This window comes from Ceratotherium simum, chromosome 26, assembly GCF_057802395.1.
Source record: "Ceratotherium simum simum isolate JZ-2026a chromosome 26, ASM5780239v1, whole genome shotgun sequence".
In the NCBI taxonomy this organism is placed as follows: domain Eukaryota; kingdom Metazoa; phylum Chordata; class Mammalia; order Perissodactyla; family Rhinocerotidae; genus Ceratotherium; species Ceratotherium simum.
In genome coordinates, this window is record NC_141925.1 from 12907905 (window position 1) to 13021257 (window position 113353).

The 113353-nt window shown below is 41.9% G+C and overlaps 3 protein-coding genes across 7 annotated transcripts; 2 read left to right on the forward strand and 1 right to left on the reverse strand.

Moving 5' to 3' along the window:
• Positions 1–787: 787 nt before the first annotated feature.
• NTAN1 (N-terminal asparagine amidase) lies at positions 788–15763 on the forward strand. 3 transcript variants are annotated; one of them, XM_004441847.2, is made up of 10 exons: positions 788–915; positions 7416–7518; positions 7595–7660; positions 7964–8072; positions 10238–10311; positions 11522–11575; positions 12148–12201; positions 13241–13338; positions 14897–15010; positions 15419–15763. In XM_004441847.2, the coding sequence occupies exons 1-10, from the start codon at positions 835–837 to the stop codon at positions 15596–15598; spliced, it is 933 nt and encodes a 310-aa protein (XP_004441904.1). In that variant the 5' UTR covers positions 788–834; the 3' UTR covers positions 15599–15763. The 3 variants fall into 3 exon arrangements, with proteins under 3 accessions (XP_004441904.1, XP_004441906.1, XP_004441905.1); XM_004441849.2 differs by lacking the exon at positions 7416–7518 and having other exon boundaries at positions 834–915; XM_004441848.2 differs by lacking the exons at positions 7416–7518; positions 7595–7660 and having other exon boundaries at positions 836–915.
• Positions 15764–16575: 812 nt separating this feature from the next.
• On the reverse strand, positions 16576–69045 carry PDXDC1 (pyridoxal dependent decarboxylase domain containing 1). 3 transcript variants are annotated; one of them, XM_087416999.1, is made up of 24 exons: positions 68881–69045; positions 54407–54480; positions 53802–53867; positions 51054–51134; positions 50680–50721; positions 49137–49283; positions 47289–47478; positions 45052–45120; positions 43507–43585; positions 39366–39450; positions 38404–38452; positions 38151–38252; positions 36864–36989; positions 32936–32986; positions 27866–27929; positions 25403–25491; positions 24300–24405; positions 22464–22635; positions 21669–21787; positions 21238–21359; positions 20156–20248; positions 19971–20067; positions 18929–19033; positions 16576–18409 (listed from the first exon to the last, which is right to left on the reverse strand). In XM_087416999.1, the coding sequence occupies exons 1-24, from the start codon at positions 68899–68901 to the stop codon at positions 18150–18152; spliced, it is 2409 nt and encodes an 802-aa protein (XP_087273125.1). In that variant the 5' UTR covers positions 68902–69045; the 3' UTR covers positions 16576–18149. The 3 variants fall into 3 exon arrangements, with proteins under 3 accessions (XP_087273125.1, XP_004441902.1, XP_087273126.1); XM_087417000.1 differs by having other exon boundaries at positions 18253–18404; XM_004441845.3 differs by lacking the exon at positions 50680–50721 and having other exon boundaries at positions 68881–69044.
• Positions 69046–86085: 17040 nt separating this feature from the next.
• On the forward strand, positions 86086–100688 carry MPV17L (MPV17 mitochondrial inner membrane protein like). Its single transcript, XM_004441860.2, has 4 exons — positions 86086–86395; positions 89711–89781; positions 93442–93471; positions 93551–100688. Exons 1-4 carry the CDS (start codon positions 86086–86088, stop codon positions 93728–93730), a joined length of 591 nt encoding a protein of 196 aa, XP_004441917.2. The 3' UTR covers positions 93731–100688.
• Positions 100689–113353: the final 12665 nt, after the last annotated feature.

Sequence of the window (113353 nt, forward strand, 5' to 3'; positions counted from 1 at the left end):
AAAAACGTAAGAGGTGGAATACAGGTAATGACAGTCTAGTAGTTTTTGCTCTGTGAGGTGACTCCTCGATCTCACTACTGTCTTTTGTAAAATTACTTTTTGTTAACGTATTGCGGAGTTGGATCTATTGGAGTAATATTTCCAAGTTTTAGAATAGAGAGCCCCGAGCTGAGAGGCCTGGCACCAGGGTACCTATGTCAGTAGGGACTGGACTGTACCTTACTGATCTTTACTTCAGGGTTGGTATCCCGTCTATGAGTGTCTACTGGAAGCTAAGTACCGAGTGTTGCTGTTGATTTCTAAATGTGTGGGGCTAGCAAAGTTTAGGCTGTATTTTCCCAGTTTAAGACGGTTTACGTTTATTATTCATTGAATACAGTCCTGTGGAACAGCACAGCAGGTTCCAAAACTCGGAGGTAGAGCCGTGTTCCGAACCGAGGCAGTCAGACCCCAGCGCCCGCACTCATGCCGGCATGAGTGCGGGCCCGGCTGATCTGCAGACAGAGCTAGGCAGTGAGGACACGAAGGCTCTGGCGGTAAGCACAGCTCCCCTCCCTCTCTTCATGCCCACGCTTTCGGGACTACATTTCCCAGCGCCCCTCGCGGAGGAGGCTGGCTGCGGACCGCTCCCTCGTGTTTTGACTACGTTTCCCAGGGGGCCTTGCGGCCCCGCTCTAGGTTCCCTCAGCCTGCTGGGGCTGCGCCGCCTCCGTCGGACTCCAATTCCCGGCGGCGCCCGCGGCGGCGTGGGGCGGCCCGGGGGCGGGCGCGGCGGGCGGCCGGGGGCTGGGGAGGCCTCCGCCTCCCTGGGCCTGCCGGGCGGCCGCCTCCGCGATGCCGCTGCTGGTCGAGGGGCGGCGAGTGCGGCTGCCGCAGTCCGCCGGGGACCTCGTCCGAGCTCACCCGCCTCTGGAGGTGAGCAGGGCCCGGGCGGGGCTTCGAGGCGGGCCCGAGGGGGACCGGCCAGGCGGGCCCGAGTCCTCCTCACCGCCGCGCTGTCCCCCGAGACAGACTTCAAACTTGGCGCAGCTGAGGCGCTGTCGGCACTTCCGGAGCCCCGGCCGCCCACTTGGTGCCCTCGCTTGGGGCGTCTGTGGAGCTTTACCTTTTTTGGACCTTAGAGGGCAGCTGCTGAGGCCCCTCTCTTCCAGAGGAGGGGACGCGGGCCCAGAGAGGTTAGGTGGCTTGCCCAAGGTCGCACAGCACCGCGGCCCGAGGGCACCCCGGGACCCCCTATTCCCAGACAGGGCAGTCCCAGCCCCCAGTCCGGACCCGGCCCGTTTAGACAGCCTGGGCGGCCGCCCTTGCTCCTCGCACTCGCGGGGATCCCCTCCCCGTGGTGAACGCCGCATCGTCCTTGGGCCCCCAGGAAGCAGGAGGTTGTCCAGGGTGGGCTTCGGACAGGGTTGGGTAGGGGTGTCCTGGTGGGCCCCCTAGTCCGTCGCCCCCCACCCCCGGGGGGTTTAGGGCTCCCGGTTATTTTTAGGCGGAAGAAAGGGCCCTGCTTCTTCCCAGCTGGCCGTGTTGAGGACCACGCCCTGGGGGAAGGATTTGGTTTGGTTTTCTTTTCCTGCTTTTGTCCCCAAATATATCTCTGAACCCTTAGTCCATGTTCGCTGAGACTGGAAAGGAGTTCTTACTGTAGAAAAAACTGGGACCAAACCTCCCGTTTGCCCCAGATCCAGTTAAGGGGACATCAATCAATTCATTGATGGAGGGGATACACACTGAGCCCCGAGTGTAAGTCGGGTCGTTTACAGTCTAGTTAGGGAGGGTGGTTTTAATCACAGAATGGCTCCAATTCCATAAACTGTAAAGGGCCGTAAAGAAAACATGCCCCTTTGCACTCTGTGAAGCAGAGGAGCCCGACCTAGCCTCTAGGCTTAAGGAAGGTCTTCCTGGGGTTTCCTCTGTAACAGTTGCACGGTTTGTAATTATTTTGCTTGGCTCATTCTCTCCTGATCTGTCCCGGTTGTAAGCTTCCTGAAGGCAGTCTCATGGAGTGTGTGTCTTTGCTTCGTGTCCTCAGAGCCTGGGGCAGTCTTTGGCGAGGCATCTGCGCTCTGTAAATATTTGTTACGTAAACGAGTGAACAAAATGACTCCTGAATATGAGCTGCAGACTGAGGAGGAGTTACTAACAGGGAAAAGGGACAACTCCGTGTGATTCTCAACTTGCATTTCAAAAAAACAATAGTAACATTCACCAGCGTGCTAGGCACTTAGCAGTTAGTAGGCACTGTGCTGAGGACTTTCCTTGTATGTAGTGTGTCACTGTCACACCATTAACCAGTGAAGTCAGGAGCAGGACTCACCTAGGGAAAAAATTTCAGCTGCCTAAAGAATTTAGGTGAGGGCCTGCCTGGTGGCTCAGCGGTTAAGTGCATGCTCTCCGCTACTGGCGGCCCAGGTTCGGATCCTGGGCGTGCATCGATACACTGCTCCTCCGGCCATGCTGAGGCCGCGTCCCACATACAGCAACTAGAAGGATGTGCAGCTGTGACATACAACTATCTACTGGGGCTTTGGGGAAAAAAAAAGGAGGAGGATTGGCAATAGGTGTTAGCTCAGAGCCGGTCTTCCTCAGCAAAAAGAGGAGGATTAGCATGGATGTTAGCTCAGGGCTGATCTTCCTCACAAAAAAAAAAAAAAAAAAGAATTTAGGTGACACTCCATTTTTACGCCTGTGAAAATTTCTGTGATAAAAAGTTAGATCCGTGTCCAAGGCTGCGCACTAAGTGTGGAGAGAGCGGGGGTGTGGTGAAATACCCGGGCAGCGGCCCTCTTGGAGGGAGGTTTGGCCCAATTAGGGAGATGTGGCCTAGAAGGGCTGTGTAGTGGGGACTGATTCGCATTACAGGAGCGTGGAGTGGGGGTGTCCCTTCATCTGCAGTGGTCTAAGGGCAGAAGGATGGAGGCCTGAGAGAGATTTGAAAAGGAGAAGGGGCTGGGCAAGCTAGACTGGGCTCTGATGGGCAGGAGGCCCCGAGGGCGAGGGGACTGGGCAGTTTCCCTGGCACAGCGAGGGTGAGAAGGGGTCAGTGGAAGGGAAACGCAGGGAGGTAGGTTAGATCAGATTAGAGGGGTTTAGATGGATCTTTCAACTGCTAAGCAGTGGGGAAAAATGAAAGGTTGAATTATATTTCTGTAACAAGTAGTGTGTCCCCTTTGTAAGAAAACAGAAAACATCAAAAAGAAGAAAAAAGAATCTATGACCACAACCATTCTTCACATTTTGGTAAATATCCTTACAGGGGTTTTTCTTTGTATATGATATACTTGTAAAAATGATACAGTGCTGTATATTCTGTTTTATAGTGTGTCTTCTTCACGTAGCAGTATGCTGTGAGTATGTAGTACTAGCAGTGGGAAGCCTGTCTGGAGCTTGCCTAGCATAGACTAACAGCAGCAACAACGGTAATAACAGTAACGCAGTGGGCCTTGCTGAGCATCTCAGCCCTATGAAGCTGGTGCTATTGCTGTTCCCATTTTACACATGAGGACTGTGAGGCACAGAGAGGCTGAGGAAGTTGCCCAAGGTCCCACATCCTGTAAGTGGTGAAGCCTGGACTGGAGGGAGCCCTGGCAGTCTGCCTTTGCTCTAGAGCTGCGCTGCTCAAAACAGCAGCCACTAGCCACGTGTGGCTATTTACATTTAAATTAATTACAATTAAATAAAATTTAGAGATCAGCTCCTCAGTTGCACTAGCTGCACTTGAAGTGCTCAGCAGCCACCTGTGGCCAGTGGCGACTGTGTGAGAGCACAGACGGACCATTGTCATCACTGCAACAAGTTCCTTTGGACGGTGCTGTCTAGTCTTCACTGTTTTTTGTTTTGTTTTTTTTTTTTTTGCTGAGGAAGACCGGCTCTGAGCTAACATCTATTGCCAGTCCTCCTCCTTTTTTTCCCCAAAGCCCCAGTAGATAGTTGTATGTCATAGTTGCACATCCTTCTAGTTGCTGTATGTGGGACGCGGCCTCAGCACTGCCGGAGAAGCGGTGCGTCAGTGCGCGCCCGGGATCTGAACCCCGGGCCGCCAGTAGCGGAGTGCGTGCGCTTAACCGCTAAGCCATGGGGCCGGCCCCTTCACTCTTAACCAGTCACTGGATGCTCAGTAACCAGTCGTGCAACATCTTGTTAAATGGTTCCATGGAATTCCACAAGAGGAATGCACCATAACTTAGTCCCTGCTTTTAAGCATGCAAGATATTTATAATCTTTCACCATTATGAACATTCACAGAGCTAAATCTTTATAAACCCCTGTAATTATTCCTACAAGTGAAGTTGCTGGACTACGAAAGGTTTTTTGAGCAGAAAAGTGATGTAACAGAATTGTTCTGAAGGAGCGATGCTGGCAGCCCTCGGGGAGGACAGAGTGGGGAATGGACACAGCCGCCCACTACAAAGCTGCTCTCAGTTAATCCTCCCACAGCCTGCAGGGTGGGCATCACAGAGGGTCAGCAGCACACCCAAGGGCACTCACTGGGGAAAGGCCGGCGGCTCCAAACCCAGCACTGTCTTGCTCTCTGTCTACCGCTCGTAAATTCTATTGCAGGAATTTAGATGTAAGACAATGAAGGCCTGAAAGAAGGTAGGGCGAGTGGGAGTGGGAAGGAGGCTGAGTTTCCAGAGCTGTACCTATTGATCATTTCCTACACACCGCTGGGCTCTGCGGGCACAGAGCACTTGCACACGTGCTCTCCTGTTTGGAAGGAAGAATTGACAGACTGTGGCAGCAGGGGTAAGGGATCATCCTGAGGGGACAGCTAAATGACTGGCTAACACAGGGCTCAGTGGACCACAGCCGGGGCAAAACCCTGTTTGTGCATAGCCCTGAGCCCAGAATGGTTTTTACATTTTTTAAGTGGTTGAAAAAAGATCAAAAGAATAATATTTTGTGACACGTGAGATTATATGAAATGCAAATTTTAGTGTTGCCCACAAATAAAGTGTTTTGGGGACACAGCCACATCCATTTGTGTACCTGTTGTCTATGCAGCTTTCGTGCGGCAACACCAGAGCTGAGTTGGTGCGACAAGAGACCACACGGCCTGCAAAGGCCAAAATACTTACTGTCTGGCTCTTTTCAGAAACAAGTTCGTTGACCCCTGGCTTAAGAGAATAGTGCCATTAAATAGGAATTGGGAAATGAGGATGAGGGGTAGCAGGGAGGGGCGACGGAAAAGATCTTTTTTTAGTGAATCCGAGTATCCAGAGAATATTAAAAGTTGAGAAAACTGGGGCTACTTTTCTTTCAGAAGGGATGTGAGTTTATAAAGTAGGACGATGTGTTTCCCCACAGAGGAGAAGTTTGGCTAAACTGTTTTCATTTCTTAAAGTGCAAGACCAAAGCAACATGCTGTTTTAGCTTTGTGGCATTATCTCTTCTGATAACTTATGCTTCTGTTTCTTTGGGAAATAGTAAGAGCTGTGTTGAGAAACGACATGATTTTTGGTCTTGGGTATGAAAGTGATAATTCATTTCACAAATAGCTTTGCTTTGGGGTGGTGACCCAGTTGTGAAAATGAGCAGTAAAAATTTGCCTTTACTCCCTCCCTTACCCTCCCCTAAAAGGACAAAGCGAGAGGTAAGTATTAAAGGAATAATAAAAAGGAAATGCTGAATTCTCCTTTATCTTATTTTGAATTAAGGGGAGGTGCGAAGCAGTGTGAAAATGGAAAGCATTCACTGAGCTCACAGATATGAGGCGTTCTGAGTTTTAAAGCAGCCAGCCCCGTCTATTTCTCATAGAGTTCTCCAGCAAGCAGAGCTGCCCTGCCCATCGAATTTTACATAGCAGGTCACTTAATCTTTAGTTCATTTCTTTTTTTCTTTTTTCTTTTTTGCTGAGAAAGATTTGCCCTGGCTAACATCTGTTGCCAATCTTCCTCTTTTTGCTTGAGGAAGGTTTGCCCTGAGTTAACGTCTGTGCCAGTCTTCCTCTATTTTGTATATGGGTCGCTGCCACAGCATAGCTGCTGACGAGTGGTGTAGGTCGGCACCCAGGATCTGAACCCTGGCCACGGAAGCAGAGTGTGCCAAACTTAACCGTAAGGCAACGGGGCTGGCCCCTTTAGTTCATTTCTTAAATTGATGGACTGGTCTCATCCTAATTGCTGCCTTGCATCCAATTAATGGAATTCTATTGAAAGGAAACACTGTATAACTCGTCAAACTGATCATTATGTTTTTCTCCATCTCTTGTATTTTATTAAGGAAGCAAGCACTAACCTAGATTAGCACCTGTCATGAGGAATGGTCAGAAGCCTATGTAAGACTATGAAAATATTCTCCAGTCTAGACAATACATACAGACTCTATATTGACACATTTGGATAAGAATTTGTTTATTGAGGAGTTCAGTTGTTGCAAGTAAGAAGTGTTACATTTTAGTGTTGTATCAATTTGACATTTTTGAAAAAAAAGTTTAATTCAGTTTTCATTAAAGAATTTAACCACCTGGTTTTTTTTTTATAGGCTTACTGTATAAGAATTTATAAAAATTATTCAATTAGACAAAATTTTGACACCTGATATTAACCTATTCTTTTCATAAATTTGCTGATTTATGTGGGAACCTTTTTGGTTTTTTACTTTAATAATAACGATATCATAGAACATTTGGAGAATGGAGAAATGACAATGGCAGCAGTCAAATTACCTTGTTTGTCCTGTTCTAACAACCGTGGTCATATTGGTGAATTTCCTTCCAGTGTTTTTTCTCATGCAACAGTTTGCATTATTGCATTAACAGGGTATTTATAGCTTTAAATTTTTTTTTTATACTTTTGTATGTTGTTTTCCAGTTGACGTTTCAAAACTATTTTCCCATAGTTTCCATTTCTCGTGACTGTGCAGTTAGTAGTTGTGAGCTGGTTCTGTGTAATTTACTTAACTTTTGCTGTTGTCGCCCCCAGCTTTTTGCCATTCTCAGTAACACAGGGATGAATGCATTTTGGATTATTTCCTCAGTACAGATTTCCAGAAGTGGGATCACTAGATTTGGGAACGGGAAAGGTCTTAACCCCTCTTCCTCTTTAAAGAAAGTAAAGAAGGGATGTGGTTTCTGAGCCACCCGCTCCGTAGTCCATATAATCTGATTCTCTTTACAATAATTGTAAAATTGTGAAGAGTCTCATACTCTTTTGTAAAGAACTGTGAAAAAGGATTTTTGCATCTTATTTCATAGGTACTAAAATCTTTATAGGTTAAAAAAAACACAGAACTTCATTGCTTTCTTTGCCTTGTTCCCCCTGATAATTACTGCTGCCTTTTTATTTTAGCGTTTCTGTCAGTAATGCACACACCTCACACCTGACAGGTGTGTTTCCCACTTTGGCTCTCTCCACCTCTCTAGTTACTCAATCCTTACTAATTTCCATCACTATTTTATTTTTTTTTTAATTAAACAGGAAAGAGCCAGACTTCTCAGAGGTCAGTCTGTTCAACAAGTGGGACCCCAGGGCCTTCTGTATGTTCAGCAAAGAGAGCTTGCAGTGACCTCCCCAAAGGATGGTAGGTTAGGAAGCAGTGAATTGGGCGTTATCCCAAAAGGCTATTGGATATTTTATTTTATTTCTTTTTTAAACAGGCTCCATCTCCATTCTGGGTTCTGATGATGCCACCACTTGTCACATTGTGGTCCTGAGGCACACAGGTATGATGAGAGAGATGAAGGAAACCATTACTTAAACTGACCCAACATTTGGGACCATTAATTCCTCGATTCGAGTTTCCTGGTGTCCTATTTGAAACCTGACTCTGCTTCTGTTCTCTGGTCTGCATGGTATCTCCCTGTTGCCCTGGTCAGAATGGGTTGGCTGGGCAGCACAGACGTTTCTATTTTTTCTTCTTACAGGATATTTGAAGAAGAGGCAGTTCGAAGGGGCAGGAGTAGACTTGGCTTGCTTACTGAGTTCTCATCGGGAATAACTTGAGTCATTTCACCCTTGTTCTTCAGGTAATGGGGCTACCTGCTTGACACATTGTGATGGAACCGACACCAAAGCTGAGGTCCCCTTGATCATGAACTCCATAAAATCCTTTTCCGACCACGCTCAGTGTGGAAGGTGAGCTCCACGCTACTCTCTTTTGTGATATTGGGAACTTTGCACCATTGTGTAGAGGAAATAGCTGTGGAAGGTGTTACAGCTACATAGCCTGTCACCACCACTGTGGCCGTCTTGTTCCCCTGGAGCGGGACGTGGCACAGCCTTGGCCCCTCGTCAGTGTTGTTGAGTGAACTAATGGGTGATGGGTACAGGCAGGGAAACGGTGCTGGGTTCTAAGTGGGAGGTTTGCCTTTGAACCTGTGGTTCACTTTCAGTAATGTACTTTTAGATGTTCACGTATCGGACATTGCTTTGTGATAGCTCAGATGTGGCATCTCTTCATTCATCCATTCACTCCTGCAGTTATTTGTGGAATGCTTCCTGTGAGCAAGAACTTGTCATAGGTGCCAAGGAAACAGCAGTGAACAGAGTAGCAAAAACCTGCTCCAAGGCACTCCTATTGTAAAGCAAGGAGACATTCAGGAAGCAAAATGGGAGGGTAAATGGTGGAAAGGACTGTGAAGGAAAACAAGGCAGGGAAGAAACCTGAGGACGCTGGGGGTGAGGGGGTGCAGAACGGCAGTGGCTTTACTGTGGATTCTGTACAAGCTAACCGTCTGTACATGTCTGACCATCCACACAGCCTCTGACGCTCCCACTGGTTACAGGAAGTATAAGCACCTCTGTCTCAGACGCTGACACTGAGGTTCAGCTTACCCGGAGTCACACAGCGAGTTCCGTGGAGGCCCGCTGCCCAGGTCTGGCCGTGAGGCCAGAGCTCACACACCTGTCCCCTCTCCTTTCTCCCTCACTGAGGCGACTTGGCAGGCGTTGCTCTCATTTTATTTGAAGTCTAAGGTAGCCAGTGAGTGAACTAGTCCAGTCTTACACAAGTTCTTAGAATCCCAGGGATTAAAAAAAACAGATCAGTTTTTGAACTTAATTCTGCTTGGGTCCGTGACACAGGCTGGGCCAGCTTCACGGGCTTGCGGCCTGTGGTCGCAGAATGGCATTTTCCTTTTGCACCGGGCCCCACCTATTACGTAGCTGGACCTGGCCACAGGCCCAACTCCGAGATTCTCAGAAGGTGGTTGTGAGATAGTCCTGCTCTGTTCATGGAGGAAGTAACCTGGTCACTCGGGGAAGTTTGCTGCAGTGACGACTCAGAACACAGACCTGCAGCCCAGTGGCGAGCAAAGCCACAGCAGTCACGGCTCGTCTTGCTATTTACTGTTTATTATGAAGCCACTCGATGCCTCACCTTATGCTGGGCACACAGAAGATTCTGGGTCGTTCCTCAGGAAGGGTTTGTCCATCAGTAGAAGGCAGTGTGAAGTATGGCCGCACTTTCCCAAGCTCTCGTCCCCGCTTGTCCCAGGCTCTGGACCAGGGGTCAGTAGAGACATGAGCGTGGGGAGCAGCGTTAAACAGAGTTAGTTTGGTTCTTGCACCTACAGGACTCCTCAGAGCCTTACTGTGCGAATGTGCACTGTGACTCCCAGGGACAGGTTACATAGGCAAGATTTCCCAACTGATTTAACTCCAAGAACACTCTTTTCTGTCTCATGTGGCTCGTGTTCAGGGGAACACACTTTGGGGAAAGCTGTTGTAGTGGGTAAGCATGTGCTTTAGAAACAGACCCGGTTTCCTCCTCTGTAGAACAGAGATGATAAGCACTCTCGCCAAGGTAGGTGGACATGAGGAGACAGCACCTGGGAGGGGTCCACTTCAGTGCCTCCCCGAAGTGGCCTGTAATCATCGTGAGCTGGCTCCCCTTCCCAGTCCTATACCCCAGTTGCTCTGGGGCTAAGACATTTAAGAGGGTTTGGCGGTATCCTGCTTTCGGTGGGTAAATAGTGTGATACAGTCGTATTCTTCTAGAGCAGAGTTTCTCACCCTGTGCATCGAGGCGGCATCATATTTGTGTTAAGATACAGATCCTCTCCGCCATCGGGGCACCTGGGCAGGGTCCCCAGAAGCTTGCCTAGCCTTGGCAGCCTCCCCCATCCCCCCCAGTGTGCCCCACAGCTGTCCTCTGTCTGTGCCATGGCACGAGCAAGGCCTGGAAGCGCTGCTCTAGAGCGAGGGTTCACGGAAGCTGAGAACTAAGATTCAAAGCGAAACCCGTGTGCGCTGGCGCTGTGTTGTGCTGGGCTCTGACCACCATCCCATCTCTTTGCCAGGCTGGAAGTGCACCTCGTGGGAGGCTTCAGTGACGATAGGCAGTTGTCACAAAAACTTACTCATCAACTTCTTAGTAAGTTCACTGTTTTTTCCCCAAATTTGATAAAAATTTGTACTTATTTTTGCTTGGATAAAAATCCCAATTAGTACAAAACCTGAGGGGCACACCTGCTTGGAACAAGATAAACCACTCAGCTTGGAATGCTACATAAAGACTGAAGAGCACAGAGTGAATTTTTAGGGGCTATAGGAGGGGGACAAGATTTTCTTTTAAAATAGCAGTTGACACATTCGAAAATGGTAAACACTCTGTACTGTGTAAAAACAGAACCACCCTCTGGGCAGAAATGTCCATTTTAATCTGCAGAAAATTAAAACACTGATGATACCATTTTTTCCTTATTAAAAGTATTTTTTAAAAAAAGACATTATTCTGTGTTAATTAACCGTGAGGCAGTGAGGGCCTATTCACACAGTACTGGAATATATTTTGGTGCAAACTGTTGGGGATTTGGCATCATGGTTTAAGTCTTAAGAACATCCATATCTTTTGACGCTGTAATTCCCTGCTGGGAATCTATTCTAAGAAAATAATCTGAAATGTGCACAGAGATTTATGCCCAAAGATGAGCAGTAGAACATTACTTACAATAGGAAATAATCTAATGTCCTTTAGTAGAGGAATAGTTATGTAGCCATTAAAAAATAATACTTAAGAGGTTTTAATTACATGGGAAAATACATATATAAAAATCAAGATATAAAATTGTCTACATGGTATGAGCTCAGCTGTGCATAGGAAGATAGGGAAGAAAATACACTGAATGTTAACTGCTAGGATTATGGGCATTAAAAGCCCACGTTCTTACACCATTAAAATCCCATATACTCCTTATCCTCTCCTGTATTTTCCCAATTTTTTACAACGATCAAAATTTTTATGACTCTGATAATCAGGAAAAAAAGTCACTTAGGAAAAGAGTAAAAATCTCATGAGTCCGTTTGTCCCCCACCCCCCTCAGAATGGAGAGAAAAATGGGAAGCCTTGGTCACATTTTCCTTTGGGCTTGGGTGGGAACATGTCTTGTCATTTGGCAGGCAAGCCTCGGTGGTGTCAGTTCATGCGGATCTGGCCTCTGATAGATGGGCCAGGTTGTGGCTAAAAGGGCAGTGGAACAGAGATGGCTCACCTGGCTTCTGTCCCTCCGTCCCCTCTTGACTTGCTCAGCATATGTTCTGCTAATTAAATTTTTTGACATCCAGTTTTAAAATTCTAATTGTAGGTGAATTTGACAGACAAGAAGATGATATTCACTTAGTGACATTATGTGTGACAGGTAAGTCTGCCATCTTTCGTAAAACAAAGCTGTAGATTTCAGGAACATTTTGCCCTCACCCTTAAAGCAGGACCTAGCATCAGTACCTCAGTCACAGAAGACAGTTTGGCGATGCTTTGCTGACTTTTGTTTCGGCTTTTCCTATCTGCTGGAATGGCCTTTTGCTCCTTCCCCATGTCCAAATCCTGCTCGGCCTCAGTTGAGATCCTGACCCCCCCTTCAGTGCAACTCATCTTTCCTTCCTTGGGGTTTTCAGAAGCCTCCTCTGTACTCCTGGGAAGGAGGGACCAGACCCCAAGAGGAGCTACCACCTTACGTGGCAGATTGCCAAGCGTGTAGATGGTGGGGAGGCACTGACTCTGGAAGTGGCAGTTTATTCAATATAAACCTGACTGCTCTGGGACTCAGCAGGGAAACAGGAAAATAGTCCCTTCCGTTTTCTGATTTTTTTTCCGTTTGCAGTGGGGGCTCCTTCTTGGCCCGTATTATAGAAAATGGAAGCTGTACTTAAGAAATACTGTTTAGTATTTCTTAAAAATTAGATCTTAAAAATATTGTTTTTTATTTGTTAGAATTAAATGACCGGGAAGAAAATGAAAACCACTTTCCGATAATTTATGGCATTGGTAAGTAGTGTATTTATTTCAGGTGGAGGCTGGTCATGTGGTGACAAGGCAGGTTCCTGTTGAAGGCTTATTCAGGGAACTAGTGAGCCCGCTGCTGTCAGGATGTTACAGCCTTAGGTTCAAATCTCGGCTCCTGTGTATTCACTGGGGGACCCTGGGAAGTAGCTTCCCTTCTCTAACTAGTATCTACAAAATAGAGAAAGTGTCCACATCCTAAGACCGTGAGGAGAAGACAAGGTAGTAAATATAAAGCATAGGCAGAGCCACTGGGAACAGGAGCTGCTCAGTGTCTGTGGCGCTCTGCTCCCGAGGAGGCTAGCATGCTTTTCTCCAGCCCATGCTCTGGGGGCTGGAGTGGCGCATTTGAATCTTCTTAGACACAGGGAACCAAGTAAGGTTTTGATTGAGAACAAAGATCCTACAAAAGAAAGTGTAAAACTATCAGGCTCAAGAAAACCCAGAACCTTCTTCCTTCCTGTGACAGCCCCTCAGACTCCTGAGGATATAAAAGGATGAAATTGGCTCTTTGCAGAGGGCTTCTACCATATCTGTAATTAATTTATTTAGCTGGGTGGTGGGTACACAGATGTTCATTATTCTCTATAACTTTGTGTATGTCTGAAATAGTAAAAATTAAAACAAAAACACCAGAGTTGGCCACGGTCACAGGCCACTCTTCTACCTCGAGCCACTCGCAGATACGTTTGGTCACAGGGCTGAGCAGGGAGGCTTTGCCAGGCACCTGCCTGAAGAGACGGTGCACTTCCCACGGGGGTGCAGCTCTAGGTTTGGAACAAAGTCTTACGTCGTCCAGTGCAGGCCTCAGCTAATGTCAGTGAGATGCCTGGCTAAAGGCCTGCACTTCCTGTTTCCAGGAAGGGAGAAGCTACAGATAGTAATTTTGTTCAATTTCCACTCTTTTCTCTCTTTGAGGAAGACTCATCCATTTCTATTATGTAGGGTGGTAGAAATGTAAGACTGTGCAAACTTTCCATTTTTGTCTTTTGTCAACTCAAAGTCATCCTGTTTTCCCTCACAGCTGTCAACATAAAAACTGCAGAGATTTACAGAGCCTCCTTCCAAGATCGAGGTCCGGAGGAGGAGCTGCGGGCTGCACGAGCTTTAACAGGAGGACCAGTAAGTTTGAAATCACCTTTGTGTTAAGTGGTTAAGGAAAAAAAAGGGGTGGGGTGGGGGGCTCAAATCCCAAAGCCTGAAGTTTTATAGACCTTAGAAATGAAAAGTTTACGTCAGCGTCTTTAAAGCTGTAAATTATCAGGAACCATCACGTACTCACACATATAGAATAATGCATGTTTATAGGTTAAAGCTCAAGACCCCTGTTCTCTGCCTTGAAGGCTTAGGGGGAAGTAATATGAACCCCCAGCATCCAGATCAAAAAAGAACAAATCCCTTTTACTTTGTAAGACTTTACGGTAAAGTTCCAACAAAGAAAGGGGAGCCAGGAAGGGGGAAGACTTGGTCCTTTGGACCAGGTCACTGAAGAGCAACCTGCTGGAACAAATTGATTAGCCCAAAGGAATGATCAAATCAGTTTAAAAGCCTGATTGCCTGAGGGTGCTTTTTAATTAAATCTTTTCTTTTTGTGAGGAAGATTCGCCCTGAGCTAACATCTGTTGCCAATCTTCCTTTTTCCGCTTGAGAGAGATTAGTCCTCAGCTAACACCTGTGCCAGTTTTCCCTCTATTTTGTATGTGGGTCGCCACCACAGCATGGCTGAGGAGTGGTGTCGGTCCACACCCAGAATCCGAACCCACAAACCCAGGCCGCCAAAGCGGAGTGTGCTGAACTTAACCACTACGCCACGGGGCCGGCCCTCAATAACATCTCAATTTTAAAAGATAGAAAAATAAAAACCTAAGACTTACATGCCATTTAGGAATGGGTGAAAGAATCCTTTAAAAATGCTTAAAATGTGAAAAACAGAAATCACATTCAGGGAACAAAAAGAAATTGCGCTTATGAAATGCTGGCATTTTCACTGGAAAATAAAGTTTGGATTCAGAGTGATCCAATCCTTTAACATTTTTAGGATTCCTATTGCAATTTCTCAAGTAGCCTAATAGCCTTGATTTAGATAATATTTCAGTCTCAGTAACCAAAATTGAACATTGCAGGTTAAGCTGAAAACTACCATTGGCAGATTTGGGAATTCAGAGAATTGATCATTTGGCACAATAGCATTTTTACAAATTGGTTTTTCCTTCCTTTTGATGGGGCAACAGGCATTGTGTACTTTTAAGCAGCAAGATAATTAGTTGCTTGGGGTATAAATAATGAGGCAGTGTTTTATGTAGCAATGAGGAACATGGACTTCAGTCAGACACACCTGGGTTTGAGACCCAGCTCTGAAGCTTACTGGAAATGTGACCGTGGGCAATATGCCCTGTTTCTCTGAGCCTTGGGTTTTCAACCAAAATGGGAAAAATGCCATCTTCCTGCAGGATTGTTGTCAGGACTAAACACAATAATGTCTGTTACCCACAAAGTACAGTACAGACATACTGGAAGTATTCAGTACATAGTTTTTGTTATTATAAGACACAATTTTAAAGAAGCTTATCATCCAGATCAATGCCTTAAGTGCTAGATTACACTGGAGCTTGATTGAATGGTAGGCTTTGAGAAGCTGATAACATTCCTTAAATTCTGTCCCTGAAATGTTCTCTTTTAGATGATTAGTATTTACGATGCAAAGACAGAACAACTTTGTATAGGACCATATTCCTGGATGCCATTTCCACATGTGGATTTCTGGTTGCAGCAGGATGATAAGCAAATACTAGAGGTGAGAATTACAGGTTGGGTAAATCTTAAATCTCTGGACCCTGGTTTCCTCATATGTAAGAAAAAAAGGGTTTAAACTAGATAACAGCTGCTTTTCTGTCAGTGGGTAGTAGTTATTTTTAGGATGCCATTGGCAGACCCCATGTAACTTCTTCATCAGCTGGGGATAAGCAATGTCCTGGATAGATATTTGCGTAGGTGAAGCAGTAAGCAACCAACTGCTTTTTCCTCATTAACCCAGTACCTCATTGTTTATGTAATTTTACAATTTATATATATTTATATAGTGATCTGAGAACATCCCGATTAATGTTTAAGGAACACAAAGGTACCCTGTTTGACATCTTTATCAAAGTAGGGAACAGAGCGAGCTTACTCTTCTCTCATGCCCCAAATCTTGTTTTTCCAGAACCTTTCCACTTCACCTCTGGCTGAGCCCCCCCACTTTGTTGAACATATTAGATCTACCTTGATGTTTTTAAAAAAATACCCATCTCCAACTAACACGCTGTTTCCTGGAAATAAAGCTCTCCTCTACAAAAAAAATGAAGATGGCTTATGGGAAAAGATCTCTTCTCCAGGAAGCTAAAAATAGGAATTACCAAAGAAAGCAACCTTTTGGCATGACAAAGACCATTGGTGGGGTTGGAAAGAATATGAATTTGGAATCTACAACCGTTGAGTCTTAGGTCTCCTTCCTTACTCAGTGTCTTTCAAATAACTTTCGAAATAAAATCTTATTTTGGCAAAGGTATTTGTTTAGGTTTACTTTTTGCTTTACTAAAAAGTTGACATCCAGCTTTTGCTTTTTGGTTAGTAATAAGGGGCAGAGGAGAAGGCACCTGTCTCACTAGTCTACAAGCAGCTATTTCAGATACTTAGGTAAGTACTTCTAATTCTGCTAAATTAGTGAATAAAGGAAAAATTGTAATTGAGTGTTTAAAAAACAATATTTAAAATGCAGTAAAATTGTGCCGGCCCCGTGGCTTAGCGGTTAAGTGCGCGCGCTCCGCTGCTGGTGGCCCGGGTTCGGATCCTGGGTGCGCAGGACACACCAGTTTTCTGGCCATGCTGAGGCCGCGTCCCACATACAGCAACTAGAAGAATGTGCAACTATGACATACAGCTATCTACTGGGGCTTTGGGGGAAAAAAAAATAAAATTATTAAAAAAAAAAAAATGCAGTAAAATTCAGTGAGAATTTATACATCTCACAGAGATTTCTTTTTTGGCCCAAAAATATTGTAGAAACATCCAATCCAAAACTGATACATGGACTTGTGGACGGATGAGATGAAAGGTTGAGACAGAAGAGCAGGTGTGAGCTCACTGTTCTGCAGTACCATTCTAGCACAGATCATCTCCACGAGACTAAATTTAATCTCTGAGCGTGACACAAAGCCACTGATACATCTGCTCTTGCAGGTGTAAGGTCATTATAAAAGCCCAAATTGTGATTATTATGCAAGCTATATTTTTAGCAACCTTTATTTTTCTGAAATAGCTATCCACAAGGAAGTCACGAGTCCTGATTAATAGTAAGACTGATGAACTGAACTCACTGGCAACAATTTCAAGAACGTTTATTGAAACCAACATTCAAATAGTACCTCAAGGGTGAAATTCTGGTTCAGCAAAACCAATTAACAATTCCAAATATATATAAAAACATTTAAAAATTAATTTTGTTAAAGGTGATAATTTCCCCTTCCCCCATTTTATCTGTTATACTTCATTGCACCAAATAAACAGGGAAGACTTTGTTTAATCATCTGTACCCCCCCCAAAAAAAAAGAAAAAGGAAAATTGCATTTTGACCAGTGCCAAATGTCAGAAATCACATCAAATCAGAGTGTAATTATAGGCTTAATGTGGTATAAACTAAGGCTTCCAATACTACAGTCCACATACCCCATGTGACTTCCCACCATCTTTGGGTCTCAATAGCTTGACTTGGCTGGACTAAAGGCACAGGGGCCACACCTGTGATAAATGAAGTGCTGCCGTGCTTTTGGGAAAGCAGAGACAGGCAGTAAGTAAGGGCTTACTTCCAGTTTTTTCAGCAGTAGTCTGGCTTGATCAGCCTGAGAAAGATCACTGTTCTGGTTCTTGTTTCTGAGTTGGACCCAAAGGGGTGAGCTGCTAGTAGAACAGAAGCTACAGAAGCTCCCATGTGAAACTGGTCAAAAGTATACTTATTTTAGAATTGAAACTTCACTAGGTGCTCCACACCATATTTAATATTAGGCTCTTAAGAGTAGCATCTATCGGGTTTTCAGATATTAAACATAGAAATGAGTACAGTCTGTAGCTGTGTGCCAATTTAAAAGCTTTACCAGTATTTAAAAATATACATATATATATGGTCAAGAAGAGTCTTTACAGTTAACTCTTTATAGATGAGTCTTTAATTTGTTTACAAATAGTATATAAAGGGAGAAATGGATTTGTGGCAGAGGAAAGTCACAGACAGAAGCACTGCCCGCTCTAATTTGCTTGATGACCCTGCCACAGCTTGAATGGACACAGTCCTTACTTTCGTGTCCAGGGAAAGCAGCAGTTGGGGATGGCTGGAGAGGGCTTCTGACACTCATATTTACAATCCCATTGAAACCCATTCTCCTTCAAGCCAAACACAATCCAGTTGTATACTGCAACCTGATCAAACTACTAAAACACCAACTAAAACAGATGGCCAAGAATGCTATCTGTCTGCCCTCTGCAGAGTGCAGCAGAGAACCCAGAGAGTTCTGAAGAAAGCTTCCGACCAAAAAGTTCTGTGTGCAACCTAGTAACTTCTTACGCTTATGTTTCGAAAGATAAGAGCAAGTGTTTCAAGTGGCAGGCACTTGAAATTCTAAGTGTTCTTTGTGAATAAAAAGTGTTTATGGTAACTCGGGGAAAAATGTTTGGGTAGACAGAAACAATAGTTGTTGGTTGTTCTACATACCCATAAAATTAGACAAGTCAATTGCCTTTCTAGAAAGCCTGGCTTTCAGGCACATATTTGTGCAGAAATCCCAGTAAAGCACAAATAACAGTAATTTCTCTTGTATTAGCATATGGCACAGTTCACATTTTCAGTATAATTTCATCTTCCCTGAAACTATTCAGAACAGTCTCAAAGCAAACACTGAATTTTATCTTAAGCTCTCCGGTTCTTCTACCTGTGGGTGGTCATCTTCTGGGCGCTGGGCCCTGTTCTGGAGGGCCCCAGTCTGCTCGCCTTCCTGAGGGGTGGGAGTCCCTGGGTGTTGCTCAGGACTGTTAGCCTCCAGGGCATCTTGCTCCGGCCCACCAGACAGGTGCTCCATCTTTTCTAAGTCTTCAATGTGACTGACTGAGCTTGTCTCACTCTGGGCATCTGAACCTCTTAGGGACCTTTTAAAAGGCTTCTGTCCTAGAGAAAGATCCATGAACAGCACTGAAATCTTGGTAAAGGTCACTCCTGCAACAAAAGCTCTCTGTGCAACAAGCGATTTAATTACAATTGCTTTAGCAAAAATCCCTGGAATTACTGACTCTGAAATATTTAAGTGATGAGGCGAGAAATGAGAGTCGATATGACACTAACATGCTCCCAAGACTGAGAACTTCTGAGGTAACTTCACTGGGAAAAGCTCAGGAGAGTAAAGGCCAGGTTAAACGGGATGCCAGCTCTCAAGGCCCTAACTTCCCCACTGGAGGGCCACAGAGCCATTGCTCCACGGCTAAAGCCCCAAGGCTGCGGACATGGCTATTTAACAGGACAGTGATAGTCTTAATTGATGAGAAATAGGACTTTGGGTTAAAGAGTGAGGAAAAGAAAGGAATGCAGGTAATACCAAACCACTGCATGACGCAAAGGTCTACTTTCCCCAGAGAAACACTGCCAGTTTCCTTCAGTGTTGATGAACTCACACGTGGAGATGTAACGTACCTGGAAGTCTCTGTTTAGTGCGAGTGCCTGAGGGGGTCTGAGGTGGTGTTACTCCTGTGCCTTGTACTTTGTAGACATATGTGTGTTCTGTGGATTCCAGAGAGCCTGCCGGGAAAAGAGAGGGGTGTGCGGAAGCTTCTGGCACAGGCTGCCCTGGGAGATGCCCCCACTCAGCCTTGTTCCCTAATAAGCTTCTCCAGCCATTCAGCCTCGCATAGACTGGTGGAGACTTCAGCACTGCTGAACGTGCCAGGAACTGGAGAGAGCTCACGAGTCCCAGTCCTGCTCGTTTCCCCAGGTATCTCATGTCCATGTGACAACACTCAGCCAGCAGCGTGGCCCGAGCATGCCTGGGGAGCGGGCCCAAGTGGGAAACGTACTTGAGCAACAAGGAACAGTTGCCTCTTTGCTGAAGGCTGAGGCTTGGCGGGTGAAGAGTCAGATGCTCTCTTGCTGTCATATGACAGTGTGGTCATCATTTCCTGGGGAAGGGATAGAGGAAGGGGCCCCAGGTTCAGGGAATTATTCCCTGGGCAGAACAGGAAGGGAGGAGTCCTGTAGCTGGATATCCTCTTCCCCAATTCCCAACAAGTGGTAATACTTGCTGGTTGCCTGGTTTGAAATAAAATGGTCCAGTGTTACAGACTACAATCTTTTAATTTCCTCTTTCAAAAGCAGCCCTTTGCTGGGGCAGAACACTAATGAGGACTGCAAGGAATATTAACACTGAACCAAAATGCCCAAGACACATTGTCTTGAGGATCTGAACAGCTGAGTGAACATGTTCTTGCTGGATTTCAGGAAGAGGAGTCTGCTGTGGGCAATGGGTATCTGCTTTCGTGCTATTTCAGCTGTCGGGGTGGGAGAGGGAAGACAAGAGAGTCACGGGGCAGAAAAATCTCGTCTCCTTAGACAGGTTGTTGGCATGGTCCCTGGTAACAAAGCATGGGATGTATACAAGGCTTCTCGAGTGTGGGATCCCATGGCATCTAGTCAAACTCTGAAGGTAAATGGGATCTGGGAGGAAGCTAGTTAGTCCTACCTGCTGTTAAGTTAAAACTTCTTCCCTTTTGTGAAGCTTGGACTGGAGAAAACCAATTCAGCACGGATCCTACTACAGGGATCTGCCGTAACACCCCCTGCAAAACATAACCGTTGCTCAAGATCATCTTGTCAAGTCTGGCTTCCGGCCTGATGCCAGCTGGGAAGTCCAGTCTGGGGCCTCACCTCTTCCAGAAGTCGCTCCTCATTTGCCTTCTGCAGTTGAACCTGAGCTTCCTGAATTCCTTTCCGAACCACTTCTGTCATGTTTTCCAGAAGCTGTGTTAAGACCAAGAAAGACATTACTTGTCTAAGCTTCTTGCCTGGGGCCTAGAAGAACTATGACACAGCACTGGGGACATTTTTCGCAAGTATGTTAGTAAATGGAATTCTGCGCTTTTAAACGTCAGTGTAAAAATGAAATAGAAAACCAAATAGAAGAGGATAAAATGCTCAAGGAGGCCTATGCAGACACACCTTGGTCACCAGCCTCATTTGCCAGGAACAGAGAGGAGAAGTAACTGTCCCTATGAACTGAATCTCATTTCAAAAGAAAATACACACTGCTCAACATTTGTGGAAATGGAGTCAGAAGTGATATAGTCAGGTTTGGAAGACACTTCAAGAAGTCCACCAAAAATTAATAAAGCTGGCTCCTCAGCCTCAGTTCAAACTTCCTTCTCTTCCCTACGTCCACCAATAGTGAATCACATGACAGGTGTTTCTGTCTCCTCTCAGACCAGTCTGGCTTTAATCTCTTTTCTCCCATTTTGAGTGATTTCTAGTGATTCAAATGTCTGGTTTGGAGAACCTCCTTTAAGCCTTATAGCCTGTCCTCCATGCCAACTGGCCAAGAGAAGCAGGTCAATTACTGGTGGAAAGTTCTGTTGTCAGAAACGTGTCTCATTCAGCCTCAGGACCCACTCCAATCAGGAAGTCTTCCCTGACCCTGTCAGGCAGAGGTGACTGCATCTTCCTGAATGCTCAGCTACTCCTAATTTCTACTCCATCGCATTTACTACCTCACTTGGTTATAAGTATCTCTCCCCCTGCCACTGGCTTGTGAGTTCACTGAGGGCAGGGGCCATGTCAAATCCACTTGGCATTCCTGATGCCTGGCACAATGCCTAGCTCACAGGAAGCATTTGAAAACTTCTTGGATAAGAATGAATGAACAGACATTTCTGAGGGTAGCTTCTTCCTTCTTGACTCCAGCTGGTTGCCCAGGCAAAACCCAGAAAAGGAATGAAACACTTAGTCTTACAGACCCTTGAGTTTTCCTCAATTTCTCGGGCTGTGACTGCAATGGTCTCCACTAGTTCAGAAACATCTATGTCGTCACTCGCCATGCCGATATAAATACAGCTCTTCATACTTTTATACTCAGGGCCTGCAGGAAGAAACAACAGATCAACGTGGTTCCCAAGTCCTCTATTGTGAGTCAGACACGGGCCTGCTCTCCTGTACAACAGCATAAATAACCACGCACCAAGGAGCCTCCCCTATGGGGAGAGGAGAGTGGTTCTAATGAGGAGACGGGAAGCCGGAGAGGCTGCGCAAGGGGAAGGTGATAGGAGCTACCTCACTCTAGGAAAAACTAAACCAATGTTTCCTCCAAAGAGACAGAGCCCATTTTCCTTTAAGCCAGTTAGAAATGGCCTTCCAGAGTTCACAGATGACTTATAAAAGTGGTAATTACCCATTTTAAATGTAAGGTCAGATTCCAGTTCATTTAACTTTTTCAGGAGTCCAGCATGGATTTTTTCCCCTTCTGGATCTAATTTCAAACTGCTCTTATCATCATTTGCATGTTCATACCTATAAACAATATCAAATAACAGTATTTCAATCTCAGAGATCAAATGTCTCTTCAGACACAGGACTGCAGATGGAGCATAGCTGCTAGAGATTACCGAGAATGCAGAATGAGAGAAAGGGGCAAGGGAGCCCCTCAGAGGGTCTCTAGATGGAAAACGGGCAAGACTGTCACAAGGAAAGCCCACATTTCTAGGTCCATGACATTTAGAGAGCGAGGCAAGGTCTGGAAGTCTCATCGTTCATAGCAGAACAAGGAGACTTCCCTCATCCTGAAAGGAGATGGAGAGCAGCCATAGGAAGGTCTGCGCACGCTGACGACACAGGACAGGAGTCTGCTCTGGGGAACTGGCTTCTTTTTCTTAGTGATCTGTAATTCTCTATACACCGTGGACAGTAACTATTTGTCAGTTTATACCTGTATGTATCTTCTCCTAGTCACTTATGAGTCGGCACAGAAAAAGAACACACAGTGACTCCTACTTCACTGGGTACAGCAGCAGGCCAGCCGCCTGCTGTGCTTTTGTAAATGCCCAGAACATCCAGTTGAATTTTCATTAGACATGTACTGTGACTACACGTATTCATCTTAGATTTCTAAGCTGGTTCACAAATGACCCACCCATGGTCTTCATACAGCAAAGAGAAACTCACAGCAGGTGGCAGGCTGAAACCGTACCTGACAACCCCTATTCCAGGCCAGTTAGGGTCATCCACGTATAGGAGCCCTGTGGTTCCTGTCACTTCCTGCTTGAACTCCTCCCGCAGCTGCAGTGTGCAGGTCAGGACCGGCAGCTTGCTCTGTATGCAGGCTACGAGCTGATCCACATCCTCTCCCCGAGTGCCTAAAACTGACAACGTTCACAGAATGTTAAAGACAGGCTTGAGGAATGGCTGAAAATGAGAGGGTAGTGCTCCCACATCCACTCTCAGGAAGGTCAACAGCTCTAGGTATACCCCATTAGCTGGAGTTGAGGAGTTAAAAAAAAAAAAAGCCATAAAACTCAGATATGGAAGAATCAGTTGCCCAGGCAAAACCCAGAAAAGGAATGAGACACTGATTAGTCTTAGAGACCCTTGAGTTTTCCTCAATTTCTTGGGCTGTGACTGCAATGATCTCCACTAGTTTAGAAACATCTATGTTATCACTCGCCATGCCAATGTAAATACAGTTAAAAATTATTATAGCCGGCTGCTTCAGGTGTAGACACAATTTTTTTCTTACACAGAAGACAGAATTAGCCCCTCCGATTTAATACACAATGAAAATTTAATGTAGAAATCAGATTCTTCTCACAGAAAGACTGCTTAATATGTCAGGCTATAAACATCATCTTATCACAGATTAAAAGCCAAGAGGCAACCAGACAGTTCTCTCTCTACATTAACATCATGGGGAGAAAGAGGGATTGTGGCGGGTTTGTGGTGGGGAGGCAGGAAGGGCAGGGTGATGACAACAGTACCCAGTCATTTCTGAAGGTCAGCCTGAGTGGTCTCGGGGCTTCCGGGCTCCAAGAGTCTTGGCAACATCACTGCTCCCTCCCTTCTGGGGACTCAAACGTTGTATGTGACCTCACTGAGCCTCAGTGCGTGCTGCCTCGGTGTCCTCAGCCTGCTTTCCCAGTTTTAGGGTCTAAGCTGCTGGGGCTGGAGAGCAGAGATTCCTAGAAAGGATCTGGAGGCCACCGGCCATCTTCGTGATGGCTTTTCTTTGCAGGACAAATGCCCGCATTTTCCTACTTTGATGTCTTTGAGAAAATATCTTTCCAAAAATGTTGAAAACATCTCATGACAAACCATCAAACATTTTCTGAAAATGTTTAAATCATCTCAGAAAAAAGCACAGATTTTTAATATATCTGTTTTCAGCTTATTTTTTGAGTCCTGCTATAATATGCCAAGCACGATCTAAGGCATTTCCTATACATGATCTTGTTTTCGTCTTCACATCATGAGGCAGTGGGGAGAGGTCTGCAGATCAAGGAACTTACTCAAGGTCCCACAGGTATGAACTGGCCGAGGGACACGTACCCAGGACTTCTGTCATACAAGTCCACGTACTTTCAGCTATACTGCTTTCGAAAGCGTCTAAAACAGTGGTTCTCTGCCTTTGCTGATCTACTTGAATCACCAGGGGAGATTTAAAAAGTACAGACGCCCAGGCTCCATTCCAAGTAAACCAAGTAAACCAGAACCTCTGTAGGTGGGGCCCAGCCCATGGGAGCTTTGCCAGCTCCACAGGTGATTCTAATGTGCGGTCTGGACTGAAAGCCACTGAACAGAAGAGGAAGGGGTCACAGGACATCAAAACATAGGAATTTCAGTGACTTGACAAGTCTCCATTTCTGAGAAGTTACAGTGGAAGGCTAATCTACCTAAATTTAGTCTGAAAGAAAAGAAAAAGCCTCTCCAAAGAAAGAGAACAGAATATCACAAGGGAAAGCTAATCACGCCCACAGCCTGGACTTGGACAGACATGTCACTGTTGCTCCCCAGATCCATGCAGGCTCGTTACCTGCTGCTGTCATCAAAGGGCTGAACCGCACACACGTGCCCTCCACCTCCAGATCCATGACGGTGAGGCCACTCGTGGGCACCAGCTCTTTCAGCTGTTCTCCCAGCTGCAGGGAAAGGCCAGAGTGAGCCCGCTCCGCACGGAGGGAATCAAGTGTCTTCAGACCCGCCCTTGTCTCCTCAGCCCCGGACCCAAGAGGCTCCTGGAGGGCCAGTTTCCTTTCATCTTGGATTCTCTTTGAACACTTATGGCAACTTCTTTTTTAAAACAGTAAATTTTATATTTTTTATTACTAAAAATACAAGTTCATTGTAGAAAAGTCTAAGAAATACACTTAAACCAAAAGAATAAAATAAAAATTAGCCATAACACACCACTGAGAAACCCCCACTGCTGACAAGCAGTATCCCCACCCTGGGTCTGTGTGTATATGTGTGTGTGTATTTTCTGTTGCTGTCATACAACATGATATTCTACACGCTGGGTAGTAACCTGCATTTTTTCATACAATTTATGATGATCATTTCCCTTCTGCCATAAACATCCAGCTACGTGGTTTATACTGGCTGTTTTGAACGTCACTGGATATACCATAACTTATTCACCAAAGCCCCTAGGGTGGGCATGTCCAGTGTCTTGCTAGGATTGATACCATTGTGGTGAACATCCTTACATTGTTTAGAACATTCTTTACACTAAAATCCCGGAGGTACAATTTGAGTGTCAAAAGGCAGCCGAAGCATAATGCCTGTGATCCGTATGGCCAGACGAGCAGAGGTGCTCAGGGCTCTCTGGCTTCCGTGCCTTCTGACACTGCTACAGACGCTCACTGGCACTCCCGAGGGGCTGCACTGCAGTCCACATTTGCCTGTTGTTTTACAGCCTTCATGGCAGCCAGGAAATGGTCACCAGAGGGAACGATGTTGAAAGGACCCGCCAGAAGTCCAGCAGTACGAGAAGCGGTGATCTGATTAAGAACCCCAGAACAAAGCCCAGCACCCTCACAGGAGGCTCTCTCCCGTGGGTCTGATTTCCAGACGTGACCACACGTTATCCTGACCATCTGGGATGCGGAAGAAAGAACCCAGGACCGCCATTCTTACCCAGCGATTCAGTGCATCGCAGGAGTGTCTCTCCCAGCCGACTGCTGAAGGTGCCATGTTGGGCACTGGGACAGCATTAAGCACTGGATCTGACAGCAAAACACAGAAAGGGGACTCACCTCCCAGAAACACAGCTACCTAAAACACATACCCTTCCCAGCCCATTCCACTTAGCTCCCAACATCAATCTGAGGGAAGAGTCTCAAATATTACAGAAATCAAATGTATCTCTCACAATGAACGGATAAACAAAATGTGCTATACACATACAATGGAGTATTATTCAGCCTTAACAATGAAGGAAGTTCTGTCACATGCTCAACATGGATGAACTTTGAGGACATTATGCTAATCGAAATAGGCCAGCACAAAAGGACAAATTCTGTATGATTCTACTTATATGAGGTACCTAAAGTAGTCAAATTCATAGAGACAGAAAGAACGGTGGTTGCCAGGGGCTGGTGAGAGGAGCGGGGAATGGGGAGTTGGTGTTTACTGGGTGTGGAGCTTCAGTTTTGCAGGATGAAAAAGTTCTGGAGAGCGCTTGAACAACAATGTGCAGATATTTTAACACTGCTAAACTGTATACTTAAAATGGTTAAGATGGTCAATTTATGTGTTTTTTTACAATTGAAAATTTTTACAAAATGTATATTCACACAAATAGAATTCTTAATTTCATTTAAAAAGTTTTTCTTTCAAGGAATTTCGAGAGGAAATCAAAGCATAATATTATAAGTTACTAACTAGCCTACCAAGTAGTGTGCAAGGTAAATCAGAGAACCCAAGAGCATCCAAACCAGGCTTCCCAACAGAATTATCCTCTTTCCTTGAATGGTCTGGGTGCCTGCTCGTGCAGGTGCTGTGTGAGCAGACAGGGTGCCTGTCATTTTGGTGTTTACATTCTATTGAAGGAATACCATTAAGAAAGAAAGGATGGGCCGGCCCTGTGGCTTGGTGGTTAAGTGCGCGCGCTGCGATGCTGGTGGCCCGGGTTCGGATCCCGGGTGCGCATCGAGGCACCACTTCTCCGTCCATCCTGAGGCCGAGTCCCACATACAGCAACTAGAAGGATGTGCAGCTATGACATACAACTATCTACTGGGGCTTTGGGGGGAAAAAATTAAATAAATAAAATCTTTAAAAAAAAAAAAAAAAGAAAGAAAGGAAATCACGACATATTATTGTGAGTGCCCTGAAAGAAGGTGGGCACTCGGACATAATATGAGGGAGTCCCCTTAGGACAGACAGAGAAGGCCTCTCTGAGGAGGTGGACATCATGGAGACCCGGCTGGTAGGGAGAAGCCAGCCTAAAGAAGAGGGAGGGAAAACATGTTAGAGGCAGAGGGAACTGCAGGTGTAAAGGTCTTGCTCTAGCAAAGAGCAGAATGTTCTAGAAACTCAGAGACCAGTCTGACTGAAGCATAGCAAGCAAGAGGGAAAGTGGCCTAAGAGGAAGTCAGAGAGGAAGGTAAAGGCTAGAACCTGCAGGGCTTACAAGGCCTAGGACAGAGCCAGGGCCTCATTCAGATACCGAGGACTGCCGGGCATGGAAGTGACAAGACGTGCCTTCCACTCAGAACACTCACTCTGCATGCCACGTGGAGAATGGTCTGGCATGGGGTGTGTGGAAAAGGCGGAAGTGAGAGATCAGTTGAGGGGGACTGCGGCTGTCTAGGTGAAGAAAAATGTTGCCCTGGACTAGACTGGCACACTTGGAACATTCTTTAAAAATAGAGATTCCCAGGGGCCAGCCCAGTGGCGTAGCCGTTAACTGTGTGCACTCCGCTGCGGCAGCCCACGGTTCGCAGGTTCGGATCCCGGGCACACACCGACGCACCACTTGTCAAGCCATGCTGTGGCGGCGTATAAGTGGAGGAAGATGGGCACAGATGTTAGCCCAGGGCCAGTCTTCCTCAGCAAAAAGAGGAAGATTGGCATCGGATGTTAGTTCAGGGCTGATCTTCCTCATACACACAAAAAAATAAAAATTAAAAAAAATAGAGATTCCTGAGATTGGCAACAGATGTTGGCTCAGCGACAATCTTCCTCAAGCACAAAGAGGAAGACTGGCAACAGATGTTAGCTAGGGCCACTTTTCCTCACCAAAAAATAAAAATAAAAAACATAATAAAAAAATAGAGATTCCTGGATCCAACCCACTCAATCAAAGTATCTCTAGGAAGCAGGGCCCCCAAATCTCTATTTTCAGGTGACTCTCTCTCATTCATCCCAGCACTAGTCCAGAGACCAGCATTTGGAAACCACTGGTTTAATCATAGGAAACTATCAGTGAAATGCTAAGGCACTTAGGTCTGGAGTTCTTGTGAAAATTACTAAATTTTTCTGAAATGATGACTGAAGATTTTAGTAAGCAAAATATTTTGGACTACTTGAAATAGTTTAAAATTCAAAGCCCTTAAACACAGATACAAAAACAACTCTCTTTTATAAATCACCTACCTGAGCCTGGTAATTCCTGGAAGAATCTGAACACCACTACTGGAGAACTGAGCTCATCTTCCACCTGAAAAATGGAGGCTGATATTACCAGGTAACATTAAATTCTGATCACCTACAAAATGACACAGTGAGTTTGAAAAACAGGCTAGAGATGTTGTATTTTCTTAATAAATACATAAAAAGTTCAAACGTTAATTTCAGTTGCTAGAGAAACAAAAATCAAGAGTTTGTGAAAATTCTTACAAATAATTATAAGCCAGTTCTGAGAATATATTGCTGAATTATAATATTTGACACTGAAATTAAAGCAGGAGGAAATTTTAATAACAATGGATAAACATAGGTCTAACATTAAAGATCAAAAAACGCAAGGAAAAAGTAGAACGAGAACCAGTGTTGAGAAAGCCAAAGCTTTCAAGAATCCAGAAATTATACTAACTCAAGCAGGACTGACTGGAACTTTTTATACCCATGGGAAAAACAGAACAAGTACTTTCCTCTCACCTTGTGAAACCCTCAGAGCAGGATACAAGTCCTGCTGGCAATGTAGATGACACTTTCTAGAACTGAATCTACATATTTTCTAAATCACCGAAGCAGTACTTATATTCAGGACAGGCATCAGACAACTAACTTCATTAACGGATTTCGTAACAGATGAAAACGTTCACTGCATTAAGATAAGCCAGCACTTAAGTTCATGCTCTCCACTGAACAAATGTACAGTCGGCCAACAGCTTCACCATGTGGTCAGGCTACAAAGAGAGTGGCAATGCCCTTGACAGACTGGTACTTGGGGGTGGGGAGGGGGCATGGGGAGAGAAGATCTCTAAGCATTCAACAATTCCAGGACTACAATTCTAGGCGTAAAACCTATGTGTGATGTCTCACTCATAGGCCACAACAGGAAATGCTAACTTGGAAAGACAGGAAGTTGTTGGCCCAAGATCTTCTCTACTAACTTTTCCAAGAACTACATGGATGTGATTCAGATCAAGCAAGATGTACATTCAAATCTGCCAATTATTTATTGAGCCAATCCTTGGGCTTTCACATCTATTAGCTCCTTTAACTTTCACATAAACAAATCTACTAATATTTTTAAAGTTAGGGGGGCTTAATATTTAAATAGAATGGAGTAAGCCCTATAAGGAAATAGAAACAAAAGCAACAAAATTCTAGACCCATTACCCCCCTATTCTCAGGATAAGGCAGAATGATTTGAGTGCCAAGACTTCTATATACTGTCTTTTGTTTCTTATTTCTTTGAGCTTGGTGGTCTCAAATGTCAGTGTGCATAAGAAATACTGCACAGGGTTATATACATAGAATTCTGGTTCTAGCAACATGTAGACTAAGCTAATACCGAAGTCATCAATTCTAAGTACGTAAAATGCTGGATTAAATATAACCAATAACCAAAAAAAATTTTAAACCATTGCTGGGCTTAGAAAAAAGGTGAATCCAGAACAAAGAGAAAACAGAAAGAATATTGCAGGCTGAGCTGTAGAGGCTGGGGAGAGGGGAGCACATATGGGCCTGGACCTTGGCTTGAACGTCGAGGGTCTTGGGTTTTTAGGCCCATGGGAGGGACGGTGGTGAGTGTGCATAAAGCCAGGACCCTGGAAGAATACTCCTTACTGAAAAGATGGAGAGAAAAACTCTACCCACTGACCAGCAAGAAAGCTCAACTCTGCCTGTGGATGTGTACAGGGAGGAAAACATCCTCTCATGAGAAATCAAAACGTCAGGTGTGCTCTGCACCTGGACTTGATGTCCCAATGTGGTACAGGATTCCTAAAGCTGTGAAACTAACATAAATAAGTATACTGAGGCCAGTCACACAAGAAAAAAACATCCAGCTCCTAATAAAAAAATTACAACACACCCAGGGAGCAAGAGCCAGCAGACACAACTGAGACGATGATTTGTGCCCCCAAGAACTGAAATACTAAAATAATCTGAAATAGACCATAACAACTACGTTTAAATAGAGAAATGAGGAACCAGAAACCAGTAAAAAAAAAATGATTATAAAAGAGAGAATGACTCGAAAAAGAGAACATCCTGAAGTGAAGAGTCACTGAAAGTGAAAATGCAGTGAAGATGGGTTAAATAGCAGATTAGAGGCAGCTCAAGAGGAAATCACTGGACTCAAACAAAGGTCTGAAGAAATGCGCTAGAAGGCAGCAAAGTGATAGAGACGGAAAGTATCAAAGAGACTGGTGGAAGATGGAATGACAAGGTTCAATATGCAGCTAACTGAAGTTTCAGAAGGTAAGACTAGACAGAGAGGTCATATTTGAAAGAATGAATTTTACAGAATTGATTAAAAAAATTGAATCTTCAGGTTAAATAAGCACATGTCCCAAGCAGGATTTTTAAAAAACCCCTCACTTAGAGATATCACGGTGAAAGTAGCAGAACACTAAAGACAAAGAAAATCCTAAAAGCCAGCAGAGATGTAAACAGAAAATCATGAAAACTGGCATTTTGGGATTTTCCCCTTGCATGTTACTTTAGAATGTCCCCATGTGCGGGATAGGAGTCCAGTAAAATAGCAGCCTGTCCGCAGCTGCTGAGGAGACCTGGATTGGTACACTGACAAAGCAGTTCACAAAGGCCACCTGGGAACCCTGGAAAAGGCCTCAGTGCTGGTGCTGGTGAGCTGGGGGAGCGGGTCCGTTTCTGGGATGTGAGAGACTCCTGAAGGGCCGTCCAGATGGGAAGGAGGGCGGCCCATGGGAGCTTGGAGGAGGGAGTTACTGTGCAGTGGATACGGCTATTCTGAGGTAACGTGGGTTCAAGTCCTGGCTTTGCCATGTGCGAGTTATGGGACTCTGGCACAGAACTAATCTGAGCAACAGAAATGGAAATGACAACTCTACCACAGTGACGTATTGTGAGGATTCGATCACTCAGTATCTATGAAAGCGCTATACAGATACTATGGTGAGAGCAGCAAGACATTTAGTAATGACATTTTCTGATGCCTTACAATCTCCGTTTTGCTTTCCCATACATTATCTGATCTGCCCTTCCTAAGGAGCCACTGAGGCAGGACAGATATTAATTTCACCTGTAGACTGACCTGAGCCAGAATGTCCTCTGATCAAGAACACAGGCTTTGGGGCGTGAATCCCAGCTCTACCACTTCCTAGCTGTGTGGCCTGGGCCACTCACTTAACCCATCTGTGCCTTAGTTTCCTCACCAGTAAAAAGCGAACAGCCATTGCATCCAGTGCATAGATTTGATTTAGTCACACTTGAACACCTATGCCAAGTACTGTTCTCGGCACAGGACCACGAAAAAACAGAAAGACAAAAGTCCCTGCCTTTACAAACTTCTGAAAGGAAAAACAGACAACGAACAAATATATAATATGAATTCGGGTAGTAATAAGTATGACAAAGAAGGAAAAACCTAGGGATAGAGTGATCGATGGCCGTGGGGCTGTTTTAGATAGGGCGGTCAGGGAAGGCCTCTCTTAAGAGGTGATATTTGAACTAAGATCTGAAGCATAAGAAACCAGTCATGAAAAGAATTGAGGGGAACAGTGTTTCCAGGCAAAGGGAACAGCATGTACAAAGGAGACTGTTGTGAGGGTTACATGAAATAATGCATGTAAGGTATTTAGTACTGTGCATAGTACACAGCAAGCATTTCACAAACAGCAGCTATGATGATGAGGATGATGATAAACGATTACTGTCAGGTCACAGTGCTTCACAGTGTTTGCCAATTATTGTATCCTCTACTGAGAAAGGCAGCTACTGGAAGACAGGATGGAGCAGCGTTTATGCCTTGTCAGTATGTGGCCTTACAAAGATGCTCCAAACCAAACGGTGATTAACTAGCCCTATCCGACCCTCCCTGCTTGGAGGAGAATGAGGGAGAAGTAGAGAGGACATGAGGAGGAGCCCAAGCAGGCTCAGCAAGGGAGGGACAGAAAGCACACAGGCCCAGCATGGCCTTGATGCCTACCAGCTTGCTCATTCTAGTCCGTAATTTGAGTTTCTCTGTTTGCAATCAAAGGAGTCCAACTCACACACCTTTACTGACAGCTCAGCTCCCAGGCTTAGGCGGTTAAGAGAATGACTCAATGTCACAGGGCCCCCGTGGTGTGGCTGAAATAGAATCCAAGTCTCCTGACTTACATTCATCCCTCTGCTTCTCCAGGGGGCCACTCTCCTCTTCCAAGCGAGAACTCGGGTCAACTCAGGTCAACCGAGTAGGCTCCCAGCTCCTCCTCAGAGAGCAATGCCGGCAGCCCCCCCACCCCCACCCCGGCGCTTAAATAAACCACCCACTAAAATGGAAATAAACTGCATGCACTAACTTGAACCCCCAATAAACTCAAATATTAGTTTTAAACTTAACTGCAGTATCCTGCAGAATTGTCAAAGAAACACCCAGTCACTCTATTTAAATTAGAATCTGACTTATATATTTCCTGAAATTCTAAAATACAATGAAGTAAAACATGAAAAGATTCAAACCAGAACTGACACTGGCTATTAGCCCCACTGAGTCCTCATTTCCTTGTCTAGTAATTATCCCCAGGGAGCGCTCTCAGATAGGTTCTGGTGTCTTTAGGAAGATACCACGGGAAGACAAGAGCAGAGCCACTTGCCTCTCTCTTCCTTATTCCTCTTTGTGCAAAGAAAAACTCCAGCGTCAGAGGGTTTCAGAAAGAGTAGCCCAAGGCATTCTGAGAGACAAAATGAGTTTTCATTTCAGGAGGATGGGTGTTCTAAAATCGCTGGGCAGGTGAAGTCAATGGTGTTTATTAGATCTTTGTGCAATTCTAAATTTTAACAGAATAAAACTACAAATGGATTATGATGAAAAGCACTGTAGGGGTCAAACAACATATGGTGCAAATTTCTAGGCTTTATGCTAACTGCAGAATTAGGTCATCAGTACATGCACGATTCTCCTCCAAAGAATGTAGTTTTACTGGAGCTGCCACAATTCCACTGAAATGCATCCAATCTGCAGAAAATCATGCTAAGGTGTTGAAGTTAAAAGCTATTTACTTCAAAAACAAATCAAATTATATACTCTACCAAGATTTTGATGTGGTTCACTTTCTTCAAACTTTCTTGCAACCGCTGACTCTGAAAATGACAAAAAACAGCTATGTAATTTCATTTGATTGACACAACATATTAAGAAGCGGTTTTCATGAGGGTCTCTGCATGTCTGCAAACAAGGATCTCAGGGAGATAAAGCCCTGTGCAACCTGGTGATTTCTAAGTCTGGCTGCCAATTTTTGCATTTCAACATCTGCAAATATTCCCCAGTCTTTCAGTTAAAAGGTACATTTAGTGGTTCCAAAAAAGCTTATTCTAATGAGACACGTGAATTTGTCAAATTAGCAATATAAGTCATTCACTCATTCAAAACTACTGAGTGCAAGGCAACAAAAGCAAAAATCAACAAGTGGGACTACATCAAACTAAAAACCTTCTGCACGGCAAAGGAAACCATTAACAAAGTGAAAGGGAACTTACAGAATGGCCATACAGAAGGTACAATAGGTACATCAAAAGATGCTCAACATCCCTAATCATCAGGGGAATGCAAGTCAAAACCACAATTAGATATCACCTCACACCTGTTAGAACAGCTATTATCAAAAAGACATAGTGTTGGAGAGGGTATGGAGAAATGGAACCCTTGCGCACAGCTGGTGGGAATGTAAACTGGTGCACCTACTATAGAAAATAGTATGGAAGTTCCTCAAAAAATTAAAAATAAAACTGTCATATGATCCAGCAATTCCACTTCTGGGTATTTACCTGAAGAAAACAAAAACACTAATTCGAAAAGATAATCTGCACCCTCATGTTCACTGCAGCATTATTTACAATAGCAAGATATGGAAACAACCTAAGTGCCTATCAATGGATGAATAGATAAAGAAAATGTGATACACACACACACACACACACACACACAGGAATATTATTCAGCCATAAAAAAGCATGAAATCTTGACATTTGTGACAACATGGATGGACCTTGAAGGACTTATGCTAAGAGAAAGACACACACTGTATGATCTCACTTATATGTGGAATCTAAAACAAAACAAGAAGCTCATAGCTACAGAAAACAGATTGGTGATTGCCAGAGGTGGGAGGTTGGGGGGGGTCAGCGAAATGGGTGAAGGGCGTCAAAAGATACAAATTTCCAGTTGTAAAATAAGTAAGTCGTGGGGATGTGATGTACAGCATGGTGACTATAGTTAATAATACTGTATTGCATATTTGAAAGTTACTGAGAGAATAAATCTTAAAAGTCTTCATCACAAAAGAAAAACTATTTTTCTATAACTAGGTATGGTGACAGATGTTAACTAGACTTATTACTGTGGTGATCATTTCACAATATATACAAATATTGAATCATTATGTTGTATACCTGAAACTAATATCATGTTATATGTCAATTATACCTCAGTAAAAAAAAAAAACTACTGAGTGCAAATGTGTGCAAGGCACAATACCTGACACTGGGGGAGGAGGAGGAGCAGAGATACATGAGAGAGGACAGCACTGTTAAGAGCGGGTCAGGAACATGGGGTCTGGAATAGCCACACCTGGGTTCAAAACCTGGCTCTCCCACTTATCACCTGCAGGACCATGGATAACTTACTTAATCTGCCAGTTACTAGCTATGACCTGGGACAGGTTCTTTAGCCTCTCTACGCTTCAGTTCCCTCAACTATCAAATGGGAATGATAGTATCTATCTTACAGGGTTGTTATGAAGACGAAATAAGTCGATGTATGGTAAGTGTGTAGAACATGGTATGCATCATGTAAGTGACAACTACCGTCCTCACCAACACCATCATCATCCTTACATTAATACCTCAATCCCAGTTCTCCTACCACTGATGTGGGGATGAAACAGTATCTACCTCATTAGGTCGGAGTTCATTAATTCAACAGATATTTATTGAGTGTTAAACACTGAAAACCCCCCCATGAAAACGAATTCTTAATATGTTATCAGTGGACCTTAAGTTCTAGTGAAGTTGTGGGGATCGAATGCGACAATGCATGTACAGTGCTTCAGAGTGCTTGGCACTGAGTAAGTGCTCAATAACCATGTCCCATGAAGCTAAAGATGAAGATGACACCGCTAAGAAGGAAGAAGAGGAGGAGGAGGACACTGATTTTTGCTCTCAGGGAACCTACACCTGGTATGGAATATGAGGCATGAATGGACACACATAACTGCACCTGCTAAATTTCCATGCAGTTTAACATGTGCATTTAGCAGTGGTGAGTCAGCAACAGGCCATCACTCAAGCCCTCAAGAGGATTTGAGATCAGCTACAGTGTTTGCTTGCAGGAAGATGCCAGAGCTGCAGCGACCTCAAGGGTTTGGGAGTTAATGTCATCATTATTTTCCTGCAGTCTGTAAGCCAAAGGGAACTGAAAACACTCTCCCTTGAGTGCTCAAACCTTCCCCAAACTGATGAAGTTACTATGGCAATAAAGGCTTCTCTTTCCGAAGAACCCAACCTCAAGATGTGAGCCAGCAGCCCAGTGAGAAAACGTCTTAAAAAATGTGGGGCTTTCATAAACATAATGAACATAAATCTTAAAATTGTTTAATGTAAACATGAAACTACTTCATTTAGAATAGTTTCTAATGAAATAGAAACAATGTTAGAATGAACTATCCTCACATTACAAACCGAAGGACTACTGCTACAATAATACGAAAATAGTAATTTTTCTTAAATACAAAAACGACACTAGAGGAAGTGCCAATTCCCCAAGAATATATTTAAAACAAAGATTTCTTCTTCTTTTTTTGTTGTTGCTAAGGAAGATTCGCCCTGAGCTAACATCCATTGCCAATTTTCCTCTTTTGGTTTGAGGAAGATCATCCCTGAGCTAATATCTGTGCCAATCTTCCTCTATTTTGTATGTGGGTCCCCACCACAGCATGGCCGCTGACAAGTAGGTCCGCGTTTGGGATCTGAACCCCGGCCACCAAAGCAGAGCATGCCAAACTTAACCACTAGGCCATGGGGCTGGCCCCCAAAGATTCCTTTTCAAACCTATTTGCATTACTGTATGACTAGGCACTACTGTAAGAGCTTTTTTTTTTTTTTTTTTAAAGATTTTATTTATTCAGTTTTTTCCCCCAAAGCCCCAGTAGATAGTTGTATGTCATAGGTTCACATCCTTCTAGTTGCTGTACGTGGGACTCGGCCTCACGTTGGACGGAGAAGTGGTGCCTCGGGGCGCTCCCGGGATCCGAACCCGGGCCGCCAGCATCAGAGCGCGTGCACTTAACCGCTAAGCCACGGAGCCGGCCCTGTAAGAGCTTTACATGTATGAACTCATTAAGTCCCCATAAGGATCTCTGGTTACATCATCATCCCTATTTCACAGGGAAGGAAATGAGGTAGAGGGCTGACATTATGCTTTTAGACTTAGGTATACTCAGCTCTCAACCTGCATAAACATGACATGTTTTTGCTTTCTAAACTATAGCATAATTACATATTTTTCACAATTAGAACACCTCAAATAGAAAGAGAATTAGAATTGTCCCTAGAGCCTTGCAATTTGGAACCCAAGCCAGCTGGTGTTAAAAATATACATGCCATCCACATTCCACCCTGACCATCGTATTCCTTTACCCTCAAGAGTCAGGCAGTCAAGTGGAACATTTATCCCCCTTTTGCGTCCTTTTCCACTCCCCGGCTGTCATCTCATCCCCGCTGACACCAGCCTTCATTTCAATCTGATTTCATTTGGACACAAACACTGGGACAGCCCCAGCAGTCTCTCCCAGAACTTTGAATAAGAAATGTACACCTACAGGGCAATTAGTCTGCCTTCTCATGAGATGAGAAATCCAGACAACAAGGTATTGGGTGAAGGGTAGATCAATGAAGTATTTTTCTGTCTCTGCTTTTGCCATGGAGTATCTGTGACTCATTTAAACTTCAGGTTCCTACTCACCAGTTGACAGGCATGCTTAATCCTCTCCACAATCCCGTCGAGTCCCAAGTATTGTAAAGACAACCACAGTGGCAGGGCACGGAGTTTGTCTGCTGGCTTATTTGATGTAAGTCCGGCAACTAAAGTCTAAAAAAGCCAATATGGGTTTATTAATCAAAGCCAATGAAACCACACAGCAGAATTAACTAGTTATCATTGACTATGCACTGAGTATGTGTGGGATGCTACACCAGGCACTTGGCTTGCATTACTCATTCGATCATCCAACAACTCCGTGAGGGAAGTATTCCTGGCAACTTAGCTCAGAGGCTTTGCTTTGTCCACAGCTTCATGGCTAAGATGTGGCAAAGCCAGGATGAGAATCCAGATGGGTCACATCCCAGGGCTGGAGATCTCAGCCACTCAAGAGGCAGCCTCTTCCAAGGCTGTTCTGAGGCCCTCAAATCCCTGGCCATAATCAGCTGAGCAAGAATTTAACTGGTTTAGCAAGAGTCATGTAAAGCTTATTTTGCATGTGCCTATCACTAATTGATCCACTATCAAGAACCACCGCCATGCTTTAAAAAAACATATCATGTTACAGCCTTCTAGATAATGTGGATCACATGCTTTAACTACTCTGACAGTAATGCCACTTTTGGAAACCTAGTCTAAGGAAACAATTTGAAATACAGAAAGATGCTCATTATTTCAGTAAGAAAAATTTGAAAACATCCTAAAAGTTCACAAATGGAGAATGATTAAATAAACTGTGGTATTTAAGTGATAGAACATTATGCAGTCATGAATGTCATAAAAAGTTCTTCATACATGTGGGGAAATATGAGGAGAATAACAGAAAAAATACATATGGTACAGTTTCACTTATGTTAAAAATACTCTTTTCAGGGCCAGCCCCGTGGCGTAGCGGTTAGGTGCACACACTCCCCTGCGGTGGCCCGGGGTTCGCAGGTTTGAATCCTGGGGGTGCACCAGTGCACCGCTTGTCGAGCCACGCTGTGGCAGTGTCCCATATAAAGTAGAGGAAGACGGGCACAGATGTTAGCCCAGGGCCAAGCTTCCTCAGCAAAAACAGGAAGATTGGCAACGGATGTTAGCTCAGGGCTAATCTTCCTCACCAAAAAATAAATAAATAAATACTTTTTTGAAAAAAAAAAAAAAAAAAAAGTCATAGAAGTGGCATTAAGGAGACTTTTCACTTTTTCCTTTGTTTTTCCATATTTTGCCCCCAGACCCAATAGTGATTATCAGCCACTCCTCACTCCCTCACAGTGAGAGTGAGCTTACCAAGGCAGGATCGTCGTGTTTATAAAGGGTCACTGCAGGAACAGCCGGCAGACCCAGCCACGGGCCCGGAGTCAACGTCATGCTATCACACTTGGTCGCAGCCTACCAAAAAGAGGACGACTTTTTGTTAGACTATCAGAATACACTAAACCCACACCCTCCTCCGTTCATAAAACCCGTGATAAGCCATCAGGGATTAAGTGATTTTACATTCCTTCTTAAGAACACAGTATTCAGTAAATCAACAACATACCAGCACTGATGAGGAGACATAACCTAGAGCCAATGTTGCCAGATTCACACTGGAAGAAAAAACACCAATCTAAGAACTAATTATTTACTGCTGCTTATTCACTAAGTATGCACTTTCAAAAAAAAAAAGGCTGTGCTGTTCCAAGCTGGCATTTAAATGTCTTTCAGTTGTGTTATTAGTTTTTATAACAGCAACAGAAAATGTGGTGTATACAAATTTCAGGAAAACCTTGAAAATGCATTTTAATCAAAATGTGTTTTAAGGGATGTCTCCTACTTATTTAGTGTAATGTGTGTCTTATTTTATATCTTTCATGGCTATTATTTTCCAGTCATCATTCTTTCCCGTAGCGATAAAATAAAAAAGAAACTTACCTCATATGATGTGCGGGGTATGGACTACTTTGGCTGCCCTGCATCCTCTCCCCTGTCTTCTCTTAGCAGCACTCCAACAGCCTTCTGGGAAACCACCCCGATCTCCTCTATCAGACCAGAGCTTTGGGTGGAGGAGACGATACCACTCACTCCAGAGGTGGGCAAGTAACCTAAACTATCAGAGTATTACATTTCCCTGGCCACAGTGAGTGGTTCAGTGTGACACTTTTGCTGGGACTTCTGACCCGCTGGCCACAAACCTGGAAAGAAGGCTGGAGCTGCTGCAGCTACTTTGCACCATAACAGGAGAGTCTATCTACAGATGGAGCCAACATAGAGGAAATTAAACCAAATGACCGGGGGAGAGGGGAGGGAGGAAGACATCGAATCCTGGTCGACGCTGTGCCTCAAGCTAATCCTAGCAGTGGTCTTTTTAGTTATGTGAGTCAATAAAATCTCTTCTTGCTTAAGCCAATTTGGGTTATGTTGTTATTTGGAACCCAAAGAGCCCTTAGTGATAAATGTCACGACCAAGTGAGAGCCTAGATGTCCACTCTTCACGTGGAGCCAGCCACACCCCCGACTCACCCCTCCACGTGAAGCCATATCTCATACTGCTCACAGAGCTCCTTCAAACGCCCAATCTTATCCGTGTGCCCCACTGCTGCAGTTCCTAGGATAAAACACACAAAAAAGGATACTGAAAGGAACAAATATCTTCTGAGTCCTTACGGCATGATAAAAGCTTTCATATATGTTTTCTCCCTATGAGGGAAGTAACATATCTCTGTTTTATTGACATCTTCTCTGTGGATTGGCTTAAAATCAACTTTTGCAAGTTGATTATTCAAGTTTTGAAGAGTGTGTATTTCCGTTACATGTATCTATAAACTCAAGCTTGTTAATAGTGTTATTTAGGGCCGGCCCCGTGGCTTAGCGGTTAAGTGCGTGCGCTCTGCTGCTGGCGGCCCGGGTTCAGATCCCGGGCGTGCACCGACACACCGCTTCTCTGGCCATGCTGAGGCCGCGTCCCACATACAGCAACTAGAAGAATGTGCAGCTATGACATAGAACTATCTACTGAGTCTTTGGGGGGAAAAAATAAATAACTAAAATCTTAAAAAAAAAATAGTGTTATTTAAATCCTCTATATACTTATTTTCTATCTACTTAATCTGTTGTCTCATGAGAAATGTATTCATGTCTCCTGCCAAGATTGTGGGTTTGCTAATTTATACTTGTATCCCCTCAATGTTTCCTTTATATATTTCAAAGTTATGTTCATAAGCATTCATAACTGTTATCTCTCTTAGTAGATTAGATGGAGAATTATTAGCAAATAACATGAAGTCCATTTTATCTCATACTAACATTGTTATAGTACTTTTGTTCTCTTAGTATTTCCCCAAGATATCCTTTTCCTCTCTTACTTTTTGTCACTTTCTGGGTTATTTCTATTTAGGTGTGTACTTTATAAAAAACAAACAGATGAATTTGGGTTTTTTTTAACCCAATTGAAGAGGTTTTTGTTTTAAAATAGAACATGCATTCTGAAGTCAGTTTAAACCTATTAAACACTTTAACCCATTCCCTTGGTTATTTGTTTACACTACAGGCTTTGCTGGGCAGATCCCTCTTCACAGAGCGTAAGTAAAATGTGGAATCATGTATTCTGCCAACTGTCCTAAATTTCCAGTTAGCAGAATCCCACCTAACAAGATTTCAAACCTCACCAACTACCTCAACAAACACAACTAATGGAACTGGTTCTTTTGCAGGGTTTATGCCACACACACAAGTCTGTCTCAAATTAAAAAAAAATCTTAACTGACACATTTGGTTTAGTTGAAACAAGATCAAAGGCCAATGCATGGGTTGTGTCATATGACCCATCCATCAAAACAAAAAGCATAGCGCTGTCTTTTAGTGACTGGACCACGTTCATTGTCTTTTCACGTTTTTGGCAATGTCTGCTGGCTAACCCCTGGGATGCGTACTCTGGCGACGTCCCAGAGTCTCCTAAGTCATTCAGTCACTCAGTCACATGTGAATTGCAGACTCTCTCATCTATCAAGTGATTGAATATGGGTACATTTATGTTTCTTTTTAAACATACAATATGCTAAGTCAGGAAGGAAGGTGTGGTTTTCCTGCTAGAAATAAGGTGTTTAAGTGTTTTTTCTCTTTATTATTATCTTTTAAATAATCAGCCTTATTGATTGAAGTATAATTTACACACGATAAAATCCACTCATTTCAGTGTATGGTTCAGTGAGTTTTGACAGAAGTATGCAGTGTGTGACCACCCACACAATCACGGTAGAGAATATTTCCACCACCCCAGATGGTCCCCATCCTGAAGTTGCACTCTTCTCTCCACTCCTCACTGGCCGCAGATAATCCTGATCTGTTTTCTGCCACTGTAGTTTTGTCTTTTTTAGAATTGCATATAAATGGAATCAAACACTACGTAACTTCTTTTGTGTCTGGCTTTTTGCACTTAGCATGCTTTTGAAATTTCATCCACGTTGATATGTATATCGGCAGTTATTTCCATTTATTGCTTAGTATCCCAAGATATGGCTGTACCACAATTTGTTTATCCATTCACCCAGGGAAGGATATCTGGTTGCTTCCAGTTATGAATACTGCATATAGTTCTTTGTGTGGACATATGTGTTCATTTCTCTTTGATACATACCTAGAAGTGGGACTAATAGTTCATATGGTAATTCTATATTTAGCCTTTGAGGAACTGCCAAACTCTCTTCCAGAGTAGCTGTACATTATTTGCATCCCTGCCAGTACTGTCTGCGAGTTCCAGCTGCTCTGCATCCTCACCAGCATGTGGCACTGTATTTCTTCCAGATATGGCATAGCAGCTCACTGTGATTTTAATTTGCATTTCTCTAATGTCTAATGATGTTAAACATCTTTTCAAGTCGTTATACATTCATATTTTTTTTGGTGGTGTCTATTCAAATATCTTGTTCATTTAAAAAATTGTATTGTTTGTCTCAAACAATAATGTACAACAAAAATTTCACAATAAAAAAATTGTATTGTTCGTCTCAATATTGAATGGAAAAACTTATTTATGTATTTTGGGTACAGTCCTTTGTCAAAAAAATGTTCTGCAAATATTTTCTCCCAGTCTGTAACTCGTCTATTTTCTTAACAGGGTCTTTTGAACAGCAAAAGATTTTAATTTTTGATAAAGTCTAATTTATTGTTCATGCCTGTTACGTCCTAAGAAATCTTTGCCTAACCCAAGGTCACAAAGATCTTCCACATTTTCTTCTAGAAGTTTTACTGTTTGGGCTCTTATGTTTGGGTCTATGAACCACTTTTAATTAATTTTTGTATATAGAGTGAGGTAAGGCTTAAGGCTCATTTTTTTTCCATATGGATATCCAATTGTTCCAAGCCCACTGGTAGAAAAGACTATCCTTTCTTCCTTGAATTACCTTGGCATCTTTGTAAAAAAGTCAAGTGACCATATACATGTGAGTCTATTTCTGAACTCGCTAATCTCTTCAGTTAATCTCACGTGTTCTTGATTTGTTAGCTTTATAGTAAGTCTAAAAGTCAAATAGGGTAAGTCTTCCAATTTTGTTCTTTTTCAAAATTATTTTGGCCATTCTTAGGTCCTTTGTATATTTGTATACATTTTAGAATCAGCTTATCAATTCTGTAAGAAATTGTAGCCTGCTGAGATTTTGATAGGGGTTGAGTTATATCTATAGATTAATTTGGGGGGATGTGACTTAACAATATTGAGTCTTCCAACCTATACACGTGGCATCATTCCATTTATTTGGGTCCTCCTGAATTTCTCTCAGCAACATTTTATAGTTTCCAGTGTACAGATCTTTCATGTATTTTGTTAAATTTAGCCATGAAGTTTTCATTTTTTTGATGCTATTATGAATAGCATTTTAAATTCACTTTCAATTGTTCATCGCTAGTATATAGAAATCCTGCAACCTTGACAGATTCGCTTATTAGCTTCAATGGCTTTCCTTGGTTTCCTTAGCACTTTCTATCTATACAATCATGCCACCTGCAAATAGAGACAGTTTATTCTTCCTTTCCAATCTGTATGTCATTTAATCATTGTTCTCGCCTTATTGCACTGTCTAGAGCTTCAGGTACAATGCTGAATATGGTAAGCAGAGTAGAAAGTGGTAGTTGACCTGCTGTCTACAAGGTGGACATTTTTTTTTTTTAATTTATTTTTTCCCCCAAAGCCCCAGTAGATGGTTGTATGTCATAGCTGCACATCCTTCTAGTTGCTGTGTGTGGGACGTGGCCTCAGCATGGCTGGAGAAGCAGTGCGTCGGTGCGCGCCTGGGATCCGAACCCCGGGCCGCCAGCAGCGGAGCACGCGCACTTAACCACTACGCCACAGGGCCAGCCCAAGGTGGACATTTAAGTGTGACATTTTAAAAATCAATTTAGAAAGGAAGCACATGAAGAAGTAGAGAAGCACTTACAACCTAAATGAAAAAGTATCCACATACCAACAAAATAACTCCCCAAACAAACCAAAAATTAAAGGGAATCTAATGAGCCAACTATAGTATTATAATTCTCACCACAATGCTGATACAGACTATCTTAAACATGTGGTGCACAAACATTTCTTAAGACTTGGTCTTTTTTAGGCTAAGTACCTAGCCTCTCTCTTATATGTCCAAAATGGAAGATTCCAGTTCATGATACTTACCAGCATTTGCAACAAGCAAAAGGGGCAGTTTTCCTTGTTCTATATCTTCTTTAATCAGTTTCTCCAGGAAGGCAACATCCTGGGATTAAAAGACAAACCACAAAAACATGAGGCAATCAGCATAAAAGCTATACAATGAAAAATTATAACTTCCAAAAGAAGATGATTCTCAAAATTAATCACAATTCTTATTCTTGACTATTTTTCTCTTTTCTCTAATCACAGATGTAAAAATCAAATAGTTTTTCTTGAAGACTAACTAAAAAAATCAGTGAAATGAAATTAAAGTTAAAAACTGAATATACAGGACCAAGACTCCTCTAGTTTTTAACATTTATGTTTAAGAAAATGTTCTCTCAACCCCCAAAAAACAGCCAAAAATGTATCTCTAATGTTACTCATTGATGTACCTGAACTAGAAAATCAAACTACCTTGAAAAGAAAGATACAATATTATATTAGTTTCAAGCATATGTCAACTATACTTTAATTAGAAAAAAAAGAAATCAGAATCCTAAAACCTTATCCCTTTTGCTTCTGGCTTCAGTAGGGAAAGGCTTATCACTTGCACACCTAAAAATAAGCAGAGGGGCCAGCTGGGTGGTGTAGTGGTTAAGTTTGTGCGCTCCGCTTTAGCGGCCTAGGGTTTGCAGGTTCAGATCCCAGGCACGGACCTATGTACTGCTCATCAAGCCATGCTGTGGTGGTGTCTCACATACAAAACAGAGGAAGATGGACAAAGATGTTAGCTCAGGGCCAATCTTTCTCATCAAAAAGAGGAAGGTTGGCAACGGATGTTAGCTCATGGCCAATCTTTCTCACCAAAAAATAAAATAAAATAAAAATAAGCAGAATTCAATCCCAATACTATAATGAAGAACCTCATTTTAAAAATCTGCCAATTCATAAACCCAGGCAACAGTGATAATCATTTTGAAGGAATTTCTGGTGCTTAATTGGATTCCATGTTTCCACTTAAAGCAGGTGATATAGTGATTACAAGATTCCTTAAGAGCCAAGTGCTCCTGACCTATATACTAGCCAACCTTCATGGACATTCAAATCCGGAAGCATGTAGTATGCAATGGGAAGATCTAAGCAATAAATGAATAAGCTACTAATTATCTGGAGGCCAGCAAACAGAACTTCAGTTTAAAGGAAGACATAGTTTCAGGGGGCCGGCCCTGTGGCTTAGCGGTTAAGTGCACGCGCTCTGCTGCTGGCGGCCCGGGTTTGGATCCCGGGCGGGCACCGACGCACTGCTTGTTGGGCCATGCTGAGGCCGTGTCTCACATACAGCAACTAGCAGGATGTGCAACTATGACATACAACTATCTACTGAGGCTTTGGGGAGAAAAAGGGAAAAAAAAAATAAGGAAGAGGATTGGCAATAGGTGTTAGCTCAGGGCCAGTCTTCCTCAGCAAAAAGAGGAGGATTAGCATGGATGTTAGCTCAGGGCTGATCTTCCTCACAAAAAGAAAAAAGGAAGACACAGTTTCAAAACACAATTCCATGTTATTTTACAAACCAAAAGGAGAACTCACCATCTGATGCTGGGATCCAAACATAGTGTTACAGGGCACACGACACAAGCAGGGGAAGGGCAAGCCGAGCTGTAAGAAGGAACATACAATTTGATAAGAAAGATCTCTGTCACCATTCACTTATGCCCCCAAAAGATTGTGGCTCTAAGACAAGTCACAATTGTTCTTTTTAAACACTCTCTCTCCTTAGGAACTCTTAATATTATAAATAAATGTTAAACTACATCTAGAAAGTCGAGCCAAAAAAAAGCGTGAATTTCCAGGAGCTGAGATATTTTATAAGAGGACACAGACAATGTAAAATTTCCTAAAGGAGTCAACAAAATGAGTAACTATCAACTCATATTCTAACTGAGTAACTATCTTTGGCATATTCTAGAATATACCAAAAAAACAAACAACAACAAAAAACACTTTTCCAAACCAAGAAACAACTGAACCCTCAGCATTTTTCTGGGGATAATTTAGGGTCCTTCCTCCAAGCATTAGTGGTAAATAATAACAGCTAAAGGCATTCGAAGAACAATATCTTATTTATGGGTCCACCCACTCCTAAAAGTAATAAATATGGTCTAGCAGATGTACATTTCTTAAGAGAAATGAAGTCAGTGTTATGGATGGAGACAGTAATTGTTAAATAAATTTTTTTTCCCTGAGGAAGATTAGCCCTGAGCTAGCATCTGTGCCAATCTTCCTCCACTTTATATGTGGGTTGCCGCCACAGCATGGCTGACGAGTGGCATAGGTCTGCGCCCCGGATCTGACTGCCGAAGAACCTGGGCTGCCAAAGCGGGGCACACAGAACTTAACCACCATGCCATGGGGCCGGCCCACAAATAAATGTTATATTCTTCATTTTTAGCTTCCAAATCCTAGAAGAGTTTATAGTTTTAGGAGTTTTTTAACAGTTGCCACATATTGTTCTGTATAACCAAGACGTGGTAGAATTTAAAGACCAAAAACTTAATGAGTACTTTTTTCACACTTTCTCTCTCGTAAAGGACTTTTCTTTTAAAGTATGAAAGTGAAACCCAAGTAAAACGCACAGTAAAAAAACATGGAAATTAAAAGTAAAAACGCCCCCCGCCATAAGCCACCAATCCACCACTGTTAACAGGTTAGTGAATAAACTTCCAGACATTTTCTACTTATAAATATACGTATTTATATAAATATATTTTTCTAGGTATAAAAACACATGCATATAAGCATGTACACAATTTTTAAAACATGGACATGACCATCTTCTATATACTGTTCTGCCACCTGCCTTTCTCGCTTAACAGAATATCCTCATCTTCTGAAGACTGGATTGCTGTTCCAAGACAGCCTTGGGTCCAGAAGAGCCTGGCCTGCAGCAGGTACTCAAAAAAGTAATTTGTTTTGCATTTCCATAGGGATATTATAAAACTCCCCATTTTGTATAGCCTCAAGAAGAGGACATAATTTCTTGCCATCAGTGACCACAGCTCAGAATCAACTTAAGTCCCTGATTTTCCTCTATATATCTCCTCAGGACTCCTCCATCTTACAAAAGACAAACCCTCCAATCCTATGGGTTTTGCCTTAAAATATTCTTGGCCAAGAGGCTTAACAATTTCTTCTCTCAAGGTAGCCCCCTAACTGGGCTACATGCACCATGAACTTTAAAAATGGCAATGCTCTTTGATCTAGTAATTCTAGATTGACTCTGAAAATCTATCTGAGAACTATAACCCTAAATATAGAAAACAATTTATGCACAAACATGTCTGTAAGAGCACTATACAAAGAGAATTACCTGGAAATGGTCATAGAAAGCAAAAGAATGCAAACAGTCTAATTGTTCAAAAGGAAAACAGTTAAAAAAATATACACTCACTTGAAGGAATATTTCGAAGACATTAAAAATAAACTTTACTTTGAAGAATTGTTAAAACATGATATGTACGTATTATAACAGTGAGAAAAGCCAGATATAAAAAACACACATACACTCACTCTGATTAAAGTTTGAAAAGAAATAAAGTAAAATGTTGACTGTGGTTGCCTTTGGGCAACTAAAAAATATATATATCTAAATTTATTTGCATAGATTTATATATTTTCTTATAACAACAAAACAAGTATATAAGAAAACCATCTTTCTTTTCACTTGAAAAGAACAGCAGCTAAAGAAATAAGTCTACACACTTGAAAAAGTTCCAGGGCAGAATAAAACATTGTTTCTTTAAAATATCCACCTTATACCACATTACCTGATTACAAAGGTACTGGCCCAGGCCAGGCATAGCAGCAGCACTAAGATATATAACAGGTTTCTTGTTATATAACACATTGAACCCATCCACTACGAAGTCTTCATAGCGAGAATGAATGGCAAGCCTACAGATCTTTGCAAGTCCTTCTCTTTCTTCTTCGTGGAAATAAGCACAGCCATTTTCATACCTGTTAAGAGACACCCAGATATCAATATGTTGTTATCTCTGGTTAACTCTGATTTTATATCCCAATCTTATAATCATGGAAGTAATTCTTTTCTCAACCTAGAAACTGTCACCTAGATCAGTCAATGGAGATAGGAATCACCCTCATCTGAGATAGCTGACGGCTCCTTACAGATGGAGGTTATAAAGAACAGAGGCAATGACCCTTCCACCACACTCACCTCCATAAAGAGCAGAAACTATGAAAACCAGTGGAGAATAGGCATTCCTCACACATAAAAAGGCTGAAGATCATGGTTTTGGCTTATTCTACAAGAAGGACAGCACTGAATAATGCAGGCACTGTTCTTAGCAGAGTTGCAGCCCAAAAACATCCAAAGTAAATAAAACTGTCAAAACACTAGTCAGGCTAACTTTTGCTTGCACTATTATCTGCTTGGGGCCTTTTATTGTTCTCAATCTCCCAGAGAATGAGAGAGAGAGCATTTCAATTACAGGTGTTGGATTTTTATTAGAACACAAGAAAATTTCTCCTTTGCAATATGGTCAGGCAAACTTATACTCTCGCCAGGCCAAGCTCCTTCTCAACAAGTGAAAGTGAGTCTCCCAAGTTAAGTGTTCCAATGCTAGGCAAATGCTCCTTTTGTGAGGAAGATCAGCCTTGAGCTAACATCTGCCAATCCTCCTCTTTTTTGCTGAGGAAGACTGACCCTGAGCTAACATCCGTGCCCATCTTCCTCCACTTTATATGGGACGCTGCCACAGCATGGCTTGCCAAGCGGTGCGTCGGTGCGTGCCCGGATCCAAACCAGCGAACCCGGGGCAGCCGCAGCAGAGCGTGCACACTTAACTGCTTGTGCCACCGGGCCGGCCCCTCCTTTCCTATGACAGTAATAATACAAACACAAAAACACCATTGGTCCTGTGTCTTCTACTGAATCCTTAATCTGCTATAATTCCTTAACAATGCCAACATTATCACAGTATAAAGCAAACTTCAATTTCACAACACATACTCATCTTCCTATGACAGCATTTCCTTTCTACTAAAGCACAAGCTAATACTTTGTTTTTTTTTTTTTTTAAAGATTTTTTATTTATTTATTTTTCCCCCAAAGCCCCAGCAGATAGTTGTCTGTCATAGCTGCACATCCTTCTAGTTGCTGTATGTGGGACGCGGCCCCAGCATGGCCAGAGGAGCGGTGCGTCAGTGCGCACCCGGGATCCGAACCCGGGCCGCCGGCAGCACAGTGCGCGCACTTAACCGCCAAGCCACGGGGCCGGCCCTAATACTTTGATTAAAGATATCTGAATCCATTTCACTGCTCTGTCTTCTGTCAACATGTGCCAATTAGGAATCCTAAAAGTAAGCAACTGCGGACATTATCCAACATGCACGTGCTTATGTTCTCAGCTTTTCACATATACTAGTTCATTAGCTCATTTACTCCTCACAATAATGCCAAGAAATAGATATTAACGCTATCTCCGTTTAAAAGATGAGGAAACTGAGGCATGGAGAGGTTAAGCAATCCTTCCAAGAGGAAGAGGAAGAGGCAGATTTGAACCCAGATAGCAAAGCTCCAGAAAGCAGATCTCTCACAGTCTATACCCCACTCATCAATGTCCTTACCGCAAACTAAAAACTCACGTCTTTACCTGAAAATTCTGCATAGCCATAAGGTAGTGTCTGAAAGTATCCGAGTTGTAAGTTTTCTCAGCCTCTCTTTGTCCAGAGTTGAAATATAAGCTCCCAGACTATGCCCCAACAAAGCTATATGACCTTGTTCTCCAATATTCTGGATTCTGTTAACCAAAATTCATTAGATTAAAAAAAAGTACTAATCAAAGCGTAAATAAAGAAATAAAACTTAAGAGAAACAGCATTCGACAGAAATTTCTGTCAGAGTTGAAATCTACTTAATGGCATAGAAGGCAGAAATACAGATAAATTTAGAAAATTCAATGCACATAAGGTATTGATAGTCTGGGGAGGAAAACTATTTTTAAAATTCAAGTCATAGGAGATAAATTTCCTTATTTTTATTGAATACCTACTAAATATACAAACTGTTTTCAATACAAACTGTTTTGAATTTTCTTCTAAAAATTTTTTTAAAATTAAGTACCAGCCGTAAGAACTATGGAGGGTAGAGCTGAGATAAAATGTGCAGAAAACAATTTTTTTAAGACTCATTAGATAAAGATCAATTCCCTGCATTAACTAGCTATTTATGAAAATAATACAGCAAATTCAAGCGGAACGAGGTATTGTATTATATATAATTAAAATGGACGGACGAATTTCCCTTATAACTATAAATCAATAAGAAAAAGACAAAAAATTGAACAAGATATTGGGCAGAGGAGACAGCTCACAGAAAAGGAAATATACATAAGTCAAAACATACAAAACGACACTTAACCTGGTTCATAAGAAAAATGCAAATTAAAATTATACTAAAATATAATTTCTCACCCAACAGACTGACAACGATTGTTAAGTCTGTTAACACCCTTGCAGGTAAAGGTGTGGGGAAAGAGGGGCTCTCATACACTGCTGGTGGCACTGTAAACTGGCACAATTCCGTGGAGGGAAATTTGGCAATATCTATTGAAATCACAAATGCACAAACCACCTGGCCCAGCAATCCCACTTCTAGGACTTTAACGTCCGGAAACAGTTGCGTCAATGAGAAGTAACACATGTATGAAGTTATTGGCTGCAGCAATGTTTGTATTAGTAAAACATGAATAGAAGACTAGCTAAATAAAATATGGTTCATCCATTCAAAGTGAAACTAAACAGCTCTTGAAGGAGAAAGCTCCTTGTGTATTAATATGCAATGAACTCCAAGACATAAATGAAAAAGTAAAGTACAGAACAATGTACACAGTATTTATGCACTGGAGGGGGTGAGTATAGACATTTTATTTGTGTATACATACACACAAAATATTTCTGAAGAATATACAAGAAACTGACAACACTGTCTATCTCTAGGGAGGAGAACAAGACAGAAGGCAGAGGTAAGAAAGAAGATTGCTTTTGTATATGTACCCTTGTTATCCTTCGAAATTAAACCGGATGAATGTATTAATTATTCCAGAAAATTAAATTTAAAATAATTAAGGAGAAAATAAAACTAAACAAATAGCTAAATAGACGAATAAATAAAAATAAAACAAATGGATGACTCACAGACAACGTGGCCTGCCACCCATCAATTCAGCTGTAGCAATTCTTAGCAAGCAGAAGCACATACGCAGAAGTGATCAGAAGCAGAAAAGTGCACAGCAGTTATTCTTTGGTCCCTTTGTCAACCCCTCCCTAAGACACCATACCATAAACACTACAGGGTTTAGTTTTAGTAAATACCTTCCTTTTACAAAATATATTATCTAAAGTATATAAATGTCTCTCTGAAAAGAAAAAAAATGAACGTTTTAATATCATATGTACTGTAACTCTGAATGAAACAGCTTATTATTTCAGCATCTTGTAAGAATGTAATCACTATCAAAATCATGAACACATAGACTTTCAAAGAGAAGCTGCCAACAGTTCTGTATTACCGGGCACTCTGGGGCTCCTCATCTTCATCTCCATGCATCAGATTCTGAACTAACTGGAGGATGCTCACCATATCTTGCCCACTGCAGAATAAAAAAGAGTTGATGGACAGGTGGAAATACCACACATCCCCACCACTCTCTATTTCTCTCATCCAAACTAGCTTTAAGTTTTTTTTTTTTAAAGGAGTAGCTATAAGAGAAAGAATGTGTCTGAGATAAAATATACATCTTTTAAAGACAGACTTCAAATTATTAACTGAATTCTGAAATAACCATTTTTTTTTTGTCAGTGCAAGTCAATCCTGTGTACAGCAGAGTGGAACCCTGCCCAGTCTTTTGGGTCATCCTCTAATCTTCTAGCACTCTATCGGACAATGCTCCATTGCTATTCATGGGGTTTTCACGGCCAATTTTTTCAGAAGTGGACGACCAGGTCCTTCCTTCCTAGTTTGTGTTAGTCTGGAAGCTCCGCTGAAACCTGTCCACCATGGGTGACCCTGCTGGTATTTGAAATAGTGGTAGCATAGCTTTCACAGCAATATGCAGCTGCCACAGTATGACAACTGACAGATGGATGGTGTGACTCCCTGACTAGGAAACAAACCCAGGCCACAGCAGTGAGAGTGCTGAATCTTAACCACTAGACCACCAGGGCTGGCTGAAAATAACCTTACTTGTGATTGATTAAATCTTCTACCTAAATATGAGATTGATTTTTTAAAATTTCACCAGTATTGCTTTAGCAATATTTCTCTATCTGTTCATATGAATCCTGGAGAATATTTAATAAGCATGCTATAAAAGCCAAAACAGTCCTTATAAGATGCTGGCGGGTCACTGAAGCAGCAAGAATAGTCCAATGCCATCAGTATATCTAGTTTCTCTCCATGCAGGAGTCTCATCTGTTTGTTCTAACAGACTTCATCATGTAATGCACGCATCGTTTATTACCACCTCTTCCCCAAGCTGGGAAACTGCAGATCTGCTTAGACTGTAAACAGACTGACTTCTGTCCAAGATAATGTTACCAAATGCTCATTACATGAGGAGGTGAAAATTTATGAGAAGAATGTGAATGGCTAAAGTTGTCAGCAATGGCAAGGCAATTTGTAACACATGTAATGTAAAAATATTATCGCTCTATTAATGAGAATATGACTAACAAAAAGCTCTCTCTTTTGAAAAGGAAGCACTGTCAAAACAATGCCCCAGTACCCATCCTCCCTGAGGTGCTGAGCTTCGAGGGGCTCTGGTCCTTTGACACTGTGTAGATATTAGGCCAAGGGGCCCTCGAGGCACACCTGAGCGCTAGCCATGTGACCCTGAGCAAGCTATTGAAACGTGCTAAGCCCCAAATTACAGAATCATGAGGATGCAATTAGACAGTGCATGTAAAGCACTTAACACTGTGCCTGGCACAGTCCTATCTCAGATGTTGGCTATTAGCATGATTAAGCGCGAATACTCCCGACCAGCGGGTTTAATGCCCTCATCATGAGAACTGCAGATGTTCTTGGTAGTATCTCTTCCAAGGAAACTTCTGTAAGATCAGTAGAACCCTTTAATGCCCTTGTAGGCCTGGGATGAGGAGATTTATAGGACTGGTTCCTGTTCTGAGTTGCAGAACGCACTTCACATCAGGGCTGCAAATCAGCACCATTCAGACTACAAGGAGGAGTAGCTATTTTAAAATATTAGTATCTGGGTGTGTTAGATGTGACATCTATTGGCACACTGTATCCTTCCTCTGTACTTTTCTTTTGCAACCTTGTAACATGTTTATATTCAGGTCAAAGGACAATTTAAGGGAGTTGTACTGTTTACCTATGTGAAGTTTCCTGGTTATAAAATGAAAAAGTTAAGCTTGTTTGACGGAAGCCGGGCTGGGACTTTAATTCCAGATTGAGTGCTAACAACCTGTGAAAATTTTAGTCGAATACTTATTTTTCTGTTATTTTCCCTGCTGGCTCAAACCACAAACACTTGACAGATTTGCTTTCGCTGCCAAAAAATAAAGCACTCTGCCAATAAATGATTAAAGTTAACATTTTCCTTTCAATCATAAAAATGATAAGTCTTATCAAATTAAAATATCTCTCACAATAAAGCTCAGCCTACCAAATAGATTACAGGTTTCAACGATGAAGTGTGATAGTCAAGTTATAATTATAAATTTGTGCATCACTTTTGAGTCATGAGTTTGTGTTAAATTCTGAATGGGAAAGGAGGAGAAGCAGGCAGACTCAACATTATTCCCAACCAGCCAATGGCATTCAGTTTTTTTTTGTTTGTTTTTGTTTTTGGTGAGGAAGATTCGCTCTGAGCTAACATCTGCGGCCAGTCTTCCTCTTTTTTTCCTTGAGGAAGATTAGCTCAGAGCTAACATCTGTGCCAATCTTCCTCTTTTGTTCCTTGAGGAAGAGTCACCCTGAGCTAACATCTGCTGCCAACCTTCCTCTATTTTGTATGTGGGTCGCCACCACAGCATGGCTGATGAGTGGTGTAGGTCCGCACCTGGGATCCAAACCCGTGAACCTGGGCCACCGAAGCAGAGCACACAGAACTTTACCAGTAGGCTACAGGGCTGGCCCCGGCATTTGGTTTTTTGACGTTACACTGCACGTAACTCTAAATTTGCTTTGTGCTCATTAAAACTAAAATTGTAAATCAATAATGATAAAATCTTGGTTTAAAGAAAATATATAGCCTAACTAAAGGTTCTTATTACTTATCTTCATTGCCACCTACCTGCCTTGGAGTGGCCCTGGAATATCCCCTGAGATGAGCTTCTTTCCATTTTCCTCCTCTGTTCTTCTAATTTAAAGGAAATACAAAACTGTTCGTTTCATCATATCAAATTTCTAACATTTGAGCATGCAAACATGCAACAATGTTGCCTATAACCTCTTAGTAACTGATGTAGGATTTGAAACACAGTTATCACATCTCTCCCCCCACCCCTGGCCCCAGCTCCCAATTTGGGGTATAGTTTGAGTTTCAGGAAAAGAACATGGAAAAAATAATAATACTTCAACTCATTTCTTGGTTAGTTGATGTCCTATATGACCTGAATATATGTTAAGAAGTATTTATAGATTAAAATCACTATATTAAGTAAATGAAACACTTAAAAGGCAGAACTAAAAATTATAAGTCCTGCCCCTCAATTTCAAAATCCTTTAATTACAAAGCAACTTTACCCAAGACAAATACCAACTCTAAAGTCAGCCGAAGCTAAGCTAAGTGTGACATTCTGAAACCAAGAGCTGTTTTCAACAGCAGGAAACTAGTGCCACGAGTTTCACAGCAGGTTGAACACGTTTAATAGGGGCACTTCTGTTCCACAGGCTCACCTCTGACTGTCCTCTAGCATCTTCATGGCCTCCTTCAAGTTCTTTCCCATTTCAGCTAACGTAGGGTCTGCTATCTGGGAAGCAAATCAAAAAAAGGTTAGATTTTAATAATCCGTCTATTATTCCTGCAACATAATTCATTCAGAAAAGCTAAATGCAAGTCCACTTTCTTATGAATTTATTATAAAACATATGGATTTATTATAAAAGTATACGTTTGATTAAAAAATTCCAACAGTACAAACATATAACATAAACAAAGTCCACCAGTCCTACTGCCCAGGGGAAGCCACTTTTAAGTTTGACATACAGCTTCCCAAATTTTTACCTTACTCATATACACCTCTGCAACTTTCTTTTTTCTACTTTATAGTGAATATGGTTCCACGTCAGTATGCCCACTTCTTTCTTCTTAGTGGTGACACCATATTGCAGTCTATGGATGTGCCATCATTTAACCAGTCCTGAATTAACAGACCCTTAGGTTACTCCAGTTTTTCACTATTAGAAGCAAGGTTCAGCAAAGTATGTCAAGTATGCTATTTGTTTTACTGTTGTTGTAGGCTGAAAAATGGCCCCCCAAAAGACAGTCACATCCTAATCCCTGGAACTGGTGAATGTTATCTTATAAGGCAAAGTCTTTGCAGATGTGATTAAGTTAAGGATCTTGAGATGGCAAGATTACCCCGAATTATCCAGGTGAGCCCTAAACGGAATCATATCCATCCACACGAGAGAGAAGTGGAAAGAGACCACACACACACACACACAAACAGACGAGAAGGCTACGTGAAGATGAGCAGAGGGAGTTTGAAGATGCTGGCCTCGAAAACTGGAGTGATGGGGCCACAAGCCAAGGAAGGAGTGCTGGCAGCAACATAAGCTAGAACAAGAATGAAAGGGACTCGCCCCCAGAGCCTCTGGAGGGAGCACAGCCCTGCCAACACCTCGATTTCAGCCCAGGGATACAGATTTCAAACTTCTGGCCTCCAGAACTGCGAGACAATACACTTCTGTTGTTCTAAGCCATCCAGTTTGCGCTAATTTGTTACAGCAACCACAGGAAACTAATACACTCCTAAACGGGCAAGTGCTTCTATAAGCTCGGGAAGCTTACACAGCCGGTGATAGTGACCACCTGCAGAGAAGGGAACTGGAGGACAGGCACAGGGGGCAGAGGGAGTCTTTTCAGTTCACATCCGTTTGTTACTTTTGGATTTTAGTACCAAGTGTACATCTATCTCCCATTCAAAAAATAAAACAAAATTTAAAAAATTCTTGCACAATTAAAACACACACTTATTTTCCTTTCTTTCTTCTTAATCTCCACAGCAATTATTAGGCAGACAATTTTGTTGCCTTGAATCTCTGTATAGTATGAGTTGGGTTATAAACAGTTAGAGAAGCTCTCTTTTTCTCTTTTGTTCCCTTCTTCCTCTTCAAGAGTACTTCAAGTGTATTTCTCTTCTCTTCATATTGCCTATTGTACCTAGTAATATCTTATACAGAGTAGTTGTACAATGAGTTGTATTATGTTTAGTACTGCATTACCTCCTCAAAATTGTTTTTAAAAAAATTCTACTCAATTTACCAAACAAAGTAAGTATCAGAAAATGCTAATTCTAAAAGGGACCTTAGGGATCTAGCCCAGGGATTTTCCACTTGTGTTCTTCTGAGCCCTAAGACTCCCGGGATGAACTCTGGGGAGGAGGGGTTGGGTAGGCAGTTGGGGCTTCTAGCTCCCTAACCGCCCCCCCCCCATTAAGGAGATCACCTCTGTTTTATATAATAGGGTTTTGAGTAAAGTTTTATGTGTAAACAATTTCATTAAAAAGAAAGTATGGCATGAAAACCTTTGATTCTGGTCTAACATTTTTGAGGTGAAGAAACTAAGACCTAGAGAGGTAAAGTGACTTGCCTAAGGCCATGGAGCTAACAAATGACAGAGTGGTGCCAGAACCCTGGTTTCCTGACTCTTGTTTCCAAACTCTTTCTATTACACCACACCGACTCTCACAAGGGATTACAAAATAATCACGTAGCCACATCTGACTTTTACACAGATAGAAAAATCATTTTAAAACAGGTGTCTCCAATAAAATTCACAATTTAAATGTAACCATGAGATGGGTGAGAGAGCAATCTAAAAGAGTCTCAGTGTTCTCAGTAAATGATTATGAGTAGGATGAGGAACAGATAATGGTCAAGAGAATTTATCTTAACTCCTCTATCTACTGGTCATGTTCCTTAGTATTCTCATCTCGTGACACTCCAATGTGTCCCGGATCATCTGGCCAAATGAAAAGATAGTTTTGATCAATCACACCTCTATGTTTCATGCTTATAACACTTGCCCTGTCTGAAACATCCTCGTGCCTTTTATCTATCACTAGCTACCTATTAAATCACAATTCAATACTTCCAAGAAACCTTTATGGATAAAACCATTTTCATGTCCTCTCTAATGATATTGATACCATTTTTTCTAAACCAAAAATCTGCTCTCGTTGCCTGACAAAAATGATCGTATTTATGGGGACCAAGGGACAGAATGCTTGAAACTGGGGCCATTCTACTATTCGACTGTTTATCCTCATGATTCCTTACATTCTTTACTGTGAATTGTTTTATAGATGATCTTTCCAGTATGGATATTCTCTCCGATTAGATTATAAGCTTCCTGAAGGCAATGATTCAGACTCCTACTAATTTTGACTCCTCTTGTAGGACCATGAGTCTAAAGTCAGCTCGGTTCTTGGATCGCCATGTCACCTCTGAAACCTCTCAGGAAGGCATGGTGTACTGGATCTCAACATAACTGGCTCTAAGTGCAACACAGCTAATTTTTCCTATAGGACTGGAACAAATTTTTCAGTTAAGAATAGACCAAGTAGTTGACTTAGTTTAGAAGCCACTTCATAGGAACAATACTTATTTTTAAACACCAGAATCACATGTGATGACGGGATGCTTACACTGTGGAAGGCAAGAGGGAAACGCAGCTCCCTATTCCCCCTCCCGAGTCTCCCTCTAGAGCACACGCTCCCTGAGGGGAACAGCTGACACTGAAATTGGTCTTGCTCCTACTCTTTCAGGGAGTGAAGTGGGGCGGGGAGTGGGTGGGTAAGGAAAATAGCATTTATAGTTAAATTTGAGTGAATTAAATGTGAGTATGATATGACTCCAATGTTGGAGACCCTCACGTGCTTGTTGCATTAATTGGATAATCCAAAAGATAAAATGTTATCCAGTTGCAGGATAACATCAGGCTCTAAGTCAAGGAACGCTCTAAAGAAAATGTATATTTATTAACGAGTTCCTTAAAACTGAAAACCCTGCCTCCATAAGCATCTAGTGAGGGCGGCCACTACTTTCTTACTCACATTTTGTATCCTTAGGACCTGTTAGAGTTCCAGACAAGGTAGCTGTGTGATAAATGTTAATAAACAGCAGCAGGGCAACAGCCAGACACCAACTTAAATGAGTGAAGAATTAAGTTGTAGAAAGATGTCTATTATTCAGTATTTAGAAGGAGACTTTTATGATATCAAGGGAAGAAAAAAATAGTATTCTGTGCCAGGTTCCTAAGAAGAAAGTCCTATCATTTTTTTATTCCTTAGCACCTAGCACAGGGTCTGGCACAGAAAAAGGGCTCAATGAGATCTGTGATCCTTCATAATTACTAACACTTACTGGGTTGCTTGCCATATTCCAGGCATGATGCTAATTAACACCTTGACATGCATTCGTTCCTGACTAACCCAAAGGCACAGAGTCAGTATGTGGTAGAGCCAGAACTTACAGTCTCTACTACCCTAGAACCAGTGCTCTTAACCACCAGACAACACTGCTTCTCAATTTCATCAAATAAGTAAACGAAGCAACTCACACTGTGAAAAAGCTCTGTACTCAAAAATCATAATCAGGGCCGGCTCCGTGGCTTAGCGGTTAAGTGCGCGCGCTCTGATGCTGGCGGCCTGGGTTCGGATCCCGGGAGCGCCCCGAGGCACCACTTCTCCGTCCAACGTGAGGCCGAGTCCCACGTACAGCAACTAAAAAGGATGTGAACCTATGACATACAACTGTCTGCTGGGGCTTTGGGGGGAAAAAAACTGAATAAATAAAATCTTTAAAAAAAAAAAAAATCATAATCAGAACTAAGGCCTCATTTTAAAGATGATCTTTGCTTAATATTTTCTGATAAAAAGTACATCAGAAGACTCTCCCTACAGGTAAAACTTCTGTTCTACAACAGTCTCAACTAGATGACCATAAACTTATCATCCAAAACCAGGGCATTTTTAAGAGTGAAAGGGAGTACTATTAATAATTAAGCCAGGACATAGGTAAGGACAGTCCCGGACAAACCAGGATGTACAGCTTCCCTAGTCTTCACTAAAAAGTTTACTTCAGATCTTAAACCATCATTCCACCTCGCGAAGCCCTGCAAATGTTTGTGGTGATGACTTTTTATGAGTTATAGGTAAGATGAAAGACGACATATAGGGCCGGCCCTGTGGCTTGGTGGTTAAGTGCGCGCGCTGCGATGCTGGTGGCCCGGGTTCGGATCCCGGGTGCGCATCGAGGCACCACTTCTCCGTTCATCCTGAGGCCGAGTCCCACATACAGCAACTAGAAGGATGTGCAGCTACGACACACAACTATCCACTGGGGCTTTGGGGGGAAAAATAAAATAAATAAAATCTTTAAAAAAAAAAAAAAAAAAGAAAGACGACATATAGTTTGAAAGCAGTGCACCCACAGTGCAGGTACTGCCTATGGCATCAGTCTCGATACTAAGGATCAGACAGTATTGCTAGCACAGACTTCGGTTCCTACTTATAAACACATCTGAATACATTTTCCCTCATTTAAATCGTGAGTAAAGTGACCTGGCTAAAAATCTGGGGCCTACTAGAAACAATTTCTGAAAAAAGGTCCATTTGTTAACCAAAAAGGTCAACAGAGTCCCACTCTCCCTTGTAAGGCCAGTTGGTATTCAGTCTGTTTCCCTTCCATTATCTTTCCGACCGCCCTTAAGCAAGCCAGCCCAGGTTGTACTACATGTGAATGTGGTCCTTTAAGATGCTCTTCTAGGAAAGGGAACTGCAGTCAGCTCAGACTTCTGAATTGCACTCCTAGGGCCTCATCTCTCACTCTGGGTCCCTAAGCCTCAAAGAGGCTTGTAGCAATTATACTGTTAAAAAACAGACCAAAAAAGTGCAACAAAGCATTTACAGAGCGTGTATACACAGACACACACTTTCTAATTATGAAATTGCTATATGCTCATTACTGAGAATTCAGAAAGTTATTACATGGTTAGTCATTAGACTGTAAATTTATAAGTTATATTTCAGCGATGGTTGATTCTGCTGTGTAATGAAGTGGATTCAGTATTCAGTATTTTTGCTTCAATTACATCTAACATAGATGTGTGGTATAATTTCAAGGCTCCTAAAAAGAATATTCAATTGTACGTTAATTGTCACAGAACTAGAACAGCTCATTTTGTAAAACAAGCCCCACCGTTCATCATTTTATGAGTATTTTTTTAGAGAACCTTTTTTTTTTTTTTGTGAGGAAGACCAGCCCTGAGCTAACATCCGATGCCAATCCTCTTCTTTTTTTTTTTTTTATTGCTGAGGAAGACTGGCCCTGGGCTAACATCTGTGCCCATCTTCCTTTACTTTATATGGGATGCCGCCACAGCATGGCTTAACAAGTGGTGCGTCAGTGGGCGCCTGGGATCTGAACCGGCGAACCCCGGGCTGCTGCAGCGGAGCACGAGCACTTAACCGCTTGTGCCCCTGGGCCGGCCCCAAGAATCATTTTTATACTAGTTGATTTTCACCACTTTCAGTCACTGTGGAATATTAAAATATCCTGCCACTATCAGAAGAAGAAATATTGAAATATTACACATGTAATGTTAAAATATCATTAATTGAAGTTCTCACAATTTAAATATTGGAGAAAAAAAGTCAAGAGTCAAATGCAAGGTAAACAGTAAAGGAGGTCAGGGAGCAAATCTCAATTTTTCAAAAAAGCTAGTAGGAAAGTATAAATTTATCTGGAATAAGGCTGCATGGATTAAGGAAAAAATCACTTATTTTTGCTTTTGGCTATAATCATATCAACTCAGTATGGGGTAACACTGGTACTATTCCTACTCTTATTATTTGGAATACATTCTATTTATTACTTTCTCTTTCATTTTTTAAAAACTGTGGTCATGACCTGATACATTGATTTGACATCCCATATATAGGATATAACCTGCAGTTTGGAATAAAACACCAATGTAATGGATGCTGGCAGTTATTAATAATGGGATAAACAATCATTTGTCAATAAAGTTTATTAACTAAGAAGTTGTTTATAATAACCTTTCAAAAATGGAAACTGCACTAGAAAAATAATAATCTTAGGGCATAAGATTTGGGAGCTACTGCTCTACAGTCATTTTTAAAATTTTCTCAGCTTTTAAGCATGCTTACTCAAGCTCTTGTATACATTTTCTTCAGTTAAACCAGTTTACCAGAGTGTGACAACAAAAATTGTTTATTTATGGGGCCGGCCTGGAGGTGCAGTGGTTAAGCGCGTGCGCTCTGCTTCAGAGGCCTGGGGTTCGCCAGTTCGGATCCTGGGCGCGCACTGACGCACCGATTGTCAAGCCATGCTGTGGCGGCGTCCCATATAAAGTAGAGGAAGATGGGCACGGATGTTAGCCCAGGGCCAATCTTCCTCAGCAAAAAGAGGAGAATTGGCATTGGATGTTAGCTCAGGGCTGATCTTCCTCACCAAAAAAAAAAAAAAATTGTTTATTTACTTTCACATGAATTAGGCACAAAAATAACACCTCAAACTCAGAATTCATAGACATCACTGTTTACCAAAATCTAAGTTAACAAAAAAAAAAGGTGAGGGGAGGAGAGGGCAGCTAGATTAGCGACAGAAAGCAGATCTGGGATCTACTGCAAAGGGGCACAAGGGGGCTTTTTAGGGGGCTGGAAAGGTTCTCCATCTTGATCCCAGTGGTGCCTATATGACTGTATACAACTGCCCCAACTCAAACTGGATAATTAAAGTGGGCATTTACATTTCTATGTAAATTGTCCCTCAACTTAAAAAAAGGAAGGTGAATTGATTTAAAGTCAATTTAAAAGAAATATTAAGCAAATAATAGTACAAGTGGTACAGTGATGTGACAAAATTCACAAAGATGGTATCTGAATAACTGCTATTTGGGAAATTTAGACTTAAACCTTTAAAGAGAAGCAGCTTCCAGAAAAGAGGAAAAAAGGAAGTCTAAAATGTAATTTTAAAATATATCAATCACATCATTCATCAATAACAGAAGTGTATAACACTGTAGTTGCTATGAACTGTTTTCTCAGGGGAGCAATGTTCATAATTGGGAGGTTCTAGGACTACTGACAGAAGAAAAACTGAAGCACGTGAGAATCAGCTGCTGGTATCAGATGGAAGACCTTGTTATCAAAGCTAGTTTACAACATATGCATCAGACGTATAAAGAAATCACTACCTTTCTTCAACTGATCAAAGTGATCACATAAAGCTCCAAATTGCTGTGTTGCTAACAGACCAATGACACTTGTCTTCCACAGCTTTCTAAACGAGGTTAATCTGGGATAGTGATAATCATGCAACTATCAATTCTCCAAAAATCATATATCTTCCTGCCAGGTGAAAACATAAACAGCGCCCACTATCTAGCATTAAGTAAGTACCCAAATATCACACAGCTCTCAGAAGCAACAAGAACACAGCAGCAGTGGCTCCAGGAACTCAGTGATGAGAGAAAACAACAGGGATTCTCTGGAAAGTTGATACAGTGCCTTGCAAGCCTGGCTTACCTTAATGGAGTCTCAATTTCTACATCTGTAAATATTTTTGCCTGATTTCAACAGAAAAGTATTTAATTAAGAACTGGGCATTTTGTCTCTGTCTTCTAAGAATTGGATACTCTTGGAAAAATCTTACTTTTAACTATCATGGACTCTACGCTTGAGTGTGTCTGTGAGAACATGAAGACATACTGTAATTATTGGCTCATTAAACATCCTAATCTTCCTAGTTGAAAAGGGATGTGCAAATATTGCATAAGGTGTCAGTATTTAACCTTACAAATTCTTTAAGAAGAGAGGCAGAAAGAACATACGGGAAAAAGAAGGGGCAAAAATACACAGCAGAGGGGCCAGCCCAGTGGCATAGCAGTTAAGTTTGCACGCTCCACTTCCATGGCCTGGGGTTCGCAGGTTTGGATCCCGAGCAGAGACCTACGCACCGCTTATCAAGCCATGCTGTGGTGGCGTCCCATATAAAGTAGAGGAAGATGGGCAAGGGATGTTAGCCCAGGGCTAATCTTCCTCAAAATACACAGCAGAGAGGTAAAAGTCTGGTAGAGATCAGAAGGCAGCAAAGTTAGTAACATTAGGTCCAATCTGTCACAGATGGAGGTATGTGGAGGGGAAAAGGGCACTCAAATAGCTTGCCCTAAGATACGTGCTGGGAAGGCCAGGGACGCAAGTCTACGTTTCAAAAAATGTATTCCTAGAGACCACTACTTCTGGAGAATCATTCACTTAGACACCATATCACGAGTCAATGCTTCCCAATAACTACACAGAGGGAAAAATACTACACATCAGGAAAGCTCTAGTCCTAAAAAGTTTACTGGTTTATCTGGAATCACACACTTATTCTGGAACAAAAAGAACATTGCTTAAAGAGAAGCATGCTATAGTCACTGGAAAAAGTAAGTTTTTCACTGAGAAATGCTTTTTATAGGGAGTGTTTCCTAGGACTCGTTGACAGATCGAATCAGAAAAATAAAGATACCCATTATCCTTATCAATATCATTATTTCCAAAATTGAACTGGAATTATGTAGGATTAACGTTGCCAGCCTTATTTTTTTTGTTGAGGAAGATTCGCCCTGAGCTAACATCTGTGCCAGTCTTCCTCTATTTTGTATGTGGGTCACCGCCACAGGATGGCTGGTGAGTGGTGTAGGTCCGCACCTGGGATCCAAACCCACAAACCCAGGCTGCCGAAGCAGAGCGTGCCAAACTTAACCACCACAGCACAGGGCTGGCCCCACCAGCCTTATTTTTAAAACAGTTAAGAAGAATTCTGAGGAAAGGAACCCATCAATTCCTGAAGCCTCTGTGTATTTATGTATCTTCAGACCTTTAAGGTTGAACTGTGTGAAACAGCCAATGTTCAACTGTTTTTAATGCACAAAAACAGCAATTTCATATGACTGCACCTAATACACTGTCCAGTCTAATAAGTAATTCAGTCTCACTAGGATCCTCAAAAGCTTACTGGAGCTAAATGTTCAATGTCACTGAGTCACACTTTCAAAGCAAAGGCTTTATTTTGCTTTTCTGCATACAGAAAAAAGGTTACATTAGCAAAGTTTACTCCCCTCTCAGTCATCAGAAACTCAGAATGCATTTTCCACAGAAATAAAATGTGGATAGGGCCCCAGGCTAGACCTCAAGGACTATCTAACCTTAAGGCAGCTAAATACTTAACATTTGCCACAAAGCAAAAAATGATTGCAATAATAACAGAAACTAAATAAACAAAAAAATTGAATTGGAAATAATTTTATGGCCCTTGAATACTGCTTGGAAAGAATGGATTTAATTTAAGCTAGATAAATTAAATTTCTGAAAGGAATTGTTGGACATTTTCAAAGTGACTGGAGGTATCTTTTTTATATCTGATTTAACTTCAAAAGATGAAATGGCTTTCCTTTCCCTTAATTTATGTTCTACTAGCAACAATATAAGGCACAATCATATCATAAAGTAAAAATCTACATTATATTTACATTCTAAAAAACTCTAGAAAAGCCATGATTCTGAATAATATTCTACCTAAAGAAGCTCTTCCTCAAAATCTTTCCTGGTCACTCACTCCATGCACTTCCCGCCTGTTTCTTAGTTCCTGTAATCCTGTTTCCCCCTCCTTGCCATGAAAGGATTTGTCTGAACATGTATGCTGCTTACCAGACCATACCCTCCTGCAGGGATCACGTCTGATCCCTGCATCTCTCTCAGCACACAGCACTCGGCTTTGACCATAGCTGGCCTTCAATAAAAATTATAAATCAAACCACGTTTCTGCTTTAAGTGAAAACAGATGACATTAAGCTCAAGCAACTCTTGTCTGTAACTATAACTCATAATCCTAGATATAGTGGAACACACATGGTCCTGGGGACCATCAATAGCTCTGCTACTGACCAGCTCTGTAATGTCAAATAAATCAAGAATCACTGAGGCCATAAATTTTTAGGATCAGGAACTTTGTACCATGTTTTCCCTGACACCCAGCATTTGATATAATCATTTACCACCTTAGCCACCATGCACCTGTATGCAAAACCCTCACATTATGATGATATAGGGATCGGCTTTAAATGAACGCTAAAATTACAGGCTATCATTTCTGCACAGGAGTCCCCATAATCTATGTGAGAGTGGGATCTACAAAGGCATACCACAAAAACTGGTCATTTCAAGCTTGGCTAATAGGGGTTCTGTTTGTGAGCTTTTAAAGTAAAAAGCAGCAACAGAAATTCTGGTGTCCTTATCAGTAATGATCAGGACTGTTCCATACATGCTCCTACTGCTCCTCATAAACTTACAAACAGTAAAGCGATAAACAATTTTCCAAAATCAGGTCCAAAGGGTGGGGGAGAACTTAGCTCAGGATGAGTACAAGAAACAAAAATAGGCTGGGTTATATTATTTAGGTCAGAAACCAGGTGAAAGTTGCCTCTTTTAGAAACAAGAATTAGATATACAACAAATCGATTGGCTCCACTCTATAGTGCTGTCCAGTAGAACTTTCTATGGTGATGGAAATGTTCTATATCTGCCCTGTGCAGTACTGTAGGCACAAGACACATTGTGACTATTGAGCACTTGCAATGTGGCTAGTGTGACTGAGGAACTGAATTTTAAATTTTATTTAATTTTAATTAATCTAAATTTCAATGGCCAAATGTGGCTAGTGGCTACCATATTGGACAGTGCAGCTCTAGATTCTCTATCCGTGGTTCTCAACCAGAGACGATCCCCGCCTGACTCCAGGGAACAGCTGCTTCACCTGGAGACGTTTCTGGTTGTCACACCGGGGAAGGAGTGCTACTGGCATCTAGTGGGTAGAGGCCAGGGATGCTGCTAAACATCCTGCCATGCACAGGACAGCCCTGCGACAGAGAATGATCCAGCCCCACATGTCAGTAGTGCTGAGCTTGAGACACCCTGCTCTAAGTTTACCCAAGGTTGGAATTAAAGCAGATGTAAAACAAACTGCAATACACCTTGTTTAAACTTAACACCCAGGAAGAATGAGGTTTTCCAAGCAACAGGAAAACATCTGGGCTGGTCAACAAGTTTAAAGTAGCAGGTTTTTTTTTTTTTTTTGAGGAAGATTGGTGCTGAGCTAACATCTCTTGCCAATCTTCCTCCTTTTATCCTTTTTTCTCCCCAAAGCCCCAGTAGACAGTTGTATGTCATAGCTGTACATCCTTCTAGTTGCTCCACGTGGGACACCACCTTAGCAAGGCTTGACAAGCAGTGTGTAGGTCCGTGCCCAGGATCCGAACCCGTAAACCAAAGCAGAGCTCATGAACTTAACCCCTGCGCCACCAGGCCAGCCCCCTGAAGTAGCAGGTTTTTACTAAAAAGTGTATGGAGATGTGTTGAATAACTTATCAAGATCTTCAGCATCAGAGTAATTATTTCCTGTGGCATTTTTTACTTTGAATATTAACATAAGTAAACACTGTGAGATGATGCTACAGGGCTTGTTCCTACTGAGCTGGACATGCAGTACTGGGGGCTGAGGCTCCTATTCCCACTCTTCTAGTTTGAATTCCTTGCCCCTTCAATTGACCTGTCTGATGTCTGATTTCCTGAGACATCATTAATTTCAAATTCAAGAAAACAGATACTACTGTGAAAGAAAAGCAAATCAAAACAAGAAAATGCCTCTGTCATTGCAGGTCTGCACGTCTACATCTCACCTAAAGAAAAAGCAAGGGTACAGAATTATATTTGGACCAAAGGAAATGTACCGAGTGAGTCTACTAAATGCTGACAGCAAACGGCATTTTAGAGTGAGAGACCATTACTTGACATTTAAGAGGGTGGGTATCATATAACATTGTGGTTTCTGTAGCCAGTATAAATTATGCAAGGATCAGTTTAAATGGGATCATTCAGAACTGCTCAAATAGTTCTCAAATTTATATTAGCAATGTAGAACTTAGCCCAGAATAGTCTATTCCTCAAAGAAACAGGAATAATGGACGCAATTCAATGTTTTACTTTGATTCAAACTATTTTTCAGAACACAAAATCCTCAACATTCATATGATAGTAATGCTTTTTCTTTTCTGCCCACTTAGTACCAAGAGAAACTGTTCATTATGACATGTAAGGCCCTCTATTCCTTCAGGGAATATAAAAATAAGACACAATCTCAGTTCTGAAAAACTTACATTCAGAATTTTCACACTGGCCTAAGGCAGAAATTTCCAGCCCACATGTTCTGAATTCCTAAAAGATCACGGTAATTTTTTGTGAATGCTCCAGCCTAAGGCACTCTGAAGTTCCAGGACCTCTTCAGCTCTTCATTTGGAACGTTTAAGATCTTTCATCATCAATTAACATTTAGGGAGCAACCACTGTAATCTATTAATCAAATGTCAGAAAAGTAATATTTAAAGAAGGATTCCAACCCACTCTGTTTTACAGATTTGCTTCTAAGGACTATTCTTGGAGGAAAAAACACCCCAGTTCTTTAAGTTTCTAACTGAAATGACACAAAACCCATCCCATCTTCTTACGAAACTGGAAAGGAAACAACACTGAAGGGACATTTTTAGCATCACTTTGTATTCAACTACCGGCGTTACACATATGCTCTAGACCTCAGCACTACTGACATTTGGGGCAGATAAATCTCTGGCATGGGGGCTGTCCTGTGCACTGTAGGATGCTTAGCAGCATCCCTGGCCTCTACCCACTAGGTAGAGTGGGTAGTAATTGTGACAATCAAAAATGTCTCCAGATGTCGCCAAATGTCCCCTGGGGAACAAAACTGCCCCATGGTTGAGAAACACTGATCTAGATTGAAACTCAAAGTACCAAAAAAGTAGACATTGTGCTAATCAAAGGCCTGGAAAGACTTTATTCCTAGCCAGAAAAACAAGCAACATTCACCACAGCAGCAGTGGAAAAAAAACAGATTATTGTCTTTTCTTGACTGCTTTCCACCATGTATGAGACACAGCCAAGGGGTGGGCTATACCACTGTGTGCACACGAAGACATCTGGCTGAACTTGTACAATAACTCCCTTCAACTCTCCAGCGACAAGCGGACAAATCCACAAAAGCTGCAGCATTGAAAAACGACAAATAGGTTATTTCTGCCAGTTCAAAATGCAAATAAAGCAGTCTTAAAACACTAGCATTGCTCCTGAATTCTACACGTATGAACAACCAGGTCTAGACCAGCAAACTCCCCAGCTTGAACAGGGACAAGGACTTTGAGGCAAGGCAGAATGTCAGGTTCCCAAGGGAGGCATCCAGGAAGAAATCCAAGCACTGGTTCTCATTCACAAGCCCCAAATCTGGGACAATTAGAATCCATTTCACACGCCAGAGCAGCCTGCCAGGCACATCAGGCTGCTGTTCCCCCAGGGGGTAACCAGAGGAAAGCGCTGCTCCGGGTGGATTTCGGAACGACACGAGGGTCTCCCCTCGCAACCGCAAAGGGGGAGCCAGGAAGTTGTGGAGCAGCAGCAACCCCCAAAACGAAATTCACCGTCCACTGAAGACCCGCCCCCTTCTGGACCTCAGGAGTCTTAACCTGGGATCACAAACTACAGCATCAGAGTCAACGTAGGGAACTGGTTAAACGCGCAGATCCCGGTCCCGGCCCCCAGGGGTTCGGACCCAAGGACTGAAAATCTGGATTTTTACCCACGGCCCCATGATCCCCAGGCACGCCGAAGTTGGAAAACCACTGCTTTAACATTGCTCTTCCTCACTCGCAGACCACGGAAAACCTACAGGTTTGCAGTTGGCTCCGAAACAACTGGGGCTCCTTTCCAGGCGCTTCTGGGGCCGCAGGTTGTTAGCTCAGTCATCCGAAAGGGGGAGCCGAGCTCAGGCAGGCCCCGAGGTGGGCCCCGGCCAGAACCCGGCCCAGCCTCTCCCGGCCCACGGGGACCCGAGGCTCCCGGCCCCACGACCTGACCAGGCCCCGCCGCGGAGCGCCGGGCCGGACGCCCTCGCGGCCAGGCCTCCTCAGGCGGGGCCCGTTAGCGCCCGGCCCTCTCCCCGGTCACAATGGCAGCTCGCGACCGGGAAACAGTCGCCCCGGAGGCGGCGGCGCCGTCCCCCACCCCGGTACGGACCTTCTCCAGGGACGCGTCCATGGCTGAGGCGGCCGGCGGAGCCCGACGGAGGACCAGCGGCCCCGGGCGCTACTTCCGCCTCCCGCGCCCCGCCGCGATTTCCACGCTGGCAGCGCTGACGTGCCCCGCGCCCGCGGACCGCGGGGCGGAGACGAGGAGGAGCTGCCCGGCGCTGCCGCGGGGTGGGCAATCTGCGGGTCTCCGGGAGGCGGGGGCGGGGCCCTCGGAGCGGGCGGGGCCTCCAGGCTTCCGTACCTGGCCGTGACGCCGGCCAGTCCTAATGGTCCCAGGTGAGAGGGGGGATAGACAGTGGAGCCTTTCCACCTTCTTTTCAGAAGCCGGTCGCAGGCGTCAGGGTAGAAATATAATAATAACAACTTAGCACTCATGCAATGAAAGGCTGGAAATACTAGTAACGCGCCATTTCCAGGCCTAAGCTTCTAAGTTCCCCCCACTATCAACATCCCTCAGGAATGGAACAGTTCATTCACCGCGAGAGGCGGGGCGAGCGAGCTCCCCTGCGCATGCGCAGGATCGATAGTTCCCTAGGTGCTCGAGGGTTTGCCGGTTTCAGGTGTTGGTCTCCCAAGTGACGGTGCTCTGAAAAGACGCTGATCAGAGCTAAGGTATTTGTCTCAGTCCTTACTGCAGAATTCTAGACGGAAAAGACTTTGAGTCAACTGGCCCAGCCTCCTTCTTCGTGTCAAGCCACAGTTATGACTTGTCAGGTGATAATAATAGTAATAATAATAATAATAATATTTTGTAGTACAACAGCCCTGTGATGTAGAGATCATTATTATCTCCATTTCACAGTGCCAATCTAGGTAAGCTCCAGACCCAAGCACCCTGGCTGCGGCGCCTGTACACTAAACATACTGCCACATAGCCGCTTCCACCCCTGCTGTATAATCATAATAGGTTTCTAAGGAATGGGAGAGGGCATAAATATGCCACTATATTCCTCTAAATGAGGGAAACTGAAATAGACTAGTCTACCACGGTTGCAGTCAGTAAAACAGGTCACCGCTAGAAGACCGATGACGTTACAACCACAAAGTCATTCTTTTTCTTTCTTGTTTTGTGCGCATCTCTTCTGAAATCTGTAAATGACTGGGTGACATTTTCAGTGTGGTGATACGTATTTTGAGCTATCTAACTTGTGTTTAGTAAATTGCCCAGTTATGTTAATAAAATGATTTTCTAACAAAAGAAGCCTTCTGTGCTGGTTTAGAGTGTACCCTGGGAATTACTCAGATTGTCCAAAGAGCTCTGCAAACAGAAAAAATGATAGATTTATGTCCTCCAAGATCTAAAAATTGAATGTAGCTCTGGTTGAGCAAAACAAGTCACTTTTTCCAACATGTTATTATGAAATTTTCAAATATTTAGAAAAGTTGAAAGAATTGTACAGTGAAGACCCATGTGCCCACTGTGTAGATTCTGCAATGAACATTTCCCCATATTTGCTTCATTAGAGTAAGTATCAGTCTATCTCTCCATCCATACATCTTATGTTTTGATACATTTCAAAGTTGCATACATTTCATTCCTGAACAGCTCAGCGTGGGTATCATTAAAAACTAGTAATTTTTAAAGCTACCTCCAAGTATCTGTAGATTGCATTACGAAGTAGATTCTACAAAACAAATACTAGAGAGGTGAAACTAACCTTTTCTATTTTAAAAGGAGACTTTAAAACCCAACAAGAAAAAGTGAGAATAATTGGTTCGTTTCATATGTACCCAAATATTTACTGACTGCTGACTTGGACAGATAGGTGCTAGAAATACGTACAAAAAATAAAGACAAGATCCCAGCCCTTAAGGAAACATTGTTTAGGGCAGAGGGTTCTACTTGTGGGTGGACCCAGGGAAGGTCTGTGAAACTTCTGAAACTATACCCCAAATTTTGTGTGTGAGTGCATTTTTCTGGGGAAAATATCCATAACTTTCATTTTATACTCAAGTCTGTGACACACACAACCACAGTAAAAAAAAAAGTTAAAACAGTTTGGCTTGCAGATGGCCAGATATGTAAACTGATAAATTACAACACAGCATTCTATGGGCTAGTACAGAGATATGAGAAAAGTATTGTAGGAAGCTAGAGCATGAAACCACTCATTGTAGAGAAGTTTAATCTCTGCTGACGTTTGGCTTATATGTGCTGATACAGACCTTTCTTGATTAATAGGCAAAAAGCAAACCAAGTAAAGGAAGTTTACGGTTATTTTTCCCTTTGGGTCCATTCACGTGATTTTTGTTGTGTCCTGAGTAGTATTTACATAACCAATAGCATTTATATAACCATAGCTGTTTTATAGTCCTTAACTTTTAGAATCAACTGAGTGACACATATGTAAGATTTATTATTCACCACGGCAATGTAAAAATAATAAATTACCAAAAAGTGGGAGAGAAGAGGTGAAGTGAATAGGAATGTAAGTGGCATCGCTAATGTCCTCAACTTCATTCCAGGGAGTAAGTAGATACTCTCTAAAAGGGCTAAATCAAGATACAGAGTATTAAGTATAATACTTAAAGACATAAAGGAAACCTCTGGAAGAAATAAAATTAGGTAACAAAAATCAGGAGCCAGAGAGGATAGGAAAGAGAGTGCAAACAGCAATAAATTTCTCATTTTTATGGTAGGGAGTCAATAGATTCTAGATTAAGAAACAGATACAAGGAGTTTTTTACAAAGTAGAAGATGAAAGCTTCTATGAAGTGGGACTGGGGAATGGAGATGGGGGGAAAATGGCAATATTCCATTTTATATTCTTCTGCACTATTTGAATTTTTATCATTTGCATGCAGTTCTCTTACGAATTAAAAAATTTTTTAAGTAAATTGCCTGTAGAAAATAGATTTCATTCATTATTTAAACCTTACCAAGCAATTTAAGAGAAAAGTCTGCAATCCCTAAAGGTGACTTTAGGTGGCAACCCTGAGACCATTTGTACCGTTTCTTGCTGCATTAGTTACACCAAGTTCACTAACAGTTTTAAAAAAACCAAAACAAATCGTTTTATTGTTAAAATAGGGAAAACAGCGTAAAAGAAATGAATTGTCATTGAACCTTCTCAGACACCCCATAAGCCCTCCAGGAGCCCCTCCCCAAAACAATCCCAGCTCCCCCGCCCCCGAGAAAAAATAACCACTTTCTGATTTTTACGGTAATTATGTCCTAATATTTTCTTAGTAGCTTTATCACCCAAACATGCATCCCTACGTACTGTAGTTTAGCTTCATCTTAAAAAATATATATATTTATAAGTATATATTATTTATATATAAATATATATATTTATAATATATATATAAGATATATATCTATCTTTTTGGTTTCTTTTAACCTATTGGCTTTCCTATATATTTTTTTCCTTTACAGTTGATTTGTTGAAGACACCAGATTGTTGTTCTAGAATTTCTCTTAGTCTGGATTTTCCTCTGTTCTCTGTATTTCCTGCTAATTGATAGTTGGATTTAGGCTTAATCAGAGCCAGGTTTGAAGTTCTGGGGACATATTCAGAGATAGTATTGTACTCTTCATCAAGAGGCACATAATGCCTGTTTTTCTCTCTTTGTGTGTTGTTAGCAGGCACTAATATTCTTTAATTTACATTAATTCTGACCTTAATGAGAAGAGCTGTGAATTTTCTTATACCATATACATTTTTATATCCGAGGTGGGTTTCCAAGACTGTAATTCCAAGATATGATTTCATGTCGCCCTGTTATTTTTATTTTGACATTATTTCAGACTTGTAGGAAAGTTGCAAGAAGAGCACAAAGAATTCTTTAAACTCTTCACCCCAATTCCCCGAATGTTAACATTTTACCACACTTGGTTTATTTCCCTCTCTCTCTCTCTAGGAATACACACACGCGTATGTTTTTTCTGAATCATTTCTTAGTCAGTTGCAGATATGATGTCCTTTTGTCTGTAAATAACTTAAAGTATATTTTCCCTCAAAGAAGGACATTCTTCTTCACAACCACAGTACAATCAATAAAATCAGGAAATTAACGTTAATACTCTTTTCTAATCAATAGAGTCTATTCGGATTTTGACAACTGTCTTGGTAAAGAAAAAATAGCATGTTCTGGAATAGTTCCTCAGTCTTTGTGTTTCCCAGTAGGTAAGAGTACAGGCCAAATTGTTTGCAGAACATCCATCAATGTGGGTTTTCCATGTAGTTTTAGAAGATCCTAATGTTGATATTTCAAATGCTTAGTGATTTTCCTTCATAGAAATGTCCTATGGACAGGAGCCTTACCTGATGTAAACATAGATGAATTTCTTATTATTTACAAATCTCAAATAATGAATAATTGTGTTTTCCTCCCCAGAAGCCTACAAAAGATTATAAAAGTATCCTTTCAACTATAAACTTTTAAATCAAAGGCATAAGTATTGGATTATGCAGGGGCCATCTTTTTCCTGGTTGGTAGTATAGCACCAGGAATTCTAGAACAAATAAATCTGGGCTCTTAAAGCTGTGTTAAGTGAAAGCTACTTGGGCAAGTTGCTTAACCTCATGCTGTTTTAGTTTACTCATTCATAAAATTCAGGTTGTACTTACGTTTTAGTGTTCTTTAAACATTCTTATGGTTTTTACGTCAAAAAACAAGCTAACGAAAACTCCTCCATGGACCACATCAACATCTTCTTCCAGTGATCTCAATATTCATCACACAAGCACCAACTCATTTCAATCCAGCTTCAGCTGCCTTCCCTCCACCCAAACCAATCTCACTAAAATCGTCTTGCTCCATTTTACCTGACATCTCAGCTGCAGTGGATCCAGATAATCACTGCTTTTTAAAACTGAGACTTTCCTTACTTCCCAAGATATCAAATCTCTTGGTTGTCCTTTTCTCTCTCTGCCTGCCCCTTCTCAATCTCTGTTGGGGTTCCTTCTTCCTCTATCTGATGTATAATTGTTGGGTTTATTCAGTGCTCGGCCCTAAAGCCCTTGTTTTTTCTTTTTCTACACACCCTCTTCCTCCATTATTTCACTTAACATCTATACTAGTGTTTTTCAAACTGAGAGTCACTTCATTACGGGTTGTGAAATCAATTTAGCAGGTCATGACTAGCAATGTTTTAAAAATGAAAAGGAATAGAAAACATCAGAGCACATGACATATTGAATAAGGATAATTAGGAAACAACCCAAATGTCTATCAACAGATGAAGACATAAACAAATTATCGTCTGTCCATACAGTGGAATGGAATACTACACAGCAATAAAAAGGAGCAAACTATTGATATATGGAATACCATAGATTAGGGGTCAGCACACTTTTTCAGGTAGTAAATATTTTAGGGTTTGGAGACCATTTGGTCTCTGTCACAACAATTCAATTCTGTGTAGCATGAAAGTAGCCATAGACAATACGCAAACAAATGAGTCATGGCTATTTTCCAATAAAATTTTATTAATGGACATTGAATCTTGAATTTCATATAATTTTCACATCATGAAATATTCTTCTTCTGATTTTTCTTCAACCATTTAAAAATAGAAAGCCATTCTTAGCCCTTGGGTCTTGACCTAAACAGGCAGTGGGCCAGATTTGGTCTATAGGCTGTAGTTTGCTGACCCCTGTCATAGGTGAATCTCAAAAACGTTATGCTGAGTGAAAGAAGCCAAATACAAATGAACACATTTACTGTATACATACTCTATGTACTGTGTGATTCCATTTATATGAAATTCTAGACAGTGCAAACTCATCCATCATGACGGAAAGCCTGGGGCCCGGGGTGGAGGGGAATTGACCGCACAGGGTGCTAGGGAAATTTTGGAGGTGTTAGAAATGCTCTGTATTTGAATTGTGGTGGTGGTTACAGAGGTAGATACATTTGTCAAAACTCACTGAACTGTACCTGTACTATGGATGTATTTTATTGTATGTAAAACGTATTTCAAAAAAGTTAAAAAATATCAGAGCGCATCACATGTAATAAGGGTAATCATTGTTTCTGAAACTTCTGTTCCAGTTATGTACCTTTATAGATCTGCAGTGATTGTGTGGAACTCATCCTCTTCCACCCCAGATTGGAGACTCTTTGACATTCCTCATCCCAGTAAAGGCACCATCATCCACCCAGTGGTTCAAGCCAGGAAGCTTGGTGGCTTCCTCTCTCACACACTTCCCCTTTCCCAACTTATACCTCCTAAATATCTCCCAAAGCTGTCCACATCTCCATCTCTGTTGCTACACTTGGACTACTGTCATTATATAAGCAGTCTCTGTAGCCAAACCATTCTTAAGAAAGCAACAGAAAAATTGGATCCTCTGCTTATCAGCCTTTGGTTACTTATAGAACAAAGTGCAGATCCTTCACACGGCCCACAAGCATGGTATAGCCTCTCTCTACCTCTTTGACCTCGGCTGTTATTCTCTGGGAAATGTCATAAGTGCTTATAGGCACCTGTACTTCTTCAATGTACTTAGCACAGTTGTAATTAATTAATTAGTTGTTTAATGTGCCTCTCCCTTGGTAGACTATAAATGCCATCCGCAGAGGTAGAGTCTGTCTTTAATATTATTTTGTCCCCAATGACTAGCAGGTTGGCTCTAAAAAATAGTTGTGGAATGAATGAATGAATGGATAATGAATCTACATACTGGCACAATGTGCAGATTTTATTTCCAAACATTTCCATTGTTTTTAATCTCAATTTCAACTCAATTTAAAGATTTTATTTATTTTATTTTTTCCCCCCAAAGCCCCAGTGGATAGTTGTATGTCGTAGCTGCACATCCTTCTAGTTGCTGTATGTGGGACTCGGCCTCAGGATGAATGGAGAAGTGGTGCCTCGATGCGCACCCGGGATCCGAACCCGGGCCACCAGCATCGCAGCGCGCGCACTTAACCACCAAGCCACAGGGCCAGCCCTCAACTCAATTTAATGAGTATCATATTTTAAAGACACTCCGCAGGCCAAGCAAGAAATTTTACCTCCCAAGTCTAGCTAGCCCAGTGTCTAAAATGCAGTGGAGGTTCGATGAATAATTATTGAATGCATTGATTCAACATCTGTTTTCTGAGAGTCCACCATATGCCAGGCAGTATCCTAGAAATTGGGGATACAATGACTAAAAGAGATTGAGTCTCTGCGTTTGTGGATCTTACATTCTAGTGGAATGGAGAGATAACAAATAGCTCTATAATACAATATTAATTAGCTGTAAGTACCATAAAGAAAATAGAGCAAGATAAAAGAATAGAGAGTAAATTATGAATGAATTCATGCCTCAGGCTGTAAATTTGAAATCTCTGTTCTAAAATATTGAAAATATTTGTTCAGTGATAATTAGCTGGAAAAAGAAGAAAATTAAGCAAAACCAACCACTACTATCAATGATTTATTGTTAATTTTTAAAACCTTGAGGAAGGCATTCCTGTAGATTTTTCTGTTACTGGGATTTTTCTGTTACTCTGTTACTTTTCTTTGATGTTTGAATAGTTCTGGCAATTCACAGACTATACCATTATTTAATTATTACAGGAGCAGGGTTGAGCATGACGTCTTGGAAAATCTGAAGCGGATATGCTAAGATTGATGCAGTCATATGAAAATAAAAAATATTTACTAACATTTTAAACTACAATTTAATTTATGTTTAAGACTCTTTCTTCCCCTAAGAATTTTAGAGAATATTGTATATTTTACAGGACATTGTAAAAAGGAGAAATAGTATAAAAAGGTGAATTCTACCTTTCATTTGTTTCAGATTAATTTATATTTTATGAAAGAATTCAGCCTTCTCTAAAACTGTGTGTCCCGAAAGGATAATGAACAAAGACATTAACAGACAATATAAAAAAGAAAAACATGTGCAAATGGTCAATAAACATGAAAAAAGGTCAACATTACTAGTGATCAAAAAATGCAAAAATTGAATGAAATAGCATTTTTCCCTATCAAAGTTACAGTTTTTCTTTTTAATAATAATATTTACTGTCAAAGTAGAAAAAATAAATACTCTCATGCATTACTGGTAGAATTTCAAATTTTTATGAGAACTTTTATAGGTTCCAATTACATTTAACTGAATGCAATTTGGCATTCAGTAACAACAACAAAAACCTTAAAATATACATACCTTTTGTCCCAAAAATTCTGCTCCCAGAAATTTAAACTAAAGACATAATTAGGTTAAAGATTTAACTATAAAAATGTTAATAGCAGCATTCCTTATAATAGTAAAAAATGTAAAACAACCTATATATTCAACAATATAAGAAATTGGTTAAATTATGGTAAAATTGGTTAAGACACACCTTTAAAAATAATGATGTAGATACCTGCTTATTGACATGGAAAAATGATATATTGTTAACTTTAAAAAGTGGGTAAAGGGCTGGCCTGGTGGCATAGTGGTTAAGTTCGAATGCTCTGCTTTGGTGGCCCGGGATTGCGGGTTCAGATCCTGCGCGCGGACCTACACATTGCTCATCAAGCCATGCTGTGGCAGCGTCCCGTGTACAAAATAGAGGGAGATGGGCACAGATGTTAGCTCACGGCTAATCTTCCTCAGCAAAAAAGAGGAAAATTGGCAACGGAGGTTAGCTCATGGCGAATCATCCTCACACACACACAAAAAAAGTAGGTAAAAAAATAGCATGTATACTATAAGCCTAATTTTGTTTTTTTAAAGGAAAAACTATATGAACACATGGAGAAGACTATTTTAAAAATAACCTGGGCCGGCCCCGTGGCTTAGTGGTTGAGTGCGCGCACTCCGATGCTGGCGGCCAGGGTTCGGATCCCTGGTGCGCACCGAGGCACCGCTTCTCTGGCCATGCTGGGGCCGCGTCCCACATGCAGCAGCTGGAAGGATGTGTAACTATGACATACAACTATCTGCTGGGGCTTTGGGGGGAAAATAAATAAAAATAAAATTATAAAAAAAAAAAAAAATAACCAAAAATGGAAACAGTGGTTAACTGTAGAAATGTTAATTTTCTTAACTCTACTTTTTTTGTTTTCCATACTTGCAGAATCATTTTTAAAAAGAACATTAAATAGTACTTATGCTAGTTATTAATTTATCATCTCCCGGCTCCAAATCCGTTCTTTTCGTCTGCTCAGTAAAAATGGATCTGGGCCCTTTAAGTAATTTTCCTTTGCCAGCTGGCACAATGTTAAGTTTTGTCAGTATAGGGCGCCAGAGAGACATTGCAGGAGGAAAGGGTTTTGCTTCCAGGTTCTTGCTGGTAGTTTCTCCAGTGACCATCTCCCGCAGCTTCCCCTGAATGTAAGGAAAAGCTCACTTCTCCTGGGTCTCCTCTCAATACTTTTCTACAACATTGCTTCATTTCTGACACCAGATGTGTGGGTTTTCCACTCATTGAGTAATTCTCTGACACCAACTGAGTGTCCTACAATTTAATCCAATTCTGACACTATCTACCTGGGGATAGTGTCAGATCCCACAGGTTAAGGTGTCAGCCCCACAAGACTGTCCTCCTCCACTTCAGATGCTAATCACAAGCCCTGGTTGTGACCTGTGCTTCTAGCCCACCGGCTATAAATTGGAGGTTCCAGGACCCCTCTCCTTGGGTTCGATTAATTTGCTAGAGTGGCTCACAGAACTCAGGAAAACAGTCTACTTATGTCGACACAAAATAACCAATAGCCCTATAGATAAGAGAAATAAGGTGACTTTTACTTGAGCCAGAGTGAGGATTATAACCCGGGAAGGCCTTTAGGCATGAGTTATAATGTCATTGGCTGAGAGTTCAATGTTAATGAGTCAACAATATGTATTAAATAAGGTGTCCTTCAGCAGAAACACAAGGCAAGGTTATGTATTGATCAGTTGATGAAAATGTTGTGACCAGGGGCTCGAGGGAACCGAACCCTGTATTTGCCCTAAGAGTAATGTTTCAGTATTTGCTAATTCAGTGTTCATAGCAACTTTATAGAACATAACTACTTTGAATAATAAAAATTGACTGTATGAAACTTTCCCTGTTCTAATTACAATGTGATTTCTCACTCCTGATTGGATCAGAGTACTAAAATCATCTCTAAACCGTTATTCCACTAATTAGTTATTTCTTCCACATAGTAGTAGAGTCGTGCGTTTTCTATAGTAATTGAAGTTTCAGAGGTTCAAAAAAGCATCGTTGGAGAAGAAAATTCTCTGTAATTAATTCACTTTTGATGTAGAAATACTTAATCATTTGCATATTTGAATATGCACTATCTTTAAAGCTACCTCTAATGTTGGGTTTTTCATAATTTCAGATTTTTTATTTTATCTCTTCTGTATGTATTTTAGGAGAATTTACAAAGGTATTTCTTTTCCTGAAGCTTAACAATGGAAAATTAATGAAATAAATTTAATTGGCTGCTCTATTATCCCACACCAATTGTGGGCAGAATCGTTACTTAAAATAAAGCTGATGAAAAGAGAGTTTCTGAGCCAGAGAAACACTCTACTTCAAATATTTCTCCCAATGGCACAATTTCAAAATACCAAGTTGCAGGTGGAATCTATGATGTCCACCATCCCTGTTAAGAAATCTGTAAGCACATTTTAGTATTTTATTGGGTGCAGCATAGAAAGATGAAGTGTTACGAACTTCTCAACAGGAGCAAGAATGGATACAATTTTAGCCTCAGTACTTTGTTTCAGCTCCTGCCAATATTAAAATGGTCTGAAAATGCTCATATTGATCCAAGCAACTTTCACATAATTTGTGTCAATGTTAAGGGTGTATAAGTTGCCTAGGTCATAACCATGAAGAAAACAAAGAGACAACCCACCAACTGGGAGAAAATATTGCAAATCACCTATCTGACAAGGGGTTAATTTCCAAAATATATAAAGAACTCATACAACTCAATAACAAGAAAAAAAAAAAAAAAACCAAACAACCTGATCAAAAAATGGGCAGAGGTTATGAACAGACATTTTTCCAAAGAAGATATACAGATGGCCAACAGGCACGTGAAAAGATGTTCAACATCACTAATTATTAGAGAAATGCAAATCAAAACTACAATGAAGTATCACCTTACACCCGTCAGAATGGCTATAATTAATAAGACAAAAAATAACAAGTGTTATGGAGAAAGGGGAACTCATACACTGCTGGTGGGAATGTAAACTGGTGCAGCAACTATGGAAAATAGTACAGACATTTCTCAAAATTTAAAAATAGAAATACCATATAATCCAGCAATCCCACTACTGCGTATTTATCCAAAGAACATGAAATCGGCAATTCAAAGAGAGTTATGCACCCCTATGTTCATTGCAGCATTATTCACAATAGCCAAGACATGGAAGCAACCCAAGTGCCCATCAACAGATGAGTGGATAAAGTTGAGGTTTATATATACAATGGAATACTACTCAGCCATAGAAAGACAAAATCGTCCCATCTACAACAACATGGATGGACCTTGAGGGTGTTATGCTAAGTGATATAAGCCAGACAGGGAAAGACAAACACCGTATGATTTCACTCATATGTGGGAGATAAACAAACACCTGGATAAAGAGATCAGATTAGTGGTTACCAGAGGGGAAAGAGGCTGGGGGGGTGGGTGAAGGGGGTAAAGACGCACATATGTATGGTAACGGATTAAAACTAGACTATTTGTGGTGAGCACAATACCGTCTATACAGAAACTGATATATAATAATGTACACCTGAAATTACACAATGTTATAAACTAATACGACTTCAATAAAATAATTAAATTAAAAAAAAGAAAGTCTCCTAGGGTCATAGAGACAGAATTCTTAGGCGTAGTTTTTCCACATCAGAGCTGAAATGCAATGATTTCATGACAGAATTGCTTAATACCATTTCTGCTAACAGAAGAAATTAAGGCCCTGGTGGGAAGCAAGCTTCCATCCTCTTGTTTTAACCTCCACTTCTGAACTTTTCCAACTGGAGCACCCATTCTTTCTGTGTGCATTCAGGGAATAAGCAGTGGTGGTTATTCCCTCTCCCCCTCCCCATCATTTCAATCCTACCCACCCAAACCCATCCGAATAAAAATGACTTTTCAAAAAGAAAATCATATTAAAATTTGCATAAAGCACAGCTCTCTTTATTCATCTGTAGCCACACTAAGCAAAAACCTTGTGCTTACTGGGCACACTGGGCTTCAAATCAAAGCACTCGCTTCCATTCAGATGGCTGCTGGAGAAATTCCATTAAGAATGAAGGGCTCTGGAATGAAGGGGTGGGTGGTGAGGAAATCAGAAAGAAGGAGGATTAGATAACATTTCCTTGCCAGCCTCCCTCGAGCCCCATTTCAGATGACAAGGAGGAAGACAGTGTCTTTAGCATCCTGCTCTTTGCCCACACCCACAGAGACAACCGATGTCTCAGAGGTGATACTGAGGGGGTTTGGGGAACTTCAGTAACCTTTTGTGAGGGGTGGCCGTAGCTGATTGCTTACTCTGCTCATTGGAAAACAGACCTGTTGGTCTTGGAGACTTTTAAGCCAAAGAGCCTTTTGTCTTGTCAGTAGACATTTCAGGATTAGCAAGAGAAGTTAGAAGATTTTAGACACTGCAGCCCACTCGGTGGTTCTTATTAGCCCCGATTCATTTAAATAAAATGAAATAATAACAGTTTCAATAAGCTCCATTGTAATCATCTTAATGTATTTTTAATGTGATCCTTAGTTGTAAATTGAAGCTGGGTTCCCACGTCCGTACTTTATTCCCTGCTGCAAGAGTTCCTAACAAAACTCCTCTTCTACGTTTGAAGGCAGCACTAAGTTCTACAGTGTCTCCCACTGTTCAGGGACGTTAATGTCACATGAATGCGTTGCCTCGTTACTGCCGGAGGGCTCTGAATCACAGCTTGCACAGATGATGAAGCATCAATGTAATGCATTAATTTATCTTAGAGCATCTCTTGTTTGAAGGCCATGTGATTCTTTAAGGGTTTGCTTGAGTAATAGACTGTCTTCACTGAATTTTTCATTGCTTTTAAGAAGAGACACAGCAATACGTGTGAAATAGTCTAAGCCTTCGAAGTATTCATTTCTCTTTCTTTCAACTCCCGTTAAGTCAATATATTGAGCTGCTTGATAAAGATCGCCATAGATTTTGGATGGAGGATATATGCCTCTACAGTTTGCTACCAACCCCTCACCTCATTGGGGTTCTTGGAGGAGTGTCAAGAGATTTTCACATATTGAGGTATATGGGGTAACTATTCCAGTTCAAAACTGATTCAGGGGGCCGGCCCCATGGCCTAGTGGTTGAGTTCAGTGCTGTCCACTTCAGCGGCCTGGGTTCGGGTCCTGGGCACGGACCTACACCACTCGTCAGTGGCTATGCTGTGGCGGCAACCCACATACAAAATAGAGAAGGATTGGCACAGATGTTAGCTCAGGGCAAATCTTCTTCAAGCAAAAAGAGGAAGATTGGCAACAGATGTTAGCTCAGGGCAAATCTTCCTCAGCATAAAAACAAACAAAAAAAACCAACAAAAAAACCCAAAACTGATTCAGCTTGAACTAAAGTAGCCTAACTTATGGCCTATCAAACACACATTGTATGTCCACTTTAACCATTAAAGAATTCACTCTCTTAGTATAATAATGCATACTACCCCTCCTATGCCCTATTGGTAACGCCCATATTAGTCCCTTTCCCCAACGCCAGGGTCATGTTGACTTGCTAATTTGCAGCTAAATACCTCTATGAAACTTTGAAAATGTATCCTGGGTGTGTTTAATGTATGTTCTTTGTTCTAAAAAGATATGACTGCCCTGAAAACCATGCTTCTCTGGAATGCTTTCTTCCTTTCTGGAAAAGGCCTTCCCCAGTTATGATCCTCACTCTGGCTCAAGTAAGACTCACCTTATTTCTCTTATCTATAGAATGGTTATTGGTTATTTTGCATAGACAGGAGTAAATGAGTCAACGGATTAGAGCACCCAGTGGAGAACTGACACATGCAGTAGGCTCCTAATAAATGTCAGTCTCATCCCATTGGGACTGACAGATTTAGCAAAATAAAATTTAAAAATATACGATGCTCAGTTAACTTGGAATTTCAGATGAATAATGAATAATTTTTTAGTGTGTGTCCCAAATATAGCTTGGGGCATACTTACACCAAAATGTTATTCATTGTTCATCTGAAATTCCAAGTTAACTGGGCGTCCTGTATTTTACCTGGCAACCCTGATTCCTCCCCCGCCCCACTCTCCTGCCTCCAGTTTTGCTCTGTATGTCTCTCGAAGAAATTTGATTAAGAGAATTGTGTAGGCATTATTAGCGAAATTTTTGTGTGTGTGTAATGAAGACCACAATTTTCTCTAATTAGCGAAATTTTTGTGTGTGTTTAATGAAGACCACAATTTTCTCTAATTCAGTCAGAAATCAGATTTTTTTTTTTTTAAAGCATCGCAAATACAAATCCTTTCCACAGCACATAGTTTAGTGCCTGGCACATAATAGTGCTCAATGAATATTGATGAGTTGAATGAATGAATGAATGAACGAGTGCCCAGACAAACAGAGAGTCCTAATCTGCGTAGTATGTTGAGAAATGGGTAGTTTGATTTCAGTTAATACAATCAACTGCTGTTAGACGAGACCAAAAGGATTACAGAGACGGGAGACACGATAAAGAGGGGTATAGTAGGCTGAATGATGGCGCTCCAAAGATGTGCATGTCTTAATCCCCAGAACCTGTGGATATGTTATTTTACATGGCAAAAAGGACTTTGTAGTTGACCCTCAAGCTGAGGATCTTGAGATGGGGAGATTAGCCTGGATTATCCAGGTGGGCCAAATGTAATCACTAGAGTCCTTCTAAGAGGGAGGCAGGTCAGAGTCACAAAAGACTATGCCACAATCCAATGACAGAGAGAGAGATTGGAAGGTGCTACACTGCTGACTTTGGGGCCATCAAGGAATGCAGATCTAGAAGCTAGAAAAGGCAAGGAAATGGATCCTCCTCCAAGGCCTCCAGAGGGAATGCAGCCCTGCAGACCCATTTTAGACTTCTGACCTCCCAAACTCTAGGACAACAAATTTGTGTTGTTAAATTTGTGGTAACTTGTTACAGCAGCAATAGAAAAATAATACAAGGGAGATATAAGTAATAAACAAGGAAAGACATTTTGGTGAGCTAGGAGACTGCCTAGCTGGGAGAAATCTGACAGAAAGATTTGCTGGGGACCAGTGACAAGAAGAAGGAGAGGGGCGGGATAGAAATCAGCATATGAGCAGATAGAAAGGGTCCAAGAACACAGAAATTGGCAGTTTCCCAAGAATTGAAGAGAACGGGTGTATTAGTCTGCTAGGGCTGCCAGAACAAAATACCACACACTAGGTGGGTTAAAAAACAAATTTATTTTCTCACAGTTCTGGAGGCCAGAAGCCCAAGGTCAAGGTGTCAGCTGGGTTGATTTCTTCTGAGGCCTCTCTCTTCGGCTTGCAGATGGCCGCCTTCTTACTGTGTCCTCACATGGTCTTTCCTCTGTGCTTGCACTGCCTGGTGTCACTTTGTGTGGCCAAATTTCCTCTTCTTATAGGGACATCAATCACTGGATTAGGGCCCACACCAAGGGCCTCATTTTTAACTTAATCACCTTTTTGAAGGCCCTACCTCCAAATACAGTCACATTCTGAAGTATTGGGCTTTAGGGCTCCGACATATTAATTTTGGCGGGACACAATTCAGCCCGTAACAATGAGGTTGACAAATTGAGAAACAGTCTCTAAAATAACTTGTTAGTGCCCCAGATTGGAGACTAAGGCGATATATGCCAATTCAGTGCAATGCAACATGATCCGAGATTGGATGTCAGAGGGAGAAGGACCTTAGTGGGACAATTGGCAATAATTTGAATAAGGTCTGTAGATTAGGTAACAGTATTACATCAGTGCTGATTTCCTGGTTTTGATAATTGTACTACGATTATGTAAGATGTAAATATTTGGAGAAGCTTGGGTGAAGGGTATATGGGAACTATACTATTTTTGCAACTTTATTCTAAGTCTGGAATTATTCAAAATGAAAAGTTAAAAATTGAAAAATTAAAAATTAAAGTAGGATAAACAAATAGAAGCGAGACACAGTGAGAGAGAGAGAGAAAATGAGAGTGGGATTGGATGGGACAGTGAAGGAAGGGAAAAAAGCGAGGAAAAGGAGCAAGGAGAAACTGAGCTCCATGAAGTCAGAGATTGTATCTGTTGTTTGGGTTCCCGATGACACCCCCCCCACCCCACCCCCCACCCCCGCTACTTCTGGGACATACCTGGGAGCTCTACATACATTTCTGGAGGCAATATTCATTGAGTCACAAACTCTGAAGAGAAGGCAATAGGCTCATTGATCCCGCCTTACATTCATGGAAGTCCTCAAATTTTAACTCTTCAATTTGTCTCCAAGCAAAGTTACATGATCAGTCAGTAGTGTGTGTTGAAAATGTGAATTCCTCACATGTAAACATTTAAAATACACCACCATCTTGGTAACTGAATGTTGGTATCCCTTTTTTTTTCTTCCTATTTCCCCCCACTTTTTAAAGCTTTTTTTGACGTATAATTCACATGCCATAACATTCACCATTTTAAAGATTTTATTTATTTATTTTTTCCCCCCAAAGCCCCAGTAGATAGCTGTATGTCATAGCTGCACATCCTTCCAGTTGCTGTATGCGGGACGCGGCCTCAGCATGGCCGGAGAAGCGGTGCGTCAGTGTGCGCCCGGGATCCGAACCCGGGTTGCCAGCAGTGGAGCGCCCTCACTTAACCGCTAAGCCACGGGGCCGGCCCACATTCACCATTTTAAAGTGTATTCAATGGTTTCCCGTGCAATCATCAGCACTATCTAATTACAGAACATTTTCATTATCCCCCAAAAGAACACCATACCCAGTTAGCAGTCACTTCGCAGCCCTCCATCGCTCAGCCCCTGACAACCGCTAGTCTACATTCTGTCTCTGTGCATTAGCCTAGTCTGGACTTTTCCTGTAAATACGCTCATGCGTGATGTGGACCAGCCACATTTAAACGCTGAGCCCGCACAGTGGCTAGCGGCCACGGGATTGGCTGGCGCGGACTGGGTGTGCGCGGGCGCCCAATGGCTCTCGAGCGTCTGGAGAGGGCAGGTGCGGGCGGCAGGGGGAGGCGCGCGGGGGCAGGGGCGGCGGGGGCTGGCGGGCGCCCGCGGCGCGGGGATGGCGGGCTGGTGGCGGGAGCTGACGCGCGCGGCCCGGCGCCACCCGTGGCCCACGAACGTGCTGCTCTACGCCGCGCTCTTCTCGGCCGGCGACGCGCTGCAGCAGCGGCTGCGGGGCGGCCCGGCCGACTGGCGGCAGACGCGGCGCGTGGCCACCGTGGCCGTGACCTTCCACGGCAACTTCAACTACGTGTGGCTGCGCCTGCTGGAGCGCGCGCTGCCCGGCCGCGCGCCGCGCGCCGTCCTGGCCAAGGTGCTGTGCGACCAGGCGTTCGGCGGGCCCGTGGCGCTCGCGGCCTTCTACGCAGGTGAGGGGCCCGGGCAGGGTCCAGGGGGTCGGATCTGGGGGTGCCGGGATCCAGGATTGGGGGGCTGGAGGCAGGGCCCCGGGGCTTTGCGGGCCGGGGCTGGAAGCCATGGGGGTGGGTGACCGGGAGTTCAGGGGACTGAGAGTGCTGGGGCGGGGGCTGGAGGTCGATGTGCAGGGGCCGAGAAGTCTGGGGACCAGGGATTCAGGGGGCTGAGGGGGAGAAATTGTGGGGCTGGGGAGGCCGAGGATTAGGGGGCCAAGGCCCAGTGGGTTAAGGATTCAGGGGGCCAGGATCAGAGTTGGAATGCTGGATTTGTAGGTAGTCTGTGGCTGGAGGTTTGGGGGGTGGGGGGTCTGGGGCTTAGGCCGTAACTGGGAGGAGGCAGGGCTGGGGGTCCATCTTCCTCTGAAAAAGGTTCATGGGAATGTCCAGGAGACCCCAGCTCCTTGCCATAGGAGCTGCAATCCCTGTGACCTAGTTGTGGGGCAGCGTCCTGCTCCTGGGAGAATCCACATCTGGGGCTACGGGGTCTCCTTTCTGCTGGCTGACACTCCTTTCCAACACATCAACAAAATGTGAGGGGACTGGGGACGGTGGGGCAGAGCCGGTGGAACCTGAAGTCGGGCCAGTTCCCAGAAAATTCACACTCAGGGTCCCAGTCGTACTTTGGTAACAAGATTTTCCTGCAGGGGTCCCATCTCCATGTCAAAACCCACGGAAAATATGAGGGGACCTCGCACACCTGCCATAGAGGACTCTATACCTGAGGGTCCAGGGAGCCCCTTCCTCAGAAAAATCGCCTTGAGGCCTGAGGGCCTGACTTTGGGCCCTAAATACCAAAAAGAATGGAAGGGGCCCTGTGGCCTCCATGTCATAGCAGTTTCTGGAAGGGAGTGGGCTGGGGAGGGGCACAGATTCCCTAAGATAATCCAAGGGTCCTGGGCCTGGCCTTGGCCTTGGGGATCAGAGATCACCCCCCTAGCAGAGGCTTCTTGTCAGTGGCTGTTGGTGCCTTCTGAACCAGGTTGAGGCAGTCAAGTCACCGCCTTGAAGAAACCTACAGGTCCCATGGACCTTGTTTGGGGAGCCAGATTCTTCCTTCCCTCACAAACCCCACAGGGAGCATGAAGGACCTGGCTGCCTGTTGCAGTCTCAGTCAACCGCGTGGCCTACGGGGTCAGTGAGGTCAGGGGAATAGAGGACCTGAGGGCGGGGGCCACCTGGTTTATCAGATCTGTGTCTGGCCCCAGGGTGTGACTTCCAGGCCAGATTTGCAAACAGGTTCTCAGCCCTGTTACTACAGTGGCCTTGTACCCTGGTGAAGAGGTTGGGAGCTGGGGGCTGGGTGTTTGGGAACAAGATTCCCATTTAATCTTCAAACAACCCAGTGAGACAGGTCCTATTATTATGTCCATGTTACAGATGAGGAAACTGAGGCTCAAAGGGGTGAAGGGACTTGTCCAAAGACAACACAATCCAGGCCATGTTCTTAACCTCGAGTGTTGTCCGTATGCCAGAAACTGGAAAGATGCCACAGTGACAGGGCTCAGGGAAGCCTGTGGGTCAAGCCCCAGGCCCCCGAAACAGATTCCTGCCGTAGTTGCTTCTCTGTTTTGCTTTTTATTTTATTTTATTTATTATTTTTTTTTTGTGAGGAAGATCAGCCCTGAGCTAACATCCATGCTAATCCTCCTCTTTTTGCTGAGGAAGACTGGCTCTGAGCTAACATCTATTGCCAATCCTCCTCCTCCTTTTTTTCCCCCAAAGCCCCAGTAGATAGTTGTATGTCATAGTTGCACATCCTTCTAGTTGCTGTATGTGGGACGCAGCCTCAGCATGGCCGGAGAAGCGGTGTGTCGGTGCACACCCGGATTCCGAACCCGGGCCAGCAGTAGTGGAGCGCGCGCACTCAACCACTAAGCCACGGGGCCGGCCCTGTTTTGCTTTTTAGATTTCTGGCCTGGTTTCCTTTTCTTCATGTTAAAATGAAGGGGGAAGGTGGGAGGGGTGTGATGGATGTTTATTCAAGGCACTTCGATTTAGAAATTGCCTGTGTCAGATGATCCTTTGTGCTGGGCCCTTTGGGGAACTAGTGTAGTTGTGATGAAGAGGTCTGGCTCAGAATCCACACCTGGGTTGGACCTGGGCCACTGTTGACCTCCCGGAGCTCTTTCCTCCTCTGTAACTCTACCGTCCTCAGCCCATGGTGAGGAGCATCCAATGAAATAATGCACATAAAGTGCTTAGCACTTAATTAGTCTTGGGTAAGTGGAATGCGGTATTACCCATATTCAACTCGGTTTTCTCATGAGTTGTAATAATCCCCTTCAACTGACTAAAAAGATTGTATTTCCCCTTTCTCCTAATCGGAGTTGGGGGAGAATTTTTAAAGCACTCTCATTTTTCCAGCCTTCCTTTTTTTTTTTTTTTTGTGAGGAAGATCAGCCCTGAGCTAACATCCATGTCAATCCTCCTCTTTTTTTTTTTTGCTGAGGAAGACCGGCTCTGAGCTAACATCTATTGCCAATCCTCCTCCTTTTTTTTTTTTTTCTCCAAAGCCCCAGTAGATAGTTGTATGTCATAGTTGCACATCCTTCTAGTTGCTGTACGTGGGACGCGGCCTCAGCATGGCCAGAGAAGTGGTGTGTCCGTGCGCGCCCCGGATCCAAACCCAGGCCGCCAGTAGCGGAGCGCACGCACTTAACTGCTAAGCCACGGGGCCGGCTCAATTCCAGCCTTCCTTAACTAGCAGGGTTTTGTCCTCCCATTTATCCTTGCTCCCTGAATTTCTTTTCAGTGTTGTTGAACATCCAAGTTTTCAAAATGTTTTTAGGAAGGCGGAATTGGTGTTCTGCTTTCAAATTCTGATGAGAAAACCTCTTTATTTGATGGGAGATTTGTAATTGCCAGAATACCCGGGGTCCGTCAGCTTTTTTTTAATAGAAGGAAATTAAATTCTTAAAATTTTAAACATTTCACAAAAAGTTTGGAAGGAGAGAAGAAAATTACCAATAGTACCACTATTCTAACACTGCTGTTTTTGTGAATTTTCTTACAGTTTTTTTTTTAGTCATTCTGCTATAACTTTTATACCCTGCTAGTCTCACTTCATATTTATCATTCCTTTAAAATTTATCTAGTTTTAGAATGGAGGTTATGTTCTGTTTTTGCTCTTAGGTCAGCAGGGACATATTGAGTGAATGACAGTGGTGACTTTGCATATTGGAATAGGAAACTTGAACGTGAACTGTTATATAGTATTCTTCCTACTGAATCTTTTAAAATTCATTGGTTGTATGTTTTTGTAAATAGGTATGAGTCTTCTCCAAGGAGAGGATGACATATTTTTGGACCTGAAACAGAAATTCTGGAATACATATAAGGTAAGACAGACTTTTGAAAATGCAACCAAGATCTTTTGTATATTTTTAACATTAAATACATTTTAATAAAAATCTTCTTAAATTAGGGCTCCAGTTGGTCGGCACAAGAGTATAATATTTTGACAGAGGTCTTAAATTTGATCAATGAATGAAAAGAAGCTTTAGGAGTGTCTATACTTGGAGTGTCTATACAAGTGTTTCTGAATTTTAGTCAATGTTCACAATAATTTCTGATGTTCTTATATTTACTCTTATTAGTGATCACAATTTATTTAGTGAATTTTGGAGCCAAAGAGGTTATTGCAAAATAGGAATAGTAGAATGTGAGTGGCTTAATGGAATCCTTCCCACATTCAGAGCCAGTGTTTCCAGGTGTGCATTCTGCTGAGTCTCTGTGAAAGGAACCTTCTTAACATCACAAAGGTATCTACAGAGAAGGATAGTGTTTCCCAGGGTTAGTCCTAGGCCTGAAGCAAATCACCTGTTGTACTTTTTGCTCAGGACAAATATATACAATTCAGTCCAACAAATATTTATTTATTTATTCAATGAAGATTTATCAATTTATTAAGATTTGTCCTGAAGGCCTGGCAAAATCAGGGATGCTTTCCATCTCTGGTGTTTGATTCTATTAATCACAAGGAGGTGAATTTCCAGGATTCCAGAACATACACAGGCTGGCCTAGGGCTTCACATGTATTTAGTTCCCTATCAAAAGCCACACCCAGCTATTGCCCGCACTGCTTTAGCACCCTCTGTTGAAAGACCAAGCTGCAGAACCGGCATCACCCCCTTGATGGTTGGGGCAGATGATGGGGAGAGTTGAAGCCACACGCTTCCCCTGAGCCCCTATGCTCCGGGACAGCTCCTTCTTCCTTCAAGGGGGAACAGTATTCAGAATTCTTGTTACTTCTCTTGGGGCAGAAATTGTGGGCCCGTAGTGACATCCAAATGTGATTTTCTTCTGCTTTAGTTTGGAAAAAGCAACAAGTTTTCCCATATGTCATAGATCCTATGGAGATATGTATATCCAACATTTATAAAAAGAACAAGCAGAATTGTGGAAACAAGGGGCTTAGGCAGAGATGTGCAGATGTTTCAGATTCTCCTCCCTTAATGAAGACCCACAGGCTACCTTTTTTGGGTGGAAACATGGGGACCTTGTACACCTTTTTAAAAAACAGTGGTTACAAATGAGTTAGTCTCATCTCTGCCCATGAGAAGAAGGAGAGTACCAGCAGTCTGAAGCCCAGCACCATTTGGGAACTTTCCTGAAGGTTTCCCATAATTAACTGTCTGCTAGGCACTGTGCTAGGTGTTAGCGGAAGATGCAAAAATATATATATAAAAAACACAGATACTATCCTTAAGGGACTTACAGTGTAGTGGGGTAGATAGGTAAATAGGCAGGCGTTAACCTTAATGCTACAAGCAATGCTCTGAGTATGCGCTGGGTCCTCTAGCAAATGGGTACTTAGCACAGCATGGAGGAGTAGGGGCCGGGGTCTAGGAAGGCTTCCTGGGGCAGATGATGCCTGAGCTGAGTCTTAAAGAACACACAGGAGTTAGGGAAATACCTGGGAGTAGGGCAATCCCAGGGCAGAGGGAGCATGAGCAGAGTCAGGAATGCAAACAACACCGTGGCATGGCTGCAGGGGAGAAACCACGGCGGTTTGGTCTTCAAAGAATATAGAGTATGAATTGAGGGGCAACTGGAAATGAGTTTGGATCTCGGAGGGTGTTGAACGCCATGCTGAGGATCTTGAGCTTCAGTAACGGTAGCAAGGGAAACCAGTTGGGGGTTATTGTAACCAAGTTCACATAAGGAATAATGAAGCAGTGGGACTAGGGATGATTTGAGAAATATTTTGGAGGAAGAATGGGTAGATCTTGATAACTGATTGGAAGTAGGGGTAAGGAGCAATGACACATCTGGGATGACGCTCTTGCATTTACTGAGTGGCCCTCAGCATTCTCCTGTAAGCAAGAGCCCACTCTTCTCTCCCAGTTATTTATTTACTTATTTTTCTATTTATTATCAGTATAGACTTAGGGATTCCCATTTTTTCTTTTTTTTTTTTTTAAAGATTTTATTTATTTTATTTTTTCCCCCCAAAGCCCCAGTAGATAGTTGTATGTCATAGCTGCACATCCTTCTAGTTGCTGTATGTGGGACTCGGCCTCAGGATGGACGGAGAAGTGGTGCCTCGATGCGCACCCGGGATCCGAACCCGGGCCACCAGCATTGCAGCGCGCGCACTTAACCACCAAGCCACAGGGCCGGCCCACCATTTTTTCAATAGTTTATAATTTATTACTGTGTTTAATTATTTTTGGTATGCAAATGTCCCAGATTTGTCTGTCAAGAGTCCCTTCATGTCAAGAGACATAAGAGGCTCCTATGTCTTTGTGACATCCCCCATCTTTTTCTTTTAAAACCACTTCCTTACTTTCTGTCATAACAAATGTTCCAGACTCATCTTGTACCTCGTACCTGTGCTGCCCTGGCCCTGGAATCAGCAATTTCTCCGAGAAGTCCTTTTTCCTTTTAGCGGGGGATGGTATAGGAGACTAGGATCTGTGCACTAGCTGATGCTACATTCTGAAAGAAAAAAATCGCTGTAAAACGTAAAGCCATGGGCTCAGTCTTCCGATCGTTTTTGCTAAAGTAGTAAATTCTTAAATGGGTATGTATTTTTAAATAGCTTTTATTGCAACTACTGTCAAAACTTTAGAAAATAAATTTAGTTAAAAAAAAAAGAAAAGAATACCACTTTTCTATTACCAATGTAATCCCATTTTTAAGGACTATTTTGAAACATTCAAGCTTTTTTTTTTAGATATAATTTCCATACCAAGACCTCTATCTTTTAAAAAACATCCATCGTGATGACCTTTTTGTCACAATGTATGGGTTAAAGCCTGTTAAAATAAATCTATCTTGAAATATTTTGTAATACACAAAAATGTCAGCTAAACTTATTCTATAGCATGAAATAGTTTGAATTTTTATTAGCAAATCATTCCATCAAGAATGGTTTGATAGGGACCAGCCTGGTGTCGTAGTGGTTAAGTTCACGCACTCCGCTTTGGTGGCCCAGGGTTCGCAGCTTAGGCGTCCCACATATAAAGTAGAGGAAGATGGACACGGGTGTTAGCCCGGGACCAATCTTCTGCAGCAGAAAGAGGAGGATTGGCAACAGATGTTAGCTCAGGGCTGATCTTCCTCACCCCCCCCCCCACCCCACAAAAAGAATGGTTTGATATATAGTTTTAAGAATTTGTTGATGATTCCTGTGTTTTGTAAATATATTCCTATATCATTTGCTTGAGCCAACAGGAAAGTTGCAATGTATACGTATATGTTGTTATTTTAAAAGCAGTTGTCTTCCAGAATTGGTACTGATTCAGGTGGATTTTTCACTCTGGACCTGTGAACACAACTAATGAAAATATCTTGTACCCAACAGCTGTTTGCACCACTCCCCAACCTCTTCTATTCGAGAGACCTCAAGTAGTCTTATTCAGTCGGCTTAGTCTGAAATGTAATGCCACCTCAACATTCTGTCTGCCTGGTATTTCTTAATCTTTTATAGAATGAACTGTGGGATTGTTTTGTGTGATTAAAAGGCATTCTAATAAAGTTTTTCTTTATTCCAGACTGGACTGATATACTGGCCTTTTGTGCAGGTGAGTTTCAGACTACTCAGAATGCTAACTCGTGGCTTTGGTCTATATGGATCCCTAACAGACTCTCTCTCTGTTGTAGCTGATCAACTTCAGCCTTGTTCCAGTTCACTGGAGAACAGCTTACACTGGACTCTGTGGTTTCCTCTGGGCCACCTTCCTTTGCTTTTCAAAACAGAGTGGCGATGGCACATTGAAGTCAGTTTTCACCTTCCTTCATGTAAAGGAGGCCAACGCAGTTGAGAGGCCCCCAGAGAAATGAGAAGCCAATGACTTCCTGAAAGTGACTAATTTTTTATCTTTAAATGCAGTGGATTTCCTGCAGATAAAATGCTCTACTACCAGTTATGGGCTCCATTTTGAAGAATTACTATTCCATAGACCCAGTCATTTCTTAATTATCAATGAGTACTTTAAATTTTATTCAAACCTCCTTTTTTTTCATTCTAGTCTGAAAGTATTATTTCTCTAGTATTTCCACTTCTTTAATACTTTGGTTCATACCAATAACAATGGCAAAATGGCACTTTATAATTATTACTATTTCTATTCTAATATTTTAATGCCAGTTGATTTAAGAACCCCCTGCTTTGATTGTATACATCTGTCTTCTAAAATCTCAGGTTATCTTCTAAACAATTTTGTGTCAAATTACCTTCTATACCAGAAATAGTCCTTATAGTAAATTTCTGTTTATACAGAATTCGATCAAGGAGAGGATTGAATAGCCAAATTTTTTTCCCCAAAATACTGTATAATAATTTGTTGTTATGCTGATATTAAAGTTCTGTAAGTACATTTTATATCATCAAAAAAATAAGTGTATGATCAGTGTGCCCTGCATAGAATGTATTTTATTGATGTCTTCTACTTTTATGTCTAAATTAAGTACGTTTTAGTTAATATTTTTTTGTTTTGAGCATATTCAGTTGACTAAAGCACCCCATTTCCTAGACATACAAAATATACAAAATATTTGGCTTCTTAAAAAAATATGTTGAGTGAAATTTCTAAAATTAACAATTTTTCTTCTTCTGGAAGGAAGAATTCTACTCTTAGGGTTCCAGGGAAAATACAGTTATGTGCCACATAATGACGTCTCTGTCAATGACAGACCGCATGTACGATGGCAATCCCTTAAGATTAGTACCACATAGCCTAGGTGTGTAGTAGGCTGCACCATCCAGGTTTGTGTAAGTATATTCTATGATGTTCGCACAACGACAAAATCGCCTAACGACGCTTGTCTCAGAATGTATCTCCGTCTTTAGTGACGTGTGACTATAGTTACCCGAAAATTTCACATTGATGTTATATTCTTAAAAATCAGTACTTTAAAATAAATCTTTATAGGTAATCTTAAGGTAGACGTGAGAAACTTTCAGTCTTTCCAGCCTTTCAGATTTACTGATGTCTAACTGCAAAACCAGTGGGTTTAAAAATTACATGCATATCTCAAGAAGTTTCAGCAAGTTTCACCTTAGATTTGCACCACAATTCTGTTGCTTCCAGTGGAGGATTTCATAAATTTAAAGATGTGAAGCACTGAAATGTTAATAAATTTATCTTTAGAATTTATATGTAAGATTAATTTAAGAATATATACCTAAAAATTTTAAGCGTATAATTTATATAACTTGTAATATAAATTTATATGTCATAAATATATAACTTCTAAGTATATGATTTATTTGAATTTCATAGGTATTAATATATTTTATGTTATTGGGACAATCGTAAGGAAATTTCTAGATAGTTTAATTCTAAAATAATTTGTTATTTGCATTGTTTTAACAGTAGTGCAGAAAACAGAAAAGCTATTTCACAATACGTAAGACAAATTTTGTTGTTAAAAAAGTCTGTCCAGAGAAACGATAGTAGATACTACCTGGCAATCTTTTAGATGAGCTTCAAATTACTTTTCTGATGAAAGAATAGTGTTTGCATTTTGTGTAAAAGTAATTGGGAAAACAGATCTTGCTTATACTGTCAAGGGGAAAACTTATTATTCATAAAAAAGTATGATAATCTTTACTCAGTGTGTTACTCTGTACTTCAGAGAATATATAACATGTACTCTCTGAATTTTTGCAAATGGTACACTTTTAATTTTTATGCAAGAGTACTTTTGTGTTTTAGTGTGAGAAATGGTACTTATTCCAAGTAATGCAATGTTTGTTTTAAAATGATGCCGTCCTTGGTAAAATACACTCTAGACCTTCCAGGGTTTAGAACCAAGCATGTGGCCCCCACTCTTCCTCCAGATTCCCCTGTTTTTTAAGGTTTTTTTATCTTGGTCGTATGCTGCCCCGCCATTTTCTTCTGGCCCCATGATTACTCAGGCAAAGGCAAAACCTATAATTCATTTCCCTTAACAGAGTTGAGACAGACTGCATTTTCAAATAACTTTACCTAATATATGTAGAAAACAAAAGGGAAATTTGGAGGCTGTCAAAAGCATTTTTTAAAAAAAGCTTACAGAATACCAATTTCTGATCCTCTCATACTTAGCTTGAACTCAGGGATCTCGGATCCTGTCCCAGGTCCAGACATTAGGGGTATTTACCCTGTAGCTCTAAGGGCATCTTCCCAGCATTCCTTCTTTCCTGACTCCCTGTCACTGTATGAAAATACCCTTGGCATCCACCACCAGGGAGCTGTCTTCTTGACCCTGCGACCATTAAAATCAAGAGAGCCCGAGTCCTGTCCTTTTGGACTCCTGGTTTCCATTTCCAGTCTGAGAGATAGGCCTCTTACCCAGATAACTGAAAAATGATTTCTCAATTCAAGGGAGATCTTTCCTTCTGTACAAATTGATGTGAACACCCTGTGGTCCGCCAGTGTAACCACAGTAGATAAAATAGCCGTAACCCTAACCCTCATGTAAATAATCAACAGATGTTATTAAATGGGCAGTGCAGGGATGTAAAGAGAATAAACAACATGGCCATAACAGTGTTGAAGGAAGTTCATGGTCTAGTTGGGAGTGTAAGTAAGAAAAATGATAATCAGGTTCTTAGGATGTCTAATCACAATTCATCATTCAGTGCTTGAACAGCGTCTGTGACAAGTGATCAATAGAAAGCTTGACTATTACTCAAGTAATGCCACTCAGCCATAGGTTATTGGCATAAGCAGTAGGTACTTTGAAATCATGGTGCCCTGGGTAATCTAGGAAGGCTTCGTGAAGGAGATGCCTGAGCTGGGTCTCCAAGGATGGAAAGTCACAAGACTCTAAAGGTCTGTGAACTCGAGTGGTGATGGTAGGATCCAGTGAGATGAGATGAGCTCTTGAAAGAGAGAGCAAAGAGAAAGAAAAGGCATTTAAGTTCTAGCATAAAGAGACATTTCCATTGATCATTCCTCAACTTTGAATAATGTAGATGCTTCTATCCAGCTCACTTGTGATTAAAAATCATGCATAATTTGCAACTTATCAGTCTTTTTCATTTGTAGGAAAATTAATAAAAGTGATTCTCTTTTATCTATATCACAGTTGGTTTGGTGAGAGAGCATTAGGCAATGTGAAAGTTTGCATGTATTTAAAATTTTCTGATACCAAGTTTGAGGGTGGTGTGTGAAAATATTTTCCTCAAAATCTGTTCAGTAAGGTGATTCAGTGGACAAAGTAATTAGTTATTTGCCCACCAAACAGTCAGTGAAATTTGGCATTAAGGGGTTCATACAAATGAGGAGTGCTTTAGGAAAACTTTACTTTATTTGTCTTGAGGCTGTTTGGGCCAGAATAAGAAAAATATTTAATGAATGCAGGGGATTACAGCTACTAAAAGATATAGTGCAAAGAGGAAAACATTTTCACATTCTAGTACTTCATTACTATTTCTAATTTTGGTTTTTAATATTTTGAAGAAAAATTTGTTTTATTTCTTTCACAATAAAACCTATAGATAGAGATTTAACTGTGATATTTCAGGTTGTATCTAAATAGGACCTCCAGATCAACTACATTAACCACAACCCACCAAATTAAATGTCAACAGTCTCTTTAATTGAGGTAGATTACCCAGAACTACAATTTCTGACTCATCTGTCATTGCTATATACTTTATTTGTTTACTGTTTTTTCTTCCAAGGACCATCATCCTTTAGGATTCATTCAAAGCTATCGAAAAATATTTTTTGCTGTGTGGGCAGTTTACTTTTAGTTTAGTGGAATTTTATGTGAATTTCTGCAGAGTGTTTGCCAAAACCAATTATATCCGGAATATGCTTAACAATATATTCTGGAGACAGCTCTCGTTTGAAATTAGGTTCATCTTCTGAAAGTATTAGAAAGTTATTGGATTTTTGTGCCTGAAGGTTTTGACCTTGCATTGGCTACATTTAATGCAGTTTTACCCGTAATGTTTAGAATCTAAAGGAACCAAATCACAGAAAATGCAATTTAAAAACTATTGAAAATTTTTCTTTTAATACTGTCAACGGCCAATAAGTGAAAGGGGAAATCTGGGGTTTCAAGATATAGTATGTATTTGGAGTTTTAAGATGAAGAACAGATGAAGAGCTGTGAACAGTAGCCAAACAGGTGAATAGAAGAGAATGATTAATAATTGAGTCACTTTTTGGGCATATGTCAAGTAAAGGATGATCTTTTTTCTGGTTCTCTTCCCCTTTGTAAGTCTGTCTTTCCTTAAACAAATCTTTAATCATCTGTATCTTCCTTCCTCTTTCTCTGTGGAATGGTCGTATCAAACTCCCTTCTGTTGCTCACCCGCCGCCCCCACCATGACCACCCAAACACTCCAGTGAGGCAGAATAATTGTGATGAGGTTAGAGACCAGAGCATTTAAGTGACATGACAGCCATACTTTAGAGAGAGGGTAGCGGAGACCCCTTCTTGGGTCTCTTATTCTCTCTGGTGGAATAAAGGGAGCAGCACCAGTCCTAGGGAGAATTCTGAAGTGAGTGAACATTTTGGAGGCAGCTTCCATGTGAAATTAGGTTCGTCTTCTGAAAGTATTAGAAAGTTAATGGATTCTTGTGTCTGAAGATTACTGTTTTTTCTTCCAAGGACCATCATCTTGAGTTTTCCCTTTCTTATCTGAGACCCTCCTTCCTCTAGGTGTCCTTTCCTGTCATTCTCTCTGGCTGTAGTGCTAGATCTTCCAAATTAGTTCTCATTTCTTTTCCTCGCCTCTCAAAACTCCCATTCTCTTCATGTGGCTGATTTCAGCTGGATGTTAGAAAAGTAGGTTTATTAAGCTAATGTACTGAGATGTGGATGACAGCCTTTCCAGCTGAGTTGTTTTTGTTTTTTTTTTTTTTAATTAGTAGCACAAGCTACTCTGGATAGAACTTCAGGAACTGTTGCTTGGGGGGAGGGGGTGGAGAGAAGAGGGTGTATTTTTGGCAGAAGATGTCTGATACGCTTTATGTTATGCCGTCCACTTCCCGTTGGATTCAAACCAGTTGGGCAAAGATCATTGCAATGTACTCAACTTTCCAGAATGGGTGATCATTATCTGTTTGCATATTTGTATTCCCTACCAGACTGTGAGCCTCTAGAGGGAAGAATATATTTCTTATTCATGTTTGTATCTGAAATGTCCAGCACAGCCTCCAGCACGTAGCAGAAACTCTGTAACACTGTTGAATGAATTAACATGGTTTGTGGATTTCTTGTCTGTTGCTTTTTGCCTCTTGACTGATGCTAAGTCTGGATAGATGGTCCTTTCATTTTCATCCCCATAAGCAGGCAGCTGTCCTGTCTTAAGCTCAGCACAGCCCAGACTTTCACCTATTCTAGCCCAAGGCCCAGAAAATTATGTTTTCTTGGGGATGGTTATGACTTGTGGGCTTTGGTTCCCCTGGCCCAGCTTGCACATATCCCTCAGTAAACCATCTCTTCACCCCTCTCCCCAGCTCCACAAGACTAGCTTGTTTGTCTTTGAGAATTGAGTGGAATCATGCTAGTTGGGCTTTCCCTACACCGCAAATAGCCCTTGGTGATGATTGATTTTATGTGTCAATTTGACTGTGTAACGGAGTACCCAGATATTTGGTTAAACGTTTTTCTAAGTGTTTTTCTGAAGGTGTTTTTTGGATGAGATTAACATTTAAATTGGTAGACCGAGTCAAGCAAATTACTCTCCCTAATGTGGGTGGGCCTCATGCAATCAGTTCAGGGCCTGAATAGAACAAAAAGCCTGACCCTCTCCTAAGTAAGAGAATTCTTCCTGCCTGACTGCCTTCAATCTGGAATATCAACTTTTTTCCTACCTTTGAACTCGAACCGAAACGTGGGCTCTTCCTGGGTGTCGAGCCTGCTGGCCTTTAGATGAGAACTACACCATCAGCTCTCCTGGTTCTCAGGCCTTCAGACTCACTCTGGGACTAAACCATCGGCTCTCCTGGGTCTCCAGGTTGCTGAGTCACCCTGCAGACCTCCGGACTTGCTTCCATAATCACATGAGCCAGTTCCTTATAATAAATCTCTTTCTCTCTGTACGTCCTGTTGGTTCTGTTTCTCTGGAGAGCTTTGAATAATACACCCTTGTTTATGAGTGTTAATATTTTGTAGTTTGTGGTTATCTGTGGGCGATGACCACCAGCGCACAACTGTCACAGAATTACACTTAACATTACTTTCTGGGACCCCTGAAATCATAACACATAGGTGGTCATCCATTCCTACCCCACAGCCTCTCTTTAGGACAACAAATCTATAGGACCTGAAAATGGAGATTCAGCCAGGTAGCCAGATAATTGCCAAATAATGGAGCCAACTACATTGTCACCCTAGGTTGACAGAGGATGGAATATGTATGTTGTGAATTCTGTGAATGTAGGGGGCTGAGGTTTGATTCCGGTTAGATTTCAAGCCCTTTTGGAGCTGAGCTGTTACAGTGTTTGATGATGCTTCTTAGTGAAGGACTTGGTCAATGTGACTGGTGCTCTTCCTCTACACTGAGGTCAAGTAGTCGGTCAAACACTGGCCGTGTCTCTATATTGCCTTTTTTACATTTGTGATGAAGAACTGTATTTGTTCATTTTCTACTACTTGTGTCAGTGTCCTCTCCTTCTAAGCCATGGAGCTAGAATGCTCTTTTTGTATTTTGGAGGGAAAGTGTTGTAAAAGCAACACCAGTTGCTTCATTTTTAAATTTAAATTTTATGTATAAAATGTGTCTGTTAAATTTTTGGTGTAATGTGATTTAGTGTATATGAAAAATAAATGAATTTTAGTTAAGTAGTGCAAATGATTCTGGCTGTTTTGTGTTATTGGTGGTATGAATATCCTGGGAAATATGTAAAGGAAATGAAATTTACACCCTGTAATCTTTCCTAATCATCTTTATTGCAAATACAAGATTTATGCCTTAGCTTTAGATTGAGATACAAGTTGTCCTTTTCTGTTTATATGTGTCCTTTGTCATTTATTGAATTCTTCCAAATGTTGGCCTATTTCCTATGGAGGTGTGTACTCTCATAGAGCTGAAAATTTAGAATTGAAATCGTTCCCAGGTGACTTCTCAAAAACCATTCTGTTTGAGCATAAGTAGGAAAAAAATGCAGTATTAATATTCCTCTAGGGGCCAGCCTGGTGGCCCAGTGGTTAAGTTCACATGCTCTGCTTGGGCGGCCCAGGGTTCGCAGGTTTGGATCCCGGGCATGGACCTACACACTGCTCATCAAGCCATGCTGTGGTGGCATCTCACATACAAAATAGAGGAAGATGGGCACAGATGTTAGCTCAGGGCCAGTCTTCCTCACCAAAAAAAAAAAAAAAAAAGATTCCTCTTATTTAATACTGAGGAGGCAAACTTGAGCTTCAACTTCAAGTTACTGAAGCTCCCTTTCCACCATCCAGGGCTCGTGTGGCTCCTTTGATCTTGAGTCCACTAATTTCTTCTTTTGTGATTCAAATTCTTTCCTATTTACTTGACTGAAATAGATTTCCCTGGACAGATTCAGTGAAGGAGCTGTGAATACATGTTTAAAAAATATGTTGGATTGTTCTGGAGTTGAGTTCAGCCAACATTCACACGTTTATCCTGCTTATGAAGGTAGACACACATGCCTCAAAGTCACATTAGATCTTTCTGTGGCTACCCTTTCTGTATTTACTGCCTTTTCATTTTAGGACGCTTTCTGTTGTTCACTATTATAATTGAAACGTTTGGGATATAAAGGGAATAGTAAGGAGCTGTCAGGAAGTTAATTTGGAGTGTGGGAGATGGAATTCCATTCCTTGGACACAACACTTAGCTTTTAGTTCTATAACTTGAACAGGGTTAGAACAAATGAAATAAAGTTATATGGAGAGCTCAGGTTTCAGGTTTGTTAAATTTTCGTGCATCATTCTGTCTGAATGTCTTCTGGGTAAGGGTTGTAAATTAGAAAATTGAGACAAAAACTAAACCAAAGTGAAAATATTCCCTGTTCATTTGATTTCTTCAATAGCAGGCCTCTAAAGTGAAGATTAAGAGAATGTTCTTAGGGGAAAAAAATGTGTGTCAGTAAAGATTCTTATACACTTTGGGTTGTTTTTTTTTTTTTTTTCTTTTTTTGGTGAGGAAGATTAGCCCTGAGCTAACATCTGTTGCCAATCCTCCTCTTTTTGCTGAGGAAGATCAGCCCTGGGCTAACATCCATGTCCATCTTCCTCTAATTTATATGTGGGGTGCCTGCCACAGCATGGCTTGATGAGCGATGTGCAGGTCCGTGCTGGGATCCGAACTCACGAACCCTGGGCTGCTGAAGCAGAGCACGTGAACCGAACCACTACGCCAGCAGACTGGCCTCAGCTTCTTGTACATTTTGGCTAGTTTATTTAATTTAATTTTTTTGTGCGTGTGAGGAAGACTGTCCCTGAGCTAACATCTGTGGCAATCTTCCTCTATTTTGTATGTGGGACGCCGCCACAGCATGGCTTAATGAGCAGTGTGTAGGTCCGTGCCTGGATCTGAACCCACGAACCCTGGGCCACCAAAGCAGAGTGTGTGAACTTAACCACTACGCCACTGAGCTGTCTCCTATTTTATTTAATTTTTTTTTGCTACTAAAGGAAAGTGGGGAAAAAAATCAGTTTATGCATGAATTGAATGCCAGAGAAAATACTGAATGATATTTAAGGACTTAATAAAGGGACACGAAGTATTTAATTAACATACTGAACAGTAGGATATAAACTCACCAGGCAGAAATGATAATCTGTCAAATTTTTGCAGACTGCTTTTGCTCCAATGATAAATAATTCTAAAGTGAACCACGATTTCCAGGCTTTTGGCCAATCATGAGTTTGTGAGAATGGTTTTAGAGAATTTCCTGCAGGTGATGTGTGAAATTTTTGAACGGAGTTATTGGTTGCTAGCAGTTTATTATACCCTCTGGGAGAAATTATAAGGAGCAATGTATACATCCTGAGTCATTTCTCAACAGTTTGGAGCAATTATGCTTTTACCTGAAGAAATGAAAAACTTTTCAGTATGTAGGAAAAAAAGGTGTATAAAATAGTCAATTGTAAGGCAAGGCTAGAGGAGGCGATTTTTAAAGATTTTATTTATTTTATTTTTTCCCCCCAAAGCCCCAGTAGATAGTTGTATGTCATAGCTGCACATCCTTCTAGTTGCTGTATGTGGGACTCGGCCTCAGGATGAACGGAGAAGTGGTGCCTCGATGCGCACCCGGGATCCGAACCCGGGCCACCAGCATCGCAGCGCGTGCACTTAACCACCAAGCCACAGGGCCGGCCCAGGAGGCGATTTTTAAATGGGAATGTGTAAAAAGAATGATGAATGATACAGACAAATGTTAAAAGCGAACATCAATAATGTATTACTCCAGGGCCGGCCCCGTGGCTTAGTGGTTAAGTGCGTGCGCTCTGCTGCCGGCGGCCCGGGTTCGGATCCCGGGTGCGCACCGAGGCACCACTCCTCCAGCCATGCTGAGGCCGCGTCCCACATACAGCAACTAGAAGGATGTGCAGCTATGACAGACAACTATGTACTGGGGCTTTGGGGAAAAATAAATAAATAAAATCTTTAAAAAAAAAAAAATAATGTATTACTCCCCACTATGCTTCCTCGTAGACTGGTTTCTTTGTTGTCCCATCAGAATGTCTGACATTTGCTTGTGTGTCCCCTTCCAGGATGGTGTGTCCTTGCCTCCTTTTTATGCAAATTCTACTCTTTAATCAAATATCTTTTTGCTAGGTTAGTCTTTCATCCCCGTACTGGCTGCAGTCAGTGTGGGCTCCGAAGGCTTTCCCTTCCGTCCTTCCCCCAGGGTTAGGGAAATAGGGCCTATCCACACGGGTTAATTTAGAGGGCTGGGCCGTGTCTGAGCCGCAGATGGGTCTGTCTTGCTGGAAAACGAACACGCAGGCCATGAGGAGAACTGCCATGCAGCTCCTGGGCGGGGACCGGGCTGCTGTTGGCTTGGGCATCTATGAACCTTGAGCTTGCTCCCTGTAGCGGGTGAGGCCCAAGGCTCACTCCAGAGAGGCTGGGGGGCCTTTCAGTGCAGACTCAGCTCCTCTCCAACAGTCTCTCCAGACCCAATCTCTCTGTCCTCAGCCCCAAGGATTGCTCTCCTCGTCCCTCCGCTTCCATTTCGCCTCCTTCTGTCAAGGCATCTGTCCCCAAGTAAGGTAATCTGACTCTTCATTTGTTCTTCACCAATCTGTTAATCATTGCAGAAACGTTATGCCCTGAACCCTTTGGGATTTTGTTATGAGAGGTTTGGGGATTCGATTGGAGACGTAAAGACACTTTCCACTCCATACAAATGGACTGAAGGTATATTTTATTATATAGAGGATAGTAAAGGCGATAGTCCGCAAACGATCCAAATAGGTCAAATAATAAGAGGGAAAAAACACCAGCTCGACTGGAAAGGGAAAACATCCACATCAGCTGAGATAGCAGCAGATCCGAATAGGTCATATAATAAGAGGGAAAAACATCAGATCAATCAGAAAGGGAAACACCAGATTGACTGAAGGGAAATGACACAAATCAACCGGAAAGAGAAACAGCAGGTTGACCGAAAAGAGAACACATCAGATCAATTACTTCACAATAAATCAATTACTCACAACATCCACGCCCCACTGCCGGGAGAGTCCTGTCAATTGACACGGCTGGGCAAGGATCACACGTCCTGGGCAAGGCGTCCCTTCCACAGGTGGAACTCTCACTCGGGCTCAGTTTGCAACAGTTTATATAAGCAGTTACAGAGTTTACAGAGCAAGCATCTAGTGTTCCCATGCACAAATGGTTATCAGTGGCGAACGTGCACTGAGCCCGCCCGCCCCCCCCCACTGTCGTCCCAGCCCAGTAGTTGTGTACGTGCATTGTTTACCTTGCTTATTGTCCCAGCCCGGCACAGATGGCCAGTCTGCTCCAGGCTGCGGCGCCCGAAAGGCCTTGAAATTTTTACACATTGCAACTATCTCCACGGGAGAAGGGCCAGTTCCCACCAGGCAGAAAGCAGCTTTTATATTTCTTTTTGTGCTGGTGGCTGTAGGTCAATGGAGCAGCCAAACATGGCTGTACTCAAGTCAAGACAGATTTGACTTCAGATACTCAGAGCTAAGTTTTTAGACTGTAAGAGCTTTTTAAAAGTCAGCCTTCCATGATGAGTTTCCAAAGCCTGTTCTGAAATCCAAAAGCTAATAATTGACTGACTTCTGGGTTATCTGCTCATTTTTTTTTACTGTACCTTACTTCCCCTGAGCTGCCGGGGCTGGGGAAGGGCCATGTACAATAAATGGGGTGGGAAACTCAAGTTAAGAATTCACTACAGTACCTACTACTCATTCATTCATTTATCCATTTACTCAACAAACATTTATTGAGTTGAGTACCTACTCTATATTTTAAGGTTGGTTTTCAAAGCCCATCCCCAACCATAAAGCCATCTCTGCCTGTTCTGGCTTTTATTACACTTTTCTCCTGGCTCTCAGAGCATTTATAGTCTGCACAACACAATTTAGCACTTAATTATATATTATTTTGTATTGTAAGTCATCTCATGTATATTATCTTTTCTCCCGACTAAACTGAAGCTCATTGATGTCAAGGACTATGCTTTGTATTTCTTCTTTATGCCTCCAGCCGAATGCTTTGCCCAAAGAATACTTGTTGGTTGATTTCTGTGTAAATGAGTACCGATGTTGGCATTAATTGCATTCATGCTCGGAAACTTCCTGAAACTGAAGAAAGTAGATTCCTTTGACTTTGCTAGCTAGTGAAATAAGTAATATGCCACTACTGCAAGCATGTGGAGAGGGAAGGGGAGGGAAGATGGAGGGTGGAATTAAGATTCGAGGGCAGTGGTTCTCAACTAGGGAAGACTTCGCCGTCAAGACTTAGCAAATAAAAATACAGGACACTCAGCTAAATTTGAATTTCAGATAAATAATGAATAATTTTTTGTATAAGTATGTTCCAAATGTTGTATTAGGGTCATATGAATAAAAATTACTTGTTGTTTGTCTGAAATTCAGGTTTAACTGGAAGTTCTGTATTTTATCTGGCACCCTACACCCAGGGGATATTTGGCAAAGTCTGGAGACATGTTACAACCTACGGGGAGGTGCTACTGGCATCTAGTGGGTAGAGGCCAGAATTGCTGCTAAACATCCTGTAATGCACAGGACAGCCCCCACAACTCAGAATTATCTGGCCCAAAATATCAATCATACCAACTTGAGAAACTCTGTTCTACAGGATATAAAAACCCTAGTTCTAGGCTATCTTATCTTTTGGGCACTGTGAGCCCAAAAGGTCTTTGACCTTTTTAAGGATTTATAAAAACATTTGAAACTTGAAGTGTGTATACACACACACACACATACACACACACACACACACAGGTATGGCTTCAAAATACAAAAAAATATCTCAGGAAATCAAAATGAATAAGTTAAAATGTCTTTAAAACAGCATATAATGTTGGCCAGTCATCTGCAGCTCAATGCATATCATCACATCATCTATATTAAATATAACATGGGAAGCGAGTACATTTTAATTTGTTTGACACTATGTAGGGTAATCCTCTAAAAGAAAGAGTGTCTCGATTTTAAACAAAGGTTTAAAAATAGCCCTGCTGAAGTCAGGCAGGATCCAAAATATTGTTTCTGGATTTGTCCATGGGGAGAGAAGGTTTTGAGGTGCGTGAGGTTTCGAGATATGGACGATACCAGAATGTAATGGTCACTTAAATATCATAGTTGAAATATCTAAGGAAGCCTTGGGTGAAAACACAAGGCTGCAGGATAATCAAAAACAGAAAGTAGAGGCAACGGAGACAAAAAGAAAAATCATTTCTGAATTATCATGAACACAAAATAATTTGTTATAAAGTGCTAAAAATCCTACCTTCTTTTTCAGTTGTCAGATCACTAAGTTATCTCACGTCACTCCTCTGAGAATAAATCCTTGCCATGGCTCTCCATCTCACTCTGAGGAGAGGCCAGGATTCTTACAGTGGTCTGGAGGCCCCACCACACCCCACTGTCTTCACCCTCTGTCCTCACTTCCTACCCCTTTCCCCTCTTCCTCACGTTCTCCAGGCGCACTCTTGGTTTAGGGTCTGTACTAGTTATCTATTGCTGTGTAGGGAATTACCCCAAAATGTAATTAAAACAAAAAACATTTATTATCTCACAGAATTTCTGTGGGTCAGAAATCTGGGAGTGGCATAGCTGGGTTATTCTGGCACAGGGTCTCTCATGAGGTCACAGTCAAGATGTCAGCTGGGGCTGCAGTCCAAGAAGAAGACTTGACTGGGGCTGGAGGATCTGCTTTTGAACTCACCCACAAGGCCATTGCCTGGAGGCCTCAGTTCCTCACCACGTGAACCTCTTCATAGGGCAGCTCCCAATGTGGCTTTCCCTCGAGTGAGAGATCCAAGAGAGAGAAAGAGAACTGAGAGAACGCCAACACATGACTTTTATGACTTAGTCTTCAAGTCACACACTTTCACTTCTGCCACATTCTATTCTATTCTCTCCTAAATCCAGCCCCCAAGGGCATGAATACCAGGAGACATGGCTCATTGGAGGCCATCTTGGAGGCTGGATACCACAGGGTCTTTGCACTGGCTCTTATGTATGATAACCTCTGGCCAACTCCCTCAACTCCTTCAATTATTTGCTCAAATGTGTCTTTTCAATAAAGTCTACCCCTACCACCCTGGTTAAAACTGTTCAGCCCTCTCTTCCCCTATATTCTCCTAGTCCTCCTTACTCTGCTCTACTTTATTTTTCTATAGCACATAATGTCTTCTACTATTCTATATAGTTTACTTATTTATTACATTTATTGCTTATTTTATGTCTCCACCATTCTCTTTCCCCAAGCTCCAGGAGGGCAGAATTGTCTATTTTGCTCAATGATGTATCCCAAGCTCCCAAAAAAACATGGCATATAATGGATACTCAATAAATATTTGTGATTGAATGAATGAAGAAAGACCATAAAGCAGAACTAGTTTCTTTAAACATTGATTTAAAAAATTCCTGATGTCTCAAGTAGACAACTATAGCATGTATCTGAGACTGTTATCTCAAAAGGAAAACTGGAACCTAAGCTAGTTCAGCCTTCCACAGGATAGAAGAAGACAGATAGAAATGAGAGCTAAACCAGAAGTCTAACAGATGCCTGTGGATGAGAATGTGATGAGACTAATGTACTTATAACTGCTGATGGGAGAATAAGTTGAATCATCCTCTTGTTGAAAGTGGTATGTGTCACCAGCTATAAAGTGGGCATAGCTTCTATCACAGTTATCAGTCTCCTGGGAATTTATCCTAAAGAAATCAATCAAAAGAAAAAAAAAGACAGAGAAGTTTATTACAATATCATAACAATAAAAATATGAAGATAATGTGTCCAAATATAGGCAAATAGTACATTAACCCAGTGAAATATTGTGTGCTATTGAAAATGATAAGTAGGAAGAATTAAAGAACTCTGGGAGGGAAAGTCTATGTGGCGATACATGCTGTTGCCAAACTAGACCCAGGCCGAGGAAAGAGAACAGAGATTTGTCCTTTCCCTTCCCCAGTTGTGAGACGTTCAGTGTCCTGCGAGCAATTCTCCAGCAGGAACGATTTTGGCCAGGAGGAGAGGTAGGGCAGGAAACCAGGATTTGAGAAGTGGGGTTGTTGGGTACTGGGAAGGGGTGTGTTCATCCTTCATTGCCATAGTTTTTGATTTGGGTATCTTTGATTTTCCTTTTTTAAGTAGGACTCCAAAACATCACAGCATACAGTGAGATGGATATTTTCATCACTGTCTAGTTAAACTGGTTAATGTAGACAACACGTCTGGGAAATTCCACTTGTTAAAGTAAAATTTTGGACATTATGTAACTGATTATTTGTCATAGTTGCGATGTTTGTTCTTTCATTATAGGTTGTGTTGGCAGGGCGGCCTTTCAGAACCTGTCTATTTGTTTCTAGATTCTGTATCTTCCATAGAGGTAATAGGTGGAAGGTCAAATTGGCAAATTTTACCATAAGTATAAACAACAGAGAATGTGGTAGCAGAGTGTACAGTAGCAGAGCAAGTGAGACGTAATGGTGGCGTGAACTAAATATTTGTTGCATAGATAAATAAACTCCCAGAATTGTGTTGAAGAAGTGAATGAGTGGGCCGGCTCCGTGGCTTGGCGGTTGGGTGCGCGCGCTCTGATGCTGGCGGCCTGGGTTCGGGTCCCGGGAGCGCCCCGAGGCACCACTTCTCCGTCCAACGTGAGGCCGAGTCCCACGTACAGCAGCTAAAAGGATGTGAACCTATGACATACAACTGTCTGCTGGGGCTTTGGGGGGAAAAAAACTGAATAAATAAAATCTTTAAAAAAAAAAAAAAAAAAAAAAAGAAGTGAATGAGTGAAGTTGCCAGGCCCTTAAATGTTTTAAAAAATATTTGTTCTGGGTCTGCCACATTTTGCAGCATTTCAACGTAAATATTTATCCATCACATGACTGCAGAAGATTTCAGCTGGAGCCATAGAAAGAAACTCAGATACTAATTCTTGTCTTCATTTGATTAAAAGTTAATATTTCTTAATACACCCAGTTCAGAGGACAAGTCTTCCAAAACAGGCCTTTCATTAGGGGAAATGACAAAAGTAGGCTGAGGATTAGAGACTCTTGAGCCAAGTAGATGCTGCTTAGATTAACTCAACATTTTTCAAGACTTCAATTTTATTTTCTTCCATATAGACTCAAAGAGCAGGTGCTATTTAAAACGTGTTTTTCTCTGCTATGCTGGGTGTGAGGCTATAATCAGTGTGAGGATAAACACTTTATTATAAAGCCCAACGTCGTTCCAGATATAATTTTGGATGCTAGTGAGAATGAAGATCACGGTACCCAGAAGAAGTCAACAGTTGCCTACTCAATGACAAACTAGGTGTGGTTGCTTCCATTTTTTTGCATCACATCCTTCCCTCCCCTCTCAAAGGCTAAAATGATGAAATTTCTATGACATTCTAGATTGGCAGTTGCAAGCTAAATCTGGTCCACAGAGTGCTTTATATGGCACCCACAGGGTGTGAAGACTTGGGAAATCTCATATTAAAAATCTGGGTTTCTGGCATCTTCTGAAAAATTGGAAGATCTGCCCTGTGGTTGCTATGCTTCTCCATTAAGCAGCGTGCTGCAGTATCTGCCTCCCTTAGACAGTTTATAGACTTCATTCCCTACTGGCTTACAACCTGCCCAACACATCCATTTCCATTACCCGCCTGGCCTCTGTAGGCATTTGAGTTTGCAACCCCTGTTTTCGATGGTACACTACACTGGTGACATTGACCTGAAGACCACACATTAATCATAAGCTTAGATAATGAAATAATATGATGAAGTGACATAGTACTGTGATAACATTGTTTACATCTGTCTGTTGGTGTGATGATGAACCTGTTGGTCAGAGATGGTCTCATTCCATCTTGCTCACTATTTAGCACATGTGATATTAATAGTGGTAACATTTGATGTGGTACAGTGTGATTCAGCTTTTCTATTCCACTTCTCATGGCAACAACAAATGTCTTCCTTCTGAGTCAGCATTACCTAGATGCTACTGCTGACCAAAATTAGACTATATATTTGCAAGCACATAAACAGGAGCAGTTAAAATTTTTCGTATTATTGATTGCATATGTAGGTCATGTAATTAGCCAATTTTATAGTTCTGTGATCTATGTATAGCTGCTACAGAGCAAGAGGGGAAATGCAACAGCATTTTCTCTGTTATGCAAGCATCATTACATGATAATGAATAGGTAATATTAAATTCGGCTGATGAGTCATATTACAGTAATCCAATATTTCCCTTGTAAAGTCCCTGGGGTTTTTACAAGGAAATCTTTTCTAATAACAAGAAGAGTGATTCTGAGGCGTGGGCCTCTCAGCACCTTGGTCTTTATTTACTAGTTGTGTGATCCTGGCTTAACCTTTCTCAGCCTCAATTTACTCCGGATTAAATGAGATCACATATGTGAAAGCTTGAAGGACAGTGCCTGGCACATAGTGGGATCAATCAATGTCGGCATCTTTTAAACTGAGATTGATATTTAAGATCCACAAAATGATAGAACAGGTCAGCCTTTCTCTTGAAACTTATTTTCCTATATAATGTGGAATCACATGTTGTACGCACAGGGGCTATGTCTTAAATAGATTTTTTTTTTTTTTAAAGATTTTATTTATTTTATTTTTTGCCCCCAAAGCCCCAGTAGATAGTTGTATGCCATAGCTGCACACCCTTCTAGTTGCTGTTAAAATAGATTTAAGGGAAGAAAAAGAAAAAGATTGATTGCCTTCCCTTCCACTCCCAAGCCAGGCAAAGCAGGCCATGACACTTTATTTAGCATTTCTTTTCTGATTTGACCAAAAATTATAGCAGACTCCTAAAATTGTACTAGAATAGATGGCCTTTTTTTTTTTTTTTTTGAGGAAGATCAGCCCTGAGCTAACATCCGTGCTAATCCTCCTCTTTTTTTGCTGAGGAAGACCGGCTCTGAGCTAACAGAATAGATGGCCATTTTATCCCCAGTCTATAATTCAGCTATATCCAGCTTGTTTATCTTATTAATGGAGTGGACCAGCAACAGTTTATGTCTTCATAGTCCCTGAAGTCATGCAATTCTCTTTTTTCTGTTGAAATAATTTCTATAACTTTATCACTTTGTATTGCCCCTTATAATCTAACATTAATTCAACAAATATTTAAGTTGTCTATATCCCAGGTGCTAAGCTAGGCACAAGGGATGACTGAGGTGAATAAGAGAAGGACCTTGCTCTCAGTTTGCTTATGATCCAGTAGATAGACTTAGAAGCAAATTACAGCTACCACTTATTGTGCGCCCACCAACTGCAGACAAGGTTCCGTGCTACGCCCTTTACGTACTAACGGGTGTGGTAGTGAACAGTTGTTGGATGTGTCTCCAGAATCCATTCCACTCTCCTTCCCTACAGCTCCCAGTTTCTGTTTGGGGATCCCTAGGGAAAGGGTTCCACTCCTGGCTCAAGGGGTGGAACACATGACCAAGGTTAATCCAATCAGTGCATTTCATGCCCATGGCTACAGTGATTGGTTCAGAGACTACCATGTGACCTGCAGTGGTCCAATTAGAGTGAATCTCCTAGCTTTTGCTGGGGAAACCAAGACGAAGACATTCTCTCATTTCTGGTTGGGGTGTTAATATAGATGTGAGGTCAAGAAGTCGTGTAACCATTTTTATTAGCATGAAGGGCACAGAGAGAAGAGGGTATCACTGAAAGAATCTTAGAGAAACCCTGATAATTTCATAACCTCTGGACCAACCTATGCCCAAAGCCTGCCCTACCTCTGGACTTTTCTGTTAGAGTAGCTGGTAGATTCTCTTTGTTGTTTAAACCACTGCGAGTTAGGTTTCCTGTTACATAAAGGAAAGCATCTTAAAGGATAAACATGACCTCACAGTACATACCACCCTTATTTTTACAGCTGAGGAAACAAAGATACTTGCCCTATAGCATCAAGCATATGGCAGAGCTATGATTTGAACCAAAGTTCTATTGACTCCAAAACCCACACTCCTTCTATGATTGTGCTTCCAGCAATTCCAATGCAGTGTGACAAGAGGTATATGAAAGATACAGTAGTGACACAAAGAAAGGAATGATCAACTCATGGGTGTGTGTGTGTGTGTGTGTGTGTGGTGTGGACATGGAGATATTCCAGGAGGAGGAATAGTGCGTGCAGAGGGGTGGCGTGACTGGGTCATGGTATGTGTCAAATAAATGTTTTCTATTTCATCTGACTTTATGCTTCTCAGAAATTTACATTGCCAGAGAATCTTAACCAGAGGATCCCAATATCTCCATGAGTCCTTGAAGATAACATAGGGGACTGAGAGTTACTTTCAAAAAGCTATCATTCTAGAGCAGAGTTGCACAGATTAATTCAGACATCCTCGTTTACCATTCACGGGAGCTATGTCAACTCAGTGTGGCTATCTCACGCTGCTTGGTCAACAAGTCCTTCCTTTTAATATCTCTTTAGTCCATCCGCTCCTTTTGATTCCACTGCCACTGTTTGTTTTAAGCCACCATTGTTTCTCATATAAATCCTTGCTACTCAAAGTGTGGTCCATGGACCAGCAGCCTCAACATCACTTGGGAAGGTCTAAGAATCTCAGACTCTCACCCAGACCATCTGGATCAGAATGTCCATTTTAACACGTTAAACTTTGAGAAGCACTTATGCATTTGACCACTCACTAGAGCCTTGCAACCCGTGTCCCTGCCTTTACTTTTATGCCCCCCCCACCTCATTCTCCTCAGTACCGATAAATGATCTTTCAGATGTATTGACTATATCTCTACGCTGCTTAAAATCAATGATTAAAATCAATTGTT

Coding starts and splice junctions, on each gene's coding strand:
- PDXDC1 (XM_087416999.1), bottom strand. CDS start 68,901: ATGGACGCGTCCCTGGAGAAG. Junction 53,868..54,406: donor ATGCTAGAGGACAGTCAGAG/GTGAGCCTGTGG, acceptor CCTTTAAATTAG/AAGAACAGAGGAGGAAAATG. Junction 51,135..53,801: donor CCAGGGCCACTCCAAGGCAG/GTAGGTGGCAAT, acceptor TTTATTCTGCAG/TGGGCAAGATATGGTGAGCA.
- MPV17L (XM_004441860.2), top strand. CDS start 86,086: ATGGCGGGCTGGTGGCGGGAGCTGACGCGCGCGGCCCGGCGCCACCCG. Junction 86,396..89,710: donor GCTCGCGGCCTTCTACGCAG/GTGAGGGGCCCG, acceptor TTTTGTAAATAG/GTATGAGTCTTCTCCAAGGA. Junction 89,782..93,441: donor AATTCTGGAATACATATAAG/GTAAGACAGACT, acceptor TCTTTATTCCAG/ACTGGACTGATATACTGGCC.
- NTAN1 (XM_004441847.2), top strand. CDS start 835: ATGCCGCTGCTGGTCGAGGGGCGGCGAGTGCGGCTGCCGCAGTCCGCC. Junction 13,339..14,896: donor GAGCTTTAACAGGAGGACCA/GTAAGTTTGAAA, acceptor GTTCTCTTTTAG/ATGATTAGTATTTACGATGC. Junction 15,011..15,418: donor ATGATAAGCAAATACTAGAG/GTGAGAATTACA, acceptor TTGTTTTTCCAG/AACCTTTCCACTTCACCTCT.